We start from the raw sequence: 144,179 nt of genomic DNA on the forward strand, positions 1-144,179 counted from the left end.
TCATATAGCTTAGATAGATGTCGGTGTCATATAGCTTAGATAGATGTCGGTGTCATATAGCTTAGATAGATGTAGGTGTCATATAGCTTAGATAGATGTCGGTGTCATATAGCTTAGATAGATGTCGGTGTCATATAGCTTAGATAGATGTAGGTGTCATATAGCTTAGATAGATGTCGGTGTCATATAGCTTAGATAGATGTAGGTGTCATATAGCTTAGATAGATGTAGGTGTCATATAGCGTAGATAGATGTAGGTGTCATATAGCTTAGATAGATGTAGGTGTCATATAGCTTAGATAGATGTAGGTGTCATATAGCTTAGATAGATGTCGGTGTCATATAGCTTAGATAGATGTCGGTGTCATATAGCTTAGATAGATGTAGGTGTCATATAGCTTAGATAGATGTCGGTGTCATATAGCTTAGATAGATGTCGGTGTCATATAGCTTAGATAGATGTAGGTGTCATATAGCTTAGATAGATGTCGGTGTCATATAGCTTAGATAGATGTCGGTGTCATATAGCTTAGATAGATGTAGGTGTCATATAGCTTAGATAGATGTAGGTGTCATATAGCTTAGATAGATGTAGGTGTCATATAGCGTAGATAGATGTAGGTGTCATATAGCTTAGATAGATGTAGGTGTCATATAGCGTAGATAGATGTAGGTGTCATATAGCTTAGATAGATGTCGGTGTCATATAGCTTAGATAGATGTCGGTGTCATATAGCTTAGATAGATGTCGGTGTCATAAAGCTTAGATAGATGTAGGTGTCATATAGCTTAGATAGATGTAGGTGTCATATAGCGTAGATAGATGTAGGTGTCATATAGCGTAGATAGATGTAGGTGTCATATAGCTTAGATAGATGTCGGTGTCATATAGCTTAGATAGATGTCGGTGTCATATAGCTTAGATAGATGTCGGTGTCATATAGCTTAGATAGATGTCGGTGTCATATAGCTTAGATAGATGTCGGTGTCATATAGCTTAGATAGATGTAGGTGTTGTAGGAAGGCGCAAGGGTCCGTCATTGATGGAAGGTACGTGTCACCGAGATTCCTGGTCTCGGTGAGATAAGAACCGGTAATTTTGTGTCAGCGGCAGCTAGTGCTGGCTGACACTGTTGTCTTACTTGGTGTGGCCGTAAAGCCGATCCGGGCCGGTTCTTATTGGGAGCAGCCAAAGAGCAGGGTGGGTGGCTGTTCCCTATGTCCAGGCCAGGTTTTGGGCTGGGGTTTAAAAACCCAACCAGCAGCTCAGCTTGGGGTGGTTTTTTCCTCTGACAGTGGAGCTCTGTCAGTCTCTGTGTGATTGGGAACTGAGAACTTTCCTGGGAGTGAAAAGAAGCCACACCTCACTGAGAGCCGCCTGCTGGGAGTCAGGCACCCGAAAGCCTGCTGTGGACTGCCAGGTGATTTATGTTATATTGGGAACTCTTGCTGTGTGAATTAACACCAGGACCCTGCAACGTATTGTTTTTCCTTTCTGCCTTTTTGTGTGAATAAACACTGAACTTTTGCTTTACTACCGTGTTCTTGCCTCTGTATTGCGTCCGCTTACCCAGTGCAGCTGTACTGGGGGGGGGGGCGACAGCCTTTAAGGGAGGCTGCCATGATAGGTTTTGGGGAGCGAGGGGACGCAGGTTAGGTAGGTGAGGGCTGGTGAGGTGAGGAAGGGGTTAAGTTGTGGGAGGTAGCGGTTGGAGGGTAGGGGCGGAGCTGAGGGTTTATAAGGGTGGCGCCAAGGGCTATCCAGCGCCATCTTTAGTTGGAACGAGCTTCAGTGAGCGCACACCAGGGATGGAGGCGATTCTTGAAAGATTGCGGGCGGTGGCAGAGGAGCGGGGCCCGGAGTGGCTTGAGGCGCAGGTATCCAGCCTGCTGAGTGGGGAGGCGGCGGGCACAGCTAGTGCGTCGCCGGAGGGCAGACGGCCGCGGTGGGTACGGCCGCCGGCGCGCCTTAGCCCTAGTGACACCCCACGGACTCGGCGCCGGATTGGGAGCCCCTCTAGGGACCCTCCGTGCCGGGGAGGACACAGCAGACCCCCAGCATCGTCCTCCCGGCGTGGGAGGAATCCCGCGGTACGGCGGAGTCCTGTGCAGGGCAGGGGTTCCGCCCCCCCGCCTTCCGACGTGGGATCCGGACCAGGGCCTGCGGGGTCCCCCCCTCCCGGGGTTGGGGAGGCCAGCGCGACGGGGGAGCGGTGCACGTGCTGGAAGCGAGGCTGGGCACATGGTGTCAGGCCACAGGAGGCCCAGGCCTTTGGATGCAGAGTGGGATGACGCGGGCCCAGCGGAGCGCAGGCATGCAGAGGAGCCGCATGCCTCATCTTCGCCATCTTCCGGCGCACCCAGCAGCTTGGAGGCTGGGGTGCGGGGTTCCTGTTCTGTGGTGGTGCCGCGTGATGACGTCTCGTCGCAGAGAATGGAGCATCAGGATTCCGGATCCACGGCTGAGGGGTTCACAGCTCCCGGGCAGCCAGGTAGGACCATGGGGAATTCATTGCAGGCATTAGTTGGTGTTCATGGGGGTGTAGGGGTTGGTGGAGGCCAAGAAGAATTAATTGGGGGCCTTAGCCAGCTTTTAGGGAGTCTGGCGGGATGGGTGGCTGGTTTGGGAGGGTCAGGGGTGTCTCCGTTGCCGGCGTGGGGGGGGCCTGAGGCTTCTCTGGGGCCGGGCGGGGTTGGTGCGAGGATTCCGGTGGTGGCGGGTCGGGTAAGTGAGACGGTGTCGGTGCAGACGCAGGCTGGTGGGGAGGAGGAGAGGCGCAAGGTTGATGATGCGGCGCAGGGGGAGGTATATGTTTGTTTCGAGGGCCCCTTGGGGGCGCATTTGAAGCAGGAGGTGTGGGAGAGGATTTGGAGGGGGGAATATATTGAAATTTTTTTATTGTTGCCGCTGGAACGGTTTAACCTGGATAGGGCGTGTCGCGAGGAGGGTTAGAAGGAAGAGGATGAGAAGCGGCGGTATCGTTTGATTCCGCGCACGTTCTCTAATTGGTTGCAGGCGTTCGCGATACTGGCTAGCGTGATTAGGGAAAGGGCGCCGGAGTGTTGCTCCGCACTATTTTGCTACATGGATGCGATTGGGGAAGCGTACCGGGTTTATGGGGGTGTGGGGTGGCTTCGGTACGATGAACAATTTAGGCAGAGGAGAGCGGTCCGCCCGACTATGCGGTGGGACCATAAGGATATAGGGTTATGGATGCGGGTGACTGCGCCGGGGCGGCAGGGGCAGTCCTTTCGGGGGGGTGGGGGTTCTGGGGCTGGAACGTCAGGTGTGTCAACAGCGGTGGCAAAGGGACTGTGCTTCCTCTTTAATGAGGGAACCTGTAAGTTCGGTGCTAAGTGCAAGTTCAAGCACGAGTGCACCAACTGCGGTGGAGGACATGGAGAGTCACAGTGTTTTAGGGGTGGACGGCAGCAGGGGGGGGGGGGATGGTGGAAAAGAGTAGGACGCCGGTGCGGGTGGAAAAGATGTTGCCGTTTCTAGATAGGTACCCGAATCGGTTTGCGGCGCAGTTGTTGTGGGAAGGTTTTAGATCTGGTTTTAGGATCCCGTCGGATCCGGGGCCAGCCCCTTTTGTGGGGAGGAATTTGCGCTCGGCGGGGGATCATCCGGGGGTGGTGGCGGAAAAATTGGGGAAGGAAGTGGGGTTGGGGAGGATGGATGGCCTGTTCTCGTGGCCGCCTTTGCCTAATTTTAGGGTTTCACCTTTGGTGGTGGTTCCGAAGAAGGAACCGAACAAGTTTCGGTTGATTCATCACCTGTCATACCCAAAGGGGGCATCGGTCAATGAGGGCATTGACCCCGAATTATGTTCGGTGGTCTATACCTCGTTTGATGCGGCTGTGGAGTGGGTTCGGCGGTTGGGTCCGGGGACCTTGTTGGCAAAAACGGATATCGAGGCAGCGTTTCGGCTGCTTCCGGTGCATCCAGATAGCCTGCATTTGTTGGGGTGTTTTTGGGAGGGGTTTTTTTATGTGGACAGGTGTTTGCCGATGGGTTGTTCCCTGTCCTGCGCGTATTTTGAGGCGTTTAGTTGTTTTTTAGAGTGGGTGGTAAAGGAGGTGGCGGGGAGCACGTCGGTCATTCATTATTTGGATGATTTTTTGTGTTTAGGTCCGGCGGATTCCCGGGTTTGTGCGGTATTGCTTGCTACGTTGCAATCGGTGTTTGCGTCTTTTAGGGTTCCGTTGGCGGGGGGTAAAACGGTGGGGCCCACTACGGAGCTTAGTTTTCTGGGGATTGTGTTGGATACGGTGGCCATGGAGTGTAGGCTTCCTGAGGATAAGTTGTTGGATTTGCGTGCGGTGGTGGCCGGGGCGAGCCGGTTAGTTAAGATTCGTTTGCGGGATTTGCAGTCATTGTTAGGAAAATTGAATTTTGCATGTCGGATTATGCCCATGGGGCGTATATTTTGCAGGCGGTTGGCGGCTGCAACCGCTGGGGTGACGGCTCCTCACCATTTCATCCGTTTGGGGAAGGAGCTGAGGGGGGATTTGGGGGTGTGGGCTCGGTTTTCGGAAGATTTCAATGGGAGGGCGCTGGTTTTGGGGGACGCGGTGGATAGTGTGGATTTTGACCTTTTCTCAGATGCGGCAGAGGGGGTTGGTTTTGGGGTCTATTGTAACGGGCAGTGGTGTGCGGATCGCTGGCCTTCGTTGTGGGTGGAGAAGGGTTGGGTCAAGAACGTTGCGTTGTTGGAGTTGTTTTCCATTGTGTTGGCTTTGGAGTTGTGGGGGGACAAGTTTAGGAATAAAAAGGTGTGTTTTCATTGTGACAATTTGGGGGTAGTGCAGGCAATTAATCAGTTGTCGGCTTCTTCCCCTCAGGTTGTAAGGTTGTTGCAGCATATGGTTCTGAGTTGTTTGTCGTTGAATGTTTGGGCGGTGGCGGTACATGTGCCAGGTGTTTCTAATGGTGTTGCGGATGCTCTTTCTCGTTCGCAGTGGGATCGTTTTCGGCAGTTGGCGCCGGACGCGGACGTCATCGGGATGGAGTGCCCGTGGTTGTTGTGGGAGATCTTGGAGGTACGGTGAACAGGCTGTTCAGGGCGTCCCTGTCGGCTGGTACGTAGGCGGCGTACGAGGTTGCTTGGGGGGATTGGTGTGGGATGTTGGGGCTGGGGGTGGATGCTGGTGAGATTCCTTTAGTGCTGTTCTTGGGGTAAAGAAGGAGGAGGGTTGGTCGGTGGCTAGGGTTAACAAGTGCATGGCGGGCCTGGCGTTTGGGTTTCGGGTGCGAGGGTTGGAGGACTGTACCAAGGCTTTTGTGGTTCGGCAGGTTTTAAAGGGCTGGCGGAGGGGGTGGAGGTCAGAGGATCGGCGTCGGCCGGTATCTTTTGATTTGTTGCTGAAACTGGGGGTGCAGGTTGAGTTGGTTTGCAGCTCAGGGAGCGAGATTCGTTTGTTTAAGGCAGCGTATTCGCTGGCCTTTTTCGGGGCGTTTCGGTTGGGGGAACTGGTGAGTGGGAGTGTTCGCTGTGCTGGAGGGTTGCGTGATGATGATGTGGATGTGTTTCCGGATCGGGTGGTGATTCGGCTGAGGGCGTCAAAGACGGATTAGAAGGGGCGGGGTCGTTGTGTTTGTTTGTTTTCGGTTCCGGGCTGTGCTATGTGCCCGGTGGTCTGCTTGCGGGAGTATGGCGCGGGATTGCGGGCGCCCCGTTGTTTCGGCATGAGAATGGGGCATTTTTGTCCCGGTATCAGTTTCTGGCTGTGTTGAAGAAGTGTTTGCGGAGCCTGGGGGTGGATCCAGGGTGTTACACGGGTCACTCTTTCAGGATAGGGGCAGCCAAGGAGGCTGCGCGAAGGGGTGTGAGTGATGAGGTTATTCGGAGGATTGGGCGTTGGGAGTCTAGTAGGTTCCGCTCATACGTGCGGCTTGGGGAAGTCTAATGGTTTGTGGTTTAGGGCTTGTTTTCTGATGTTGCTTGTTTCTTTTGTATTTTAGGTCGTTCACCGGCGTTGGTGTGGATTATCGGCCATTCCTTTGTTTTCTGGGGGGCGATACGGGCTGACGTTAGGCCTAACGGGCGGCAGTTGGGTATTAGCAGGGATGTTGCGGCCATCCGGTGGATGGGCTATCAAGGTATGTTGTGGGGAGGGGTTTTGAGGGAGGTGCATTGATTTGTTCAGCTGGATCGCCCCCCGGATGTCCTGGTTGTTCATGCGGGTGGTAATGATTTGGGGGTGAAGCCGGTGAGGGAGCTGATAAGAGACATTAAATTTGACTTGCTGAGGTTGTGGGCCTTGTTTCCGGGGCTGGTGGTGGTGTGGTCGGATATTGTCCCGAGGAAGAGTTGGCGGGAGGCGCGTTCGGTGGAGCGGGTCAATAGGGCTCGTATAAAGGTGAATAGGGCAGTAGGGAAATTTGTGGCCAGGAACAGTTCGGTGGTAGTGCGGCATTTTGATTTGGAGTCTGGGAGGGGGCTTATTGGAGAGCGGACGGGATTCACCTTAATGCGGTGGGTGTGGATCTATGGGCCCTGGGTCTGCAGGGCAGGATCGAACGGGCATTGGTGGTGTGGAGGGGCGCGCAAGCTTGAGGTAGTTGGTTGAAGTTGCGCGTCTGTGGCGGTAGGAGGTCCTGGAAGCTGGGCTAGGACTTGGTGTTTTGTGGATGGGAGAGCCTCAATTGGTGGGGCTGGACTCCCAGGTTTTGGTAATTGGGCGGTTTAAAGGGGATACAGCACTCGGGGGGTCTCCGAGCTGGTGTGGCGCGGCTGGAGGCAAGTTGTATTTACCCGGGTGTTTTGGTGCACTTGTTTTAGAGTGTAACTAGGGCTTTCAGGACCTCCTTCGTCGGGTTCATGATGTACATGTTTTCATGTTATGTTATATTAATAAAAGGCTGCTGTGGCCATTTAATTCCAATTATCTGACTCAGTGTCTTTATTGGTGGGTTGATGGGGTGGGGGAGGTTGGGTGTTATGGGGGAGATGGTGTGTGGGGGACCCGAGAGAACTTCCCCAATAACCCTATCATGCCAACCAGAGCAAATCCCTACAGTGTCATATAGCTTAGATATATATAGCAGTGATATAGCTTAGCTACATATAGCTTAGATGGATGCCTGTGTGAGCTAGGAGATGATCATGTGACAGTTTTTTTAATGCAAAGTTAGGATGTGCAGAGCAGGGGGCGGGGAAGGTCCGATTATTCACACCCACAAATATTCATGAGGGAGAGCTCAGTTATTGTTGTTACACGCCCCCACAGCTTTGCTGCAGCATGTAAACAAAGCAAGAATAACAGAACCATGCAAAGGTGTAAGTATGGGTTTTTCTCTTAAGAAATCATGTTTAACTAATGTATATGTAAGTCCTGATGAGTTTTAGAAGTTCTCTCCCCCCCCCCCCCCATAACTCGGGTAACCCCTTTAAATCTTCACAGTTGGTGCATGTCCATGGAGAACATTTCCCAGTCCACACCATAGGTTAGGGGTAGGAAAACTTCAGCTGTTGTGAAACTACAACTCCCAGCATCTGCTCTTCTCGGAGCTCCTCCAGAAGTGAATGGAGCATGCTGGGAATTTCACAACAGCTGGAGTGCTGTAAGTGGCTGACCATTGCCATAGATAATATGATAAGATAATATTAAAACTTTTTTTAGGATTTTTGTTCCCAGTGTGGAATGAAAAAAATCATACCCACTCTATTTGTCAATCTTCCAGTCCCTGTCTTGTTTACTTCCAGCCAGTGTATCAACAGGCGCACATGCGCCCTGCAGCCAATGGATACAGCAATGTATCCCCCTAGGCGGCACATGACCTATCTGTGATATGCAGCTTGAGGGACACGACTGCTGAGGATAGTCTTTGGCTGCAGCTGCACACATGACACCATCCATGCCCTAGTTAGAAGTAAACAAGCCAGGTACTGGAAGATCGCTGAACATAGCCAGGACCCAGAAAAGAACTGGGGGGAGAAGGAAATATGATTCTTTTATTCATTAGCATGCCCTAAGTGGGCCAATTAAAAAAAAAAGAACAAAACCCTGGAAAAACCCTTTAAAGGCGTTGTCCGGTTTGAGGATCAAACCAGACAACCCTCTAGATGAGGCATCCTCAAACTGCGGCCCTCCAGCTGTTGTAAAACTACAACTCCCACAATGCCCTGGTGTAGGCTGATACCTGTAGGCTGTTCAGGCATGCTGGGAGTTGTAGTTTTGCAACAGCTGGAGGGCCGCAGTTTGAGGATGCCTGCTCTAGATCAAGCTCAAATTAAGAATGAGCAAGTACTTACCTGCCATATCCCACACCATTGCTCTGGTTCTCCCAGCTGGGCTGTATTTACCCAGCTGCTGCAGGCACTGGCCTCTTCTGGTGCACTGCTGAGTCCAGAGATTGGCTGCAGTGGCCACATGTTGACATATCCCAAAATCAGGCAACCCTTTTAAGACTAGCTAACCATGCAGCCATTTAAAAACACTGTACTTTGGGAAACCTTTGATGTATGTATTCGCAACACGTGAAAGGTTTTAGTCAGTGTGGGTCTGAGCATTGAGATCCCTGTTGAGCGCTAGAATGAGGAGAGACATGCACTTACATAGGGAGCTCTCTCTCCAAACTACAGAAGCAAGGCAGACACCAAAGAAAGTGACCCCATCTAAATTCTGCAGCGAGGAAAGAGAGCGTGCCGAGTGAGCTCTTCTCTCTCCTTGTTCTAGTCATTAGTAGGGGTCTCAGCCCTCGCATCCCCACCAATAAGACCTTTTGATATGTCACCGACATCAAACTTTTCCCCAAAGTACAATGCCACTTAAGGCCATGTCCACATCAAGTTCAATGTATGTGCCAGAAAATGTGAATAATGTACATTCAGAGCAGATCCATGATGTATAATGGACTAGATTGAAAGGATTTTTTAAACTTTGAGTTAAATATTTCAATACCAATACAGCATGCCATAGTGCATGATACACAGCAATACCAAGTCCCCTTATGGCATGTAAATAAACATTTCCCACACTATTATACCACTAGCTTGTCACTGAATCAGTAGATTCAGGAGAACCACCTATCCAGACCTATGGAGTGAAGCATACTTACCTAATGCTAAGTCCCGGCTCTGTTGGTCCCCCGCTGCCCCTGACCTGCTTCAGTTCCCGCTTGTAACCTTTCAGTCGGATGGTGATCAGATATGCTGTTGCAGCCAATGACTGGTGGTGCTGGACCGAAGAAGCCAAAAGCCCGGGGCAGGGAGTAGGTAAGTATTTTTCCCTCCACAAGTATGGGCTGTTTCACACGAGCAAGTACATTGCGGGAATCAAGCTCGTTGTCTGAGTGTGATCCTCTGCTCTGGACTTGCAGGTGCGCATGGCATTATACTGATTTATAATGCTGTGTGTCTCTGCATGGCCTTATTTCTACAGAATCATACTGACCAGGGGCGTAGCTAAAGGCTCATGGGCACTGGTGGGGTGCAGTGTAATATACAGGACTATACATGGGGTGCAGTATAATATACAGGACTGTACATGGGGTGCAGTATAATATACAGAACTGTACATGGGGTGAAGTAATATACAAGACTGTACATGGGGTGCAGTATAATATACAGGACTGTACATGGGGTGAAGTAATGTACAGGACTATACATGGGGTGCAGTATAATATACAGGACTGTACATGGGGTGCAGTATAATATACAGGACTATACATGGGGTACAGTGTAATATACAAGACTGTACATGGGGTGCAGTATAATATACAGGACTGTACATGGGGTGAAGTAATGTACAGGACTATACATGGGGTGCAGTATAATATACAGGACTGTACATGGGGTGCAGTATAATATACAGGACTGTACATGGGGTGCAGTATAATATACAGGACTGTACATGGGGTGAAGTAATGTACAGGACTAAACATGGGGTGCAGTATAATATACAGGACTATACATGGGGTGAAGTATAATATACAGGACTGTACATGGGGTGCAGTGTAATATACAGGACTATACATGGGGTGAAGTATAATATACAGGACTGTACATGGGGTGCAGTGTAATATACAGGACTATACATGGGGTTCAGTATAATATACAGGACTGTACATGGGGTGCAGTATAATATACAGGACTATACATGGGGTACAGTGTAATATACAAGACTGTACATGGGGTACAGTGTAATATACAAGACTGTACATGGGGTGCAGTATAATATACAGGACTGTACATGGGGTGAAGTAATGTACAGGACTATACATGGGGTGCAGTATAATATACAGGACTGTACATGGGGTGCAGTATAATATACAGGACTGTACATGGGGTGAAGTAATATACAAGACTGTACATGGGGTGCAGTATAATATACAGGACTGTACATGGGGTGAAGTAATGTACAGGACTATACATGGGGTGCAGTATAATATACAGGACTATACATGGGGTGAAGTATAATATACAGGACTGTACATGGGGTGCAGTGTAATATACAGGACTATACATGGGGTTCAGTATAATATACAGGACTGTACATGGGGTGCAGTGTAATATACAGGACTGTACATGGGGTTCAGTATAATATACAGGACTGTACATGGGGTGCAGTATAATATACAGGACTATACATGGGGTGAAGTATAATATACAGGACTGTACATGAGGTGCAGTATAATATACAGGACTGTACATGGGGTGCAGTATAATATACAGGACTGTACATGGGGTGAAGTAATGTACAGGACTATACATGGGGTGCAGTATAATATACAGGACTATACATGGGGTGAAGTATAATATACAGGACTGTACATGGGGTGCAGTGTAATATACAGGACTATACATGGGGTTCAGTATAATATACAGGACTGTACATGGGGTGCAGTGTAATATACAGGACTGTACATGGGGTTCAGTATAATATACAGGACTGTACATGGGGTGCAGTATAATATACAGGACTATACATGGGGTGAAGTATAATATACAGGACTGTACATGGGGTGCAGTATAATATACAGGACTGTACATAGGGTGAAGTAATGTACAGGACTATACATGGGGTGCAGTTTAATATACAGTCCTATACATGGGGTGCAGTGTAATATACAGGACTATACATGGGGTGCAGTATAATATACAGGACTGTACATGGGGTGAAGTAATGTACAGGACTATACATGGGGTGAAGTAATGTACAGGACTATACATGGGGTGCAGTATAATATACAGGACTGTACATGAGGTGCAGTGTAATATACAGGACTATACATGGGGTGCAGTATAATATACAGGACTGTACATGGGGTGAAGTAATGTACAGGACTATACATGGGGTGCAGTATAATATACAGGACTGTACATGAGGTGCAGTGTAATATACAGGACTATACATGGGGTGCAGTGTAATATACAGGACTGTACATGAGGTGCAGTATAATATACAGGACTATACATGGGGTGCAGTGTAATATACAGGACTATACATGGGGTGCAGTGTAATATACAGGACTATACATGGGGTGCAGTATAATATACAGGACTGTACATGGGGGCAGTGTAATATACAGGACTATACATGGGGTCCAGTATAATATACAGGACTATACATGGGGTGCAGTATAATATACAGGACTATACATGGGGTGCAGTGTAATATACAGGACTATACATGGGGTGCAGTATAATATACAGGACTGTACATGGGGTGCAGTGTAATATACAGGACTATACATGGGGTGAAGTGTGATATACAGGACTATACATGGGGTGCAATGTAATATACAGGACTATACATGGGGTGCAGTGTAATATACAGGACTATACATGGGGTGCAGTATAATATACAGGACTGTACATGGGGGCAGTGTAATATACAGGACTATACATGAGGTCCAGTATAATATACAGGACTATACATGGGGTGCAGTATAATATACAGGACTATACATGGGGTGCAGTGTAATATACAGGACTATACATGGGGTGCAGTATAATATACAGGACTGTACATGGGGTGCAGTATAATATACAGGACTATACATGGGGTGCAGTGTAATATACAGGACTGGACATGAGGTGCAGTGTAATATACAGGACTGGACATGAGGTGCAGTGTAATATACAGGACTATACATGGGGTGCAGTGTAATATACAGGACTATACATGGGGTGCAGTATAATATACAGGACTATCCATGGGGTGCAGTGTAATATACAGGACTATACATGGGGTGCAGTGTAATATACAGGACTATACATGGGGTGCAGTATAATATACAGGACTATCCATGGGGTGCAGTATAATATACAGGACTATCCATGGGGTGCAGTATAATAAACAGGGGCGTAGCTAAAGGCATATGGGCCCTGGTGCAAGAGTTTAGCTTGGGTCCCCCATCGCTTATTGCTTTGTGGCCAGGGGCAGGGAAGCACATGGTCTTCCTGCTGCCTGAGGCAAAAATTTAAACTGCTCTCTCTCTCTCTCTCTCTCTCTCCCCCCCCCCCCCCCCCCATGCCAAATTCTTGATCTAACACCTTCCCTCCAGCCAGAGGTGTAACTTGACCAGCATGCACCTTCTATAAAACAGTTGTCTTCTCATGTGGTACAAGGGTCTTTGGGGCCCCTCAGGCTCCTGGGCCCGGTAGCGACTGCTACCTCTGCACCCCCTATAGCTACACCCCTGATACTGACAGCTTTATGTCACTATGATTCTGTGGAAAAAAGGCCATGCAGAGACACACAGCATTATAAATCATGATAATGCCGTGCGCTCCTGCAAGTCCAGAGCGGAGGATCACACTCGCACACGGAGCATGATTCCCGCAATGGACTCGCTTGTGTGAAACAGCCCTATGGCTGACATGCTTTTAACCCCTTAAGGACACGGCGATATTTCACCTTAACCGCCTCCGGACCATGTAACGCACGGATGCGTCCGGGAGGCGGTCGATTGATTCCTCCTGGACGCATCCGTGCGTCATCTCGCGAGACGCGAGATTTCGGACTGAGCCGGCCCGCGCATGCGCATCGCGGGCCGGCAAAAGAACAAGCACAATTTCGTCACCAGCCTGCCAGCTAATGATCGTTGCTGGCAGGCTGGCGATTTTTAAAATGACAAATCAGAAGCCATGTTAACACATTATATTAGTAAATATGATGTGTTAAATGGCTTCCCTGCTCCTCTGCTGGTCCTTTTGGTCGGTTGGTTCCAGCAGAGGAGCAGGCTTCACAGTGAGTAGCACCAAACACCACACATAGCCCCAGATCACCCCCCTGCACCCCAATTAACCCCTTGATCACCCCTTCTTGCCCCTGTCAATCACTAGTGAAAGGGAAAAAAGTGATCAGTGTAAACTGTCACTTTTTTTTTCACTGGTATTGACTGTTAGGTTTTAGGGATAGTTTAGGCCCCTTGGTTAGGTAGTTTAGCGATCGTTTAGCGCCCAGCCCACCGCACCGCACCGCAGTCACTGATTCGCTGATTAGCGTATCGCTAATCAGCATTTGTACTTTTATAGTATCTGTAAGTGATCAAAACTGATCAGTCAGATCTATAATTGTATTAGTGTCACCTTAGCTCGCCCTCCACCCAAAACGCAGTGTTTGCCCGATCCGGCCTGATCGGTCGCCCACACGTGCGTTCACCCACGCCCGCCCCGCCGCAGTGACAAAAAAATATATATTTTTTGATCACTGCACAATCACTTCACAAGCGCTGCGGCGATAAAAAAATAAATCAGTTTTGATAATTTTTATCAACCGCAGCGGCCTCCGGTACTTCGCTAGCCTCCCATTTGTAAGACAGGCTTGCTTTTTTTTCTTGGGTAGTCTCAGGGAATACCCCTAAATTTAGTAGCCCAAATGTCAAACAGGGGGTATTCTTCTGAAGAGGCCTACAGGCTTCTGACCCAGTCGGATGAGGAATGGGAACCCTCATCTGATGAATCTAGCGGGTCAGAATATGAACCTGTAGAAAGCAGTGGCAGTCTGACTCAAAGATCGGACGAGGAGGTTGAGGTCCCTGATAGCACCAGGCGTACCCGGCCCCGTGTCGCTAGACCACAGGTTGCGCAGGATCCGCTTCAAGGGCAGCAGAGTGGGGCTGGCGCTGTCGGATTACATGGTGAGGCATACACCAGCAGCGCAGCCCATCCTGGACCTAGTACCAGCACTGCCGTACAACATCGTAAAGTGGCGAGCACCAAAAGGGCAGTTGAAGCTGGTACGGTGGCACGTGCAGTAGTTACCCCGTCGCAGCCACCGCACAGACAGGCCCGTAGAGCCCCTAGAATCCCTGAGGTGCTGGCAAACCCTGATTGGCAGTCCCCAACTTCAGTCGCACCTGTAGTTCCCCCTTTCACCGCCCAGTCTGGAGTTCGGGTTGAGACAGCTCAGATCGGTTCGGCCCTGGGATTTTTTTTTGAGCTGTTCTTGACTGCGGAGCTCTTGGAATTAGTTGTGGCAGAAACAAATCGGTATGCCACTCAATTTATATCCGCCAACCCGGGAAGCTTTTATGCCCAGTCTTTCCGGTGGAAACCAGTCCAAGTTTCCGAAATTAAAATTTTTCTGGGCCTTCTCCTCAACATGGGTCTAACCAAAAAGCATGAATTGCGGTCATATTGGCCCACGAACCCAATTCATCACATGCCCATGTTCTCTGCTGCTATGTCCATGACACGATTTGAGACCATCCAGCGTTTCCTGCACTTTAGCGACAACACCACCTCCCGTCCCAGAGGCCACCCAGCTTTTGACCGGCTCCACAAAATTCGGCCCCTCATAGACCACTTCAACCAGAAATTTGCAGATTTGTATACTCCTGAGCAAAACATCTGCGTAGACGAGTCCCTAATACATTTTACCAGGCGCCTTGGCTTCAAACAATACATCTGAAGCAAGCGCGCCCGGTATGGGGTCAAATTGTATAAGCTCTGTGAAAGGGCCACAGGCTATACCCACAAATTTCGGCTCTATGAGGGAAAAGATCAGACCCTGGAGCCGGTCGGTTGCCCTGACTACCTGGGGAGCAGTGGGAAGACAGTCTTGGTGTCACCCTTATTTGGCAAGGGGTACCATCTTTATGTGGACAATTTCTACACAAGTGTGGCCCTCTTCAGGCATTTGTTTCTAGAACAGATTGGCTGCTGTGGCACCGCGTGAACTAGTCGCGCGGGCTTCCCCCAATGGCTCGTTACCAACCGTCTTGGAAGGGGGGAGGACTGCCTTGTGTAACCAAGAACTGCTCGCGGTGAAATGGAGAGACAAGCGCGACGTTTACATGCTCTCCTCCATTCACGCAGACACGACAATCCAAATTGAGCGAGCAACCCGTGTCATTGAAAAGCCCCTCTCAGTCCACGACTATAACCTTCACATGGGAGGCGTGGACTTCAATGACCAGATGTTGGCTCTGTATTTAGTTTCCCGACGCACCAGACGCTGGTATAAGGTGTCTGTATATTTAATTCAATTGGCTCTGTATAATAGTTTTGTTCTCTACCGTAAGGCTGGGAGAACACTATCCTTCCTCAAATTTCAGGAAGAGATCATCAAGAACCTCCTGTATCCAGGAGGTTCCGTGGCCCCATCCACCAGTGTAGTTAGCCGTCTACACAAGCGACATTTCCCTAATGTCGTTGCTGGTACCTCAACCCAACCGTCACCCCGAAAAAGATGTCGTGTCTGTAGCAGGAGTGGAATAAGGCGTGACACCTGCTATTTCTGTCCTGACCACCCTGCCCTATGCTTAAGGGAATGTTTCCAGATGTGCCACACACAGGTACACCTAGCATAGGGATCACATCTCACAGGACAGGCACACAGGGCTATTAGGGCCCAACACACACACACACACACACACACACACACACACACACACACACACACACACACACACACACACACACACCTGCAAACCTCTCCTTTCAACTGGGACAAAGTGCATAATGCACTTCGCAACATCTTTGGGCGCTTTGCACATTGTCCCATGGGGAAGGAGAGGTTTGTCCTATAAAGGTAAAAAACAAAAAACACCAGTAAGCAAAAAAAGTTAAGTTCAGTTTCAAAAGTTAAATAAAGTTTATATGTTCTGTTCTAAAGTTATTATAAAGTTAATAAAATTTATTGCATTGTGGCCTGCTTTTTTTTTTTTTTACCTTCCAGGTGAACCAACCGATCAACTAGCTGCAGCACTGATGTGCATTCTGACAGAACCATTGCGCTGCTGTCAGATTACACACAAGTCAGTGTATGCGGCGCTGCAAGACGAGATTTCTCCTCTGCAGTAAAAGATACGTTTGCCGAGGCATATGAGCTGAGGAGGTGGCGGTGTTCATATGCTTTGGCAAAGAGTGTGTGCGTGTGTGTAAAAAAAAAATTCCCGGCAATGATTTATTCATCCACATCGATTGATGTGAATGGAGAAATCTGGTTTGCCAAGGCATACGAGCTAAGTGGGTATGGATGTTGGGCGGAGCTCCTATGTCCTGGCAGATGCCTTTCCCCTCCTTTTTTTTGATCGATGTGAATAAAGAAATCTGTGCCGTTCATTTTTTCTTTCAGCCCAGAGGCTGAACGGAAAAAAAAAAAAATCTCATTACCCGTATGCTCAATATAAGGAGAATAGCAGAAACTCCTAATGCTGGCCATACATGTAATGATTGCAGAGACCCTCAAATGCCAGGGCAGTACAAACACCCCACAAATGACCCCATTTTGGAAAGAAGACACCCCAAGGTATTCGCTGAGGGGCATATTGAGTCCATAAAAGATTGAAATTTTGGTCCCAAGTTAGCGGAAAGTGAGACTTTGTGAGAAAAACAAAAAAAATAATCAATTTCCGCCAACTTATGCCAAAAAATAAAATAAAAATTCTATTAACTCGCCAGGCCCCTCATTGAATACCTTGGGGTGTCTTCTTTCCAAAATGGGGTCACATGTGGGGTATTCATACTGCCCTGGCTTTTTAGGGGCCCTAAAGCGTGAGAAGAAGTCTGGGATCCAAATGTCTAAAAATGCCCTCCTAATAGGAATTTGGGCACCTTTGCCCACCTAGGTGGCAAAAGTGTCACACCTGTGGTATCGCCGTACTCAGAAGAAGTTGGGGAATATGTTTTGGGGTGTCATTTTACATATACCCATGCTGGGTGAGAGAAATATCTTGGTCAAGTGCCAATTTTGTATATAAAAAAAAATATAAATAAAATGGGAAAAGTTGTCTTTTGCCGAGATATTTATCTTACCCAGCATGGGTATATGTAAAATGACACCCCAAAATACATTCCCCAACTTCTCCTGAGTACGGCGATACCACATGTGTGACACTTTTTTGCCGCCTAGGTGGGCAAATGGGCTCACATTCCAAAGAGCACCTTTCAGATTTCACAGGGCATTTTTTTTTTTTTTTTACAGATTTTGATTTCAAACTACTTCTCACGCATATGGGCCCCTAAAATGCCAGGGCAGTATAACTACCCCACAAGTGACCCCATTTTGGAAAGAAGACACCCCAAGGTATTCCGAGAGGGGCATGGCGAGTTCCTAGAATTTTTTATTTTTTGTCACAAGTTAGTGGAATATGAGACTTTGTAAGGAAAAAATAAAAAATTAAAAATATCAAATCATTTTCCTCATTGTGACAAAATAAAAAGTTATATGAACTCACTATGCCCATCAGCGAATACCTTAGGATGTCTACTTTCCGAAATGGGGTCATTTGTGGGGTTTTTCTACTGTCTGGGCATTGTAGAACCTCAGGAAACATGACAGGTGCTCAGAAAGTCAGAGCTGCTTCAAAAAGCGGAAATTCACATTTTTGTACCAGTTTGTAAATGCTCTAACTTTTACCCAAACCATTTTATTTTTATCAAAGACATGTAGAATAATAAATTTAGCAAAAAATTTATATATGGATGTCTTTTTTTTTTTTTTTTTTTAAAAACCATGTACAACCGAAAGTGAAAAGTCATTTTTTTGCAAAAATTTCGTTACATTTCAATTAATAAAAAAAAAAAGTAAAAATGTCAGCAGCAATGAAATATTAGGTGGTTTGCATGACCGAGCAATAAACGGTGAAAGTAGTGTAGTGCAGAAGTTTAAAAAGTGGCCTGGTCATTAATGGTGTTTCAGCTAGGGGGGTTGAAGTGGTTAAAGGGCTTCTGTCACCCCACTAAACCGTTTTTTTTTTTTTTTGTGTGTGTACTTATAATCCCTATACTGCGATTTTTGCCTACATAATCTAATTAATCATTTTGGTCCAGTAGATTGTGTTAAAAACGTGCTTTTAAAATATGCTAATTCCCTTGCCACCAGCAAGTAGGGCAGCTACTTGCTGGTAGCAGCCGCATCCTCCGATCCTAAAGATCGTTGATGTTGATTGACAGGGCCAGGGAACGGCATCGTTCTCTGCTGGCCCTGTTTGCATTCAAAATCTCGCACCTGCGCCGTACCTGTCTTCAATCGGCGCAGGTGCACCGAGAGGCGGCCGCTCGCTTGGCTGCTCCATCCTCAATGCGCCTGCGCCGGGTGTAGATGTGACGTCATCGGCGCAGGTGCATTGAGGATGGAGCGGCCGCCTCTCAGTGCGCCTGCGCCGACTGAATACAGTTACGGCACAGGCGCGAGATCTTGATAGCAGACAGGGTCAGCAGAGGACGATCCCGTTCCCTGGCCCTGTCAATCAACATGCGGAGGGGGCATCTTTAGAATTGGAGGATGGTAGCAAGGTAATTTGCATATTATACACAATCTACTGGACCAAAATGATTAATTAGATTATGTAGGCATAAATCGCAGTGTAGGGATTATAAGTAAGCAAAACAAAAAAATAAAACGGTTTAGTGGGGTGACAGAAGCCCTTTAAGGACCAGGCCATTTTTTGCAAATCTGACCAGTGTCACTTTATGTGTGAATAACTTTAAAACGCTTTTATGTATCCAGGCCATTCTGAGATTGTTTTTTTTGTCACATATTGTACTTCATGACACTGGTAAAATGGAGTAAAAAATATTTATTTTATAGAAAAAAATCCAAATTTACCAAAGTTTTTGAAAAATTTGCTAAATTTCCTAATTTCTCTACTTCTATAATACATAGTAATAACTCCAAAAATAGTTATTACCGGTAATCAGTAAGTCCACTTTTATAGAAATATGGCCTTATGTGCTACTGGGTTAATGGGCTGCTACAGTATACGACTGGTAGTGAGTAATTAAGGGCGTCATTTATGATCATAAATAAGCCTATATTCTGTATATTTCTGGCACAGATTGCAGGGCAAAGGTTAGGCACACTGCGACTTAGGGCAGGTTTAAAAAGTGGGCCGAGAAGGGGATTGGCTGGCTGGCCCCTCTTATTCATCATTTTCTACGCCTGTTTTAGGAATACAAAATGGTCTAAACGTAGGCCAGTGAGGAAGCCGCCTCACATTCAGACCAGCATGGATTAGCCCAATTTATGTAGAAGCTGGCACCTCTACACAACTCCAGCGGATCCACCACTAGCACAGGGGGCTTATAAAGACCAGCGTCTAAAACACCCGTCTTAATAAACGACCACCTAAATGAATATCTTTCCCATATATAATCACTTATGGGTGGTAAAATGTGATGCTTTTATAGCTGGTTGTCTTGCCAATTCTACTCTTGCTGTGCCAAGGAGCAGCACATAGGAAGCACCATGTTTAGGATGTATTAGTGGTGGACTGTACTGCTGTGCTGAAGGACCCTGCCGCCTTCATCTGAACAGTGGACTATGCAAAGCCTACATCCAGAACAGAGCTTTCTGGAAATATAGCGTACTAGTCATCACACAAAGAATGCAGTTATCAGTGTTTGCCGTAGAAACAGCCCAGTTCTCATGTACGGATGATTGCATTGCAGAATTTTCTAAATCAAATCTGTGGAATATAGCCTAAGGCAAGGAAGTAAACACTAGCCTAAAAAAGCCAATATAAAAAGTGTCCATTACCACAGTAAGATATTCACAAAAGATACCCTGTAGCAGATCTGAAAATCTTCTGGGTTCAGATGGGGATGGGATATTGGAAACAATACCATGTGTGTTCTCACAGCCTTGACCAGTTGTCCAGCTTTTTAAACACTTTGTGGGAGACTTATTAACATTAGTGTAAAGGACAATTGGCTTAGTTGCCCATAGCAACCAGACTCCACCTTTCATTTTCCAAAGGAGCTCTGGAAAATGAAATCTGATGGTTTGCTATGAGCAACTAAGCATGTTTTCCTTCAAACCAGTTTTGATACACACCCCACATCCACCCCCCTTTATTTTTGGCCTTCCAGTCCTTCCATCCCTGTGGAGGGACTCCTACGTACCTGCTCCCCGCTGCTTGGTTTCAGCTGCCTTGCTGCTCTCCAGTCTCTGCTTGTAAGCTTTCAGTGTGGGCACAACAGTGGTGTGCCCCCCAAGCAGCAAGCACATCATTGGGACACATGCAGAGGGGGGTGGGCTTATCACCGGTGTGGTGACAGGACCTCTGTCTGCGATAGATGTTTACGTGCAGGGACTGGGACTCAGCTGTGACCCAGATCAGCCAAGACAGAGTGGAAGGTAAGTATACTTCCCTCCACTGGTATGGCAGTGTAATTATATATTTTAAAAAAAGCTTGCCAACCCCTTTAAAACATGATATTGACTTAGGCCTCATACACACGACTGTTGTGTATTTTGCAGTGGCGCAGCATGGACAGCCTTTAACTGCCTATTCTTGTCCGTAAAGTGCAGACAAGTATAGAGATAGATCTATTTTTTGCTTTTGCGGACCACAGAATAGCGCAACGGATGCTGAAAGCACACCGACTGCTGTCCGCATCTTTTGCTGCCCCATTGAAGTGACTGGGTCACAGCAGAGCCGTTAAAACTGCAGCTCGGATGCGGACCAACACAATGGCCGTGTGCATGAGGCCTTAATATGCCATGGCAGTTTTTTTTCTCCTTAGTAATAGCCAGAAGTGCCTTGGAAGGGAAATAGAAAGGAAGGATTTATACTTCTTCCTGCTGAATCCACTTTTGGCTTTGGGTCAAAAAGCTGTGTGCTGCCCTAGTTTAACACAAGGAAAACCTTTACTCTGGGAAAGCCTCATCTTACGGCACATGGAATCTGATCGGATTTATTCAAATAAAATGACCAAAAAAACCCACAAAGTAAACGGTGATATCCATACAGAGCCAAGCAAGTGCAGCCTTAGCATACTCAGATGGCACATCTGGATACTCCGAAACACTTAGAAATACAAGGGAAACCGAGTCGTTATAGATTTTACTGGGTAACATCTAAACCAATGCAATTCTGTATAATACATGATTAAACTGTATACAATCCCAGACAGCCACAACAATTACTACACTAAATAAGGCCTTTATATGTATCCACAGTGTATTATCCATTCACAAACTGTACTACATATCATTACATTGTACTGTAGTTGCATTTATCTTTGACACTTGAAGCAAACTCAAAACTGAAGGACAGGCAACTTAAGGAAAAAGGAGAAAAAATTAAAAATTTGTTAATCAGTCAATATAAAAAGAATAAAACATTGCATCTTAAGTTGATATTAAAAGAATCCCCAGTTGTCAAATGATTCAATTGCCATTACAAAATCTAGTTAGAGTTGTCAGCAAAGCCTACAAAATGTTGCCTTGGGCTTTAAGGATGATCTACCTGAATGTATTCCAGCAAGTGCACTGTCTGGCTAATGGTCAGTGGGAGTAGAAGAGGCTGTGACATTTGTCACATCACATCACTGTTACACACAAAAAATAAATTTATATATGGCAGATATAATGTAACTGATGAAAAAGAAAGAGGCCCACTTTGGAGTTTGTGGATTCCAGCCCAGTGTGTCCAAAGAGAAGGTCTAAAAACCAGCACTGACTTTGTTGAGAGATGGTGGCCAAGTGAGCTTCGCCTACATTTCAAGAGCCTGTTGCTCAGCAACAGAGGAGACGACGAAGATTCGATACCCCTTTATTAGGACTCCACCACTGGATCCAGCAGTATTCCATCCTTGAAGGGACCATCTCAAATATGACCACATCTCATTAAAACATGTAGAAAAACTAGCAGTATACATTTATCAGCAGTATTGTCAATGTAATGAAGAGTACATGCTCTGGTTTACTCCATAATCTGTACAGGACGTGAAAAAGCAGCCATAGAACAGTCTCGTCTCCTCGGGTAAATCCAGACTTTGTAGTAGTGGTAAAGAATTCCATGCATGAAGTGTTTAATGACCTGTGTAGTCAAGACACGAGACCGTTCTTCCTAGCTTTCGGAGACCTCTTAAAAAGTACATCAGAGCTGAACAGGCCAGCAGAAACAAGAGGCAAGAGAAGGTTACCTGCCGTGATATGCTCAGGATTTCATCAGCATACAGGATAGGAATAAAAAGGCCAATAAATGTCAATCTGACCATGATAGAGGGTAATTCAAGCATGAATGATCAGTCCAGATACAGTACATACAGAGGCGCCATTTTATTAAAATGAACCGATTCTTCTAGGAACTCTTGGGTGAGGTGGATAAGACAGCAATATGAATTTGTACATGTCAAATGGCCTGGTAAAGAAGCTTGGCTGCACATTACATATTCTAATACTGGTATAAAAACCTTCATTACAGCCGTTAAGGGGGAATGCCCAGTCAGGGGTATTCACCACAATGATTATGTCAACAGGACTTTTCTTCTACTGGCCCATTCTTCACGGCTGTTAAGGGGGAATGCCCAGTCAGGGCTAGTCACCACAATGATTATGTCAACAGGACTTTATTTTTCTACAGGCCCATCCTTGTATCCACTATGGCCAATAGGACCACTGCTGTAAGAAAACCACCAACCTGTGGATAGGGGTAAAGAAAGGCTTCTATGAAATGGGAGCACCTGATCTGAAGCAGGGGGAGTTATAACATTGCAAATGCCAAGGGACACCCCCTTGATCACATTACCTGTACATCTGTTAAGGCAACCAATATAATTTGCAAACAGACCATCAGGTAAAAAAAACTAAACAAAAACCTTCTATGGCTCACAGTCCAGCAAAAGAAAAAAAAAAGAAAAACATGGTCGGTTAAACCCTTTGGTGGCCTGGGAGAGTTGCACAGCATCTTCGTGAAACTTTATGCAAACCTTCCATTACCGCAGGGAGAAAATGCTCTTACAAAGGAGTAGTTTACAAATTTACAATCTCCTGCGTGACAAACTGTTTTAACCGCTCAAGGTATTGTCCATAAAGTTCCACATCATTGTGTCCAGCTCCTTCCACCCATAGTGGTTCCACCGGCCTTTGGCAACGCTCAAACAGGGCTAGGCCATGTGAAAAGTCAATGACTTCATCTTCTGTGCCATGGATTATCAGTACTGGGGACGTGATTTTGGAAATTTTGTCAATACTGCAAGAAAGAAAACATTTTTAGATGTTTAGGAACACAAAATGGATATGACAAGATGCAGAATGACTAAAACCTTAAAGGGTCACTCCAGGGAAAAACTCAGTGAATCTTCTGGCCCAAGTCATAAAGCCATACAATCTCCCGAAATTTAATTTACCTGGATAGTGCCATTACAGAGATATACTCTGCTACCTCCTAGTAGGCCACAATTGAAGCCTGAGCTCCCATAACAGCAGTGCTGTCCTGAGCGACTTCATAGTCAGTATAAGGCAGGGATGTCAAACTCGTGGCCCTCCAGCTGTTGCAAAACTACAACTCCCATCATGCCTGGGTATACTACAGCTATCAGGGAATGATGGGAGTTGTAGTTTTGCAACATCTGGAGGGCCATGAGTTTGACATCCATGGTATAAGATATACGTAGAAGGCGTCACAATGATGACTACTCTCCTGCAGGACACCAGTGGATAATGGGGTTTGATAAAAAGATCTAGAGTTACCTCAGGTTTATGTCTCATTTCTAACTGGCAGTTCTACATTTTTACCCCTGGAGGAGGGGCATAATTGCACTGACACGTACTAAGGGGTAATTACTATACGACCAAATCCTTTACTGGCCTTGGAGCAAGATGCTCCTACTCATTCAATGGCAGGAGAGCTGCAGTTAACTGCTCCTTCGACTACATAATTGACAGAGCTTTGTAGTTCCACCGCCGACTTCTATCACCGGCACTACAACTAGACAGTTGATCAGCGGGGTGAGAGGTGTTGCATCCCTGAGGCTGGAACATCAATGTCAAACTCCTGGACAAGCCATTTAAATACAAAAACTTGGCAATATAAAAACAAGATATGGTTATGCTTTGAGGAAAAAAATATAAAATTGGGATAATCCGCTTATTCATAAAGTTGCTTGCTGGAGATAATCCCCGTCACATGCCATCCAAGACATCTACACTGTGGAGACTCCTTGAATAGTGACCAACATCAAGTGATCTCACACCCTAAAAAAGTATGATACTGGACAAGGATAGTAGGAAATATGCAGTACAGGGGCTTTCGCTTGCTTTCTAGAAATGGGATGACTGCTATGTAAAACATTAACAAGAACACTAAAAGCTAGAAATGAATGCTAAAAGTAAAGAACCAATATAGTTTCCCAAAACATTTGTTTTAGGAACATGCAGAAGATGCTGAAGTCTGCCAACGTCCTGTAGAAATCCTGCAGAGAACATATCCCTAATCTCCTGCTGATCATTTCCATCTAGGCTGGGTGGGTGACTGGAGGACTGAGGTTTAGCAATTATATGGTCTTACTGCAGGCAGAACACAGCATGGAGGATCATGTTTTAGCCAGTTGTCTTACAGCCAGTCAAGTGACGTTTGGAGGAGAAGGAGGGGACATGGGTGACCTCCTGGGACACTTAAAGGGCTTCTGTCACCCCCCATTGTGCAATTTTCATTAGCCGACATTAGCCATTTGATAATGTCAGTGAGTGCAATCATACATGTCCTACCTTTGTCTGTGACTTATTTCTTGTAAAAAAAAAAGAATTTTTTTTTAATCATATGCAAATTTCTTCACTACCAGCAAGTTGACCGTGTGCTTGCTGGTAGCTGCCGCATCTGCTGCTTCTAGACACACCCCATCTACTCTTGATACAGGGCCAGTGAGCATTGTTCTCCTCCCGCTGGCCCCATCTGCTGCTGCTGAATTCCCACGCCTGCGCACTGAGTGAAGGACGCGCTCTTGCCAGCTCCTTCGTCAGTGCGCCTGCGCCGATTACATCACACTACACCCGGAAGAGAAGACTGACGATTATTGCTCATGCCGGAAGTCTTCTCTCCCGGGTGTAGTGTGACGTAATCGGCGCACTGAGAAAGGAGCTGGCAAGCGCACGTCCTTTACTCAATACGCCTGTGCCGATCGAGGAACATTACGGCGCAGGAGCGGGAATTCAGCAGCAGACCGGGCCAGCGGGAGGAGGAGAGCGCTTGCTGGGCCTGTCTATCAAGAGTAGATGGGGCGTGTCTAGAAGCGGCAGATGCGGCGGCTACCAGCAAGTACACGCCCAACTTGCTGGTAATGAAGAAATTTGCATAAGATAAAAGTATGATTTTTACAAGAAATAAGCCACAGACAAAAGGTAGGACATTTATGATTGCACTCAGCTGACCTTAGCAAAAAGCGAATGTCTTCTAATGAAAACTGCACAATCAAAACCTAAAGTGCCCCTTTAAGGCCACAGGTCAGTGTTTATCAGTATCCAAAACTCGGAGTGGGTCCAAAAACACAGAACAGATATGAATCTTCCTATAGGAGTCCTCTGTAGTATTCAATTGCGGTTTTGGCTTCTAAATACTGTTGGAAAATATGGACCATGTGAAAGTGGCCTGGAGTAGAGCAGGACAGGGTTTATTTTCCTATTCTATGACAAAATCCACATGTGGATTCGTAACAGGATTGTCAGCCCACAATTCCACTGTGGAAAATCTGGAACAGGCCTGCAACATGTGAACAGTCCCTTAAAGGCTATGTAGATATTTTGGGGAATTTTTATTTATTTTTTTGATTGCATTTGACTCATATTGGGCTAAAAATTTGTTTTTAGAATTGGTCTATTAAACATGCTCAGACGTTTCTGAGATAAAAGGGTTAAAACCAATCTGCAAGCTGGTAGTCTGCTTTCTTTGAATCCCATCACCTGACCGCTCATGTTTAGCCCTCATCTCAGGAACAGCTTACCATTTTTAATAAAGACCAACTGAAATGTATTTTAGCCCAAAATGGGTAAAATGCATAAAAAACTGCCCTGAAGGTGTTTCTCCCATATTCAGTAAAATACTAATAAACAGGAGCTTGGCAGCCTGGGGTGCTGTTCAGTGTAAAACGTTATTGGGTGTTTCCCACTTCCTGCGGCACCTATAAACCAACCATTCTTTCTGGTAATGACCGCTCACACAGAATCCATCAGTAAGGTAAATGTAAATGGAATTTATATTCATTACCAGAAAAAATAAAAAATAAATAAAAAACACTTACTTAGGGAATGCATCGAAACAATAGGTTTTCTTTGTATCTGGAAAGGCTACCCTCATCCCGGAGGTCAATGGAGAGTGAAGAATGACAGCAGCACTTTCATATCGAGCAGCAAGATCCACGGATGGGACAGTTCCTATACTCTGGCCATAGATGATGACATGTTCAGGACGTATGCCGTACCTTAGATTTAGAAAATAAAAAAAAGAAGTCAATAGTCAGTAATATTCATACTTCAGTGGTGGCTTTCAGTACCATGAATACTCCTAAACGATGAAGAAAGCCACACTAGAAAAAAAATAATATATATATATATATATATATATATATATATATATATATATATATATATATATATATATATATATATATATATATATATATATATATATATATAAAATCCAAAAACAGTAAATGCCAGCATTTGTGCCATTACCGACCCTCCCTGAGCAGTCCCTAGGACACCAAGGTGTTGTACATCTCTGCAACACCATTATTTTTCTAGGACAGGAACTGCCCGTTATAGGTTCATTATCTTTTCCTCTATAGAGCTCTAGTTAAAATACCACATATGATTTTTCTAGATTAACATGGTGATTTACAAGTACAAGGTAAATTCCCACCCGTTTAGTGCCACTGCTCCAGCACTGCAGATCTGATGGCCCCCAGCAAGCAGCATATGTTGTCTAACCAGATGACTGCTGCAGCCTCTGTGGTCTCATGAGGTCTGTAGGCACAGCAGGCAACTATACAGAGACCGAAGGGAACCATGTGATTGGCAGTGGATTTTTTTTATTTTATTTTTTTTATTCACCAACTGGTGAAAATAAAATAAAAATCCACTAAACCTCTTAGCCAGTCAAAATTTCACTACAGCAAAAATAAAAGATAAAGGGTCTGCAGACATGTCCCGTGTTCATATGGGTCCACATAATTTTCCTCAATAATGTTTTAATATAAGCAAATTAGCACCTAGGGCCACAGGGGTGTTACCATTACACCTAGAGGCTCTGTTCTCTCTGCAACTGCTGCACCCCCTCCACCAGGACCAGGTATGATCAAGTTTACACTGCCTGGTCCTGTCAAAGCGGAGAGGACACCACAGCTGCCGAGAGCAGAGCCTCTAGCTGCAACAGTAACTCCTCCATTGCCCCTAAAGAGTAATTTGCATATATTAAAATACTTTGTCTAAATAATGCGGGCACATATGAACATGGGACTAACACAGATGTCTACAGCTGCCAAGTGCCCAATCATCTGTTTGGGAAGGCAGTGGCGCTGCAGGAACGCCGCAGCCTTCTCACTGTTTACCGCTGGCCCAGTGACATCACGACTAGTATCAATGGCCTGGGCGGGGCTAAGCTCTGTTCAAGAGAACAGAGCTTTAAAGGGGTTGTACAAGCTACAGACTCCTCAGGATAGGCGATCAATATCAGATCGGCAGAGGAACAACCCCTGGCCCCCCTGCCAATCAGCTATCTGAAGGGGTTGCTGCACTCATGCGAGCAGTATCCTCTTCAATGTTTACTTGCATGTGGTCTCCACTGTAGTGGCGGTGCAGTGTGATTACAACTGTTCATAGGAAACTAATCGGTTAGGGTGCGAACAGTCTGACCACCACCAATATGGTAGTGCTGAAGGACGAACAACCCCTTTAAAAGAGAGAGAGTTACCCAAAGGAAAATAAATCCCAATGAGTGTCATTACTACTGCATCTTCGTTAACCCATTTTATTCCTGCTAGAAGAACATGGGTCGTGGGGGTGTAAAGATTTATCCTTTCTCCATCTCTGGGATGCATTCCTTTAAGGCCTCCTGAGTCCCGTGGCCGTGCTGCGGGCCACAATGCACAAACACCGACCGTGGGGCAGCCGCAGCAGATCGCGGACCCATTCACTTTAACGGGTCCGCGATTTGCCCGTTCCGCATCTCAGGATTTGTGGACCCATTCAAGTCAGTGGGTTCGCATCCGTGATGCAGAATGCACACAAAACAGTGCCCATGTATTGCGGATCCACATATGCAGTCCGCAATACGGCAATGGAACACCTACGGTCGTGTGTTATAGGCCTAAGAGGAGCAGGTCTTCTCCCGTTATAAGTCTGCAGTAAGATGACCAGTAATAAATGCTCATCTGAATGTCCTGCACAAGTGTTCTCGGGAGCAGATATCCGTTTAGTACTGGCACACACTTTCCCAGTACAGGGACTTCCAGACCCTTCTCATGAACTCACTAACTAGCCCTGCCAAAGTCTGCAATCTGCACGCATCAGGACACAGTTTCCATCTTCTGCTGCTGCTCGGGTTGGATTTGCATACTTTGCATGTGCTGCCTGTGGTTTACTGGCTGTGTAAATGATGGCCTTCATAGAATTACCAGACCACAAATATACATCATTGTAAAAGATTCTGGTAGACTCTCATCCCAGCCTCTGATATGTAGTAGCATATTAAGGGAGTAGAATGTAAATCATCTGTGACAACAACCATGGTCTGCCTGCTCTGGTTCCACCTCAGATGCCTCATGACCAGGAGCCAGAGAACCCCAGAATATTTTGGCTTGGCTAAATCATGTAGAAGCATGCTAACCGTTACATGTTCACAACTTTATAAATAAGGCGCTGTGTCAAATCTACAGCAAAAACAGCAAAGAACTTGCAATTGTGAGATATGCTGCCCCATCTGTGGGGGGCTGGCAGCTCACGAGTATGAGGACTCTAGAGCACATGCACTGGATTGGGTGGACTCCTGCATTGAGCCCATGGTGGAGCTTCTCTGTACCGATTTTGGCAAGACAAGTCAGTCAGTCATTTCAACCCATCACTTTCATCAGGGTCTCTCACCAGTTATAGGGTAACAAAAAACTGGTGACAGATTCCATTTAACTCTATGCAATGTAATAGATACGGTACTTTCATGAAGTTTTACTCCATTCTCTTTATTACAGATGCCATTCTCCCTCGTGCGACAATCATCCTGTCCAGTGTGGACAAAGCTCCCATCCATACTGTGGCCGCATTTTAAGGGGCAGATGACCAGACAGGTCCTACAGGCTTCTCCACTGAAGTGCACCGCACCCACAGGTCCTGGATGTCCAGAATCTAGCACAAGTGTAGTAGAGGGGGCTGCCGACCTGTGGCACATCTACTTGGGGGCAAGTATAGTAAGAGTTTCTACAAATGCTCATCCCCAAGAAGTGCCTCGATCTTCTGCCCATGTAAAAGGACCTTTAGTCAGGGAGCAGAGAAAGCAGTTAAGCACACAAGGACATCCCCATCTCCCACTGATGTAACAATCAGTGAATAGCCTTAATTGCCTATGAGCAAGACATTTTCTAAATGTACGCAATGTTTATTATAGATAAAAATCTACACCAAGAAATCACTAACAGTCTTCGAGTTGACGCTAAGGTAACACATATACTCTTGTATGTGACCTGACCTAGATTATGAGATCATGATCTCATAAGGAAGACCGCAAGAAATTATTTACTGCAGAAAACAATGGGGAGCGCAGCATGATGAAGCCACCTCATTATCCGTGATTGTTTTATGATTGCCATCCATTTTATTTCTATATGACTCGTCTGGTTGGATTGCCATCTCAACGGAAATGCCTCACCTACCTATTGTTCTATTCAATTCAAATGGCCAAGCCAAGACATGCGTTACCTGACATATCAAGCCCAGCCGGGAAATGGAGACGAAGCCAGAAGTCATGTTAATAGCCACTTTATAGGCATGATGGCTATGAGTCATAAGGGATAATGAATTTAGAGGCACAAGACCATACACCGTGTTTTTCATTTTCCAAAGGCAGGGCTTACAGTAATAGGCATTCATACACTGCAGTCCACTGGCCATTGTTAGGCCCCTGGCTGCCATGGCAACCGCTCAGTTATGTGGGAGCCCCTTTCCTTTTCACCACTTACGCTGGGTTCAGACCTGAGCGTTCGGGATGCCGCGCTCTGTATGCGCGATTCTACGGGAGTCTGAATAAACGCGGCTCCGGAACAAGCGAACGCCTATTGTCGCGCGTTCCCGCTAAGTCTATGTACGGGAACGCACGAGAAGACGCCCCAAAGAAGCTCATGTACTTCTTGGGGCATCAGGCGTTTTACAGCGCGATCGTACTCGCTGTAAAACGCTCAGGTCTGAACCCAGTGTTAGGCTACTTTCACACTAGCGTTTTGGCTTTCCATTTGGGAGATCTGTTCAGGGCTCTCAAGCGGTTTAAAAACCGATCAGTTTTGTCCCAATGCATTCTGAATGGAAAAGGATCCGCACAGAATGCATCAGTTTGCCTCTATTATGCTTTGAGGCGGACACCAAAACGCTGCAGTGTTTTGGTGTCAGTCTGACGAAACTAAGCCAAACGGATCCGTCCTGGCACACGATGCAAGTCATTTTGGACTGATCTGTTTTCTATGACACAATAGAAGACGGATCCGCCCTCCATTGACTTCAAATAGTTTTCAAGACAGATCCATCTTGGCTATGTTAAAGATAATACAAACGGTCACAGGGACTGGAGTTGCAAAACACTGGACTACATTACCATTTTCTGAAAAAGTGGATGTAATCACGCCATGCGGTCTGCTCACAGCCAGTCAGAGACGGGCTAGAGTTTTGCATGTTGTCTTTGGTCATCAGTGATATGTTCAAGCTACAAATACACTCAGATTCTTATATTGTGCACCACAAAAATAAAAATAAATCAGATTTGGTCCTTTAAAGCACTTCTCTACATCTGAAGGGAAGTTTCACCACAAATGTAGACGGGGATTCTTTACTATGGAACCATCTGCCAGAGGAGGTTAAACATGTTTAAAGGGGTTTTACCAGAAGTTAAAGGGGGTTGTCTCACTGCTCTCAGGGCCTCTCTTTCCTGCTTGCTGGGGGCGGAGCTGAACTCTGAGATACAAAGCACGGCAAGCCTGGCAGGGAGGAAGTAACCCCGCCCCTTGTCTGTGCGCGCTCACTCCCGAGGCTGTGTCAGCCTCCGGGAGGGCAGAGCAGATCGTGACATCCAATGGTAAGTGGCTTGTCACCATCTGTTCTGTGTAAGGCTCCCCCTCCTGTCATCAGCACAGTTTACTCTGCCCAGTAATGGCTGGAAATCTTTTCCCCTGTCACTGCCTCCCAGCAATGTAGTTTTAGGCATGTCATTTCTTCTCTGATGTATTGGCCCCCTCCTCCATCATCAGTAGGGGGAGAGCATAATACTGATAGGAATAATGGTGGAGGATGGGGGAGCATTATACAGACATGATCGGTGGGGGAGGCGCAGAGCAGAATAGGAATAATGGGGGAGGGTGGGAGAACATCATCAGTAGATGGAGTGCATAATACCAATAGGAATCATAATGTTTTCCCACCCTCCTACATTATTCCTATCAGTATTATGCACTCCATCTACTGATAATGTTCTCCCACCCTCCTACATTATTCCTATTATTGTGCTCCCCCCCCCCCCTACTGATAATGCTCCCCTATTATGCTCTGCCCCTCCCACACTGATCGTGTCTGTATAATGCTCCCCCATTATTCCTTCCCCCCCCCCCCGATCATGTCTGTATAATTCTCTGCCATCCACCTCCATTTTTCAAGTCATAATGCGCTGCCCCCTCCCCCACTGATCGGGTCTGTATCTTTATACATCAGTTACAGGGCTGTAGAGCATGCCCTGTAACTGTGATAACGATCCCTGCAAGGTGGCAGGGAGTAAATGTGCGCGCTCGCTCGCTCCTGTAAAAACTGGCCACCTCTGCAGGCGCAGAGTAGATAAGTGTGCTTGTGCGGCCACCGCTCCTAACGTTCTAGTGGTGGCCCTAACCCTTAGAAACGAGCATCCAATTTGGTGGTATAAATGTGAGATTTACAGGAGTTACATCCTGTTTTGAAAGTGAAAGTATATTGAAGAAATGTTTAATGGCGGCCAAGGAATGGATATAAAGTAGATTATGGAGGCGAGACAACTCCTTTAATACTGATGAGCCATCCTCTGGATAGGTCATCAGTCTCTGATCAGTTGGGGTCCAACACCCAGGAACCCTCGCAGCGGTGCCGCAGCCTTCTCGCTGCTTTCCATAGGCAGACTCAGTCACATGACCTAGGCGCTACACAGCCCCACTGAAGTGAAAAGCCTGTGCGCGATACCAAACACAGCCACTATGCCATGTACAGTGCTGTGCTTCGTGAGCACAAGGAAGGCCGCGGCGCTCACAGGAGCACCAGTGTGTTCTCAAAAAGCTGATCGCCGGGGTCCCAGGTGTCAGACACCCACAGATCAGATACTGATAGGGCATCAGTATCAAAATCTCAGAAAACCCTTTGAAGACTGGTCTGGATGTCTAATGAATGTAAAAATATATCAGGTTATGGGTACTAGATTTCTGAAGATGCAACGCCAAATCCAGATATTTACTCTGAAATACAAGAGTCAGGAAGGAATGTCTTAATATGGGTGTTTTTTTCAACCTTAGGCCTCTTTCACACTTGCGTTGTCCGGATCCGGCGTGTACTCCACTTGCCGGAATTACACGCCGGATCCGGAAAAACGCAAGTGTACTGAAAGCATTTGAAGACGGATCCATCTTCAAAATGCTTTCAGTGTTACTATGGCAGCCAGGACGCTATTAAAGTCCTGGTTGCCATAGTAGTAGTGGGGAGCGGGGGAGCGGTATACTTACAGTCCGTGCGGCTCCCGGGCGCTCCAGAATGACGTCAGAGCGCCCCATGCGCATGGATGACGTGTCCATGCGATCACGTGATCCATGCGCTTGGGGCGCCCTGACGTCACTCTGGAGCGCCCCTGGAGCCGCACGGATGGTAAGTATGCTGCTCCCCGCTCCCCACTACACTTTACCATGGCTGCCAGGACTTTAGCGTCCCGGCAGCCATGGTAACCATTGAGAAAAAGCTAAACGTCGCATCCGGCAATGCGCCGAAACGACGTTTAGCTTAAGGCCGGATCCGGATTAATGCCTTTCAATGGGCATTCATTCCGGATCCGGCCTTGCGGCAAGTGTTCCGGATTTTTGGCCGGAGCAAAAAGCGCAGCATGCTGCGCTATTTGCTGCGGCCAAAAAACGTTCCGTTCCGGAACGGAAGACATCCTGATGCATCCTGAAGGACGGACTGTCCATTCAGAATGCATTAGGAAAATCCTGATCAGTATTCTTCCGGCATAGAGCCCCTACGACGGAACTCTATGCCGGAAGACTATAACGCAGGTGTGAAAGTGCCCTTACTAACTAACCACATGTAATAATGTATCAGCTCTACTGCAGGACAAGCTATAAAATACAGCAGTATCCTTATGGAACAGTCTACAGGAGTATCTGCTGCACAGCTTTCCTTGTTCATAGTGCACTGACTTCCATGAGCAACAAATATTTTTCTTTACTTTAGACAGTTTACAAAAACCTGCTACCCCAAGGAAAGGCAATGAATACCTTTGGGGGCAATTTTTTATTATTGTATTCTACTCATTTTGGGCAAAAGTCTTTTTTTGCAACAGCTTTTGTGATACAGATGTTAAATTGTTTACTCCAAGTCCCATCAGTTGGCGGCTCATGTAGAGCTCTTTATTTGGATGGCCTGAACTCAAACTCATAGCTAAATTCTTATCAAGCTCCTACGACTCAGGCTTAAATGAGTGTTTGAGGTCATATCAGAAATAAGAGCTCTACATGAGCAGTCAGCTGACGGGACTCAAACTCTATTTCAAAAGCTGCTGAACATTTTTAAAGACCAATAGCAAAAATGATTTTTGCCCAAAAAGTCAACTAGATCAAGCAACTGCGACTAGTTTAACGATAAACTTAACTTACCATTACTAGATTAGAGCCAAGCATTGAGCTAGAAAAGTCAAGCATCTTTAACACAACCTACCCATGAGCACTTACCTCGTTCTAAGAGCAATCCAAGCAGCATCAATGTCAGCATATAAATTCTTCTCTGTTGGTTTCCCAGAGCTTGACCCATACCCAGAATAATCATAAGAAAATATGTTACAATTGATCCGAGAGCCCAGTCCTATGTAAAAGCTGCTCATCTGGCCAAGATCCACAGCATTTCCATGAGAAAACAGTAGTGTGTACTTGGCGCTGGGCGAGCAACGGACAAACATGCAGGCAATGCGGTTCCCCCGGCTGGTTCTAGTCATGAAGCACTCTATAGCATCCTTCTCCCTTGCAGAATATTGCCAGTCCGCTCGTTCTGATAGATGAAGAGTCCAGCGACTCCCACTCTCGTCACATATAAGGGTGTACGTTGGATCAGGGGGTAAAAAGGCAAGCTTGGAGGCAATCTTCCCCGGACATGGAGGGCAGCAGAAGAGGCAGCACAGCTCACTGAACGAGAGATTATTCATCTTGATCTCTGAAGAAAATAAAGAGAATGCATTTTTTTTTCAACATTACTGATTTAGACCAGTGTCTTGCAAGCACGACCACCTTGTATCTGTGCTGCAATGGTGGTCATAAGACCCATAAAGAAGCAGTGTATAATTTGATGGAAGAATTAATCCAGCCAGCAATGGAAACAATATAGACAATCACAATACATTACTAAGTGCCTTGTATTAGCTTTCTCTACATGAGAAATGCCATTTACTGAAGTGACAATCCCTTTAAAGAGGACCTTTCATCGGTCCAAACATTGTGAACTAAGTATCATGACATACAGCGGCGCCCAGGGATCTCGCTGCACTTACTATTATCCCTGGGCGCCGCTCCGTTCCCCAGTTATGTCCTCTGGTATGTTCGGAGACTTTGTTATAGTAGGCGGAAACTTATGGGACTTAGTTATAGTAGGCGGGGTCTGCCCTTGTTCTGCTGGGTGTCTCCTAGGCTGTAGCGCTGGCCAATCGCCTAGGAGAAGGAGACGCCCAGCAGAACAAGGGCAGTCTCCGCCTACTATAACCAAGTCCCTGAACATACCAGAGGACATAACGGGAGAACGGAGCAGCGCCCAGGGATAATAGTAAGTGCAGCAAGATCCCTGGGCGCCGCTGTACATGTCATGATACTTAGTTCACAATGTTTGGACTGATGAAAGGTCCTCTTTAACTTCACCTATGGTGACGCTGCAGATTAGCCCAACACCCACATTTGCCACCACATTTCAGCTGATTGCTGGAGTACTGACACAGCAGCAGAATAAAAATGCTGCAGAACCATTTCACATTTCTAGACATGCTGTGCATTTAAAATCTGCACCGTATGTCAATTATCAGACGGTAGAAGGTGAAATCTGGTAATACATCCATGATTTTTATATTTTTAAAACAAGAAGAATTGGCAGCAGACACCACATATACATTTAAAGGCGGTCTCCAGTTTGACTCTATATCCTTTAAAAGTAATCATTTAAGAAGGTAGCTGTAAATTTTGTAATTTATTACTTTTAGTGCTCCTATTTTCCATTCTGGGCTGCGATCACATGACCGTTTCTTATTTCCTGTGATCTTAGCTTTGTGGGAGGAGTTATAAACTAGATGGGTGTTAGGGGCGGTGCTGGAGCTGTGGCTGAGAATGGAGAAGTGCATCATGGGTTCGGTTAGATACAGCCACAGGAAGCGCTGCATACAGGATGTAATAACCAGAGTGATCCATGATGAAGACAGGTCAGGAGTCCAAATCGGAGAAAAAAAAAACAAAGAAAAAAAAAAACACAGTAATCCTGGGATACTCTAGAGAAGGCAAGTGGGACCATTGCTGAACCCATGGGGACTGGGACCTCTCTCTCAGGATCCCACCAATCACACTTCATGCTGTAGGCCAGATATACCATTTAACTAGAAATAAACACATACTGGCTGATCCATGTGCCAGGATCTTGTCCCCGAGCGCCACATTCATCTTCAGAAACAACGCCATGTAGATGAATGTAGCATGGGTGAAATCAGAAAGAAAAAAGAAGCTCTGCCACACGGCTTGGTAAGTCCGCTTCATAAACATGGAAATAAATCTCAATACCAAAGACAGACAATTTATAGTAATTAAGCCAGTGTAGAAAACCTGAAAGCCAAGAGGCGCCAGGCTGTATAATGAATGGATGGCCTACATTTTATCCCCATTAGAGCATATCACACACAATTGGCAGGGGGTGGGGGACTGGAACGGAGGGGCTCCTGCTCACAAAGTAAGCATTAAGTTCTCAAGGTGAACCCATGTAGAAAGTAGACAGCAGTTAAGTCATTGTTCACATGAAAGAAGCAGACTGCTTTTCATACCGTTCTAGTGTCAGAGCCAAAACATGAGGAGGCCGTTTCCTGAGGGAAGTTAAACCCTCAAGAGATTGTGACCACAAAGTTTCCTCCACATATCACAGGAGAGGGCAGTGAAACCACACAGCCATCAGTGCCTACAGTTGGGCATGGCCTGGCCACATGTGGCTAGCCGCAGGATCCAGCTGTATACATAGGGTACAGTCACATGTAGCGTACATACAGCAGACCTTCCTAAGCAGAACTGTGTAGGGGAGCTCCCGTGGGGCGACCGTATACAGTCATACATGCTAGTATGGAGCACACATGACATCTTGACCAGTATCATTAAAACGGGTGACCCCTTTAATGTGGATTTCGGTGCAGACACTTTCTGCAGTGTGTCTTTTTTTTAATTATAAAATCTGATCCACTGCACTGCTGCTGTAAACTTTGCAGATTTTCTCTATGAACTGATTCACTCGTCTATCAGCAACATATAAACTACAGGCTGGACTTTCCATTGAAGACGTGGATAATCGTGCACTACTCGCAATCGCCCATGCAGGCCGGTCATTCCACCACTGTTGGCAGCACACCCCTGTTTACTTGGGGATATGCCACCAGATGATGCGAGCAGGCAATCAGGAATGAAGCTGCGGTGGCTTCACTAGCTCATACCAGCAGAAATCAGATTTTCCTCCTTTTACCAGGGACTGGCACGTACCACACACGGCTAATCTGATGGACTAGAATAAAACTAGGCTGTTCTAAAAACCTTCCACCCTTAAAGGGCTTCTGTCACCCCACTAAAGTGATTTTTTTTTTTTGGGCTGGTGAAATTAGTTATATTGCGATATATCACAATATAATTCTGTCACTTACTTTGATCCAGCAGTTTCTTCCAAAAACGTAGTTTTATCATATGTAAATTAGGTCTCTACCAGCAAATAGGGCGGCTACTTGCTGGTAGCTGCTGCAGAAATCCGCCCCCTTGCCGTGTTGATTGACAGGGCCAGCCGGGATCTCCTCCTCCGGCCAGCCCTGTCGGCATTTCAAAAATCGCGCGCCTCTGGGTTCGGCGCAGGCGCTCTGAGATGAGGAGGCTCGTCTCCTCAGCACTCCCTCAGTGCGCCTGCGCCGATGACATCACCGAACTAGAAGACGTCATCGGCGCAGGCGCACTGAGGGAGTGCTGAGGAAACGAGCCTCCTCATCTCAGAGCGCCTGCGCCGAACTCAGAGGCGCGCGATTTTTGAAATGCCGACAGGGCTGGCCGGAGGAGGAGATCCCGGCTGGCCCTGTCAATCAACACGGCAAGGGGGCGGATTTCTGCAGCAGCTAGCAGCAAGTAGCCGCCCTACTTGCTGGTAGAGACCTAATTTACATATGATAAAACTTCGTTTTTGGAAGAAACTGCTGGATCAAAGTAAGTGACAGAATTATATTGTGATATATCGCAATATAACTAATTTCACCAGCCCAAAAAAAAAATATCACTTTAGTGGGGTGACAGAAGCCCTTTAAGTGCTGCCAGCTCACCTGACTCGTCAGTACCCACTAGCATTCCCCATGTAATAATTCCATGGCATCTATTCTTCTGACTTTATGCTTTGTCATTGCTCTATTATTCCCGCTAGAAACCTTGTGCTTGTAAAATGGTAAAGCCACGGCAATAAGGATCAAGAATAACAGGGTAGATAACAAAATCAGTCCTTATTCTTCATGAAAAACCTGCTGGAGGCCGTATCATCCATTAGTAGGCAGCAATGATGCCCGCCTTCAGCTTCACTGTATTTTTCCCACATCGCAATGACCACAATACTCGCCCACCCATCTTTGTTTACCAGGCTTAAAATATGACCAATGCAGGCAATCACAACGCTGATCTGCAGGAGTCAAGTAAGCAAAGTCAAGTGGTGACCAGTGAACCCTCACATCTCCGACCTGTCCCCATTAAAGTGAATGGGGCCAGAGTAGACTTCCGGCGGCACTCGTGGGCTAATGTTAGTACAGTTCCGGCAGACTGTTCCCTGCCAACACTAGTGTGAAAAGTAGCCTTACAGATTCCTTTTGAATGCACTTCTGACTTTTTCTGGTTGGCAGATCTGCCTCAAAACGTCATCCAAAACTGTTAAAGGGGTTCTCCACTTTCATTCAACTGATGATCTATCCTCTGGATAATCAGCTTCTGATCGGATAGGGTCTAACACCCGGGACCCCCACTGATCAGCTGTTTTCGAAGGCAGCAGCGCTCCTGCCTTCTCAATGTTTACCGCCGGGCGGCCGGCCCACTGGTGTCACGACTAGTAACTAGCGTGGGTGCGGCTAATCTCTGTTCACTGAATGGAGCTTAGCCACGCCCACGCTAGTTGATACTAGTCGTGACGCCAGGGGGCCGGCTGCCCGGCGGTAAGCATTGAGATAGGCAGCAGCGCTGCTGCCTTCTCAAACAGCTGATCGGTGAGGGTCCCGGGTGTTGGACCCTATCCGATCAGAAGCTGATTATCTATCCAGAGGATAGATCAGTTAAATGAAAGTGCAGAACCCCTTTAAGTGACAAAATCCACTGTGGATTTTGATGGCTTTGTGAACAAAACCATATTACATGCGGTTTTTTACCATGGAAAAGCCATAATTTCACCCTCTCCATGGGAAAGGTTGAAATCTGCTGTATAAATAGACACTTCAGTTTAACTCCGCAATGCTGCACCATTTCTGCTTTTTATTTTTGTATGCAGTGTGTGGGTGAGAATTCAGAAATTCTCACCCACAGCTAATCAGTCACGTGTGACCCCAGCCGTACCCTCTCAACTTACTGGTTAGCCCATTGCTCCTTTGTCAGACGTAAAGGGGGTTGTCCAAGCTTTTGATATTGGAGGACCCATCCTTAGGATAGGTCATCAATATCAGATCGGCAGGGGTCTGACACCCAGCACCCCCACTGATTAGCTGTATGAGGAGACGGCGCACGCAGTGCCATCTCCCTTCCCGTCTGCTGCTGTATGTCTATGGGACAGCAGTAGCAGACAGACTGCACGTGCGCACTCTCCTCTTACAGCTGACCGGCTGGAGTGCCGGGTGTCAGACCCCCGGCGACCTGATATTGATGACCTATCCTAAGGAGAGATCATTATAAAAAACCCAGAAGACCCCTTTAACTATCTGAAATAACAGGACACCATACAATGCAAAACATTTTTATTCTTTAATGTAGTGTCTGTGAAAATAAATAAAAATAATGGATCATGCCATTAAATGGGTTATAAAAACCTTGACCTTCTGGAGATGGGCTGTGCATGGTATTGGTTAGGGCTCATGCACAGAAACTTTTTTTGTGTGTTCCGTATACGGGCCGTATTTTGATTCCGTATACGGAACAGTTCATTTCAATGGGTCCGCAAAAGATGCAGACAGCACTCTGTGTGCTGTCCGCATCCATTGCTCCGTTCCGTGGCCCTGCAAAAATGATGAGGCATGTCCTATTCTTGTCCGTTTTGCGAACAAAAAATAACCGCATGGTCCTGTGCATGAGCCCTTAGGGGGGCCCAGCAGAGATGTGCGAGGCAGATAGATGAGGCACCCTTTAGGAAGCCCCTTTTTTCGGATCCTGTAAACCCTTTTAGGCTTATCCGCTGTAGGCCATGCTTTGTTAAGTTTACAACCTAATGCAAATAACCAGTCGCTTGGTTTTACATTTAGTGAATTTTCTATTTGGCATTACCGTGTGGCCTCTGAGCAATGGGGAATTAATAAGGTAGAACCCTATGAATCCAGCTTTGTTCTCAGCCATGGTTAATATGAGGGGTGGGCCTGACTCAGCAGACGACCGGTTACCATGGCCACGGAGGATTCGGCTGGTATTATTTGTATTTTATACATTGCACAGACCAAATACCACAGGACACAAGTAAAAGTACTAAATATCTTGGCTGGCTAACAAAGACGCCTTAAAGGCAGCATTCTTCCCGGTGCTCTGGGGAAGCCTTGGTAAAAGCTACAGATCTGAAGTCTAATGGAGTCGGCAGCAGAATGCAAGCTCGCCCGGGACACATCCCATGTGCTATTATTATACACACTTATATAGCGCTACTAATTCCGCAGCGCTTTACAAACATTATCATCCAACTGTCCCCAATGGGGCTCACAATCTAAGGTCCCTATCAGTATGTCTTTGGAGTGTGGGAGGAAACCGGAGTACCCGGAGGAAACCCACGCAAACACGGGGAGAACATACAAACTCCAGGCAGATGTTATACGTGAGAACGACTGCTGCAGCCCTAGTCTAGATACTATTTCTCGATTAAATCGAGTAATGCGACAAAAATTTTTTTTTTAAATTGTTTGTCTCGCGTGACCATGAGTGAAGCGCTTGCCATTATGCTCTGTGGTCACCCACATGCCCGCACTGGATCCTGACACTTCGTCAGGACATAGTACATGTAAGCACGCACTATGACCCAACGCTGTGTCAGGACGAGGAGGAGAAGAGGATGGACGAGCTGAGGGGGTGATGGCATAGTACGGGGGGGGGTCTGATGAGTTTTTATAAAAGGAAACGTTCGTTTTTTTCCCTTCAGATCAATCAATAGAATACTTAATTACAAAAATAATAGATAGTTGCAGCACTACATGTACTAAAGCAGTTTGATAAATCCCAAAAAAATAATATACGGTTACTGGCCACGTGCATTCCACATTTTTCACAGGCCCCATTGTCAAAATGCCCACTTAACAGACAGTAGGTCATATTCTATAATTTACCGCACAGATGCCGACAGCAAACATATGAATTAGGTGTGGGGCCACAGAAAATACAGACAGCATAGAAATGAATGGGTCTGCGTGCAATCTGCTAAAAACTGCAGACCAAAAATACGGTTGTGTGAAGGAGCCCTCAATCCCAGAAAATGCCTGCCAGCCCCTCATCCTCTGCTCTATAGGAATAGCTAGCACATTCGGCTGAGGAGGAATAATGCTTGGTCCCCTGATCACAGAGAACAAACGCGTATTTGTTGAGCGATCAGACCGGTTATGCAGCACATCGCCCTGTGTAATGTGGATGAGCGGCCGATGAAACCCCCTAATGAAACCCCCATTCAAGTGAACGAGAGCACAGCCGCATTAACTCAAAATGGCCACTAAACGGTGGGCGATGGGAAAATAGATGATCAATATCCCAGGCTGGAAATCCATTTTAGGGCTGACGCACATGGCCATTGCCCGACTGCGGATGTTGCGGCCTGCAACTCGGAAGGTCTGGTGTGGACAGATTCCGGACCCATTCAGGATCCATCTGTGGAATCCGCACAAATGTTGCCCGTGCACGGAACGAACGGCAGTGTGCATGAGCCCTTGATTTTCATGGACACAACCATGTTAGTCCGATCAGATGTGGACCCAATCATTTCAAAGTGGCCACAAAACATACGGACAGCACACTGTGTGCAGTCCACATGTGTCCGTTAAGCGGCCTAAGGCTACTTTCACACTAGCGTTCAGGGCTCTACTTGCGAGTCCCGTTTGAAGGCTCTCACAAGCGGCCCCGAACAGATCCGTCCAGCCCTAATGCATTCTGAGTGGATGCGGATCCGCTCAGAATGCATCAGTCTGGCACAGTTTGTCCTCCGCTCAGCAGGCGGACACCTGAACGCTGCTTGGGTGTCTGCCTGGCCATGCGGAGGCAAACGGATCCGTCCAGACTTACAATGTAAGTCAATGGGGACGGAGCCGTTTGAAGTTGACACAGTATGGCTCAATTTTCAAACTGATCCGTCCCCCATTGACTTTCAATGTAAAGTCAAAACGGATCCGTTTGCACTATCATGAACATAAAAAATTTTTTTTTGTTCATGGTAATGCAAACGGATCCGTTCTGAAGAAAAATAATGACGACCTGCACATGGCCAGGATCTATGTTTTGCGGATACAAGATTTGTGGCTCACAGAATTGATACGGTTAAGTGCATGATGCCTTACGGGGGCGGGGGACGGGGTTGGGGTGTATAGCAATCCATACTATTTTTAACTCTTACAGAGCCGGTTCTATAGTGAAATGTTAACTGGCGTGACATGCTAACGCTATGAAGAGTGGTGTAAAACAACTGCCTGCAGCTTCGAACACCACAAAGACCCGTGTATGAAAACATTTCAGGCGTGTCATGTTTTCAGTCAATAGTGTCTGGTTTTACATGACAACAAGCAGGAATTACTGGCACCATCACCAGCTTATCGACTGCCAGGACTTTGGCGATTGCAGAACCTTCTGACGTCTTGGATGAAGCAAACATAAGACTACTGTCATCCAAGGCCCTGTTCACACCATGCTAGAGCCTACCCTTGACGGTATATGTCGGGAATACTTCCTGGCTTATCGTGGTTGGAAGGTCCTGACTCATGCCGCTGCATAATATAGTGGAACACGGTCACAGTTCCAAGTTATTCTTTTTGACCTTTCCACTTTACTTACAAAAATATGCAACTTTGTGATTTTTACGGGACTCTCCAGTTTCGAACAGCTATGCTAATGAGGTGTAGGTCAGATTTAAAGGGTTTGTCACCAGAAATACCTAAATTAAACTGGCTTTGCTCCTAGAGGCTCTGTTCTCCCTTGATTGACAGGGCCAGGCAGTGTTCGCATCCTCCTGCCGGCCCCGAGTGCATGGTAAATCTTGTGCCTGCGCCGTGCAGTATTCAGCGCAGGTGCAGTAAGGAAGTCGGCAGCCAGTGAGCGTCCTTCCTTCACTATGCCTGCACCAAATACTAAGGGGACACTGATGGCATATTGCTGGGATATGCTATCCATGTCAGGAGCAAGCCCCAGGGGTGGGACTTGCACCTGTGCAGAGAATAGGGCTCCTGAATCTAAACAAGTACTCAGTGCATGCGCAGCATGCTCCCCAAGCATTGTTATAGGAATACTGGAAATAGCTGAGCATGCCATTTGTGGAAGTCACAGAGGGGAACAGACGGCACCCCGAGCTTATGCAGTCACCTCTAAATTCACTACTATGGGGCTGCCAGAAGTAGAGCCAGCCTTTAGCCATTTCTTAAAACTGCAATAGCAATGGAGGCTGCCCAGGTGATGGCAGCCCCGGAGCTGCTTTGTTCACTTTGGGGGTCCCGTTCTGGAGACAGAAGCAGGTCACACACCTATGTGACACTGAAGGCATACCCTAGTGATATGCGATCAGCATCCCAGATGGGAATATATCTTAAACAAATGAAAATGTTGCACAAGTATTGCAAGTAAATGCGCTTTACAGGTTTGGTGCAAATAACGGTAAGATTGACCACCCCCACCCCTCCCTGTGAACTATGTCTAATGTGTATAGGCTTCAAGGGCATGTCCACACAACCTCCGACTTCCTCTTAGCAGAAAGTTGGCGTTCCACCATACAGGCTCCGTACACACTCCTCTGCCATATGCAGCATCCTCATGCAAGAATCAGATCTTATATACCTGGTGGGACATTGGAAGTAATATGCTGCAATATAACAGGTTTACAAGGAAATGCCCAAGTGATTAAAGGGAACCTGTCATCAACGTTATGTGCCCATACTAATGGCAGTATAAAGTAGAGACAGGTGAATTGATTTCAGGGATCTGTCATTTATAAGTTACAAGTAAGTGGTTGCCGAGAACCAACATCACAATCATTGCAGACTGGGCCTGGAAAAGAGTCACGGCCACCTGAGAAGAGTCCTGGTTATTCATGAAGTCCTTCTCTCCCCACCTGCTGATGACTCACAGTCTTCTACCTGGTTTCTCCCTTTCTATCTAGGAGACAACTGCCAAGCATCAGCAGGAGGGCAGGAGCTTATGAATAACCAGGACTCTTCTCAGGTAGATTTGACTCTTTTCAAGGCCTTTGCTGCAATGATTATGATGCTGGTTCTCGGCAACCACTTACTTTTAGCTGATGTGTGACACACCGCAGAAATCAGCATTTCTGTCACTACTTTATGCTGCCCTCAGTGAGCTCAGCAAAAAGTTGATGACAGGTTCCCTTTAAAGGGACACCGACAGGTTGAATAAGCATAATTAGCTTTAGAGATCTCTATCCACACACACATATACATACACACAGGTCTTCTAAAGTGTATTAAAAACACAAGTATAACCCCTGTCCACCTTATAAATACAGCAAAATCCTGTTTGATAACCTGATGTAATGGCTCCTCTTTCTGCCCAAGGGGCGGCGTTTCAGCTCCACATGGGCGCACACGTGCCCCAACCGCCGTTTTGGAGCGCTGCCCAGCTCATCAATATTCACTTTGCTGGGCGGCTTCTGCTGTCCCCAACGTTCCAAGATCCCGCCCAATAGAAAGCTATGGGATCTCGGAAAGTCGGGGACAGCAGAAGCCGCCCAGCAAAGTGAATATTGATGAGCTGGGCAGCGTAACTATTGCCATGACCTATAAAATATCACTTCAGTCCTCTTGGCCCTTATTCACACATATCCCTGAAGTTGAACAGAAAAAAACCACACACACACACACACACACACACACAAAAATTGCAGAAGCCCGCAATGATGTACACAGAGCTGGATAACCCTTACCATGGTTATGGCTCTACCTCTTTTTTTTGCTTGTGAGGGTAAGACATTAGCTAAGAAGCTTCAAAAGGCGTCCAAAGCCAGGATCAAAGACTTCCAGGCTGTAAACTACTAATAAATCTGCCGACTGCAGGGTAGGTGCGCACCCAAGTCACAAAATGGCAAACACTGAACAATACCCTGTGCAAATAAAAAGTACAGTGTTCTTGTATAGGCGATACCTCCATCCGGAGCGCAGCATACATTACCAGGCAGATCAATGAATGCCAAGTCTGCATTGTGCTAGGCTTTTCAAATGCCGAGACGGGGGCTCAGTGACGCTCCTGCACCCATTTACTGCCTCACTGGGATCGGACGAGGACAAGTCACAATGCCCGGTATACAGGCCTGCATTTTAGGACGCAGCATGACCATAGTGTTACTTCTTAGTAGGGGTGGGCGATAACCCAAAATCTATATTGCGATATAATTTTAAGCATGTGCGATATATGCTATATTTCGGGGAAGGGGGGGGGTTAAACTTTTTTTTTTACTTTTTATTTAATAACTATTAGCCTCCTTCGGGGCTAGAACCCTTGTCCTATTCACCCTAATAGAGCTCTATCAGGGTGAATAGGACTTCACACTCTCCCTGATGCCCTGTGCATAGTGCACACAGCAGCAGGGAGCTGGACTATGGCAGCCAGGGCAACCGATCTGAGCCCCACGATTACACTTCTGGGGCTCCGATCAGAAGTTGCCACTGCCACCAATGATTTGTGTGGTGAGGGAAGGGGAGTAGAAGGGAGGGGCTGTGGCCACTGCACCAATGAATATAGTTCATATGCCTGAATACAAACTGAGGGGTTAATTGCGGTGGATCACGGCACGCAGTAATAGAGGCCAGGTATGGGATATGGCCGGCACATGCAGGCAAAGTTTATATTCAGGCATATTAACTATATTCATTGGTGGAGCAGTGGCCACAGCCACTCCCCTCCTCCAATTGGTGGCCACAGTCCCTCCCCTCCTCCTAGTCTGTTCTCATTGGTGGTCAGCGGCCGCCGCACACAGTGGCGAGGGAAGGACTCACTTCTCCACTGTGCCGGCTCAGGAGAACATTGTGCGTGCCGAGAGCGGCGCATGCCATGTTCTACCGCGATAAACGAAATCTCCATCGTTGGCCAAATTTATATAGTTGATATTGCATATCGTCTACATCGCCCACCCCTTAGATACTACTCCCAACAACAGCCTCAAAAATGACTTCTGCATCATACTGGAGTCTGCTGGACCAAGTGCAAATGAAATCCAAGCCCTGACCCAGTTACGCATCAGCCATGCTCAGGACGCTCCACTGCAGATTAGCCAATCTGAAATAATCCCTCATCCAGAATACCATGGTCAGGTGTTTACGTGCTGGATACACACTAATCCCCATTTACTATGGTGCAAGCCATTCAGAAACTTGGAACGCCAACCACAGGTATGTGAGAACTGAGTGACCTCATCGGTCAAGTATGATGCCCAGCTTCCCCATTTAAAGGGGCCTGTCACTGTAAATTCACAAATTAAATGGTTCATGTGCCCTGCCGTTGACATGCACAGTATCCCGAACGTACCTTTGTCAGTTTTATGATATTCCAAGTGTCTGAAAAACATCTTCATGTATATGCAAATTAGCTAAAAAGAGCCCAAGGCACTTCCACCTGCATCGACCCGACTTCTCCTAGCGTAGGAGTAGGCAACCTCCGGCACGCCATATGTTGTAAAACTACAACTCCCAGCATGCATACTTCCTCTACTCTTCTCAGAACTCACAGAAATGAATGGAGCATACTGGGAATTGTAGTTTTGCCACAGCTGGAGTGACGGAGGTTGCTGACCCCTGTCCTAGCACGATCCCTCTGCCTCCTGATGCCATCAAGCCACTAAATGAAATCTCGTATTCAGCTGACTGCACTTCAACCACGGGCTTGATGGAGGCAGAATAAGTACCAGCAGCCCTATGTAAAAGCGCAAATCACATATGCTGATCGATGAAAAGGGGGACAGACTGTGCAAGGCTCACATCTAGTAGCCGCTGGTCAAATCTTACACAGTCAGTGCAATGAGCCGAGTCCAAATGAATATTTTTCCCTATCACACTATATGTTGCTTATATCCAGGGGTTACTGACCAGCCTGCAATCCAGCAGCGGTGGCGGTGCTTGCAATTAGGGGCACTTGTGATTTGGCATGTATAAAGTTATTGGTTTGGAGAGAGGTTAATTGGGGCATCTGTGATTTGGCATGGAGGGGCTGATCTATGGGAGTGGGGGACACGGTGGATGGCATGGTGACAGGGGACATCATGGCAATTTGGATGGCATAAAGGGGCTGATGGCAGTGCCATCATAGGGGCATGGAGGGGCTGCTGATCTGATGGCACGGGGGAGTGGGGGACATGGCAATGGATGGCATGGGGGTCCGATTGCACTGCAGCAAGGGAGGGTGTGATCATTGTGACATGGGGGGGTCTGATTGTGGGCAAGGCTGACTGACTTGGGAGGGGGGGGGCTTATCTGTGGCTGAGATCTGTGATGGTTTGATTTTGGGGGGAGTGGGGTAGTTTGATCTGATGATTTGTGTTCTGATGAAAATCAGATGATCGGTGGGGGGGGGGGGGGGGGGAACTAAAACCAGAATGCCCCACGGTAGGAATTCAAGAATGTGGAAGTAAGGCAATGAATGAGTGCATACCAAAGATGGACAGAATACTAGACTAAAGGAGCCAGTTACACCACAAATTGTATTTTGTAAGAGACAGTGAAAGAAGAACATTCAAGACATCAATAAGTTAGGGGCCAACTACAGATTTCTGCCTCAGACTTCTCCGGCCCTGTAGTCTACCATCCTCACTATGAACCACCAGCTCCTCAGAAGGTCCGAGGCCAGAAGATATTGCAGCTGGAGACCACTACAATAGTCAAGTCTTTACAAAGAAAGGTATTCTGGTACGCCGATTCATAACTCCATCTTCATGGGGTTTGTAAGATCGCTGGTACCTTCTTCATCCCAATTAGATTTCCTGTGAAACTGGGCCCACCGTGTGGTTATCTCTCTCTCTCTCTCTCTCTCTCCACCCCCCATGGGGAAACTAGATGCTTTGATCCCCGTGTGGTTGGCAAATCTACAGCAGGTGAATTTAAACATGTCTACTCCAAGATACGTAATATAAAAAAGGCAGACCAGGTGGTCTTTATCCGCCATCAATCTTCTAGGTTACCTTGAAATAAGGGATTTAGATTGTGAACCCTTGCGGAGACGGGAATACATTTGAATGTCTGACTAGTATCAGGACGGTAAAGAAGCCCAACCAGTATGTACCATAAGGTAACCCTTATGGCACCTGATATTAGCCAGCAGCATGTTCTGGAGTCACATGGTCTCATCTGGCACCTTTACACTGCATTTATCTGAGGCACACCCCTCTATTAGCATACAATGGCACCCACCACCCTTAGGCTCCCCATTGCACACCCCTATATGGAATAGAAAAAAAAATAAAAAAGTTAGATGTACACCAGCCTGACAGACCAATCACCTTCCTTCTGGCCTCCAGCAGGCCACTGAAGGCCTACAGATACATGAACCCACCTTTACCGCACAGAGGCTGCATGTTTATACCGATAGTGAGGAGCCATTTCTCTCACACGACAGGTAAGTAGAGGTGCTGTAGATATGGACGGCTGCACCTGTTGTCCTGAGGGGAAATACCGGCATCAGGAGCATTTACGTCAGAGATCTGATGGATGAGAAGTTAGAGACCTAGGCTGGCATCACCGCACTGAAAGGAGTGGCACCAGCTGCATTTGTCACGTCTGGCCATCTTGTACTGTATGGAATGTCATGCCAAACCAGTATTAGAATGAGGCTGGGGTGATCCCAACCCACAGTGCCCCTTTATGAGGAGGGAACCCTGCCATACGGATCATTGGAATTCTTCTACATATGGGCGGTCACATGCTATAAGTGTTTAATAAGTCATTAGTGATCCTCATGCCCTATGATTAGAACGGAAGGCCTGTCCTATGTAGATGGCTTCACATGTTCAGCAGCCACGTGACCCGAGGAATGCCAGACACCATCCTACAAGACGTGCTCCAGACATAAGGGTGGATCGGCCTGTGCCTACCATCTACACCACAACCTGCCCCCTCATCCCAATGCATGGGGGGGCAGGGCGCTGGGAAGAAAGCAAGGGAGTTTAATCTGTGCTAATCCATATATTGTTTCAAGTAATCTCACACTACTCCAGCGCTGGCACGGGGGAGGGGGGCTTATTGTGTAATGACAGGATGCCAGCAATTTGTAGGCAGAAGTTGGCCCGACCTGAAGAAACCTCAGTTGGACGGATGCCACCGCCGGTCACATGGACGTAACCCAATTTTCGGGCACGTCCTATGACATTCCTCAGAGTAAGTGCTGGGTCTATACCGCAATGCCAAGGAAGTGAATGAGACTTTACATGACAAAGCCCACTCTGGTGAGACCGGTCTCTACCGAGCCTTCCCAGGATTAGGCATTGAGGGGGAGGGGAGAATACAAAGGAGCAAAGCGGGACTACTGGTATCAAGGCACAGGCTGGAAACAAGTCCACGCTGTATAGCCTGCACCGCATTACAATACTTCCCATTGTGTCTGGCAGCACCATAGCCCTCTATGCCATCACTACAGGCTGCCATAAAACAGCGCACCCTCCACCGGTCTACAGTGCCAATAGGCAGGCACCTGATTAGTACTGACAGAACGTGATCCATAGTTTATTGGTAGGCCAATGGAGATGGCTGATAACAGGGAGCAATAGAGTGCCCTGCAGGGGGAGCCAATGGGAGGTAATAACATGCTGGGGACAAAGTTTACAGCTCAGTCACATGACCGTGCTCTGCTCCCCCAGTGATGTCACAGATCGGGGCTCACACACCACCATACTGACCTGCTGACCGCGGCTGAGAAGAGCAGGACTGCTGGGCCTGTAGGACGCTCCGTGACGTCACTCCGCTCACACTCAATGACGTCACTGCTGTCTCCCTTCTCGCCCGTCGCTATGCGTCATACCCCGAAAAGCTGGCGCGTTGTGGGTGACATGCAATCGTCAAAGCGTCCCGCCGGCACCACAGGTCAACAAGGCACGAACCGTGCGGCACCGTCCGCAATGTGACGTCTCCACGTTCCAGAGCGACCCCCAGCCGTTATCCCGCACAGCCGCTGCCGCAGTGTAGCACACAGGACTCCGCACTGCTAGCACCAAGCCTCACCACCGAGTGACCCGGGGGGAGGTGCGGGGAGGAGTCCCCAGACGCTGCTTCTGCTATTATTAGTGGGAGGGGCACTAGCGCCTGCCACAGCCAATCAGAACGTGAGACAATGCGCTACGTCAGAGTAGGAATTCAAAGGCGGGGTGATGAGAGTTCGACCAATGGAATGCTAAGCGTTCTGCCGTGCCATCCAATCACGTAACGCCGTTCCTGTGACGCTGCGCTAAACTAAGTTTGTATCTCTAGGGGCGGGCTCTGTAGTGAGCTTGACGGGCAGATACTTAGTCCAATAGCGTGGTGCTCACGAATAAGCGTCTGACCTGAAGCTGGGTCTAGCGTGGGAACTGGGAGGACGGAAGCTTCAGTGGATCAAACTTCTCCAGCATGAGTTCTCAGAGGGGAAACGTGCAACGCACCCGGCCTCAGAAACACCGGAATGCCGCGGTTTTTAAGAATGACAAGTATGACAGCAGCACAAAGACCAAGGTGAGACCGGCTAGGCTGAAGCTGTGGTGGCCAGCCATGGGGCTACTGACAGGAAGTCCAGACCATGCCCCAGGAGCACTATCAGGCACGTTTCACATGGGTAGTCCCAGGTTTTACACGTAGCCCCTATCCACAGAACGGTGGGGGTCCAAGTGCTGGGACCCCACTGATCACCAGAACCGGGGCCCTCCCACCCGTGGCTCCATTCATCTCTATGGGAATGCTGGAGGCTGCTGAGCACTGGGCCTAGCTCCTCTGTGTGTGGCTAGGGGTAGGGTTAACCCTTTCAGGACACAGCCTGTTTATACTTTCTCTCAGAAGATCACATGTACAAATCCCCTAACAGGACAAAAAATTACAGAAAAAAAAAAGAAAGTCTATGGTATTCTGACAGGCCTCCTGTTAGGCTGCTCAGTATGACAGACTTAGGTCCCTTTCACACGAGCGCGATTTCCATGCGTGACGTGAACGCATAGCACCCGCACTGAATCCTGACCCATTCATTTCAATGGGGCTGTGTACATGAGCATTGTTTTTCACACATCACTTCTGCGTTGCGTGAGAATCGCAGCATGTTCTATATTCTGCGTTTTTCACGCAGCCCTGGCTCCATAGAAGTGAATGGGGCTGCGTGAAAAACGCATTGCATCCGCAAGCAAGTGCGGGTGCGATGCGTTTTTCAGTGATGGTTGCTAAGAGATGTTGTTTGTAAACCTTCCTTTTTTTATCACGCGCGTGAAAAACGCATCAAAACGCATTGCACCCGCGCGGAAAAAACTGAACAACTAAACGCAATCGCAGACAAAACTGACTTGTTTTAGTGCCAAAATCGCAGCATTTTCACTGAACGCATCCGGCCCCAATCTGCAACGCCCGTGTGAAACCAGCCTTAGGCCTCGTTCACACTTCAGTGTTTAGTCAGTGATTTCCATCAGTGATTTGTGAGCCAAAACCAGGTACAACTCTAAACACAGAACAGGAGCAGATCTTTCCCTTCTACCTCATGTCTGTGGAGGCTCCACTTCTGGTTTTGGCTCACAAATCACTGATGGAAATCACTGACCAAACACTGAAGTGTGAACGAGGCCTTAGGCTACTTTCACACTAGCGTTCGTCGGTCCGCTCGTGAGCTCCGTTTGAAGGGGCTCACGAGCGGACCCGAACGCAGCCGTCCAGCCCTGATGCAGTCTGAATGGAGCGGATCCGCTCAGACTGCATCAGTCTGGCGGCGTTCAGCCTCCGCTCCGCTCGCCTCCGCACGGACAGGCGGACAGCTGAACGCTGCTTGCAGCGTTCAGGGTGTCCGCCTGGCCGTGCGGAGGCATGCGGATCCGTGCGGATCCGTCCAGACTTACAATGTAAGTCAATGGGGACGGATCCGTTTGAAGATGCCACCATATGGCTCAATCTTCAGGCGGATCCGTCCCCCATTGACTTTACATTGAAAGTCTGGACGGATCCGTACGAGGCTATTTTCACACTTAGCTGTTATATGCTAAAATAATGCAGACGGATCCGTTCTGAACGGAGCCTCCGTCTGCATTATTATGATCGGATCCGTTCAGAACGGATCCGATCGAACGCTAGTGTGAAAGTAGCCTTAGCAAAAGCAGGAGCTCTGCTATTTCACTCCAATCAAAGGACATCTAACTGCTCAGATGCGGCGGTCGCTAATGACTGCAGCATCTGAGAGGTTCAGTGACTGAGGTTGGCGTTATTGCCGATCCTGGTGATGGTTGTGTTACTCAGCTAGCACTTGGCTCGGATGGAGCGAGCTGAGCATGTGAGCCCTCTCCATATACTTAACCACATACCGTTACATCATGGTGAGTGTTTAATTTAGCAGGCTATTGTCAGGCGAGAAGTGTTTCTTCCCGGCAATCGTCTGCTCGTTAGTGGAGGAGACCACTGGTATGACATGCAGCAACCTCCTCCACAGTATCGCTAATGGCATCGCTGTCCCTATACAGACTTGTTTGCCGGTCATCTAGTAGGATTGTTTAAGTATAATTAAATCTTGGACATACCTGGGTTGAGGTATGTTAAAGGTAGATGGCTACAGAGGGGACATCATGTATCCTAACTGTGTCCAGATGCATGCTGTGAGGCTATGGACATCACTCATTGTTCAACCACATCACATCCTATTGGCTCATTTGTAGATTGTAAGGGTGACACCCAGGGCCTTGCTAATAGAGGGATTTCTGCTGTTTGCATTTTGAAGAGATAGAGCAGGGATGCCCAACCTGCTGTTGTAAAACTACAACTCCCATCATGCCCTGCTGTTAGCTGTAGGTTGTCCAGGCCTGCTGGTAGTCGTAGTTTGGTACCAGCTGGAGGGCCACAGGTTGGGCATCAGTGAGGTTGAGGAAGACTCAAATACCGCAATGAGTCATGTTTAGTATTGAGTGAACTTGTGTTTTTAAAGGGAACCTGTCATCAACTGTATGCTGACACTGAGGGCAGTATAAATGAGTGACAGAAATGCTGATTTCAGCGGTGTGTCACTCATGAGCTAAAAGTACAGTTGCAATAAAAAGTATGTGAACCCTTTGGAATGAAATGGATTTCTGCACAAATTAGTCATAAAATGTGATCTGATCTTCATCTAAGTCACAACAATAGACAATCGCAGTCTGCTTAAACTAATAACACACAAAGAATTAAATGTTACCATGTTTTTATTGAACACACCATATAAACATTCACAGTGCAGGTGGAAAAAGTATGTGAACCCCTAGACTAATGACATCTCCAAGAGCTAATAGGAGTGAGGTGTCAGCCAACTGGAGTCCAATCAATGAGATGAGATTGGGGGTGTTCATTACAGCTGCCCTGCCCTATAAAAAACACACACCAGTTCTGGGTTTGCTTTTTACAAGAAGCATTGCCTGATGTGAATGATGCCTCGCACAAGAGAGCTCTCAGAATACCTACGATTAAGAATTGTTGACTTGCATAAAGCTGAAAAGGGTTATAAAAGTATCTCCAAAAGCCTTGCTGTTCATCAGTCCACGGTAAGACACATTGTGTATAAATGGAGAAAGTTCAGCACTGCTGCTACTCTCCCTAGGAGTGGCCGTCCTGTAAAGATGACTGCAAGAACACAGCGCAGACTGCTCAATGAGGTGAAGAAGAATCCTAAAGTGTCAGCTTAAGACTTACAAAAGTCTCTGGCATATGCTAACATCCCTGTTAGCGAATCTACGATGCGTAAAACACTAAACAAGAATGGATTTCATGGGAGGATACCACAGAAGAAGCCACAGCTGTCCAAAAAAAACATTGCTGCACATTTACAGTTTGCACAAGAGCACCTGGATGTTCCACAGCAGTACTGGCTAAATATTCTGTGGACAGATGAAACCAAAGTTGAGTTGTTTGGAAGAAACACACAACACTATGTGTGAAGAAAAAGAGGCACAGCACACCAACATCAAAACCTCATCCCAACTGTGAAGTATGGTGGTGGGGGCATCATGGTTTAGGGCTGCTTTGCTGCGTCAGGGCCTGGACGGATTGCTATCATCGAAGGAAAAATTAATTCCAAGTTTATCAAGACATTTTGCAGGAGAACTTAAGGCCATCTGTCCACCAGCTGAAGCTCAACAGAAGATGGGTGTTGCAACAGGACAACAACCCAAATCATAGAAGTAAATCAACAACAGAATGGCTTAAACAGAAGAAAATACGCCTTCTGGATTGGCCCAGTCAGAGTCCTGACCTCAACCGGATTGAGATGCTGTGGCATGACCTCAAGAAAGCGATTCACACCAGACATCCCAAGAATATTGCTGAACTGAAACAGTTCTGTAAAGAGGAATGGTCAAGAATTACTCCTGACCGTTGTGCACGTCTGATCTGCAACTACAGGAAACATTTGGTTGAAGTTATTGCAGCCAAAGGAGGTTCAACCAGTTATTAAATCCAAGGGTTCACATACTTTTTCCACCTGCACTTTAAATGTTTACATGGTGTGTTCAATAAAAACATGATAACATTTAATTATTTATGTGTTATTAGTTTAGGGCCCTTTCACACTTGCGTTGGCCGGTTCCGGCATAGAGTTCCGTCGTCGGGGCTCTATGCTGGAACAATCCTGATCAGGATTATCCTAATGCATTCTGAATGGAGAGAAATCCATTCAGGATGCATCAGGATGTCTTCCGTTCCGGAACGGAACGTTTTTTGGCCGGAGAAAATACCACAGCATGCTGCGCTTTTTGCTCCGGCCAAAAATCCTGAACACTTGCCGCAAGGCCGGATCCGGAATGAATGCCCATTGAAAGGCATTGATCCGGATCCGGCCTTAAGCTAAACATCGTTTCGGCGCATTGCCGGATACGACGTTTAGCTTTTTCTGAATGGTTACCATGGCTGCCAAGACGCTAAAGTCCTGGCAGCCATGGTAAAGTGTAGCGGGGAGCGGGGGAGCAGCATACTTACAGTCCGTGCGGCTCCCGGGGCGCTCCAGAGTGACGTCAGGGCGCCCCAGGTGCATGGATGACGTGATCGCATGTACACGTCATCCATGCGCCTGGGGCGCTCTGACGTCACTCTGGAGCGCCCCGGGAGCCGCACGGACTGTAAATATACCGCTCCCCCGCTCCCCGCTCCTACTATGGCAACCAGGACTTTAATAGCGTCCTGGCTGCCATAGTAACACTGAAAGCATTTTGAAGACTGATCCGTCTTCAAATGCTTTCCGTACACTTGCGTTTTTCCGGATCCGGCGTGTACCTCCGGCAAGTGGAGGACACGCCGGATTCGGACAACGCAAGTGTGAAAGGGCCCTAAAGCAGACTGTGATTGTCTATTGTTGTGACTTAGATGAAGATCAGATCACATTTTATGACCAATTTGTGCAGAAATCCATATCATTCCAAAGGGTTCACATACTTTTTCTTGCAACTGTAAGTGGTTGCCGAGAACCAGCATCATAATCATTGCAGCCTAGGCCTGGAAAAGAGTCAAATCTTCCTGAGAAGAGTCCTGGTTATCCATAATCTCCTGCTCTCCCGCCCATCTGCTGATGATTGGCAGTTCTCCTCTAGAGAGAAAGGGAGAAAACTAGGTAGAATCCTCAGCAGATGGGGAGAGCAGGACTTCATGACTAACCAGGACTCTTCTAGTGTGGGCAGCTTAAAGTTGATGACAGGTTCCCTTTAAGTTCGGCGTCCAAAGCTTGGGTTATCTAAGAATTCCGTTATGTATTCCGCTACCGTGGACCATAAGTTATGGTCCGTGGTAGCGGAATCCATAACGGAATTTTTAGATAACCCAAACTTTGAACGCCGAACTTAAAACATAAGTTTGCTCAACACCAGTCCTATCTTCTCATTCTTACCCTAGACTACATTGCAAGATTTGGAGCATTGCAGACAACATGGTTAGATCCCTTGTTTAGGAATCGTACAACATTTCTCCCAGCTGGTTTACACAGCACCATCTGCTGCCGGCAAGCAACAATTTTTGTGTCCTCTCAATCGGCGGCACTTTTACCCTGCTAGATAATCACCAAGGAGCGTTAGCGATGATCTGGTGGATTCTCGACCTGTGTTAAGGGCCCATTAGAGCTGAAGAGGCTTTCCAGGGCCTACCTATTGATGACCCATCCTTATCCTGATCCTCACTTGAATGGAAGCAGTGCTATAATATCCAGTCCTGGCCACCGTTGTGTATGGAGCTATGTAGTTCCAGTGCTGCAGCTAGTGAAAACAGCAGATCAGTGGGGGTGCATGACGCCGGACCCCCACTGATCTGATATTGATATCCCTTTCTAAGACGAGGCCTGGAAAACTCCCTAGATCAGGGATGGGCAAACTGCAGCTCTCCAGCTGTTGTAAAACTACAACTTCCAGAATGCCCAGTATGCCCACAGCAGGGCATGATGGGATTTGTAGTTTTAGAACAGCTGAAGAGCTGCAGTTTGCCCATCCCTGCCCTAGATATTTGCCCATTTTAACCCATTTAATGCCAGATTACAGTTGAAATATCGCCTGCAGCACTTTCACTGTAGGTCCGGAACATAGTGGAAAGTATTCTAATGTATCCCATAAGAATTATATCAAATATTGACATTATTGATGGGGGTGCCAGGAGTCAGACCCCTGCCGATCTGCTGTTGATGACCTATCCTGAAGGCAGGTCATCAGTATGAAAATCTCAGAAAACCCTTTTAACATCCTAAACATCCCAGCAAGTACCAAAAGTAGTCTGTTTCCAAAATAACAGAAGAATCTGCATCTGAAAATCGGTTGTAGTCACCTGAATGGGACTTGCAGAAATCCATGTCTATACAACCCCATTCAGATGAATGGAACTCCTTTTCAGTTGCAGAAGATCCTGCAGCAAAATCTATTGCGTTTAAAGGCAGCCAAACGGTTGGTTCTCAAGGTTGATGTCGTGTTGCAAGGAGAAAAAACGGGCAAGTGTGAGGATCTGCGTGACAAGGAAAGAATTGTAATGGCTCCATGAGAGGGTGGGAGCATCTCCAGTATGCAGCAGTAAGTGCCCTCCCGTTGCAGACCTGCTAAATCCCAGGCTTCTCTGCTGCCATCCATTCGGTTGGACTTCTTCTCACACTGTACATCTGTAACCCAAGACACTTCGTAGTTGTCCATTTCTGCCTTTGGATTGGCCAGCACTCTTCACATGAGCAGTCCTGGCCAATCCAAGGGTATCAAGAAGTGCCTTGGACTAACAAATTCCCAGTATGTATCAGGCGGTCTGAGCAGTGATACGACAGAAGAGGATTTCAGAAATCTTCAGATCTGCAGATGAAAAGGAGAGCACCATGTAAATTTTGTTAAGCAGATGGAGAATTTGCCAGCAGAATTTGGCATGGACACCAAAATTCTGCAGATGGCCCCATGGTGTCTGTCTCCCATAGTTTTCAATGAGAGACAGTGCTGTAGATCATGGTCTGGACATTTAAAGGCTATGTACACCTTCAGGGGGAAAACATTTTTATGATTGCATTTGACCCTTTTGGATGAAAAAATATTTAATTCAATTAGTCTTTATTCAAAATATTTAGCTGTTCTGTCACAAAGGGTTAACTGTTTGTCTAGTTGTGTACATCCTACTTTCACTTTGTGCAGGTCATCTAATAAACCTTATTTCTAAACTACTGAGAGCTCATAAACACTCATTTAAGCCACGTTCTCATCAGTAACATAAGAATTTAGCTATAATGATTGTTTAGGACGTCAGCGATCGGAGAAAAGGAGCCGTCGGCTCAGCTGCCTGATGGAACAGAGTGAAAACAGACATCAGGCTACTGGAAGATCTCAAGGCTGTATAGAGAAAAGGCCTCAACATTAAAAAAAAAAAGCCCAGTTTAAAAAATTATTTTTAGCTCAAAATGAGTACAATGCAATAATACAAAAATTGCCCCCAAAGGTGTAAATAGCCTTTAAAGCCACAACCATGCCAAGAAGGGACATGCTCTTCTTGGCACGGTATTTGGACAGCTATCGCACATCATGATTATGCCCTGCGCTTCTGTAAGTCCAGAATGCAGGATCCCTCCCTTACAAGGAGCGGGATTCTCCCAAGGGGCACACTAATGTAAAAGAGCCCTAATACGTATAGGGGTCTCCCAACAAGGATCAGGCGCTTTAAACTTCAACCCCTGATCCTTCTGTTCTTCCAGGAGATAAGCCAGTGTCAGAGGTGTCCTATCAGATCGCGTATCTGACTGTATCCTAGAGTACTAGGATGCAGTCAGTTTGGGTCAGGTGAGCCGCAGTCAGTGCAGGAGATGCGACCGACACACGGACCATGTTTTTCCAAGCGCTGTTGTGTGAATGAAACCTAACGCACCCTGCCATACAGTAACATTTGTTCAGGAATGGTTTGAGCTATATAATAGTTCATGTTCTTGATTTGGCCTCGAGATTTCCCAGATCTTAGTCTGAATGAGCATCTGTGGAATACGATGGGCCCCACCCTACAGATTACAGGATTTAAAGGATCTGTTGCTATCATATTGGTGCCAGATACCACAGGACCCCTGTAGAGTCCATGCCTCCACGGGCAAGAGCTGTTTGATGGCTGACTGATGTATGTCCATTGGTTATTGGAACATCCTTTCATCAGGATTTTACTATACTAGTAATACATTCCCATTCTGATGGTTTCCTGTTGGTTCTTAAAGTGCTGAGCTAGACCTGACTATGCTTGTTATTGATCTGTGGTATATTCAAATGCTGTGCTTTTAATTTTTTATGGGCACACCGTTTTTTCTTTTTTTGTTTTTTTAAGGAGCAATGTGTAATCTATCAATTTAAAAAAAAAAAAAAATAATATGGCATGTTACATTGCATGGAATATTACCCAGAAAGTCAGGGCTGGAAAATCCAAGGTAGCCTTGGAAATTTGTTATTGTTGTCTATGGTCTTCATTGGTTTATTAATTATAGTACGTATTTTCAGGCCCCTTAAAAAAAAAAAAATATATATAAATATATACCGGTGTGTATATATAATTTTTTATTTTTTTTTATGTGGTGGAACTGGCTGCTAATAGCACAAGCATAGATATCATCTGTAGACAAGTTACCTTATGTAATGTTAAAGGAGTTGTCCAGGATTTTACTATTGATGGCCTCTCCTTATGGTAGGATAGGCCATCAATAGTATCTGATTGGCTGGGGTTTACGGGTAGCCCGGTCCATTTTGCATCTTTTAGGCCTCATGCACACGACCGTATTTTGTTTCCGTGTCCAATTTTTGCGGATAGGATGTGGACCCATTCATTTCAATGGGTTCGCAAAAAACACGGACAGCACACCGCGTGCTGTCCGCATCAGTATATCCGTTCCATTGCTCCGCAAAAAAAAAAAAAAATTGTGCATGTCCTATTTTTTCTAGTTTGCGGACAAGGATAGGCATTATTACAACGGATCCGCAAAAAAACAAACGGATGCCATACAGAACGTCGTCCTTTTTTCCCCCCGCAATTTGCAGACCGCAAAACACATACGGTTGTGTGCATGTAGCCTTAAGAAGACTTTTTTTAAGATCTAATTTCCAGATCTCCAAAGTAATCCTCTGCAGGAGGTAAAGTACTGTAACTTCATAGAAAGCTTTTCAAGTGCACTGACAGACGGTTTTATTGTGACTTAAAATTAAAAAAAATATGCGGACAAGAATAGGCATGTCTACAATGGGCCATCTGTTCCGTTCTGCAAATAGCGGAAGGCACACGGGCGGCTTCCATTTTTTTGCGGATCCGCGGTTTGAGGCCTTACTGAACTTAGCTTCCTCCCCTACAAGATTGCTGATCCATAATGACGTGTACATCAGGTTCCCCTGGCAAGATACACAATGTATGTCTTATTGCTGCCATCAAATATATTTATGAGAATGGCACAGTAATCCTGTAATATTCCAATGTACATTTGTTTCACATTTCATTCATATAAATGGAAGATAAAGCATCTTTGCGTTTGGGCTACAGGGTCCCATCAGGCTTTCCAATATTTTTGATGGCCCGAATAGGGAAGTCTGCAGGAAAAGTGGATGGAGCTTTAGGGTGGCTGCACACAAGGCAGAATTTTGTGCATGAAATCTGCACCAAAATCACAAGAAAGTACACACATAAAACTGCACTGTTTATCGGAGATTGGATGCCGCGTTGCAGCAGATCTCGCCCTTCCATTCAAAAGGGGTGAAATCCACACAAGAAAAAAGCAACAACAATCAACATGCTGCAGTTTCAAATTCCACATGGCATACACTTTGCTGGTACTGTATTACGCTGCAATTTTTCTGCATGAAATCCACACTGAAAAACATTTTTTCTAAAGTGTCGTTTAAACCCCAGGATTTGTGACTATTTTATGCCAGTTTTCTGGCTTATGGGGAAGATAACTGTCCTCCATGATTTCTTATGTAAACATAATCTGACTTTTGTGCCTGCTCAAAGCCCAATGCTGTTGAGTGGCGGGCAGAATTCTGGGCGTGCACCGAACACACTACTGTCCCTGTCAAAATGGTGGGGGAGCAGCCAGCAGGGAAAAAAGCGGAGCCTCTAAGTGCAATGGCAACACCCTTGTTGCACCAAAGGGCTCATTAGCATGAAAAGAGTTTAGACTCTACCAATCAGACAGATTGTGTACAAATGGAGCGAATTCAAGACCATGATTACGCCGCCCAAGAGTGGTCAACTAATGAAGATGACACCAAGAACAAGGAGTGTAATGGTCAGCGAGAACACAAATGAACCCAAGGTAACCTCTAAGGAACTAAAGACCTTTCTCACATTAGCTAATGTTAGTGTTCGCAAGTCCATCAGAAGAACACTGAACAACAAGGGTGTGCATGGCAGGATTGCAAGGAGGAAGCCGCTGCTGTCCAAAAAGACATTGCTGCCCATCTGCAGTTTGCTAAAGATCTGGACAAGCCAGAAAGCTATTGTAGCAACGCTTTATGGATAGATGAGACCAAATAAAAAATTTTTGTTTTGAAGCCAGTTTCACGTGAGAGTACTCAGTCCGGGTAATGCGCTCCATGTAGGAGCAGTATTTGTTACCTCCCATGACAGAGGTGAGAAGATCTGAGAGACTGGTGGCACATGAGGGTATCTATTTTCTCCTTGCAGTGTTGTTGTTTTGTAATGACCACACCTCTTGTCAGGTGCAGCTTGTGGTCATTACTGAGGCTCTATTAGTTCTGACTCGCACTGCTTACCATGCGGTTGATATTTTCTGCTGGAGTTGGTTGAGCTGGTGTGTTGTTCCTTTGGATCTCCTGCTCCTCCATTCTTCTTTAAGCTAATTTCATTTTGTTGTTTGCTTGTGTTTGTTGTTTTCTAGGCCTCAGGGAGACGCTAGTTCCTTCATCTGGGGAGGAACCAGTAGTCTCATTCCCTGCCACCACTCCTAGGGCCTTCCAGGGTCTCCAGGGCTTAGGTTCTGGTGTACGAGTATTTCCACCTTCAGGGTCTACACATAATGGCAGGAGTCAGGGAGAGGTCTAGGGAATCCTAGGAGGTCATAATCCCTCTCCCTTAGCTTTGAGTCCTAGACTCCGGTCTATTCCTTCTGTGTGTTATCTGGTATTATCCCCTCCCCATTACCTGTGACATTATCAACCGCCCTAAAATCGTCATTTTGTTTGTGTCAGTGCAGCGATGGATACTGTTTCTTCACTGGTCAATCGTATGCAGGGACTGTCTTTGGAGGTGGCTGACCTCCGCACGGCCGTCTTGCAGTTTCAGAGACCACAGGCGGCGGGAACCAGGTATATCCTGAACCTAAGGTCGCTCTCCCGGATAGGTTTTCCGGGGGAAGTGACAACTTTATTCGGTTCAGGGAGTCGTGCAAACTATATTTTGGACTACGTCCTAACTCTTCTCGGGACGAGAATCAAAGAGTGGGGACTATTATTTAGTTACTGAAAGGTGACGCAAAGTCTTGGGCTTTTTCCTTGCCGACCGGATCACAATCCCTTTTGTCGGTAGATAAAATTTCAGAGCTCTGGGGCTTATCTACAATTACCCAGATCGGGTCTCCCTGGCTGAGACTAAGTTGTGTGGCTTACGGCACGGAGAGGGTTTCCTCTGAATCCTATTGCTCTGAATTTAGGAGATGGGCAACTGATACTGAGTGTAATGACCCAGCCCTCTGTAGTAAAGTCTGTCAAAGGTTATCCGAGAACCTTAAAGATGCCTTGGCATTTCACGAATATCCAGTCATTGGAGGCAGCCATGTCTCTGGCTGTACGTATTGATAGACTCCTGAGGGAGAGATCTAAAGTTCCTCTCGCTCGGGATGCACTATCATATGGGGAAGTGGCCTTTTCCAACACTTTGGGTAGGGAAGCACTTGAGCTCATGTCTGATGATAAGCCAATGCAGTTGGGGGAAGTCACTCCTGGACCTGGTGATTAAAAACTTTAGGGTTAAGAAAAGACTCTGCTTTTTCTGTGGTGAAGCGGGACATTTTGTTAACGTATGTCCTTATGGTAAACGTCAAGGTGAAAAAGAGAGGAAACTAATAGTCATCCTCTCGCTCTTGGTAGTGTGGGTGGGGAATCTGAGAATTGTACTTTTGTCATTTACCGGTAGTACCCGATTTCCACTACCTGCCAAGGTGGCGCTAGACTCCAAAACTTTGGGAATTGAAGTATTTATTGACAGTGGGGCAGGGGTTAACCTAGTAGGTGGCCAATTCATCCGTATGCATGGTTTGATAACAAGCGCATTAGACAAAAATATTTCGGTGTTTGCGATTTGATTCCGCTCCACTCTCTCAAAAAATATTTGTCACAAGTGGTGCAGAACATTTGCCTAAAGGTGAGAGATTCTCATCAAGAATCCATTTCATGTTTTGTGCTGGAGGGTCTGCCTGCTCCTCTGGTGCTAGGTTTACCTTTTGTTATCCAAACATAACCCTACCATCGATTGGCAAGCGAGACAGATTCTTGATTGGAGTGATTTTTGCATAGACAACTGTCTTAGCACGTCGCTTTCTGTTGTAACCACTAAAATAGTACTTTTCTTTTATTTCGGATCTTTCTGATGTATTCTCTGAAAGTGGAGACCAGGAGTTTCCTCCACATCGGTAGTATGATTGCCCCGTCAACCTTATTACTGGAGCTAGATTGCCCAAGTCTCGGTTGTATAATCTTTCTGAACCCGAAAGAGTAGCCATGCGAGAATATATCACTGAAACCTTGGCTGAAGGTCATATTAGACCATCCAAATCACTAGTGGCTGCAGGGTTCTTTGTAAAAAACAAACAAACAAACAAAACCCTTAGACCATGTTTGGACTTTGGTGAGCTTAATTGTATCACTGTCCGTGATCCTTATGCTCCTTTCTTTGATCCCAGATTTGTTCAATCAGATTGTTGGTGCCAAGGTGTTCTCTAAGTTGGATTTGAGGGGGGCATATAATCTGGTAAGGATCAAGGAGGGGGACGAATGGAATTTGGTCATGCCTTTTGGGTTTACCAATACTCCTGCTGTTTTTCAACATTTCATCAATGACATCTTTCATCAGCTGGTGAGCAGGTTTGTATTTGGATGATATTTTAATTTATTCCCCCAACGTGGAGAAGCATCAGGGTCACGTGAGACAGGTCTTACAGATCCTAAGGGAGAATAAATTGTATGCTAAGATGGAGAAGTGTGTATTTACAGTCCTGGAAGTGCAATTTCTGGGTTACCTACTCTCATCTTCGGGTTTTCGTATGGATACGAAAAAAGTCTGTTCTGTGTTGGACTGGGATCGACCCGAAAATCTGAAAGCGCTCATGCGATTTTTGGGGTTCACCAACTACTACCGTAAATGTATCTTTAATTACTCGACTGTTGTTAAACCGTTTACAGATATTACTAAGAAAGGTGCAGATTTCTCAGTCTGATGAGACATTAAATGCCTTTTCAGCGGTGAAGGAGTGTTTTGCTTCTGCTCCTATACTGGTGCAACCGGATGTGTCACAGCCATTGATTGTAGAAGTCGATGTATCCGAGGTAGGGGTTGGAGCAGTCTTGTTGCAGGTTTCTTCTCCTAGCAAATAGCGCCTATGTGCTTTTGTCTCTAAAAAAACCTCTCTACTGCTGAAGGAAATTATGATGTAGGTAATAGAGAGTTGCTGGCCATTAAGTTTGGCTTTTGAGGAATGGCGTTATTGGTTGGAAGGAGCGATTCATCCCATTGCGGTAATTACTGATCACAAAAATCTGGCTTATCTGGAGTCGGCCTAAACGTCTGAACCCAAGGCAGGCCAGATGGTCATTGTTTTTTACCAGATTAAATTTCGTTGTCACCTATCGCCCTGAGGTTAAGAACGTCACAGTGGATTCTTTGTCGCGTAGCTTTCCTGGGGGGCGTGGGGGTGATTCGGAGGATCCTGGTCCGATATTGGCTGATGGGGTGTTTGTATCCGCTCTTTATCCTGAACTTGAGGCAGAGGTGTTGGAGGCCCAGGGAGATGCACCTGATTCTTGTCCTCCAGGGAAGTTTGTTCCTTCTGGACTACGGCACAAGGTGTTTCAAGAACATGACTGTACTGTTCTTACGGGACACCCTGGCAGCAGATTGACGGTTTGCACACATACTCAGCCTTCAGGATCTCTACTTCCCTTTACTATCCCGTCCCGACCATGGACTTATTTGTCCATGGACTTTATCACAGATTTGCCTAATTTCTCAGGGAAAACGGTGACTCTGGTGGTTGTTTCAAGAACATGACTGTACTGTTCTTACGGGACACCCTGGCAGCAGATTCACGGTTGATCTCATTTCCCGGAGATTCTAGTGGCCAGGATTGCGTAAATGTTTTGAGGGCTATGTGTCAACTTGTGAGCGTGCCAAGGTGACACATACTCAGCCTTCAGGATCTCTACTTCCCTTTTCTATCCCGTCCCGACCGTGGACTCATTTGTCCATGGACTTTATCACAGATTTGCATAATTCCTCAGGGAAAACTGTGACTCTGGTGGTTGTTGATCGATTCAGCAAGATGTCGCACTTCATAGCATTATCAGCTCTACCTAATGCTAAAACTGTCGCACAAGTGTTTGTCGATAACATCGTAAAGCTACACGGTATCCCCTCTGATGTGGTGTCTGATGGGGGACTCAGTTTGTTTCCAGATTCTGTAAGGTGTTCTGTACTCGCCTGGGGGTGCAGTTATCCTTCTCTTCAGCTTTTCATCCGCAGTCGAACGGACAAACTAAGTGCACTAACCAGAATCTGGAGACTTATTTGAGATTTTTTGTCTCAGGGAATATGGAGGAGTGGTCTTCATTTTTGTCATTGGCTGAGTTTGCCATAAATAACCATAGGCAGGAGTCCATTGATGAGTCCCAATTTTTCAGGGCATATGGGTTCCATCCGCAGTTTGGCACATTTTCTGGTACTGAGACTTCTGGTATACCGGAAGAGGAAAGATTTTCCTCTTCGTTGTCATCTATTTGGCGGGGAAAAAAAAATGGGCAAAAAGTAGAAACGTATAGCTGACAAGAGACGTATGAGTGGTCCAGACCTGAGAGTGGGTGATTCTGTGTGGCTGTCCACAAGAAACATTAAGTTGAAGGTACCTTCTTGGAAGTTGGGGCCAAGGTTTATTGGGCCATATAAAATCTCTGCCATTATTCATTCGGTTGCTTTTCGTCTTGAACTTCCTTTTTTTTTTTTTTTTTTTCCCCACAAATCCTTACTAAACATAAATTTCAAACCTGCTGAACTATCCTCCTTACCTCCAGCTCCTGTCTTGGTGGACTGTAATTTTTTAATTTCAGATTGCCAGGATAGTTAACTCATGAATTCTCTGTCGATCTCTTCAGTATCTCGTGCACTAGAAAGTTTGCGGTCCAGAGGAAAGAATGTCGGTTCCTGCGACCGACGTGTCCCTCCCATGACAGAGGTGAGAAGATCTGAGAGACTGGCGGCACATGAGGGTATCTGAAAGTCTCTCTCCACACCTCTTGTCAGGTGCAGCTTGTGGTCATTACTGAGGCACTATTTAGTTCTGACTCGCACTGCTTACCATGCGGTTGATATTTCCTGCTGGAGTTGGTTGAGCTGGTGTGTTGTTCCTTTGGATCTCCTGCTCCTCCATTCTTCTTTAAGCTAATTGCATTTTGTTTAGCATTTTGTTGTTCGCTTGTGTTTGTTGTTTTTTAGGCCTCAGAGAGACGCTGTAGTCTCATTCCCTGCCACCACTCCTAGGGCATTCCAGGGCTTAGGTTCTGGTGTACGAGTATTTCCACCTTCAGGGTCTACGCATAATGGCAGGAGTCAGGGAGAGGTCTAGGGATTCCTAGGAGGTCACCATCCCTCTCCCTTAGCTTTGAGGCCTAGACTCCAGTCTATTCCTTCTGTGTGTTATCTGGTGTTATTTCCCCCCCCCATTACCTGTGACAGTATTTCCCTGACTGACCACTCAGGGCTCCAGATGGCGACCAAAATGGTTGCCAATGTGACTTAGAATTTGCAAATGGCAACCAGACTTTTTAGTCTTGTCGCCATTTGCAACTAGACCCGCAGCTCTGCAGTTGAATACAGCGGCGGGGCACAGGAGCTAATAGATCTCTGTCCCGCCGCCGATGTTCTTCTCAGCAGCGCAGTGGAGGAGTCTCTCCCTCCCCCTGTGCTGCTGCTGCCGCCGCCGCCAATGAGAAGAGAGACGGGAGGGGCTGTGGCCACTGCGCCACCAATAAAGATAACTGACCTGTTAATACAAATACAGGAGGCGGGTGCCAGAATTAAATAGCCGGCACCCGACCTCTATGACATGGAGCTGCGATCAGCGGCATTTAACCCTTCAGGTGCGGTACCTGAGGGGTTAATTGCAGCTCCCTGTCATAGAGGTCGGGTGTCGGCTATTTGATTCCGGCACCCGCCTCCTGTATTTGTATTAATAGGTCAGTTATTTTCATTGGTGGCGCAGTGCCAATGCGTGTTAAAATAGATAATTTTATTTATTAATTTTATTTAACTCGCCGCCTCCAATTGATCCCGTAGCTGCCGGTCTCCTGTCCTTTCTTCAGGACCTGTCAAAGGACCTGTGGTGACGTCACTGAGCTTATCACATGGTGATGGATCATGTGATGAGCACAGTGATGTCACTACAGGTCCTTTGACAGGTCCTGAAGAAAAAACAGGAGCTCGGCAGCTACGGGATCAATTGGAGGGGGTAAGTTAATTTTATTTTTTTTGTTTTTTGTTTTGTTTTTTTAACCCTCAATTGACCTTCTTACTAAGCATTCTGTATCAAAGAATGCTATTATTTTCCCTTATAAGCATGTTATAAGGGAAAATAACACAGTGAATAGACTTTCATCCTAGCAACCATGCTTGAAAATCGCACCGCATCCGCACTTGCTTGTGGATGCTTGCGATTTTCACGCAGCCCCATTAACTTCTATGGGGGCCTTAGTTGCGTGAAAAACGCAGAACATAGAGCATGCTGCGATTTTCACGCAACACACAAGTGATGCGTGAAAACCACTGCTCATGTGCACAGCCCCATAGAAGTGAATGGGTCCAGATTCAGTGGGGGTGCAATGCGTTCACCTCACGCATTGCACCCGCGCAGAAAACTCGCCCGTGTGAAAGCGGCCTAAGGGTGAATAGGACAAGGGTTCCAGCCCCTAAGAGGGCTAATAGTAAGTAATAAAAACCAAAAAAAAAAACACACAAACACTAAGGCTACTTTCACACTTGCGGCAGTGTGATCCGGCGGGAAGTTCCGTCGTCGGAACTGCCTGCCGGATCCACCGATCTGGATGTGACTGAAAGCATTTGTGAGACGCATCCGGATGCGGATCCATCTCACAAATGCATTGCAATAACGAATCCATCTCTCCGCTTGTCATGCGGACAGACGGATCCGTCTTGTATCTTTTTACACATTTTTACCGATCTGCGCCAGAGATAAAACCATAGCATGCTGCGGTTTTATCTTTTGCCTGATCAGTCAAAATGACTGAACTGAAGACATCCTGATGCATCCTGAACGGATTGCTCTCCATTCAGAATGCATGGGGATAAAACTGATCAGTTCTTTTCCGGTATAGAGCCCCTGTGACGGAACCCAGTGCCGGAAAAGAAAAACGCTAGTGTGAAAATACCCTAAAATATTAAAGGGAACCTGTCACCAGTTTTATGGTGTCCTAACTAAGGCCTCTTTCACACTTGCGTTGTCCGGATCCGGCGTGTACTCCACTTGCCGGAATTACACGCCGGATCCGGAAAAAACACGCCGGATCCGTCTTCAAAATGCTTTCAGTGTTACTATGGCATCCAGGATGCTATTAAAGTCCTGGTTGCCATAGTAGGAGCGGGGAGTGGTATACTTACAGTCCGCGCGGCTCCGGGGCGCTCCAGAGTGACGTCAGAGCGCCCCGTGCGCATGGATGACGTCCCATGCGATCACGTGAGCCATGCCCTTGGGGCGCCCTGACGTCACTCTGTAGCGCCCCGGGAGCTGCATGGACGGTAAGTATGCTGCTCCCCCGCTCCCCGCTACACTTTACCATGGCTGCCAGGACTTTAGCGTCCCGGCAGCCATGGTAACCATTGAGAAAAAGCTAAACGTCGGATCCGGCAATGCGCCGAAACGACGTTTAGCTTAAGGCCGGATCCGGATCAATGCCTTTCAATGGGCATTAATTCCGGATCCGGCCTTGCGGCAAGTCTTCAGGATTTTTAGCTGGAGCAAAAAGCGCAGCATGTTGCGGTATTTTCTCCGGCCAAAAAATGTTCCGTTCCGGAACTGAAGACGTCCTGATGCATCCTGAACGGATTTCACTCCATTCAGAATGCATTAGGATAAAACTGATCAGGATCCTTCCGGCATAGAGCCCCGACGACGGAACTCTATGCCGGAAGAAAAGAATGCAGACGTGAAAGAGCCCTAAGGGCAACATAAATAAGTGACTGATTCTCTTAGCAAAATGCTGGGTCACTTTCTTTAATTGACCCAGTCAATCTTCCAACACCTTGTATTGAAAAGCTCCAGCTGATAATGATGAGTCATGAATATTCATGAGCTCCTGACTCTCCCCGCCCACCTGCTGCTGAATGACAGTTATTTTCCATAGGAATCAGCAGCAGGTGGGCAGGGGAGTGGCTATAGCTCTGAATTAAATATACGCCGGACTCGAATCAGCTCATTAGCATGCAGCATCTTGGTGTGTATATTACCATCTGTCACACCAGTAAGTGACTACATCTAAGGTACTTTTTAGTAGTGACTCCCCCCTGCAGTGCCCAAGAACACCTCCTGATCCTCAGATAACCTCCCACAGCCCGGCAAACGGTTCCGCCCCCTCCCCACGTCATAGTCTACCTTCTAGAAATGCCCCGTCCTTCTTCCTGTCGGCGGCCAGAAAACTCGCGCAGGCGCAGTACCGCCTGCACGATCATCAACCTCCTCAGGGCAACAGCGCTCAGGTTACATCACTGGGCTCAGCGCATGCCCAGTGAGACTTTTGAGGCTGTTGCCCTCAGGAGCTTGATGATCCCGCAGGCGGTACTGCGCCTGCGCAAGTTTTCTGGCCGCCGATAGGAAGAAGGACGGGGCATTTCTAGAAGGTAGACTATGACGTGGGGAGGGGGCGGAACCGTTTGCCGGGCTGTGGGAGGTTATCTGAGGATCAGGAGGCATTCTTGGGCACTGCAGGAGCGTCACTGGGCACCGGAGAAGGAAAAAAACGCCCCTCTGGGCACCTTGGAGCCTCATTAGCATATCGTAAAAAGTGCTTTTATATCAAAAGTACAAAACGAAATAAAGTAAAAAGAAGACTGCTGGAAATAAGGTACTTTAGTGAACATATCGATGGTGCCAGCTTAAAATGGTAAAAGCAGGTGACAGAATCCCTTTAAAGTTTTGGAATGACCAAGTCAAAGTCCTGACCTTAATCCAATAGAAATGTGGAAGGACCTGAAGCAAGCAGTTCTCGGGAAGAAACCAACCAACATAACAGAGTTGAAGCTATTTTCTACGGAGGAATGGGTTAAACTTCCTCCAAACTTCCTTCCTGCAGGACTAATCAACAATTACCTGAGATTATTAGTTGCAGTTATTGCTGCACAAGGCAGTCACACTAGATACTGAAAGCAAAGGTTCACATACTTTTGCCACTTAAACACGAGACTAAGTATACTTTCACACTTGCGGCAGGGGATTCTGGCAGGCAGTTCAGTCGCCGAAACTGCCTGCCGTATCCGGCAATCTGGACGCAAACGGATGCATTTGTGAGACGGATCCGTCTGACAAATGCGTTGCAATGCCGGATCCGTCTTTGCGGTTGTCAGTTGGAAAAACGGATCCAGTATTTTTTCCCCCCACAGATTTAAAGGTCTGCACGAGCTCTGACCAGAAGAACTGATCCGTCAATGCGTCAATTTTAATGCCGGATCCGGCACTACTACATTTCAATGTATAGAAATATAGAAAATTCTGAAGTTTTCGCAAACTTTCAAACACCACTGTATAATGCCCATATTAATTCATCCTTAACTAGGTAATGCCACACAGTATACCTGCTTCAAAAGAGCCACCTTGAAGTATGTCTCCATCTGCATGTGAATGCCATAGATTAAGACCTTTCTGCCGGTCACATGCCAAGAAGGTTCTTATGGTTGCATCTTCATCCATTTCTTATGCGGTAACACAGGGCTGGGCAACACCACGTCGCTGTGATGACTACAAAATCGCAATTCCACTCAGTACCAGATGTATTTACTGGATTTTTTTATTTTTTTTTGTACTTAGTCATTTTAAATTCTGCTTCACTAGCAGTATAATAAATGTTCTGCTACTAAAACCTAATTTTATTTATTTAGGATGATCTGGGAGTGAATAACTGATCAAAAATTATTTTAAAGGGAATGTGACGCCAGAAATTGACTATTTGTTTAAAGGCAACCTGTCACCTGGATTTTGGGTATAGAGCAGAGGATATGGGCTGCTAGATCGCCGCTAGCACATCTGCAATAAACATTCCCCATAGCTCTGTGTGCTTTTATTGTGTCAAAAATACGATTTTATAGATATGTAAATTAATCTTAGATGAGTCCTGTCTCCTCCATGCTTGAGAGATGAGTCCAGCGTTCTGACTCTGAGCCCATCCATGCCCACTGTGAAGGAGCCCAGCACCGCTCCGCATCCTCCGAGTCTCCTCCTTGCTCCCCGACGTCACAAAGCTAGAGCGATGCACGAACTAGCGCATGCGCAGTTCCTTTCCTGTGCTGGCATCAGCCTCAGGGAATGAATACTATCTTTATCAAAAAATGTGTCTATCAAAAACATTTTTGGGCTATAGGGCTGTTTCACACGAGCGGATGCCGCACGTGGCATCCGCTCCGTGAATGACAGCCAAGACCCGATGCAGACTGCAGAGGCACGGAACATGACTGATAATGCTCTGTGCCTCTCTGTGACCTCTTTACTACGAAATCACAGTGAGATAAAGTTGTCACTGTGATTTCGTAGTAAAGAGATCACAGAGAGGCACGGAGCATTATCAGTCATGTCTGCATCGGGTCTTGGCTGTCATTCACGAAGCGGATGTCACGCACGGCATCCGCTCGTGTGAAATCGCCTATAGGGGTTTAAAATCGGTCTGTTTGCAGAGTATCGCTTCTCAGTACAGTCATCTGAAGGCTCATGTGAAGCCTTATTTCTGATCTCCTTGCCTCATAAACACTCATTTAAAGGGACCCTGTCACCAGTTTTATGGTGTCCTAACTAAGGGCAACATAAATAAGTGACTGATTCACTTAGCAAAATGCTGGGTCACTTTCTTTAATTGACCCTGTCAATCTGCCAACATCTTGTATTGAAAAGATCCAGATCATAATGATGAGTCCTGAATATTCATGAGCTCCTGACTCTCCCCGCCTACCTGCTGCTGATTGACAGTTATTTTCCATATGAATCAGCAGCAGGTGGGCAGGGGAGTGGCTATAGCTCTGAATTAAATATACGCTGGACTCGATGACATCACGCTGGACTCAAATCAGCTCATTAGCATGCGGCATCTTTGTGTGTATATTATGAGGTAACCATCTGTCACACCAGTAAGTGAATACATCTAAGACACCTTTTTAGTAGGTAATGATTGTATATAATTAGTTAGATTATAATCAAATATCCACATGACAGGTTCCCTTTAAGGCTACTTTCACACCTGCGTTTAGGTGCGGATCCGTCTGGTATCTGCACGGACAGATCCGCACCTATAATGCAAACGCTTGTATCGTGTTTTTTTTTTTTTTTTTTTGTTCATGATAATGCAAACTGATCCGTTTTGACTTGGGCTACTTTCACACTAGCGTTGTTTGAATCCGGCGTTCAATTTCATTAACGGAACTGCCTGCCGGATCCGGGAAAAACGTGTGAAAACTGATTACATTTGAATCACAATGAAAAAATGCATTGAAAAAAAACGGATCCGCCATTTATGGGCTTTTTTTTTTTTTTTCCCACATTTTTCGGGTTTAACATGCAAAAGCCGGATCCGTTTTGACGGAACACACGTTGCCGGATCCGACGTTAATGCAAGTAAATGGGAAAAAGGCCAGATCCGGCGTTCAGTCAAAGTGTTCAGGATTTTTAGCCGGAGGTAAAAAATACAACATGCTACGGATTTCTGAAAAGCCTGATCAGTCAAAAAGACTGAACTGAAGATATCCTGATGCATCCTGAACGGTTTACTCTCCATTCAGAATGCATTAGGATAAAACTGATCAGTTCTTTTCGGATTTGAGCCCCTAGGACGGAACTCAGTGCCGGAAAAGAAACTCTAGTATGAAAGTAGCCTTACATTGAAAGTTAATGGGAGGCGGATCCGTTTTCAACTGCACCATATTGTGTCAGTAAAAACGGATCCGTCCCCATTGACTTACATTGTAAGTCAGGACGGATCCGTTTGGCTCAGTTTCGTCAAACGGACATCAAAACGCTGCAAGCAGCGTTTTGGTGTCCGCCTCCAGAGCGGAATGGAGGCTGAACGGAGGCAAACTGATGTATTCTGAGCGGATCCTTATCCATTCAGCATGCATTGGGGCTGAACTGATCCGTTTTGGGCCGCTTGTGAGAGCCCTGAAACGGATCTCACAGGTGGACCCAGAAACGGCAGTGTGAAAGAAGCCTAAACCATATTTTTATCAGTTTAAGACTTTAGCAATAATGAGTGTTTGAGGTCAGGAGATCAGAAATAAGGCTTCACATGAGCCTTCAAATGATGGTACTGATAAGTAAAACTCTGTAAACAGACTGATTTTAAACCCCTGTAGCCCAAAAATGGCTGAACATTTTTTGATAAAGACCAATTGAAAAAGAATGATTTTTTTTTTTTGTTTTTATGCAAAATGCCCCAAAGGTGTCCACAGCCTTTAAAGGGCTTCTGTCACCCCACTAAAGTCATTTTTTATTTTTTTGGGGCTAGTTACATTCCTTATAGTGAGATATATGAAAATATAATGGTGTTACTTACTTTCATTCAGCCGTTTCTTATAAAAACGAAGTTTTATAATATGTAAATCAGGTCTCTACCAGCAAGTAGGGCGTCTACTTGCTGGTAGCCGCCGCAAAAAACCGCCGCCTCGTCGTGTTGATTGACAGGGCCAGCCGCGATCTCCTCGGCGCAGGCGCACTGAGGGAGTTCTGAGGAGACGAGCCTCTTCATCTCAGAGCGCCTGCGCCGAATGAACAGAGGCGCGCGATTTTTAAAATGCTGACAGGGCCGGCTGGAGGAGGAGATCCCGGCTGGCCCTGTCAATCAACACGACGAGGGGGCGGTTTTTTGCGGCGGCTACCAGCAAGTAGACACCCTACTTGCTGGTAGAGACCTGATTTACTTATTATAAAAACGAAGTTTTATAATAAGAAACGGCTGAATGAAAGTAAGTAACACCATTATATTCTCATATATCGCACTATAAGGAATGTAACTAGCCCAAAAAAATAAAAAATATGACTTTAGTGGGGTGACAGAAGCCCTTTAATGGTAAATTCTGTTAACAGCTGCTCAGGAAAGATGGCAGCCCCTATAATCATATTCAGGAAATAGATTTAAAAAAAATCTGCAATCAGAAAAGCGTTAAGAGTTTCTATCACTGTCTAGTGACCCATTCCCTTACCTAATGATAGATACGTGAGAATGGTGGCTCTTGCCCTTTCTTTTGTATTATTTGTCACTTGCATGTCGTACTATGTCTAATATTTGCTTGTCTGGGTCAGTACACAGCGCCTGTGCCAGCGTTTCACCTGATTACATATGATTGCTGCTGAAAGGTCCTGTGTTTTTTAGATAAGTGTTTGGTTTTCTTCATATATATTTATTAACTTTATCGTTCTTGCCTTTTAGAAGATAAACTCCAAACAACATGATGGAGTGTGCCAGCGCTGCAAGGATGTGCTGGAATGGCGGGTAAAATTCAGCAAGTACAAGCCGTTGTCTCAGCCTAAGAAGTGGTAAGTGGCAGTGATCCGCTGCTCCACAGCCAGGGAATTTACAGTCTCCACAAGCTTCCTGTTAATTCCTTTGGGGTAGATCTGAGTGAGTTGGGGAAACAATAAAGCTTTTATCTGAAATCTGAGACTTCTTCCATAGAGCGCGTGGCTGGTACATTAGCATTGTATATAAATTGTTCTTGAAAGGGCTCCATCATTAAGAAAGGCTTAACTAAAAACATAACCTAAAAAGGGAAATACACCTGCGCGCCATTTACAGTGCCTTGAAAAAGTATTCATACCCCTTAAACTTTTCCACATTTTTTTTTCACGTTACACCCACAAACTTGCGTGTATTTTATTAGGCGTTTATGTTTGAAGAGGTAGCGGCACTTGTGCAAGCGCTGCTTTCTCTTCGAATTTACCTGAGCCTTGTCTTCTTTGTAGAGGCGAGACAATTACAACTTCTCATCCCATTCGAGTGAATATTGTAATTACACTGCGCTACCTCTTCAAAGGAGACGAGGTGCAGGGAATTTTAAAGAGAAGGCAGTGCATGAAAGATATGGTCACCCAACAAACGGGTGTTTGCACATTCGATGTCTGATCGGCGGCACCTTTTACTTGACATTTGTCAGGAATGAGCATTCATCTTCTATAATTGTCCTGTTCCTTGGCCCTTACTCGCTGTTTGCTTTATAGAGAAAAAGCTGTAAATCTTTGGAAATACAGACCCCATCTACACTTGTCTGACAACTATTCAAGCACTGCTCTCCAGTGGTTGTTGTCAGAGAACATGACCATCGGCGTGTTGGATTTGAGTAAGCACAATTCTGTGTTTTCCCTGGAGATAAGTCATGGCCGGTGGATCGTTTCTTTCTCCCATATTCAATGAACATGCTGGGCTGAGCATGCATGTTTATGGAAGACCGCTGTCTTATGGGCAGCTTCATTATGATGACCTTTCATACGTACTTTGCCTTTTTGGATACAGTTAGTGTTATAACAAGCCCCTGCCAGAGTGTTAGAGAATCTGGACCTGTGGTGATCAGGTGATTGCCACACCAACCTCTGTTTACTGACCAGGTCATTCCTAAGCAGCCAGTTTCAGGTGAGCATATTCAGTCTGGGAAATACACTCCATGTGGGAGCAGTATTTGGCAGACTGAACACTGTTCCTCTAAAGTCAACTTACAGCATCATAACGATTAATGATGCTGTGAATTCCCATCCCACTCTGGATCTACTGAACTGTAGTCATGGCCTTATGTGAGTACAGTTCAGCCTCACAAATCTTTCTGATGCTGTGAGTTCACTTCAGAGGAGCAGTCTTCGGTACGGGAACTTCTGCTCCCATGGAACCGGACTTATTCTTTAAGTATCTAACTTTCCCTGTGAAATTAAAAGTTGGAGCCTGAATGGTTTCTATGAACAACCACTCCACATTTTGCATGCGCTTTGTCACACATCCTATGTATAATGTAAAGGAATCGCAAGGAAAAAGTCATACTCAAAAGGAAATTTGACCGTCGAGAATAACAGCTGAACTGCTCACCTTTGCAGGTTGGGCATGTAAGGTTATATCTGTGAGGCTTCTGTAGTCTTCAGTTGTCTCTATTCCCCGGTGGTATTGGGTATTCTTTATTGTGCCACCCTCAGAGAGAGCCTATATCCATGCAGGGTGTTAGTGCTGATTTATTTTTAATTTTTTAAATGTGTTCTTTGGGACTAAAGTATTGATGACTTATCCCCTACCGATCGTCTGTTAGCAGGAGCTCTGCCGCTGAAAAAAGACACCAGAACCACACAGCGCTGTCCACTGTGTAGTGGCCAAAGCCGGTTACTGCATCCACTATGTATGTTTTCGACACCAGAGCTCCTGCAGACAGCTGATGGCTTGGAGTTGGACCCCTGTATCCTAAGGAGATAAGTCATCAATACAGTCCCAGAGAACCCCTTTATAAGGATTGTCCAGAATATTGATACTGATTGCTTAGGATATGCCATAAAGATCAGATCAGCGGGGGTCCAACAACCCCCCCCCCCCCCCCCCTCTCCCCCATCAGTTGTGTAGTTTTGGCTTCGACTTAAGGATAGGCCATCAGAATCCTGGACAACCCCTTTAATTCTCTTATGATATATATGGATATAGGCTGTCCGTGCAGGATTTGTCTCTAGTACACACAGGCTGCCGTAATTCGTACAGTTCCGTTCAAGGTTACTTTAATAACATTCTGTGTGTCATATGATCAGCTTCTTGGAACGATCAATCCAGGGGGAGTTACGTTACAGGATATGATTTCCAGACACAAAGCTCACGGAGAAGACATGCTTTATCTCTATTAATGTCTAGTACAACAGACCATGAATCTGAGATTGGGATGTGGTTGGGGAATTTTTAGATCTTCATCTGACTTTGGATAATCTTTCTGAAGCTGGTCGTAGATATGGGGATTTTTGATTAAATGATAAATGGTTTGACACTAAGTTTGCTCAGACCACAGGAGATTACGCTTGGTGCTCCACTAAATGTTCATGACCATAGTGTGCTAGTTCACAGCTCATCAGATTGGCAAATAGAATTGGGTCGGGTTTACATGTTGAGACCATATTTTCCAAAACGTTGTGGATCTGCTGTAATTGCAAAAAACAGCACAGCAAAGATGGCACTGCAGCCATATTGTGTAAGCCTGGCCTTGTGATGGACCATAAATGGGGTTACCCTTTTTAACACTTTAAGGGTCCATTCACATGTCCGTATGTGTTTTGCGGATCCGGCAATGTGCGTACCGCACATCGCCGGCACACTCGTAGAAAATGCCTTTTCTTGTCCGCAATTGCGGAAGTGCGGATCCGCAAATGCAGATGCGAACAGCAAATTCTGGCCCCATTGAAAATGAATAGGTCCGCACCTGTTCCGCAAAATTGCAGAACGGATGCGGACCCATTTTGCGGATGTGTGAATGGACCGTTAAGGGCATCTGTCAGCAGATTTGTACCTATGACACTGGCTGACCTGTCACATGTACACTTGGCAGTTAAAGGCATCTGTGTTGGTCCCATGTTCATATGTGCCTGCATTGCTGAGAAAAATCATGTTTCAAATATATGCAAAAAGGTCTCTAGGTGCAATGGGGGCGTTGCTGTTACACCTAGAGGCTCTGCTCTCTCTGCACTTTGATGGACAGGGCCAGACATTGTAAAAATCATCACGTCTGGCCCTGTCAAAGTGCAGAGAGCACAGCTGTTGCAGAGAGAGCAGAGAATGTCTCCTTTGCTTTCAGAGGCTCATTTGTATGTAATATATAATTGCACGCACTTATGAATATGGGACCAACACCGATGCCTTCAGCTGCCAAGAGCACATGTAACAGGTCAGCCAGTTTCATAGGTACAAATCTGCTGACAGATGCACTTTAACCCTTTACACGAGGACCTGTCTCCTGATATGTCTAATGGTGGATTTATAAGTTCGAGGAGAAGCCGATTGTTGGTAAGGAAGCGTTCCTTCGTGACAGTCGACTGCTCGTTCAGTAGGGGTGAAGTGCCATACATGCAGTGATCACCTCCAGGGTATGAGGACGAGGGATCGATCGGTATTGCGATCAGTTGTCCTTATACAGCTGCATTATTTTTGTCTCCATAGAAAACCATTGTTTCTGGTCAGCAGATCCCTATTTGCATAGGCCAGTCTGCTACATAGAAACGATGATTTTAGGTACCGGCCAAAAGACATGAGCGGTCAATGGCACATTTTACACAGGCCAATTATCTGGAATGAGCTTTTCTAGAAAACTCTTCCCCGATCATTGTAAAAGGACCGTTGGGATACAATAACAATACTGCACAACCATTAACAATGCAGTCTTCTTGTAATGATGATACACTGCAATACTTCTGTGTACTTCAGTTCTCTGACAGGATGTAATCTGTGTATAAACATCTACTGACTGTGGAATCTAAGGGGTTAAATGATGGGGATCAGTAAAACTACTTACAGTACTCTGTATGAATGTTTTATTAACTATGTAAATACATTGCATTGCTTACTTAATCAGTATTGGTCTGCGGTTACGGCCTGTATTATAGTCCAGAGATAGGTCCCCTTTTCTACTGGTTGTTTTCTGAACTACTCCTTGGGGGTGATGCACATAACCAGAACAAGTCAACAAGGAATGCTGGGTGATATCAGCTCTGAAGACAGCTGTGAATTGTAAAACATGCTGAAACTCCATACGGTACAAGATAGATTACATCTGTATGTGAAATGGTAGGGTGACAGTAAAAAAAAATGCACAAAAAATATGCCAGTACTTCCTCTTTCCATTTGCTTCTTTTGTCTCTTCTTACAATTGCGACTGAGAAAAATATAAAGAAATCTTGTCTGTGTCCCATGCACCCTCCTCTTCACTGTTCTGTTTCTGGCTGTAAGGCAGCTGGCTGGAGCGGGAGCCCCTGCCCTTTTGTGCAGCAGAACAAAATGATAAACCCAGAGCGGGGCACCAGTTGAAAATGAAACAGATCAGTGGGAGGTTAATTCATGTTTTCCAGCAGGATTTCTAAAAGACGGTCAATCTGCAGAGTTTTCTGCATGGCCCTAAAACAAACTGAGAAGACAACGGTCTTTCTTGTGTACTTTTGTGATGCTTTTCTATTTCTAATATGTATTGTAAACGTAACTGATCTGACGTACTATGCACTGTCCATGTGCCATCAGCTCTGCCCAATACTTAAAGGGGCTTTCCGAGACTTTATAACTGAACTCTCCTCAGAATAGGTCATCAGTATCTGATTGGTGGGGGTTCGGCACCCGGGACCTCTGCCGATCAGCTGTTAGAGAAGGTTGAAGCATTCACCGTAGCGCCACGGCCTTCACTTAGCTTGTCCTAGGCCAGTGACGACACATTCATCAGTCACGTGGCCTAGGAGCAGCACAATCACATTTAAGTGAATGGGGCTGAGCTTGATACCAAGTACAGCCATTATACAATGTACAGCACTCTGCTTGGTAAGCTGCAAGAAGGCGGAAGCACTCATGATAGCTGATCAGCGGGGGTCTGGGGTGTTGGACCCCACCGACAATATACTGATGACCTACTGATGACCTAAAACCTTTTTAAGGCTACTTTCATACTCGCGTTTTGTGCGGATCCATCATGGAAGGATCCGTTCAGATTATTCAACCGTCTGCATCCGTTCAGAACGGATCCGTTTGTATTACCTTTAACATAGCCAAGACGGATCTGTCTTGAACACCATTGAAAGTCATATTGCCAGATTGTGTCAGTGAAAACGGATCCGTCCCCATTGACTTACATTTGAGGGCCAGGACGGATCCGTTTGGCTCAGTTTCATCAGACGGACAAGCAGCTTTTGGTGTCCGCCTCCAAAGTGGATTGGAGGGAAACTGATGCGTTCTGAGCTGATCCTTTTCCATTCAGAATGCATTAGGGCAAAACTGGTCCGTTTTGGACCGCTTGTGAGAGCCCTGAACGGATCTTACCAACAGAAAGCCAAAACGCAAGCTCTTTTCTTGGGTATGTGTCTGTTCCAGCCTTTAGAGGGTCATGTGCTGGATGGATAACTTGTTCTAAGGTTGACAATGTCAATGTCGAGCATTATTTGCTTTGTGGTAAAAGCAGCAGTGCTGGAAACGCACAACAATGTAAAAGTCACACCTTATAAAAACAATATCCCTGAAGGCGAGGAGGCTTCTGCTGGTCCGGTATCTAGAGAATCTGTAAAGTGTAAGTAGACTGTACGTCTCATGGGCGTTGTCTCCGTTCAGATATGTTTGTGATGTCACCGTGAGTCATGGTGCTGACAGGGTCTAATGTCTTCATACCACTTCAGGTGAGTAAGCCTGCCACAGCATACACGTTCAGTAATGAAAGTTAATTTTTTTCTAACCTTTATCTTTTGGTTTAGAAACCTGTTGGGTAGGACATACATTCCATGTTCTCTAGGTTACCTTTCTCTACATCTGTAAACTCTTTTGTATATGAATAAAATAGTGATAAGAGGCTCACCTGTCTATAGGTAGAGAAACGTTGCTCTTGTCAACACCCAGTCAAAAAGTTGAGTAAAAATTAATAAATCTATTGGAACGACAGGCACTCGCCATCTGTAACCACCCAGAGATGTCTTAAAAAGTTACGGTTTATTTTATTGGCAATTTAAATTACATTAAGATACAATGAATAACAGCACATAAAATTAACTAAAATGCTTTCCAAACCAGTCTCATACAATGTCCTGTGTGGCGCATGGGCAGGAGACGCCAGCCTCCAAGACCAGGCGGATGGCTACCGACCATGCAGCCACACCATCCCATATAAATTTCCACCTACGCAGTATAAACAGCAGGTTGGGTTTTGAGTAGCGCACACTTCAACCTCCATAAAGCTGTTCAGTATATCCTCCTATGCAAGAGGTTGCTAATATTAATAAAATAGGGAAATCTTTCTTCCCTTTATAACACTCAAAAAAGTTAAATAAAGCAAAGCGCCAATATCCCTGTTTTGGTCCTCCTGGACCATAACATACATTAAGAGTGTACCAGTATATCTCCAGGGATTAGTGTATTCCACAAGACATCTGCTACAGTCGGTTCAATACTCGATGTCCACTTGTTAGTTAAATAAATAAAATTTGATAATGGCTAAAGTTAGTTGGGGGAGGAGGATTAGATGATCAAAGAGCTTCTCCTGTCTTTTTGATAGAGTGCTGTTTTAGCACATATCCATGGATATTCAAGGTGGGTCTTGAGGTTTACAGGTATATATCACAAATCAGACACGTTTCGGAGTGTTAACTCACTCCATCAGTGGTTACCTGCTTTGCCATGTCCTGCCCACTTTTATAATCAACCAATAGGTCACCTGGGATAGTGATCACTTAAAAAATCTGTACTGGACCCATACCTAATCGCTATCCCAGGTGCCCTATCGGTTTATTATAAAAGTGGGCAGAACATGGAGTTTGTGGTTTGTGATATATACCTGTAAACCTCAAGACCCACTTTGAATATCCATGGATATGTGCTAAAACAGCACTCTATCAAAGGACAGGAGAAGTTCTTTGATTATCTAATCCTCCTGCCCAACTAACTTTAGCCAACAAGTGGACATCGAGTATTGTACTGACTGTAGCAGATGTCTTGTGGAATACACTAATCCCTGGAGATATACTGGTACACTCTTAATGTATGTTAGGGTCCAGGAGGACCAAACAGGACTATCGGTGCTGTTTTGTTTTATTTAACCTTTTTGCGTGTTATAAAGGGAAGAAAGATTGCCCTATTTTATGAATATTAGCAACCTCTCGCATAGGAGGATATACGGAACAGCTTTATGGAGGTTGAGGAAGTGTGCGCCACTCAAAACCCAACCTGCTGTTTATACTGCGTAGGTGGACATGTATATGGGATGGTGTGGCTGCGTGGTCGGTAGCCATCCACCTGGTCTTGGAGGCTGGCGTCTCCTGCCCATGCGCCACACAGGACATTGTATGTGACTGGTTTGGAAAGCATTTTAGTTTCTTTTATGTGCTGTTATTCATTGTATCTTAATGTAATTTAAATTGCCAATAAACCGTAACTTTTTAAGACCTCTCTGGTGAGTGCCTGTCGTTCCAATAGATTTATTTTGTACATGAAGTGGTGAGATAGTTGGGATTACCGTATGTAAGATTACACCCTTTTACTCTGTTTACTGGCAACTAGTGGAGGAATAGGAATGTAGCGAACAGTTTACTAGCAGCCTGGTTGTGGACTTTTTAGAGGATGTGGAGGTGCCCAGGGGCCAGACCTGGTGAAGATCTGCTCATTTAGGTGCCTCATTTCTGTATCTCTAGAAACTTTTTGTTACCGTGATACTCTTGCTTGGCGTAAAGAGTTTGGCCAATGGATGTTTTTTTTGGTGGCCACCCTTTGGGTATGAAAGGTAAAGGGGTGTTTGTTGTCTGTTTGGCCTTCCTCCTTGAATAGATATAATCTGGCCGTTAGCTATTAGGCCCCTTTCACACGGGCGAGTTTTCCGTGCGGGTGCGATGCGTGAGGTGAACGCATTGCACCCGCACTGAATCCTGACCCATTCATTTCTATAGGGCTGTGCACACGAGCGGTGATTTTCACGCATCACTTGTGCGTTGCGTGAAAATCGCAGCATGCTCCTCTTTGTGCGTTTTTCACGTAACGCAGGCCCTATAGAAATGAATGGGGTTGCGTGAAAATCGCATGCATCCGCAAGCAAGTGCATGGGTTCTAGGTGACAGTCTATTCACTGTATTATTTTCCCTTATAACATGGTTATAAGGGAAAATAATAGCATTCTGAATACAGAATGCTTAGTATAATAGTGCTGGAAGGGTTAAAAATAATAAAAAAAGTTAACTCACCTTCTCCTCTTGTTCGCTTAGATCCCGGTCTGTTCTTTAGCTGTCGGCTGAAGGACCTGTGGTGATGTCAGATCACATGCTCCATCACCATGGTGATGGACCATGTGATTGGAGCATGTGATCTGACGTCACCTCAGGTCATTCAGCCCACAGCGAAAGAACAGACCGGGATCTAAGCGAACAAGAGGAGAAGGTGAGTTAACTTTTTTTATTATTTTTAACCCTTCCAGCACTATTATACTAAGCATTCTGTATTCAGAATGCTATTATTTTCCCTTATAACCATGTTATAAGGGAAAATAATACAATCTTCAGAACATCAATCCCAAGCCCGAACTTCTGTGAAGAAGTTCAGGTTTGGGTACCAAACATGCGCGATTTTTTTCACGCGAGTGCAAAACGCATGACAATGTTTTGCACTCGCGCGGAAAAATCGTGCATTTTCCCGCAACGCACCCGCCTCTTATCCGGGCAAAAAACATGACGCCCGTGTGAAAGAGGCCTTAGAAGTACTGCATATGAACACGCCACATAAAACCCTGAAGCAGAGAGCAAAAAATAATTTGTGCTTTATTGGAGTACAGGCCAGAAAGATTTTTTTGAATCTATAACTCCCTAGATCTTTTATATGGTGACTTGTATTTTTGATGGGACCTTTGAAAGTTTATTGGCATATTTTGGGATAGCCGATGTGTTTCTAAGCAGGGTACCTGCCACTCAAAAAAATAACAACATTAAAATAACCAAATGGCCTTGATCCTTTATCTGTATTAAAACCACAGCATGAGAACAGCACCCATACTTCCTCAAGAAAAAATACGTTTAAATACCTGAAAACGATACTCAAATTTATACTGCAACTGGTATAATCCTCTTAAAGGGGCAAAATGAGTTTAAAGGATTCATCTTTAGACTGCTTTCCCTCTATTCTGTCTGGCAAAAACAGAAATTGAGTGGTAGACTAATAAATAGCAGGTGAGACTGAGTGCAAAGATGAATCCTTCGAGCTCTGCTTGCCCTTTTAAAGTGAGTGTACACATCGTGGTATACGTTTTGAATACAGTTTCACCACACACACACACAGGTGAGGACTAAATGCAATACTGAGGACCTACGCTCAAGATAGGTCATCAGTATCTGATCGGTGGAAGTTCGACACCTTAAGGTCCATTCACACGTCTGTATGTGTTTTGCAGATCCGCAAAACGCGGACATCGGCAATGTGCGTTCCGCATTTTGCTGACCGCACATCGCCGGCACTCATAGAAAATGCCTTTTTCTTGTCCCCGATTGCGGACAAGAATAGGACATGTTCTATTTTTTTTTTCTTTTTTGCAGATCCGCAAGTGCGGATCCGTAAATGGATGCGGACAGCACATTCCGGCCCCCCTGAAAATGAATGGGTCCTCTCCTCACCTTTTCCGCAAAATTGCGGAACGGTTGCGGACCCATTTTGCGGACGTGTGAATGGACCCTTAAAGGCAACCGCTAGCACATCTGCAATACCCAGTCCCCATAGCTCTGTGTGCTTTTATTGTGTAAAAAAAAAACGATTTGATGCATATGCAAATTAACCTGAGATGAGTCCTGTCCCTGACTCATCTTGCATACAGGACTAATCTCAGGTTAATTTGCATATGCGTCATAGTTTTGCACAATAAAAGCACACAGAGCTATGGGGACTGGGTATTGCGGATGTGCTAGCGGCCATCTAGCAACCCATGTCCTCAGCTCTATACACAAAATACCGGTGTCAGGTTTGTTTTTGTTTTTTTAGCCTGGTTACATCCCATTGCTCATGCGTGAGAATGAAACTCTCACTAGCACTGTGTTGAGAGATTCCTTTTCACACATGCACTGTGGGTTGTAACCAGGCTACGATCACGTTCACAACATACGACGTGATCCCAAAAGTGCCAGGAGCACAGCGTTGGATCCTGAGTGCATCGCTGGCCTGGTAAGCAACTTTTAGTAAGTACCAATGAAAAAATGTTTACTCTTATCAAGAGGGGGGGGAAGACGTGAAATAAAAAAAAAATTATAATCGGATAACCCATTTATAGAAAAAAAAAAAAAGTATATATCTTCCTCTTTTTTATCCTGTTTAGAGCTTTAGTGTCATCTCTAATTTTCAATGGTCATGTTCATGGTGACTTTTGCCATTGTTCTGTAATTAGACCGTCATCTGGCACTGTGAGATTATGAATCAAAGTATTGCCCTTTAAAGATTAATACTGAGCAATTATTTCTCAATCTCCTATTTTTACTTTAGCCCTATCTTACACAGATTTACCAGTGGGGGACGGTGACGATTGTTCCTATAATTCATCTCCTAAGCCTGATATGGCTGTTACCAGCAATGGCTCATGCTTATTATAATGGAGCTATGTGAATATGCTTTAATGAGCTTATTGGGATGCAGTTGTGTACCGTAATTGAAGATGGCTGACTGAGGATCTGAGCTAGGTACAGATACAGCTGGTAGCACTTCTTTCAGGTCATCTCTATGGGATCCTATAGGAGGCCAGCATTACTTGTATCAGCAACCTGATTGCACTCTGCAACTATTCCTCTTTTCTTTTGGTGACTCTCCCCCAGGTCTCGTCAATAGAGAGTTTAACCCCTTAGCAACGCCTGCCATACATGTATGGCGGATGTCAGGAGGTTAAATATTATGCCAGCTTCAGAGGTGAGCCTGCGTCATAGCCATAGGGTGACTGCAGTGTTACCCAGCTAACACTTGCAGGCAGGGTCCGTGATCAGAGATATCCCACTCAGATGCCATGGACAATACTACTACTGCCCTTCTCCGTGGTCAGTCAAAGGGAAAGGGCGTAATAGGAAGATGTCTCAATATTAAAGTATTGCCGTGTATAGTATAACCAATCCAACAATTGCCTGTTCAAGTCAGTGTTTATAAGTATATGTCGTACAGCACAGTGTATATGGAGTACAGGCTGTACCCGATATACCTGTATACACTGTGCTGTACCCCATATACCTGTATACATTGACCCTGCACCCTGTGTGCACTGTGCTGGGAGGCTATAAGGAGAGATTATACTGTATGGGGGCTACAAGTTGTAGCCCCTATACGGTATAATGTCTCCTTATAGCCTTAATAGGACAGCAAACCTGGCCTGCCTGAGGACCAGACAAAACAGTGGAATACATTTTATTTATTTATTTATTAATTTTATGCACTTATATAGCGCCACTATATTCCGCAGCGCTTTACAGACATTAGCATCCAACTGTCCCCAATGGGGCTCAGTTTCCTATCACTATGTCTTTGGAGTGTGGGAGGAAGCCGGAGTACCCACACAAACACTGGGAGGACATACAAACTCCATGCAGATGTTGTCCTTGGTTATATTTGTATTGTAAGGGATCACTCTTTGAGGCATGGCGGTGATGACAGACCACAGTGAGTTTCTTTTAAAGTCCAAAGAGTGCTTTATTTAAAGGTTGTTTGGACGGCACTTCGTGATAGAGTTCCGGTGCTCAACGGTAAGTCAATCAATATATAATATATTAGACCGCGGCACTCGAATTGAGTAAATGCTTATTTTTATAAGCATTTACTCAATTCGAGTGCCGCGGTCTAATATATTATACAAAGAGTGCTTTATGACGGGGTTTTTCAGCATATACAGATGAACCTTTCCCAGTTATATAGTCACTGGGGAAGGTGAGACTCCAGCACCAGCATAACAAAACAACCCAAAAAAAACACCTGTCCGTCTAGGCACTGGCTAATGCAATAGCGTTTCTAGCTCGCCTTTACAGTGCACAATAGGAGAGAGATCTGACTTCACACGGCCTCATCGTCTGTTATTACCCAGGCTCCAACTTTGCAGGTTAGCTTCTCTAGGCATAGGTTCTCTCAGAATGACAGCCTGGGATGTGCTTTATTTCCCACTAACAATCCCACCTGTACTACACCTGGGGATCCCTCAGGCTAGAGGAAAGAATGCCCTGAAAGGGGGTGGACTGGGAGGTCCTACTACCAAACCTACCTTCCCAGTCCAAATAAAATCCAACCCTTGAACTTTAAGAAAAATAGCTCCAGCAACTACATTTGCTGAAGCCAGCACCATCTTTCTGGATTTTACTTACCTCACCCAGTTGAGGAACCTGGGTGGGACATACACCCCTTCCACGACTTTACAGTACACTTCACCACGATATAATATTTCACAATATATTTCTTAAATTTCAGTTTCCTGTCCTAGGAGAACAGGAGAGTACTAGAATCAATGGAACGGCACCCATATGGAACAAGGAAGGGGTCAAGGGTTACCCCAAGGTGGCTTAAAGGGGATATCCCATGAATAATAGAAAAAATGAAAATCGGACCTCATCTGGTACATTACAATACCTTTCTAACCGAGCTAGAACCAGCCCTGTACCTTACATGGATCCAGAGCGCTCCCTATTCATTGCTCTGCTAGATTTATATCAACCTGACTGCTCAAGGGGAGTGTCTTCTATTGCTGCAGCTCAAGGGGCGTGTCTCAGCGCTCCCTATCACAGCTCAGGAGGCAGTTGAAAGATGAAACTGAGCATGCGCGGCCTTCCTAATGAGCCGGTCTAAGAAATGAAATGGCGCTATACAGATACATTTTATTGACCAACTCAGTACCGATACAAAATTTTTAATTACATGCAATTACAAAAGTATTCACATCCAGGAGCTTGTTTGAAAACTGTACAATATTTTTCGTGGGACATCCCCTTTAATAACTATGAACACCTTTTTGGGGGGCATTTTTTAAGATTTAATTTTGCTTATTTTGGGCTAAAAATAATTTTTTCAATTGGTCTTTATTAAAAATTAGCAGTTTATTGTCATAAAGGTTTACGTTTTAGCCTAGCTGTGAGCATTTCACTTTTACTTCTGGCCATCATCTGATAACTCTCATCTCCAAATTATTAAAGATCCCTTTACACGGGATGATATAGCCTGCTCGCTGGTGTTGGAGACCATTGCATTTACATACAGTGATCTCCTCCACAGTATGGGGAGGAGCTTTCGCTAATGCTATCGCTTCACATACTGACTAGTTGTTTGCTGGCAGCAGATGCTGTTTACATAGCTCCATCTGCTATCGGCAAATTATCATTTTGTGACTGCACAAATGATCTATTTATTACCCATTGAACTAGTTTTTCGCTCATTCATCAGGTAAGGCTACTTTCACACTGGCGTTTTGGTTTCCGTTTGTGAGATCCGATTAGGGATCTCACAAGCCGTCCACCGCGGATCAGTTTTGCCCTTAATGCATTCTGAATGGATAAGGATCCACTCAGAATGCATCCGTTTGGCTCCGTTTTGCCTCCATTCCGCTTTGGAGGTGGACACCAAAACGCTGCTTGCAGTGTTTTGGTGTCCGTCTGACAAAACTGAGCCAAACGCATCTGTTCTGACACACAATGTAAGTCAATGGGGACTGACCCGTTTTTTACTGACACAATATGGCACACTAGAAAACTGATTCGTCCCCCATTGACTTTCAGTGGTGTTCAAGACTGATCCGTTTTTGCTATGTTAAAGATAATGCAAACGGATGCATGCAGTTGTATTATCTGAACGGATGCAATTTTGCAGATCCATGACGGATCCGCACCAAACACGAGTGTGAAAGTAGCCTTCTCCGCGGTACATTTACACCGCCAGATAATTACTAATGGACATTTTTATGAACACTCATTAGCGATTATCTGCTGGATTCTCGACCCGTATAAAGGACCTTTTACTGTTCATAGTACAGTATTATAGTATAATAGTAGCTCATGAACATTTATTATAGCTCAATTCTCATCTTACTGATAAGAATGTGTCTTAAATGAGTGTTTATGAACTCTCAGGAGATCAGAGATAAGTTCCACATGAGCTGTGAGCTGAGCTCCTTGACAGGACAGATTAAATAAAGAGCCTGCTAATAAAGACCCTCAAACCTGTACAGAAAAAGGGGCTGAAAATTGTTTTTAATAAAGACAAATTAAAAAATAAAAATATTTTAGCTCAAAAATAGTTCAATACAATAATTTAAAAAAAAAGACCCCAAAGGTGTTCATGGCCTTTAAAGAGGACCTTTCACTAGAATAAAAAAATGTAAACTAAGCATACAGACATGGAGAGCGGAGCCCAGGGATCTCCCTGCACTTACTATTATCCCTGGGCGCCGCTCCGTTCTCCCGGTATAGGCTCCGGTATTTTCATATGCTCGGCTCAACTGGGTGGGGCCTGCCGGCGTCTCCTTCTCCCAGGCTGTAGTGCTGGCCAATCGCAGCGCTCAGCTCATAGCCTGAGAGAAAAAAACAACCTCTCGGGCTATGAGCTGAAAGCTGCGATTGGCCAGCACTACAGCCTGGGAGAAGGAGACGCCGGCAGGCCCCACCCAGTTGAGCCGAACATATGAAGATACTGGAGCCTATACCGGGAGAACGGAGCGGCGCCCAGGTATAACAGGAAGTGCAGGGAGATCCCTGGGCGCCGCTCTCCATGTCTATATGCTTAGTTTACATTTATTTTATTCTAGTGAAAGGTCCTCTTTAAGTCTCCTTTAGAAGCCGTTGCCAGAGTCTGGTGCTTGCTTTCCCTCTTCCTGTTTCTTCAGACCTCCTCTATGGTCTGGCATGTGGTGGGATATTCTTACCTTGTCCTGCTGGTCACAGGGCGTCTGTAGGCCGCTGCAGGTCATATCTGGTGGACCGCGTGTATGAGTTCTGTGTTAGGTTCGCTCTTTGTTTCACGGCAGTAAGTCTAGAAGCTATCATTGCTGTAGGCCAGAAGTGGGAGTAGACTGTTTTCCTTTATAAAAAGTCATAAGACTCCCTGCCATCAGTCCCCAACACCCTTCGTTCCCCCCTGTGCGATCAGCCCAAGTGCATCAGTTCCCCCCCAGTGCCATCAGCTCCGTTCCTCCCAGTGCCATCAGGTCCACCCCCCCCCCCCCTCCAGTGCCATTAGCTCAGCTCCACTCCCCCAGTCCCTTCAGCTCCACTCCCCCTTGTGTCATAGTCTCTGCCACTGGCACTATTGATGGGGGCACTGTGGCTGGCACTATTGATGAGGTTACTGTGGGGGCACCATTTCTGGTGGCCTTTTGACTGGAACTATTCATGGTGATTCTCTAGTTGGAGCCATTCATGGGAGCACTCTGGTTGGCACTATACAGAAGGGTGCTCTAGCTGCCATCATATATGGTGACACAAACTGGCACTAGTCATAGAGGCACTCTGACACCCTTTTTTATTGTGGGCACCCTGGCTGGCACTATTTATGGGCACCTTTACTTCCTTTCTTGTATTATCCTGGGATCTCGAGGATACGCCCCCTGCAAGCTGGAGCTGCAGCTACCACACAGAGCTTCTGTCCCAGCACCCAGAGCTGTGCCTGTCCATGCAGCCTGCCCTCCTGACACCCGGAGTGCACAGCGTCATTGGTTGCTATGACGCTATGCACTCCGGGCGCCCGGCCTTAGTCGCGCCTCCCACCCCCTCGCTGGCACCAACTTACCTTTCCAGCAGGGGCACCGCGTATCGTTCTGCGCTGCTCTGGGCCTAACGTCACACAGTGCGTCGGGTCACGGCGTGTGTACGTCAGGAGGTCAGTGCGGCCCGGGACCATGGACGTGCGTGCCATGAAGTGTCCGGAGGCCCCCTGCTGGAAAGGAGAGTATTGCAGGCCAGCGGGAGACCACTGAGCGAGAGTAATAGTGAGAGTAATAGCAAGCTCTTCATTCCCACTCTGTGGTCATGTGACACAAACAAATCCTCGATGCAAAAAATGTTTGCATTTGCAGCCCTATGCGTATCATTTTGCAGTACTCTTTGCAGCCCTAGTTGTATCATTCAAGGGGGTGACCTATCTTGGCCTCGATGGGAATACCCGAAGTTAGTGGTGGCCAGGGGTGATCGGACTTATGGAAACATCTGATCATTTGGGTTCCATAACTCCCGTGGCAATGAATGGGAGCTACGCAATCAATGTAACCAAGGAAGCTACACTTAGATGTTTCCATAAGTTCATCCTCCCTGGGTCGGAGCTTATTGTGGGTAATTCCCATCTCAGCCATGAAAAAGAATGAGATGGGACATCATCTTTAACCGACTGCTTTCAGCGATGTAATCGTATGGGACAGGGTGGGAAGGAGATGATGTTATATATTACTGTGTCACTGTTTTTTGTTTGTTCAGTGTGAAGTGCCTGCAGAAGACGGTGAAGGATGCTTACCATATCATATGCAAGCCGTGTGCCCTACAGCTCGAACTTTGCTCCAAGTGTGGACAAAAACAAGACATTGTTTCTCCGTAAGTAGTGGATCGAACGTAATTGAAATTATTGGTGCACATGGTGTTCTTCTGCCTCACATAAGTAGCCCTCCTGTCTGATACTTTATTTATGGAGAAAGAACTAGAGAACTTGTCATGCCAAGTGCTCCCTCTTGCAGATGCAGCAGTTGGCATTAACTTGAGGGTTTTAAACTGCTAGGATCAGTTATCTCCGATTCCAGTATTGAGAGCCAGGTGCCTGGTGTATAATGCAGCCAGCACCCGCAAACCATGGCATGGGTACAGCTCCTGATGTACTATTGCGGCACAGAGCATTGAGAACCAGCACTGTGTGACATAATAGTACATCTCAGAGCGGGAACTGGTTATTTATCCTGGGTGAGGCTCTTTAAGACGTTGGTGCACATGTTTATTATTTAGACAGCATAAACCTACAACAGTCCAAAGATGCAGTAAAGGATTACCTTGATGACCTATAGGGGATGTGATTGTGTTTGCAATTTTAACACTAGGGGTCCATTCACACGTCCGCAGTGTTTTGCGGATCCGCAAAACACCGGGCCGGCACCCCAAAAGAAATGCCTATTCTTGTCCACAGCTGCGGGACATGTTCTATTTTTTTTTTTTGGCTGAGCCGCGGACCGGAAATGCAGATGCGGACAGCGCACTGTGTGCTAGCCGCATTTTTTTTCTGTCCCCATTGAAAATGAATGGGTCTGCACCCATTTCGCATAATTACAGAACGGATCCGGACCCAAAGTGCGGACGTCTGAATGGAGCCTTAGGGTACGTTTACATGTGGTGTAAATGTTGCAGCTTTGTGTGCAGACCATCTGCAGTGTTTTGCAGTAACAGCAGTGTGGATAAGATTTTATTAAATATCATCCATATGATGCAGAAAACAATCTGTTATGGATTTTCAGACCATTTTACTGTCCGTGCAAGAGTCGTGTGCTTGTGTGTGCTTGAATTTGTGCTGCTGTGTTCATTGGAGGTTTATGTTGCCTCTGCTCCAGGTTTCCTGGTCCTGGTGTAATTTTGGATGTACTTGTACTCCTTCTCAGTCTTCTACTGCAAGGGTTAATCATTCCCATGCTGTGTGTGTATCTGTTGCACTAATCTTTTAGTCTGCAATATAGTCCTGAGTTGTGTGTCAGTTGGGGGATGTCTCTTGGGTGCTATGACCTGCCCTAGTTGTGCAGTCATGTCTTTCTTTCTATGTACTCTCTTTGCTTGACCTTGTCATGGATCGCATGTGCTCTGCTACAGTCAGTATGGGGCTTATCTTGCTGTCTGTTTGCGCCAGCCACATTTGCGATCACCACATTGTGAGCGCGGTGACGTCAGCGCAGGTCCTGTTGAATGAAGATAGAAGGATCTTCTATCTTTATTCAGAAGGACCTGCGCTGATGTCACCGCTCTCACCACGTGGTGAGTGCGATTGCGTCATCAAAGGTCCTTTTGCAAGTCCTGAAAGAAGAAGCAAGACGATGCCAGCTGTGCGATCAGTTGGATAAGGTGATTACATTTTTTTTTTTGTATTTTTTTTTTTAACCCCTCAATCCACATTTTACTAAGCCTTCTGTATTAAGAATGCTATTATTTTCCATAATAACAATGTTATAAGAGAAAATAATAAAATGAATAGAACACCTAACCCAAAGCTGAACTTCAGTGAAGAAATCCAGATTCGGGTCTGGGTACCACATTCAGTTTATTTTTTTTTCACGCGCGTGCAAAAAGCATTGCACCCGCACGGAAAAAAAATGAACATCGGAACGCAATCCCAGTCAAAACTGATGGCAATTGCGTGCCTACTCACGCGGGTTCCCCCGCAATGCACACGTGACGCATTCGGAGCAAATCCGGGACGCCTGTGTGAAAGAGGCCTTAGTATCTATGTCTGACTCTCTTGTGCATTCTTTGTCTGATAGCTAGTATGCTGCTCTTACTGAGTGTGACCGGTTTCCTGCATCACCTACTGAGTGTGAACGGGTTCCTGGGTCTGTCTGCATGGGTTCCTGATCTGTACTTCTGCCAGTGCTCAGTGTTTTGTGCCATGTCTGTGTTTTTAGTGTTTTCACCAGTGTGTTCTCAAAGACCATCCCAGGAGGTAGTGGTCTGGTCGCTAACCCGCAGCAAAGTCCACATCCCTGTACAAAGGTTTAAAGGGCTTCTGTCAGCCCACTAAACCATTTTTTTTTTTTTGGGTTAATATTAATCTCTACACTGCGAGCTCCCTATACATAAGCTAATATTCATTTTGGTTCTGTAGATTTTGTTAAAAAGCAAGTTTTATAATATGTAAATTACCTTGCTACCAGCAAGTAGGGCGGCTACTTGCTGGTAGCAGCCGCATCCTCCGCTGCTAATGACGCCCCCTCCGCTGTGTGATTGACAGGGCCAGGGAACGGGATCGTTCTCTGCTGGCCCTTTTTGAATTCAAAATATCGCGCCTGCGCCGTACCTGTCTTTAATCGGCGCAGGCGCACTGAGAGGCGGCCGCTCCATCCTCAATGCGCCTGCGCCGGGTGTACATGTGACGTCATCGGCGCAGGCGCATTGAGGATGGAGCGGCCGACAGAGCGGCCGCCTCTACAGAACCAAAATGAATATTTAGCTTATGTATAGGGAGCTCGCAGTGTAGGGATTAATATTAACCCAAAAAAAAACAACGGTTTAGTGGGCTGACAGAAGCCCTTTAAGGGTGAATACCAGGGAGACACCAGAATAACACCCTTAGGGTTTGGCCCAACGTCAAACCGTTCACTTGGCACAGTTGGGTTCTACAACCATTGTCAGTACGCGTGCCCTTAACAATCTGCAGCATGTCAATTTATGCTGCAGATTGCCTCCTTTACAATACATAGGTTAAAGGGTGTGGCAAAATGCACCCCTGTGTCTGTACCTTTTTAATTTTACCTCTGCTTTTATTTTATTAGTTGGTATATTAGTTTATTTTGGATTAAAGCCCTTTCACATGGGTCAGTTATCATGAACGAACTCTCGCTCCTGATAATTGGCCCATGTAAATGTGTGAGTGATCAACGGATACTAAAAAGACCCCCATACATCTCCAATCATTCCTGCATGCTAATGCTGCTAACAGGAGGCCAGTGATTGGGAATGAACATTCATATGAGCATTTATGAGTTGATATATGTCCATTATAAAAGGGCACTAAAGATGAAATATTGATGGTTTAGGTTTTAGGGAGTTAGGTATTTTTTGCCCAAGGTGACTGGAAATTGTGTGAAATTTATTACAGTGGCTCACACCATGTGATAAATTTAGTGCTAGAAGTTACACACCTTACATTAAAGGGGTTCTGCACTTTGTTTTAACTGATGATCTATCCTCTGGATAGATCATCAGCATCTGATCCGCGGGGGTCCGACACCTGGGACCCCCGCCGATCAGCTGTTTGAGAAGGCAATGGCGCTCCAGTAGAGCCGCAGTCTTCTAACTGTTTACTGCTGGCCTAGTGACATCACGATTAGTATCAACTAGTGTGGGCGGGGCTAAGCTCTGTTCACTTGATAGATCATCAGTTAAAACAAAGGGCAGAACCCCTTTAACTTTACACCACCTATTGGTTAGTTTACTTAGCACCCAAATTTTGGCTCACATTGACGCATTTTAAGCCACACCTCTTGTCCAGTGAGGCGCTAAAAGTAACAATGTTCATATTTTTGTTGCGCAAAGAAAACAATCATGCACACAAAAATAAGACTGTACATGTTAAAGCATAACCACACATCCATAGAAAAGCGAAACAAAGTCAGATTCAACTCAGATTGCATCATTTTCATTTGTTCAGCGCAGCTTTGCTCTCACATGTAAGTAAAACCTTTCCAGCATTGTGTGCAGTGTTGTAAGACTTTACTTGGCCCGTCTCCTGTATCCATGGCTGTACGGCACAATGTGATTTCTCTGGCAGTCACACATATAGGATTGTGCAAACATTACAGTGAAGAGGACAATGGCAGACTGAAATGAAACTTTTTTTTCAAGTGTTTTATTCCATTATTGAACCAAGAACAAAGGCACCTCCTAGTTTGTTCCGGCTCTGTCTTTGGAATAAGGACCCCCCACTTAATACTTTGGAATTCTCAATAGCGCCCCCTAATGGAAGGGCGATGCTGCTGCTTCTAAATCTTCATTTAATGTGGACCTTATTCCATGCCTGTTTTATTTTAAAAAAAAGTGCTGTTTTTGCTCCATAAGATGCATCTGACCATATGATGCACCAAGGATTTAGAGCAGGAAAATATGACCTCAGATCGGACTGCCAAGATCCTTCGGACTCTCAAAGTTTCATCAGGTCTCAGATCAGACCTAAAACAAGACATGAACTTTCCTTTCCTTCTTCGGTTGGATCTGACACTCTGCAGATATGGTGGTCTCTCTTGCACTCAACATTAGCCGGTCTTCTTCTGACTCGCGCTGCACGTGACCTGACGTCATGCAGCATCAATTCAAAGTGCGCTCCTATGTGCACCTGATACTGTATATAGTCAGGTGATGCACGGCGCCCAGAAGAAGACCAGGGATTGTTGAGTACAAGTCAGCGCTAGCAGTCCTACGGTCACCACTCCTCTTGGATACTAATGAGCGCTTCCGTAATGAAAGCGCAAATTTTTATTCACTCTAGAAATGCACTGCTATTTGGGTGGAAAAAGTGCATCTCATGAGCAAAAAAATATGGTAAATGGGTATTAAACTATAATTTTTGTTCATCAATGCGACTTAGAATTGCAAAATGGCGACAAGACTTTGTAGTCTTGTCGCCATTTGCGCCTAGACCGTCCACTGCTCTGCCGCTTTAAGAAGAAAGGTCTTGCATCCGGCAGACACACAGCAATCCAATAACAGAGCTCTGTTATTAGTGAGGAGGCTGCTGATTGGTCAGTATCAGCGTGCTGCCGTACCATTGGCTACTCCTCTCACACCCTCCTTCTCCCGCGCTAAACACAGCAGCTTGCTTTTCAGTTATGAAAACAGAGTGCGCTCACTGCCGACTGCTCCTTAGACAGCTAAAGTAGATGAGTCTTTCAGTCATGTGATTTACGGAGGGGACGTTCTGCGTACACTGCGCCATGTGCTGAGGGTGCCCTGTGCCCCCCATGTAAGTGGTGGGGAAGAGAGGGCAATGATGGTGGACAGCTGCGCTCAGCCACACACAGAATGCCGAGTAACGCTGGGCTTTGTCTCCTCACACTAGCAGATGAAACTGATTCCATAGCTGGTTAATGCAATTCTGTCCCAGGGCCTGGTGCACTTTGTCTGTGCTAAATAATAAGAAAGGGACACACTGTTGCCAGCTCGACCAATCATCGTAATGTAATGTAGTGCAGGGTTTCAAATCGTGACAGTGAATGGGGTCGCATTGCAACCCTACAGTTGTGAGAATTATTGGGGGTTTGTCATGACAATGTGCAGGTCCCAAAATGACCCCTCACTAGTGGCAATGCTGAATTGCTACACTGTGATCTCTCGCCATGTGATGTTTGTCACAGCCAAAGGCCCCTTGCAGACAAGCGTTCCTCCCGCAGCGAGTCCGCAACGCAGCTCCCGGCCTGACCCCCCCAGCGCTGCCGGGGGTCACATAGCATTATATTGATTTATGATGCTATGTAACCCTTACAGTTCTGGAATGTATTGGATAACACTGACATAATGCTGTCCGTGTTATCCAGTACATTCCAGAACTGTAAGGGTTACATAGCATCATAAATCAATATAATGCTATGTGATTCCAGTCAGTGCTGGGAGGTCAGGCCGGGTGCTGTGTTGCGGACTCGCTGCGGGAGTAACGCTCGTCTGCAAGGGGCCAAAGTCCCCATGTAGTCCCAGGTGTCACTTCGAGAGTGATGTCCTGCGCCACCCTGCAAGCTGGGTCATGATTCTAGGTATCGTGGATAAGTGTGTTTCTTGTGCTCTGGCAGCAGGCCCAGTTTCACCACGCCCAGGGCCACGACCACTGCGTGCACGGCCACTTCCCGTCCCTTACTGCTCGTCTTGAGCATATTGAATGGTATATATGATTGCAAGTATGTCACATGTACAGTAGCGCAGGTTTTGTAAGTGTATGCGCAAATAAAAAAAACTGAATGTTACTGATATTTATGATGCACAAACGTTATACAGGAGATGTAGCGCAGGTAATGTCGCTGCTGTCACCAGCAGCCAAACAATTGCATGCAATTTAGCGCACGTTGCGCTAATATATTTTGCAGCCAGATAAAACAATAGTCCTTTAAAAGGGACTGTTGGGTCTCTAACACCTTTCAACACTCAAAACTCTGTAAAAAAAAAAAAAAAAGCACACTACACTATCTGTCCCTTCTGCTGCAGCTCGCCCCAAGTCTGAGCCAAACCACATGTCTTTGTGTGCTATATAGCACCTGATGACGCGTTCGGCCAGCCAATCACTGAAATGCCAGTAGCCAACATGGCTACGGCATTACAGTGAGTGGCACTACTGCACCGCACGTTTATTGGCTGTGTAGCAGCCAACAAACGTGTGAGGAGGAGACTTGAGCATCGCGCTCGAGCACACACGGTGTGCGGCTGAACAGTGGTGTGCGGCGATGCTCGAGTGAAAAAGGTGTTCAGCCGAGCATGCTTGCCCAACACTATTGAAGACCAACTTGATTGGTCTCCCATTAGTTCCCCTAAACAGCTGTTGTAAAAGCATAGTATATGCAGTTAAGGTTTATTGAATATAACAATTTTCCATTGCAATGTACTGACTGAAGTATTTTTTTATTTCCATTCTAGAGCAGCAAAGGACCAACAGACGGACACATCTGCACCTAATGAAAATCATGATGGCGCCTGTGATGCAGAAGATGACTTAGATTTCCATATAGATTTAGAGTCTGGAGAAGATGATGATGGTGAACTTGCTGAGGGCAGGACACCGTGTAAAAACACTACAGTGACCGGCAGCTAACATTACAGAAAATCCTTATAATGAATGAACCATGTATCTTCTATGCCAGCAGGAGAGGGGCCTTTACCAATTCAGACTCCTAACATTACAGCCCACGTGGAGAAAACTCTACGTCCTATAGGCTGTGGGGCCTGTATTTCTTCCTGTAATAACTCAATTCATATATTTTAGAGAATTCCTTTACAATTTGCTTTACTACCGTCACTGTAGTACCAGTAATATATGTTCCTGTACCTGCAGAAAATTAGTATGCAGTGCTCATCCTGAGTAAATTATTTGACGCCTTGAAGTCATTTAATCCCAAGATGTGAAGGTCACAAGATTACACCGAACAATTTATTACTGCAGGCAATGGTCTAATAAGGCTGAGACCACACAGTGCGAATAGATGTTACCTGCGAGTATAGTGGAGCGCACAGCGCTAGTGAATTCTAAGATTGGGTTCCGGCCAGCTCATTATCCATGACAAAGTCGCATTTAAAGCTACAATGTTTTGCTGTATGTGTTTCTTTGTGATTTCCACAAAATAAAACTTGACACCTGCCTTTTTCAGGATGAGGATTATGGACACCGGCCGTTTGTGCAGCACCTCACAGATGCGCACCCGTTCACTTGTATGGGTCCTCAATTCGGAAGGTGTTGTGCGGAACAGAAGCATGGAAGCACTACGGAGTGCTTCTGTGGTTTTCTGTCCGTCCCACTGCACCGCAAAAAAAGTCGTGCGTGCAAGTGGATGGGTCCTGCTTCAGCATACGGCGGCCCTACAGTCAATGCCTGCGTATTGCGAAATGCAATTTGCATGAGCCCTTAGGCTGTGTTTAAAACGCCTCTGCTGCCACACGCAGCTGAAATGCTGGCCAACCCACATTGGTTGTTCACAGTAGCGTTATGAAATCTGGCGGCCTGTTCTGGCATAAATGCTGGCTGTTGGTCGGACCAGTCTGCTGCATGCAGCAGTATTTGTCCGGGTGAAAACCGTCATTTGTGACCGTATCAATGGGATCCCATAGTAGTCAGTGGGGATCCAACATTATCTATCTATGCTGGATAGGGTGTTCTTCTGCTATTACATCCTGCAAGATTTTATAACGTTACTGGAAACATAGCCTAAATGTTATGGCTGTTTTGTTTCTGCTTTAATTAACACTTGAAGAGGGGCACTTGGGTTGTTCTTCTGGTAGGATATTGCCAGGGACAACCATTCTAGCTTACAATACAATTAAAAAAAAAACGAAACTGCTGATAAAAGTATCACAGTCTTATCATTTCCATGACTACTGAGGGTGCGCCTTATGAGTGTAGCAAGTCTGTTTGAATATGGTTTCACGTTGGTGTACAGTGACCTCTTGTGGTGGAGCTTAGTAGGTCTTCAAATGAGATCAACAACAATGTCACGAAGGTGACTTTCTTTCGCCTTGTAATGATACATCATACTCCATATAGCTGCAGCTCAGGATCGTAAGAAGATCAGATAACTTTACCGCTAATAACGGTGGAAGTCAAGTCTTTGGTGATAAAGGAATAGCTGTCATACTTTTGCAAAAGGCAAACAAACCCTTACCTGAAATCTCCCCACTCCACTGAATGGCATGTTATTACATTCACTCATGTCCCCCCAGTTTCAGAGATATGGCTCCCCATATACGATATTGCAAATAGGGCTGTAGTTGCTCAGTGAGGTGGTTACAGAGGCTTCTCTCCGCAAAAGTAAAATTTCTCACTTTGAGTTGGATGGATTTTTTATTTTTTTGTGACTGTCGCATTGCAATTGCAGCATGTCACATTGCGACACCGTTGACTTTCATTGCAAAAAATGGCACACGAGTACTGGGGGGGGGGGGGTTTACATTTATATCAAAATGGTACCAATGAAAACACCAGCTCATCTCACAAAAGGTTTAAAAAGTTATCACTTTTTTATTTTTTAAGTATCTTTATTTTTTAAAAAACTATTTGAGCATAAACAACCTATACATATTTGGTTTTGCCATAATTGTACAAACTGATAGAATAGAAGTTATTTATGCTGAGTAGTGTTGATCACGAATATTCGAATTGCGAATTTTAATCGCGAATATCGGCACTTCGAGAATTCGCGAATATTTCGAATTTCGCAAAATATATTCGTAATTGCGAATATTCGATTTTTGTGAAAATAACAGTTCATGCAAATTTTTATGCGAAAAAAATGCGACTTTTATGCGAATTTTCGCAATCAAGAAAATAATGCCTGGAGATCATGAATTCGCGAATTCTCGAATATATGGCGAATATTCGCCCAAATATTCGCGAAATATCGCGAATTCGAATATTGCCCCTGCCGCTCATCACTAATGCTGAGAAGAATAACATGCCATGAGGTTTTTTGCCTTTTAATAAAATTTATCCTAAATCCTGACCGAATCGTGAACGTGTGGACATGACATTAGGTAGACAGAAGAAAGGTCTACTAAATGGATTGTGTGGTCATACAGTATATACATAGTGGGGCACATCTATTTATTAAGACCGACTTTTTAGGTCTTAATAAGGCCCTGTGCTGGTGGTGGATCCGCCAAAGTTATAAAGAGGCGCCAGCTTCTACATAACTTCAGCGGATTCACCGCCGCTTCTAAATGTAACACGGCTTCCTAACTGTCTTACATTAAGACCATTTTCTACGCCTAAAACAGAACATGGTCCACACCACGGCCACCTTTTTTTTTTTAGATCTGGCGTGAGTCTCCGATTGCAGGACCTTTGTGTCTCAATGTGTGCCACAAATACGCCAAATATAGGCATAATTTTGGTTATTAAATGTATCATTTGCATGTTCCCTTCAGTCTTACTTGGGACTGCTAAAGGCAAGCACTGTGTGAGACAGATGTGTATTTTCTTGTGTTTTCAACTTAATATGCAGCACAAAGTAAGGGATTCTCAATTGTAAATGGAATCTCACAGAGAAATAAGCAGAATTGTAGTCTCTCTACAAATGTTTGTGTGAATTGACTTGTAACTGCACGCGCATGCCGTCCAATAGCGGGGAAGTGAAATGTCAGGAGCCAGCCACTGTTTCATTGTGCATAGGGCGGAGAGCGATAACACTTGGCTTCTGCCATGAGAGCAGTATCTGTGAAACTACGTCTAACAGAAGGCCGTGATATACAATAGTTGCTGATTAGGTCTTGTACCACAAGGAGAAAAGGAAATTGTACAGCAAATGAAAATATTAAAAGGAAGGAGATGACCTCACGGAGCTGTCTGCGACCGCGAGGTTCCCTGATAGCCTATGCCCAGGCTGTTTGCTGAAAGATTCAGAGATGGTGACTTAGTGACATGGAGTACCATTATCATCCTGTGATGTCTACCAGGACTGTACATTGTGCACACATGACGTTAACCAACGCAGCAAACAGGAAAACAGCTCTGTTTTTGAATGGTCCCTCTTTTATTATTGTGACATGTCTTTCATCATTCAGGATATTAGCAGTTACAATGTCTTTTTCCGTGGTCTCTACAACGATGTTTTAGTGCTTTTGGTTTTATTGTACCGAGCTTAATACTCTGTAGATGGAAATTCTGGATGGATGTTTGTTATTCAAGGGTTTGTAAACTTTGTATCCATCTTTCTTAGATAAAGTAGCTTCTTTGCGATATAAGCCTTATTTCTCTTTACATCACGTTTAATTCCTTTGCATGCACCGGAAACACCTACATTGCTCCATTAGTACCAGAACATCCAAACATCTGAGTTCCTGTACATGATTTCTAAGGTGGTAATGGGATGACGTGGAAAATTTTAGCTTCCCCGGTGTTGGGCCCCATTCACGCGACCATATATTTGGTCCACATCCGATCTATTTCTTGTGGATTGCACACTGACCCATTCATTTTTATGGGTGCACAAAAAAAAAAAAACAGACAAGACACTGTTTTCTCTGCACCCGTATGTCTGTTCCACAGTCCACAAAAAGAACATGTCTTATTAATGTCTGTTTTGTGTACAAGAATGGGCATTGTTACAATGGATGCAATACAGACATCATCCATGTGGGTCCCCTTTTTGCAGACTGCCAAATACATACAGTCGTGTGAATGCATTCTTTAACTAGAGGAATAAAAGGATGGTCTCGGGAAGGCAGAGCTCAATACTTTGTTTATTACCTTTTTCCGCCTAAAATAACGGATCTCGGCCAGAAATGGCTAAAATTAATGCTTAAAGGCAATGTACACCTTTAGGGGCAATTTAAAAAAAAATATATTGTATTGTACTCATTTTGAGGTAAAATATCATTTTTTCAATTTGTCTTCGTTAAAAATATGGAGTTCTTTTTCTGTACAGAGCTGAGATGTTCTAGTAGTAGCCTCTGGATTTTCTCTTTTCCGTCAGTGAGGAGCTGATGGGCTCCTTATCTCTGCACTCATTATAACTCCGTTCTTATCTTACTGATAGGAATGTGGCTTACATAAGTGTTTATGACCTCTTAGTAGTTTAGAGATAAGGTTTATGACCAGCACAAAGTGAAAGTGTCAGTCACACAGCTAGAAACACAGTTAACGCTTTCAGACAGAATGGCTCGATATTTGTGGATTCTTTAAAGATACAGAGCACCACTAAGGACTCGAACTTGTTTTTTTTTTACCGTGTCCCGTTTTTTTTTTTTTTGCAGACCGTATGCGGAACAGTTCACTTCAATGGGTCTGCAAAAAACAGAAGTTACTTCGCGTGCATTACGTTTCCATATGTCCGCCAAAAACAAATAACCTATCCTATTATTTTTCCCACGGACAAGGATAGTACTGTTCCGTTCCGCAAAATACAGAATGCACACAGATGTCATCCGTATTTTTTGCAGATCCATTTTTTACGGACCGCAAAATACATATGGTCGCGTGCATGAGCCCTGAGGAGTATGTGGGATTAGAGATCCAAGCATTGACAGCAGCATATGCAAAGCAGTCCCAGTAGTGCCAGCCTGGAAGCTTCTGTTGCGTTTGCTTCTTGGTTGTTATAAACCTATGACCTCATCGCATGGAAAGTCCAGTATTGTTTAAAGGCATAGTAATCTGAGTGTATGTTAACTTTTGACATTGCAGAAAGTAATAAAAATGCCTTAAAACATTCTCTGACTCATTATTCTGGCATTTGGGGGGAAAATAGCAGTGTGTCTTATTAGGCGAATGCTGCGGCCGTCGGGTTTATCTGTTGAGAGGGAGGAGGGGCCGGGGGGCCAGCATCTGGTTCTGTAATGGCAGCGGTGCCCGGTGCAGTCACTGTATTTTACTACACCGGGCCCCTAACCTGTAGGTATTGTTAAACTATTCAAATCATCTGAAATCCAGCACTTGTAGTACTTACTACTAACTTTGTAGCAGTGAGGAGGTCGGGCGCGCGGCAGCATAACTCACTACGTCACGCGCCTGCTCTGTCCACTTTATGAATGAAGCAGGTGGTGATGTAGTGAGCTGCTCTTCCGTCCGCCCAGCCTCCCTCGTGCTACGAAGTTAGTAGTAATTAGTACATGCGCTGGATTTCAGATGACTTGAATAGTTTAACAATACCTACAGGTTAGATATGATTATACTACAGTGAGCGGGGCCCGATGTAGTAGAATACAGTGACTGCCCCCATTCACTACACAGGGACACTATTATGGGGGATCTGTGGATGGCACATTAGATAAGATGCTATATGTGTCATATCCCCCCATAGCATTTTCGTTCCATCCACAGATGCCCCCATAATAGTGTCATCCACAGACCACCATTAGTTCAAAACCCACCAAAAGCACACAGTTTGGTTAAAAATAAAAAATCATCTTTTCCTACTCAAAAACCTAGGTGCGTCTTATAGGGTGAAAAATACGGTAATAATAACTATGGTAATCCTAATTGACCAAAAACAGGAAAGGTTTTTCTGATTTCATGTTGGATATTGAGAAAAACGTGCATATGTTAAATTTTATATATTGTATGTAAACTCCTAGTTTCAACCGTATATTATCACATTGTTCATATCATTATCTGTTTTCTTATATACCACCACATTATTACTCAATCTGACTATAAACTGCTGATGTGAGCGTCACTTTTGGGTCATGCCAAGAAAATCTGTCACACAAAGGTGATGTAAAATGGGTGAATTATAACACTTCCTTCCAGTGTATATGCTTGGGTAATCAGATGAATTGCATTTGGATCCTTTCCATTTGTACAGGAAGATCTTCAGTCATCGAAGACCTGGAAATGCACACAATGATCTTTCAGGATGTATATAGAAGCTGGTAACGTCAGTGCCTGAATGTTGTCCTCGTGTGAACCCAGGATCTACCTGTGTACAGTAGCCCTCGCAACAGGAAGCCAGCTGGGCCATTTCCCTTTCACTGCTGCATTAGTCTTCCACCTCTCCATGCAGCATATGTGTACTCCTTTCGAATACACTGCAGTTAATGAAAGACCAATTAATCCCCTAAATCCTTGCAATGGTCTCATTGTGGCATGTTCCCTTCAGGGCTGAAGGCTGGGGATATAATTAGCAGTCTTGCATGTAGTCTGATGTACAAAAGATTCTCAGTGCAAAAACAAATTACCAGCGTTTTTCTGTCCAGATGAGCCAAAGAATAGGATTTCTATTAATCATATCCTGAATTGCTGTTTGTGCATGAAAGGAAAAATTGTGTGCGGCGTGATGAAGATGCTGAATAACTGAAAATGGAACAAAAAAAAATAACACTAATCGGATCCATTTATAACGCGCTGTCATAGCCAATTAGATTTTAGAGAGGGGATTGTGAGATGGGGAAAGAATATGTACATAAAGGGGTTAACCCATGAATAATGTAAAAGATGATGAAAATCAGACATCATATAGTACATGACAATCTTTCTAAAAAAGCTAGAACCAGCCCTGTACCTCACATGGATCCAGAGATCTACCCATTCATTGCTCTTCTAGATTTATATCAGGCTGACAGCTCAAGGGGAGTGTCTTTTCTGCTGCAGCTCAGGGGGCGTGTCCATGGTCTCCCTATCACAACTCAGGAGGCAGTTGAAGGATGAAACTGAGCATGTGCGGCCTTCTCAGTGAGCAGGCCAAAGAAATAAGAAAAAGAACAAACGGCAGGTGGCGCTTTACACATACATTATATTGGATGGATAACTCAGTGGCTATACAAAATGTTTAATTAATTGCAATTACAAAAGTATTCAGATCCAGGAGCTGGTTTTAAAATTGTAGAATATTTTTTATGGGATAACCCCTTTAAGAGAAACTTTGTGAGATTCCCTTTAATTTTCTATAGATTTTGCTGGTTGATACAATGACAACCAACAAGTAAAGGGATATTGCCATCTTATAAGGGGACGGCATATTGCTAGGGTATTTGTGATCGGCGAGGGTCCAATCTCTGTGACCCTCACCAATCTTGAATGAAGGGGTTACAGCAATGATTTAGTACTGCTGCCCTTTTGTTGTTTTTCCTGTACAGTGACTCCCTGGCCACCAGCTGTGCAGGGTTCTCCACTCACGGGAATGGGTGCAGCTACTGGCAGCGCAGATGTGCAGAGTAAAGCAGTGAAGGGGTGGCAACACAGAGTATCCTTACCGGCAAATAGATTGACCTGAGAACAAGCCATGGTGATCGGGGTAAACATGATATACTGTGGTGAACTGACTGGGGGAGCAGATATGGGCCCACGTATATTTGTGTATGGCTGTAGGGGCACATTCAGTGGAGTATCACTGCCCTACTATGAGGCCACATGAAAAGTAGGTTAAGAAAACTGTTCAGTAAACATGCACTAAAGAAAAGAAACAAAAGAAGGTTTTTCTATAGTTTTCAAAAGTGAGTGTTATTTCCCCTAAAAAGCTTGCCGAAGAATGCTGACGAAGGGACAAGCAAAGGAATAAACCGTCCTCTCCCAAACCCCATATTTAACAACTAAACCTAACATCTACATGTCATAAGTATTCTAAAGGTGACATTGAACCCATGAGTGAATGTGCATTACAAGAGGGAAGTAGCTCCTGGTCACAGCAGTAAAGGGTTACCTTGCTAAACTGCTGACAGCACTAGGTAGGGTTTACAAAGGATGCTGTGCAGGTGGCTCACTGTGATTTGACACGACAGGTGCACAGGTTCAAAGAAGAACCCCCTGATTCTGATAAATGCAGTATAGACTGGATAGAACCGGCACTCAAAACAATCGGATTACACGTGGGAATTGAATAAAAATTTATTAAACCATCAACGCTATATACTGAGTGCACCAAGGTAAAATTCATATAAAATATAAAAACAAATAAAAAGCATATAATCTCAGTGTCGGCCAAACGAATAGAATTTTCTTAGGGCACAGAAGTCTGAATGCTACGCACAGAGGGCTGCATCCGTGTCCCCCCAATTGGGTAGGCTATTGGATCACAGTCGTCTGCGACGGAGCAATACAGAGCTGATTGAATGTTGTGCTTCAAATATATTCGCAGGTAGTTTTCACATATAGATTTCACATAATCTTAAATGCATATAAATCTAATCTTATGCCACCGTGTAGGGTATGGGAAAAGATATTTGAAGATGAACTGTGTTCAATTATCCATCACCTATAGTGGTCTCGAATTCTGAGTAAACTGTAGGTGAGAAAGTCACTAGTCCAGCACGTCTAATGTCACCGTGCTTATGCCGCCTTGCGTGCAGCGGTTCAGTCTAGTTCCACTTTAGTTAGTGTTACTCACTGTGTCCCGTGTGAATTCACTCGGTTAGGTCTGCGGGAGGTTTTTTGTCGTGGCGTCCCACGCTTCAGTCTTTCTCCGCTGTATTTGTATCGGGTCCGGTTATCTGTTTGGATCCCGTCTGTACTCTCGTGGGAGACCTATGTCAGCTGTTTCACTTACGTGAATTTTACAGCGCTTCTTGGTCTTACGTGAGTAAGTGGATAAACTTTAGTACATGGCCATGCACCGCTGCGATGGTTCTTTCACAGGTAATACGCCCAGACGCGTTTCGAGATATCTTATCTCTTCCTCAGTGGGTATGGCCTGTGAGCACTGGTCTCGCATTTTATATGTTCTCATCTCAATTGGCTAATTGATTTCACCTGTTTCAAAGCTTGTATGGGAAAATGGAGCCTTGCTTTTCGTTGACCTTTGTTTTTTCCATATGTTGTTTCTACCTAGATCCCCTCTTTCGGTGGCAATTTAACGATACCTTTCTGATAGTGTCAAGTCTCTCTGTATACATATACGCATACATGTATCAGCTATATAATTGAATATGAGAGATATATATGACTGCATAAAATACATAAAACTAGATAGAATACATAAAATAAGGATGTGTCAAAAAAGGGACACTTCTTAGTTATATTGATATAAAAAGCAGTATCTTATAATACAAGGAGATGTTATTATGTCAACATTGTATGGCAAATGATTATACCTTTACATGTCTTAATATAAGGGTCAGATCTCTAGTTTTGAGATCTGACTGTCCACAATAATCTCAAAGAGGATTTTAATCCTGAATGGTGGGTATCGATCTATATCCTCTTGAGGGCTGATTAATTCGATATTAAGATACTATTGTAATTTTAATATTACTTTTTTATTTATTTATAATTTTCAAGGAATGGTAAATCTGTTTCTCTTTCTTATATGTATCCTTCTCTATAATCTTTATTCCTCAGTTTTAATATAATTTCTTTTACTATTGCGTTTTTTTTTCCTTTTTTTTTTTTTTTTTTTTAATTTTTTTCCATGCGGTTATTTTAAGGATGCGGTTTTTTATCATTTTTTATTATTTGTTTTTATATACAGAATGGTCCTATCTCCCTTCTACTAGAGAAGTTTTTCAGCTCAATCGGAGATATTCTATTTTCATTTATCTATATATGAAAAATCATTACTCCCTTTTTCAATTTCATAGTCAATCTCCATTTTCCATCCATACTGCTGTGGGTGAATTTATACTTATGCTCAATTTTATTTTCCTCCGGTATTTTATTTAAGACTTATAATTTAAATGAAACCAAAGATTTCCAAATCTGAATTTAACCCTGCAGGGAGAAGGCTGCCAAAATCATAGATCCTTCTGGACTCAGCCCGTGACATTCTCATGATGTGATTACCTCCTCTCCAGTGTGTGTCCACCTTTTCCAGGGCCACAAAAGAGAAACCCTTGGGGTCACTGTTATGCACCATTTTAAAGTGCTTGGATAAGGAGTGGTTTTCATATCCTTTTCTGATATTGTTTAGATGTTCCGTGATCCTCACTCTCAAGGGTCTCTTAGTTCTGCCAATGTATTGTTTTTGGCAGGGGCACTGGAAAAGGTAGACAACACTGGAGGAGTCACATGTCAAGCAGCCCTTAATGTCCAACGTAAATTGATTCTGAGTGGATTGTACCCTACTTGTCTTTTTTGGAAATGTTGAGTGTTTACACCCCAAACACCTCCCACATCTGTAAAACCCATTCATCTTCAGCCATTTTTGAAGTGTAGGTGTCTCTTTTTTCTTGTGATTGATTATTGAAGGTGCTATTTTTAAACCTAAATTTGGTGCTTTGGTGAAAGTGATTAATGGGGAAGTGTGTAACATAGGTCCAATGACCTTGTCTCTTAATAGGAAGTGCCAGTGTTGGTTTATAATGTGTCGTATTTGTTTAGATTGTGAGCTATAAGGTAGGATTAGTCTCAATTCACCTTCCTTATTTGTATTTTTGTGAGTATTTGGCTGAAAGAAGGTCTCTCTCTCTGTTTCTCTTATTTTTTCCAGAGCATCTGTCAGAACTTTTTCGGGGTAGCCCTTACATTCGAATTGTTGTTTCATTTTTAGGGCCTCCATTTCGAAATCCGCTTCCTCGGTACAGTTTCGCTTTATACGGCGGAACTGACCTGAGGGGATATTTAGCAGCCACTGGGGTAGGTGGCAGCTCATGAATGGTATAAAGCTATTTTTGGCTGTAGGTTTATAGTAAGTGTTGCACCTATATTTGTTATCACATTGTGTAATCTGAATGTCCAAAAACTCTATAGATGTTTCCTTAATTTTGGACAGAAAGATCAAGTTTTTATCATTGTGATTCAGGGTCTCTAGGAATTCTTGTAATAGATGTTCATCTTTTCTCCATACAAACAGGACGTCATCAATGTAGCGACGCCATAGGGCCAGGTCCGTCCCCAGTTTGGGGGTGATGTTTTCATGTTCCCACTGTGCCAAAAACAGATTTGCATAACTGGGGGCGAACCTGGTCCCCATGGCCGTCCCACACAGCTGCAAGAAATGATCGCCCTCAAAATAAAAATAATTATGATGGAGTATAAACTGGATCCCCTCCATCAGAAATTCGATCTGTTTGGTGCATAGGGTACAATCCATTTCTAGTTGTAGTTTTACTGCTGCCATCCCTTGGTCATGTCTTATGCTGGTATAGAGGGATTGAACATCTAGTGTCCCAATGATCCAGCCTGGTTCTACGACAAGACCCTCTAACGTCCCAATAATATCTGTGGTGTCTCTAATATATGATTTAGTCCTCCTCACTACAGGCTGTAATAATACATCAATGTACTGGGAGAGATTCAAGGTCATTGACCCTATCCCAGATATTATCGGACGTCCAGGTGGTTGTTCCAAGCATTTATGAATTTTGGGCAGGCAGTAGAAGACTGGAAGTCTTCCCTGCGTGCCCAAAATAAAATTCCGTTCTTGGTCGGACAGTATATTGTCTCTTACACCTCTATCACAATAATTTGTGAGACTTTTATTAAATTCCTGTCCTGGGTCTGTCTTTAATTTTTTGTATGTAGTAGTGTCTGAGACACTCATCAATATATTGTGTGGTATTCATGACCACTATGGCCCCCCCCTTATCTGCGGGGCGTATTGTAATATTTTCTTGTTTCTGCAGTTCTTTAATAGCCCGGATTTCCCCCCCTGTTAGATTGTTCCTTTGGCTCTGTCTATCCTTAATCTTTCTCAGATCACTCTCAACTGATCTTTGGAATGTTGCCATGTCATGGCCGATCTCATTTTTTGGGAATTTTCTTGATTTGTTCTTCAGATTGGTATGTTGAACTCCTCCCTTATTCTCATTATCATCACATATTTGGGGTTCTACTGTTATGGGGTTCTTTTGAAAGTACTTTTTTAGACATAATTTCCTCATAAATTTTTGCAGTCCTATGTATGTGTCAAATTTGTTAAGTTTGGATGTGGGTGCGAATTTCAGTCCTTTATCTAGGAGTTTTATCTGTGTGTTCGTAAGTATTGTGGAACTTATATTGACTATTGAATCTAGTACAGTTATTAATTTCTCCTTCTGTCTCTCCCCCTTCTTTCTCTGTCCTCTTCTTGTTTTTCTATCTCTGGTTTTGTATATTGATGTTGGTGGTGTTGTCCCCTGTAAGGTCGTTTGTATGATTGTTGGTGGTATACTGGAGATAGGTGCCGCTGTCTCAAATTGTACGGGTGACCTGGTGGGGTTTGTCGTGTCTGCTTCCTTAATGGTGTCTGTAGGTGTTGATTTGGTCTTAGTGAAGGTGATCTGTGTCTTATCCGTGGTTTGTGATGTGGTGGGGTCCTGTCTAAAAAATACTTGTCTTGTAAAGTTTCATATCTATTGTGTGTTGATATGTTATATCCTCCCTGACTGTGGTTGTTATTTTGTCCCCCCTCCAATCCTCTCACTTGTGGATATGGTTCTCTCTCTGTGTTTAGTACCACCTCTTGCGTCTGTGGTGGGTTAACTCGAGGTTTAGAATAGTTCTTATATTTCTTTGTTTTTTTATTCATTATTTCCAATTCTGTCCTGTCTAGGCCTTTGCATAGTTTTTCTTCCCATTCCTCAAATTCACTGTCTTTGGGGATTTTTTCGAGCAGCTGTTTGTATTTGGCTATTTCAAGGTTTAGATTTTCTAGAATTTCCATTCTCCTTTTTATTATTACATGTATCAATGCAATAGATTGTGAGAATAACAGATTCTCCCATTCCTTGTTAAAAGATTCACAGCATAAATCTTGTGCTGGCGTTTTGTTGAGCATCAGCCCTCTAGGGATTTTCCCTTGTTCTATAAGTTGTCTCAGTGATCGTACCTCCCAATGCTGTCTTAGCTGTTTTTGTAGTAGGTGTTCTAATTCCTTAAATGTTTCCGATATTGTGGGTTTATTCTGATGTTCATTATTAACATTCCCTTCAAAATTATAGGCTTCAGCTGTCTGCCGTTTCAATTCCACGTGATTCCAAAAGTCCATGTCTAAATCAGAGCACTAGGTAGGGGCTGGGGCGAGCAGTACAAACATATCTTTTGTGGAGCTTTTATCATCCGGTTGGATGCTACAGCTGTCGGAGGAGAGAGGGGCTGTGAAGCAGCTCAATGCGGAGCGCAGAGTGCACTTCACAGTGAAGCTGCACTTAAGGAGCAGAATAATTCTCCCTTTTATCCCTGATGGTAAAGGCTGAACAAAATGTATTTTTGTAGTGCTCTCCTCTGCCCCTAACTAGTGTTCTTGCATTGTTAAAACTGCTGACAAATTCCCTTTAAACGGACCCTATCACCTGTACTAGGCTGCCCTCGTTGAACGCAGCATAGTGCGGTGACAGACCTGCTGACTTTTAGAGTACTGACATGCCAAACCCTACAGTGTGCGCCAGCACTGTGCGGGCTTGCTGCCCCTGCCCTCCCCCTATGACTGATAAGGTTTTTTTCCAGGTGTGCATAGTCTGGAGCCAGGGAAAGATGAGGGCACGAGCCCCATCTGATTAATCTCCCTCGCTGCGCTGGTGCGCAATACAGATTTCTGCATGGTAATACTGAAAGTATTTACTGCCAGCCCAGAAGTGGCAGACTGCTGAATTTAGAAGGTCTGTAACTAAACTATGCTGCAGCATAGTACAGGGGATAGGTTCCCTTTAAGGCTCAGTTCAATCCCTGTATGTCTAATGTTTAAGTGGACATTTTTAATATCGATGTAGGCCCCCTTTAACACAAGCGAGTTTTCTATACGGGTGCAATGCGTGAATTGAAGGCATTGCACCCGCACTGAATCCTGACCCAATAATTTCCATGGATCTGTGTACATGAGCGTTGTTTTTTCACGTATCATCTCTGCCAGGGGCGGACATACCACCTGGGGCCCAGAAAGGGAGGGGCCCCTTCCCAGTGCTAGAAAAGGTGTTTTGTTTTTATTTTATTATTTTCTTAACTCCCTTACTCTGGCAAGAGGGTAATCTGGTTACCTTGGCGGGCTCGGGTGGCCATTGGAGAGGGTGGAGCCTATTGTGCCTAAACTGCATAGCGGAAGAACCTGCGATGACATCATAGACATGTGATCTTTTCAGCAGTGGAAGTGGTGGTAGGACATATCATGAGGTCACCATCATGTGACCAGTGCAGGATGAGGCAGCGCTCTGCAGTGGAGACCTGTGATGCCATGGGATGAATGTAAGTGCCAGAGAAATGCTGGGAGATGTGGTTCTCCCCTGTTATGCCTCCTCCCTGCTTAGTGGGAGGGAAATATGTTATGTATGTTAGAACGGCTGAGAGGAGGGGGGTGTCATTTACATGAGACTGTGTTATAGAAGACTGTAAGAAAGATATGTTATTTACATGGGACTGTATGTTATAAAAGACTAAGAAAGAAATATATTATTTACATGGGACTGTATGTTATAGAATTCTCCAAACAAAAACGTATGGCAGCACACAATTACACATGCAAACAGAACTAAGGATTAGGGATTATTCTGGATTAAAGTGGTACTATACCTACTATACATGAAAAATGGAAGCTCTTTGCGCACATTTTTGATCAAACGTGTGTCTGGCCCATCTACCAGGCGTCAAGGTGGTGTCTGCAGATAGGTACCTAACACTAACAGTACTGCTTCTCCTGGGCTTGACCTAAGCCTACAATGTCCAGCTATATTTATACTTTGCTTAGAAACCCTGGGCAGATGGGCAGGGAGTTCTCAATCTAAAGGGGGGAGCTATCCTCCAAACATACTGCGAGAAAATTTAGACATGCTAGCATGTAGACAGCAAACAAAAACAAAGAGTTTCCATTTTTTATGTATAGCAGGTATAGGACCACTTTAATCCAGAATAATCCCTAATCCTTAGTTCTATTGTTTGCATGTGTAATGGCGTGCTGCCATATGTTATTGTTTGTTTGCTATCTGCATGCTAGCTTTATGAATGTGCACCTGTGACTATGGATGTGCTAGTCTAAATTTTCTTGCAGTATGTTATAAAAGACTGTAAGGCCTCTTTCACACGGGCGTTGCAGGAACATGCGCGATTTTTGAGAGAAAAATCGGCATGTTTGGTACCCAGACCCAAACCCGGACTTCTTCACAGAAGTTCGGGTTTGCGATCGGTGTTGTGTAGATTTTTATTATTTTCCCTTATAACATGGTTATAAGGGAAAATAATAGCATTCTTAATACAGAATGCTTAGTACAATAGGGCTGGAGGGGTTAAAAAATTTTTTTTCAATAATTTAACTCGCCTTAATCCACTTGATCGCGCAGCCCAGCTTCTCTTCTGTCTTCATCTGTGAGGAAAAGGACCTGTGGTGATGTCACTGCGCTCATCACATGGTCAATTACATGATCCATTACCATGGTGATGGATCATGTGACAGACCATGTGATGAGTGCAGTGATGTCACCACAGGTCCTTTTCCTACTGCACAGCAAAGATGAAGAAAGAAGAGAAGCCGGGCTGCGCGAACAAGTGGATTAAGGTAAGTTAAATTATTATTATTATCATTTTTTTTTAACCTCTCCAGCCCTATTGTACTATGCATTCTGTATTAAGAATGCTATTATTTTCCCTTATAACCATGTTATAAGGGAAAATAATAATGATCGGGTCCCCATCCCGATCGTCTCTCGATCGCAACCGTGCGTGAAAATCGCACCGCATCCGCACTTGCTTGCGGATGCTTGCGGTTTTCACGCAGCCCCATTCACTTCTATGGGGCCTGCGTTGCGTGAAAAACGCACAAAATAGAGCATGCTGTGATTTTCACGCAACGCACAAGTGATGCGTGAAAATCACTGCTCGTGTGCACAGCCCCATAGAAATGAATGGGTCCGGATTCAGTGCGGGTGCGATGCGTTCACCTCACGCATTGCACCCGCGCAGAAAACTCGCCCGTGTGAATGGGGCCTAAGAAATATGTTTTTTACATGGGACTGTATGTTATTGAAGATTGGAGGGAGATGACTGGTGGTATTTACATGGGACTGGATATTATAGAAGACTGGAAAGTGTGTAGTGATGTTATTTACATGGGACTATGTGTTGGAGAGGGCTGGAGGAGGGGATTTAAGTTATTTACATGGGACTGTATGTTATAGAAGACTGGAGGGAGAGGAGTGATGTTATTTACATGGGACTGCATGGTATAGAAGATTGGGGGAAGAGTAGTGATGTTATTTACATGGGGCTGCATAGTATAGAAGACTGGATGAAGACGACAGGCATTATAATTTATGGGGGCACTACAGAGAAGACAATAACTCCAGGGGGTACGGCAGGAGGCATTATAATTAGAGGGCACTGCAGGGAACATTATAAATACTGTGGGGAGTGGTGGCGGGCATTACTACTACTGAGAGCTCTGAGAGTGCCTTATAGATTGGCCTTATATGTATAAGGGGGGCCTTATTAGTACTGATGGCACTATAGGGAGCCTTATGACCACTGGGGGTGCTATGGGGAGGGGGGGTTATTTCTACTTAGGGCTCTAGGGGCATTATTATTGGGCACAATATGGAGAACACTACTACTAATAGAGGCACTCTTGGAGAGCATTATCACTATTGGGGGCACTGTAGGGGGCTCTATTACTAATAAGACTACTCTTGGGACGGAATTACTATTGGTGGGACTTTGAGGACCACTAGTACTATTGATAGCAATCTGGTAGGACTAATACTATGGAGGAGGTTATCTGTATGGCACTACTATTTCTGCAGTATAGTGTATGTGAACATTGAGCAGCACAGTGGGCACAGTTTTTGGAGTAGTAGCTGGATAAACATTTCAGAACACCGAGGAGGAGGTGATGGAAAGTGAGGAATCTAAGATGTCTGTGTTGCAAACTCGGCAGAGACAAGATGTGGCTGAAAGATGTGGTTATGGCGGTCTTGGCTGAATGGAGAAGATGAGGAAATGAACGTCTGCATTAGAGGAAACATCGCTGGATGTAAGAGGTATGTGGCTGGATGTAAGAAGTGTTAAGCTGAATGGTGGAACAGAAGCGAGCGGAGGATTCGGGGACGCGGTGTGTGAGGTGACACACTGTCACTGACAGAGGTCGTACTACATTTTTTTTCTGATCCCCTGAAGACGCATGGTTTCCGTCAAAACATGTTGGGGGCAGAGTTTGAGCACACAATTTTTTAGCACAGTTAGAGGTACAGTGAGAAGTTATATATTTAAGACTATGTATTGGGGAGCAATAGACTAAAGACAGTATCAACCGATGCGGCAGCAAGTGGAAATGTTACCACGCTATATTGCAGAGGATAGACAAAAACAGCAGCATCTTTAGATAATTATAAACCATCTGTACCACTACTGAGAGTTTTAATATTTACGTTCATCACCTCTATATAATTTCATTTGAGTAAATAAAAGTGAAGTTTTAATTCTGCAGTGACACAGGTGCTAAAAGAGTGTATGTAGTCCTATGACTAATTGTGAAATGCCCCAATGCTCATGTCAGAGGGGCTGAGTGGGGGAAAAGGGGATATGTCCAGGTTCAGCTCTGAACCCAGACAACCCCTTTAAAGCCCATCTGTCAGCAGATTTGTACCTATGAAACTGGCTGACCTGTTACATGTGCTCTTGGCAGCTGAAGACATCTGTGTTGGTCTCATGTTCATACAGTACAAACCAAAAGTTTGGACACACCTTCTCATTCAAAGAGTTTTCTTTATTTTCATGAATATGAAAATTGTAGATTCACACTGAAGGCATCAAAACTATGAATTAACACATGTGGAATTATATACATAACAAAAAAGTGTAAAACAACTGAAAATATGTCATATTCTAGGTTCTTCAAAGTAGCCACCTTTTGCTTTGATTACTGCTTTGAACACTCTTGGCATTCTCTTGATGAGCTTCAAGAGGTAGTCACCTAAAAAGGTTTTCGCTTCACAGGTGTGCCCTGTCAGGTTTAATAAGTGGGATTTCTTGCCTTATAAATGGGGTTGGGACCATCAGTTGCATTGTGAAGAAGTCAGGTGGATACACAGCTGATAGTCCTACTGAATAGACTGTTATTTGTATTATGGCAAGAAAAAAGCAACGAAAAACGAGTGGCCATCATTACTTTAAGAAATGAAGGTCAGTCAGTCTGAAAAATTGGGAAAACTTTGAAAGTGTCCCCAAGTGCAGTCACAAAAACCATCAACTGCTACAAAGAAACTGGCTCACATGCGGACCGCCCCAGGAAAGGAAGACCAAGAGTCACCTCTGCTGCGGAGGATAAGTTCATCCGAGTCACCAGCCTCAGAAATCGCAGGTTAACAGCAGCTCAGATTAGAGACCAGGTCAATGCCACACAGAGTTCTAGCAGCAGACACATCTCTAGAACAACTGTTAAGAGGAGACTGTGTGAATCAGGCCTTCATGGTAGAATATCTGCTAGGAAACCACTGCTAAGGACAGGCAAAAAGCAGAAGAGATTCGTTTGGGCTAAAGAACACAAGGAATGGACATTAGACCAGTGGAAATCTGTGCTTTGGTCTGATGAGTCCAAATTTGAGATCTTTGGTGCCAACCACCGTGTCTTTGTGCGACGCAGAAAAGGTGAACGGATGGACTCTACATGCCTGGTTCCCACCATGAAGCATGGAGGAGGAGGTGTGATGGTGTGGGGGTGCTTTGCTGGTGACACTGTTGGGGATTTATTCAAAATTGAAAGCATACTGAACCAGCATGGCTACCACAGCATCTTGCAGCGGCATGCTATTCCATCCGGTTTGCGTTTAGTTGGACCATCATTTATTTTTCAACAGGACAATGACCCCAAACACACCTCCAGGCTGTGTAAGGGCTATTTGACCATGAAGGAGAGTGATTGGGTGCTGCGCCAGATGACCTGGCCTCCACAGTCACCGGACCTGAACCCAATCGAGATGGTTTGGGGTGAGCTGGACCGCAGAGTGAAGGCAAAAGGGCCAACAAGTGCTAATCATCTCTGGTAACTCCTTCAAGACTGTTGGAAGACCATTTCAGGTGGCTACCTCTTGAAGCTCATCAAGAGAATGCCAAGAGTGTGCAAAGCAGTAATCAAAGCAAAAAGTGGCTACTTTGAAGAACCTAGAATATGACATATTTTCAGTTGTTTCACACTATTTTGTTATGTATATAATTCCACATGTGTTAATTCATAGTTTTGATGCCTTTAGTGTGAATCTACAATTTTCATAGTCCTGAAAATAAAGAAAACTCTTTGAATGAGAAGGTGTGTCCAAACTTTTGGTCTGTACTGTATGTGCCCGCATTGCTGAGAAAAATTATGTTTTAATATATACAAATGAGCCTCTAGGAGCAACAGGGGTGTTGCCATTACTCCTAGAGGCTCTGCATTCTCTGTTCCCTGTCTACTTTAACAGGGCCGGGCAGTGAAAATATCATCACACCTGGCCCTGTAAAAGTGCAGAGGGCACGGCAGTTACATAGAGAGCAGAGACTCTAGGCCGGGCAATGATGGTGAACCTTTTAGAGACAGAGTGCCCAAAACTGCAACCCAAAACCCACTAATTTATTGCAAAGTGTCAACACAGGAATTTACCCTGAATACCAGTATAGTATATCTTCCATGTACTTTATCATTTAGCTATAATAGCCTGCCTACAGTCAATACGCTGTGTGTGCTGTTAATAGCGGTCCCTGCTCTGATGAATGGCAGGAAAAGTCTAAGGCATATCGGTACAACATAGCCTTTTTCCAGGGCGTGGGTGCCCACAGAGAGGGTACTGAGTGCCGCCTCTGGCTCACCTGGCATAGGTTCGCCACCACTGCTCTAGGTGTAAGGGTAATGCCGCTGTTTGCATACAATAAAACCTAATTTTTAACAAGATGTTTTTTATTTGCACATATATGTTTATATCTGTAAGTGTGGTTTGGGGGGTAGGGCGGCCCAGTTACATTCTTTACACAGGGGCCCTCTGCTGTCTGTGTCCGCCCCTGATCTCTGCGTTACATGAAAATTGCAGCCTGTTCTATAGTCTGCGTTTTTCACGCAGCCCTGGGTCCCATAAAAATGAATTAGGCTTCTGTGAAAAACACATTGCATCCAGATGTAATCCAGATGCAAAGCGTTTTTCACCGATGGTTGCTAGGAGATTATTTTTTTTTTCACGAGCGTGAAAAACGCTTCAAAACTGATTGCACCCACGTGAAAAAAAAAACTGATACACTGAATGCAAGCGCAGACATAACTGACTGAACTTGTGTGCAAAACCATCAGTTTTTTCCTGAACAGATCCAGACACAATCTATATAGTTCGTGTGAAAGGGGCCTTATTCTCAATTTGTTTTGACTCAGTGCCACTTGTCTTATCCAAATGTAGCTTTGAAGTTAGAAGGAAAAAAAAATTGTGATTTCTGATCTGATGAGCACTGGCATGCCGCTACTTCTAGGGCCTGTTTAATAGCCTCATCATCAGTGTTCTGGAGCAAAGATGAGAACAATTTTGACAAACTTTTTTCCTTATTTCATACATACTAATGTTTCAGTACAGAGATTTTTTCTATGATACAGTTTCTAGGCCTGTAGCATGTGTAACGCCCCAGAGTGGCATTATCACTACTGCACCTCGCTACTGTCTTTATTAGTTAACCTCGTGTCATCATGTATATTTATTTATTGGATTAAGCTAGAGTCAGACTACAAAGAGAGAAGTTTCAGCAGACAACTAAAGCAACGTTATTCAGTTAGCCTGTCGGCACAGCAGATCCAGAGAGCAACTGATGTAGCAACGTTTAGTTTGTTTGCCTGCCAGAGTTAATGCGAAAGCCTGCTGGGAACCAAGACAAAGCCTGAAACTGTTGGAGATACCTTTTATGTAAAGTAAAGCTTTTATTGAACTTCATCACAAGGTCTGGACTCAATCTATTTCATCATCCCCTTCATCAACAACCCCCCTTTCATTGCTTCGGGGCCAACGCCTGGGGTCCAGCATATCCAGGTGGGAGCACTGTGACACATGCACCAACATTAAGGGACATTTAGGCCACCCTACACTACTTTGGCATTCCTACACCTGGGTACCATCCACAGTATTACTAAAAGGGGCCCTGTGCCCTTGTTGCTTAATTGCAACTGGCGTCACAAAACAAGTATTAGTACTCTTAAAGGGCCTGGGGGAGGCGCCCGTTGCACATGTTATGATAGGATACAAGGCAGAAGCAAGTCAGTTCTTTCAAACAATGCATTTTTACATACATGTACCTCACTGGGGCACTTGTATTTAACACACTGCATTATACATGTACTAAATGGGGAAGCTGTAGGCTCAGGAGAAGAGCCCACACCATTCACAATGGGTGCCGGCTACAATGCTTTATATTGGAGTTTGCGCTGATACAAGCAATTTAACCACTTAGAAGCTGTGGTCAATAGCAAATAGAATCACCACATCCACAAAGACCTAATCTACAGGGTGGGCCATTTATATGGTACACCTTAATAAAATGGGAATGGTTGGTGATAATAACTTCCTGTTTGGCACATTAGTATATTTCAGGGGGGAAACTTTTCAAGATGTGTGGTGACTATGGCGGCCATTTTGAAGTCAGCCATTTTGAATCCAACTTTTGTTTTTTTTTAATAGGAAGAGGGTCATGTGACACATCAAACTTATTGGGAATTTCACACGTTACGTTACGTTAAAACCAATGGTGTGCTTGGTTTTAACGTAACTTTATTCTTTCATGAGTTATTTACAAGTTTCTGAGCACTTATAAAATGTGTTCAAATGTGTTTCAGTGTGCTTGAAAAGTTTCCCCCCTGACACATACTAATGTGCCACAAACAGGAAGTTAATATCACCAACCATTCCCATTTTATTAAGGTGTATCCATATAAATGGCCCACCCTGTATAGAAGTCACATTACTTATCCCCACAGTGAACGCCATAGAAAAAAATAAATGTAATTAACAGTAACAGAATTGCTGTAAGCCATAAGTGATCAGTAAGCCATATGTACCCCAAAATGGTACCAATAAAAACGACACCACATCCACCAATCATTTGGCATTGTTGGAATAATATAAATCAGTAGAATAAAGTTATCATGTTATTTACTCCATGAAATAACAATTAGGCCTCTTTCACACAGGCGTCGTGTGTGAGGGCCGGACAAGATGCGCGTGCGCTGCAGGAAAATGCACAATTTTTCAGTGCGAGTGCAAAGCGTTTTAATGCGTTTTGCACGCGTGTGAGAAAAATCGCCATGTTTGGTACCTACACATGGAGTACTGTGTACAGTTCTGGGCTCCTGTAAACAAGGCAGACATAGCAGAGCTGGAGAAGGTCCGGAGGAGGGCATCTAAAGTAATAACTGGAATGGGGCAACTACAGTACCCTGAAAGATTATCAAAATTAGGGTTATTCACTTTAGAAAAAAGACGACTGAGGGGAGATCTAATTAATATGTATAAATATATCAGGGGTCAGTACAGAGATCTCTCCCATCATCTATTTATCCCCAGGACTGTGACTGTGACGAGGGGACATCCTCTGCGTCTGGAGGAAAGAAGGTTTGTACACAAACATAGAAGAGGATTCTTTACGGTAAGAGCAGTGAGACTATGGAACTCTCTGCCTGAGGAGGTGGTGATGGTGAGTACAATAAAGGAATTCAAGAGGGGCCTGGATGTATTTATGGAGCGTAATAATATTACAGGCTATAGCTCCTAGAGAGGGGTTGTTGATCCAGGGAGTTATTCTGATGGCCTGATTGGAGTCGGGAAGGAAGTTTATAGTCCCCTAAAGTGGAGAAAATTGGCTTCTACCTCACAGGGTTTTTTTTTTTTTTTTTTTTTTTTTTTTTTTTTGCCTTCCTCTGGATCAACTTGCGGGATAACAGGCCGAACTGGATGGACAAATGTCTTTTTTTGGCCTTATGTACTATGTTACTATGTTAGAACGCAGCATAGTGCGGTGACAGACCTGCTGACTTTTAGAGTACTGATATGCCAAACCCTACAGTGTGCACCAGCACTGTGCGGGCTTGCTGCCCCTGCCCTCCCCCTATGATTGATAAGGTTCTTTCCAGGTGTGCATAGTCTGGAGCCAGGGAAAGATGAGGGCACGAGCCCCATCTGATTAATCTCCCTCGCTGCGCTGGTGCGCAATACAGATTTCTGCATGGTAATACTGAAAGTATTTACTGCCAGCCCAGAAGTGGCAGACTGCTGAATTTAGAAGGTCTGTAACTAAACTATGCTGCGGCATAGTACAGGGGATAGGTTCCCTTTAAGGCTCAGTTCAATGCCTGTATGTCTAATGTTTAAAGTGGACATTTTTAATATCGATGTAGGCCCCTTTTAACACAAGCGAGTTTTCCATACGGGTGCAATGCGTGAATTGAAGGCATTGCACCCGCACTGAATCCTGACCCATTCATTTCCATGGATTCCATGTACATGAGCGTTGTTTTTCACGTATCATCTCTGCCAGGGGCGGACATACCGCCTGGGGCCCAGAAAGGGAGGGGCCCCTTCCCAGTGCTAGAAAAGGTGTTTTGTTTTTATTTTATTATTTTCTTAACTCCCTTCCTCTGGCAACAGGGTAATCTGGTTACCTTGGCGGGCTCGGGTGGCCATTGGAGAGGGTGGAGCCTATTGTGCCTAAACTCCATAGCGGAAGGACCTGCGATGACATCATAGTCATGTGATCTTTTCAACAGTGGAAGTGGTGGTAGGACCTATCATGAGGTCACCATCATGTGACCAGTGCAGGATGAGGCAGCGCTCTGCAGTGGAGACCTGTGATGCCATGGGATGAATGGAAGTGCCAGAGAAATGCTGGGAGATGTGGTTCTCCCCTGTTATGCCTCCTCCCTGCTTAGTGGGAGGGAAATATGTTATGCATGTTAGAACGGCTGAGAGGAGGGGGGTGTTATTTACATGAGACTGTGTTATAGAAGACTGTAAGAAAGATATGTTATTTACATGGGACTGTATGTTATAGAAGACTGTAAGAAAGGTGTTTTTTTTACATGGGACTGTATGTTATAGACGACTGCAAACAAAAACGTATGGCAGCACACAATTACACATGCAAACAGAACTAAGGATTAGGGATTATTCTGGATTAAAGTGGTACTATACCTACTATACATGAAAAATGGAAGCTCTTTGCGCACATTTTTGATCAAACGTGTGTCTGGCCCATCTACCAGGCATCAAGGTGGTGTCTGCAGATGGATACCTAACACTAACAGAACTGCCTCTCCTGGGCTTGAGACCTAAGCCTACAATGTCCAGCTATATTTATACTTTGCTTAGAAACCCTGGGCAGATGGGCAGGGAGTTCTCAATCTAAAGGGGGGAGCTATCCTCCAAACATACTGCGAGAAAATTTAGACATGCTAGCATGTAGACAGCAAACAGAAACAAAGAGTTTCCATTTTTTATGTATAGCAGGTATAGTACCACTTTAATCCAGAATAATCCCTAATCCTTAGTTCTATTGTTTGCATGTGTAATGGCGTGCTGCCATATGTTATTGTTTGCTATCTGCATGCTAGCTTTATGGATGTGCACCTGTGAATATGGATGTGCTAGTCTAAATTTTCTTGCAGTATGTTATAGAAGACTGTAAGGCCTCTTTCACACGGGCGTTGCGGGAACATGCGCGATTTTTCAGCGCGAGTGCAAAACATTGCAATGCGTTTTGCATGCGCGTGAGAAAAATCTGCATGTTTGGTACCCAGACCCAAACCCGGACTTCTTCACAGAAGTTCGGGTTTGCGATCGGTGTTGTGTAGATTTTTATTATTTTCCCTTATAACATGGTTATAAGGGAAAATAATAGCATTCTTAATACAGGATGCTTAGTACAATAGGGCTGGAGGGGTTAAAAAAATTTTTTCCAATAATTTAACTCTCCGTAATCCACTTGTTCGCGCAGCCCGGCTTCTCTTCTGTTTTCATCTGTGAGGAAAAGGACCTGTGGTGATGTCACTGCGCTCATCACATGGTCAATTACATGATCCATTACCATGGTGATGGATCATGTGACAGACCATGTGATGAGTGCAGTGATGTCACCACGGGTCCCTTTCCTACTGCACAGCAAAGATGAAGAAAGAAGAGAAGCCGGGCTGCGCAAACAAGTGGATTAAGGTAAGTTAAATTATTATTATTATTGTTTTGTTTTTTTAACCTCTCCAGCCCTATTGCACTAAGCATTCTGTATTAAGAATGCTATTATTTTCCCTTATAACCATGTTATAAGGGAAAATAATAATGATCGGGTCCCCATCCCGATCGTCTCCCGATCGCAACCGTGCGTGAAAATCGCACCGCATCCACACTTGCTTGCGGTTTTCACGCAGTTCCATTCACTTCTATGGGGCCTGCGTTGCGTGAAAAACGCACAAAATAGAGCATGCTGCGATTTTCACGCAACGCACAAGTGATGCGTGAAAATCACCGCTCATGTGCACAGCCCCATAGAAATGAATGGGTCCGGATTCAGTGCGGGTGCGATGCGTTCACCTCACGCATTGCACCCGCGCAGAAAACTCGCCCGTGTGAAAGGGGCCTAAGAAAGAGATGTTTTTTTACATGGGACTGTATGTTATTAAAGATTGGAGGGAGATGACTGGTGGTATTTACATGGGACTGGATATTATAGAAGACTAGAAAGTGTGTAGTGATGTTATTTACATGGGAGTATGTGTTGGAGCGGGCTGGAGGAGGGGATTTAAGTTATTTACATGGGACTGTATGTTATAGAAGACTGGAGGGACTTTCTTCAGGACCTGGCTAAAGGACCTTTGATGACGTCACTGCGCTCATCACATGGTCCATCACCATAATTGTATCAACCCACAGAATAAAGTTATATTAATTATTCCGCACAGTGAACCCTATAAAAAATAAAAGTAAAAATACACTGGTAATAGCTGCATTTTGTTCACCTTACCGCTCAAAAAATTCAATAAAAAGCATTTGAAAACTCACATTTATTTCAAAATGGTACCAATTAAAACTACAGCCTATCCTGAAAAAACATTATGGCAGCTCCAATTAGAGATGAGTGAATCAAAGCTGATGAAGTGGAATTTGTTCAGAATTTCAGGAAAAATTTGATTTGCACCGAAGGAGAATTTCCTCACGCTTTGTGGTAAGGAATCTAATTTTTTCCTAAAATGGCTGCTGCATGTGTGAGGACATGGAGAAAGGAACTCTGGGAAGGCAGGATCACCCAAAATGCCATGCATGCAGCCAATCAGCAGCCAGCCCTATAAATAGCGGTAGCCTTCTTAGATTCTGCCATTTACCAGTGTACTTAGTGCAGGGAGAGAGACATCTGCAGGCGCTAGGGACAATGTTAGAAAAAACATCATTGTGCTGAAAAAACTATTTATAGGTGCAGGGCAAGGATAGGGAGGAATCATTCAACAGGATTTATGTGCAACAGGGTTCAGTAGGAGAGGTTACAGCCTGGGTAATAGGAACGAGCCTATTACACCTTGCTGCACTGACTGCGGATCCAAATTGGCATTATAAAGCTCTGTAATTTCAGCAAACCGTTCTTGTTATTGGGGTGCAAGTGCTGTTTGATACAGCCATTAACAGGGTTTATTAACAGGAAATACTTCTACAGTACGTCTTATTTGCCCTTGTGTGGTGCAGTTATATGTTAAGCCCTTTTTGCCGTGTATTAGTGGCAAAACTAAAATATATTTGCCCTTGTGCGGTGCAGTGATATATTCTACAGCCCTGTCTGCCGTGTATTAGTGGCGAAATAAAAATATATTTGCCGTTCTGCGTTGCACTTATCAGTTGAAAAGTCTTTTGTGTAGAAAAAATTTGGGCCTAATTGCTGTTCACCGGTGCAGGGATATACTCCAAAGGCCTATTTGCTGTGTTTTAGTAGCGAAATAAAAATAAAAATCGCCGTCCAGCGTTGCACTTATTTGTTGAAAATCCTTTTGTGTTGTCTGAAAGTAGAAAAAAATTAGGGCCTAATTGCCATTCACCGGTGCCAGGATATACTCCAAAGGCATGTTTGCCGTGTTTTAGTGGCAAAATAAAAATATATTCGATCTAACATTTGGTTATTTGATCTGACAGTATGTCAGACAGAGAAGTGCACAGGCAGAAGTCGAAACAGAGTAAAGGGGCGTGGCAGTAGGGGTCACAGCGAGAAACCTGAGCTCCCTGTGTCATCTAGCGGTCGTGTCTTGACCAGCAACCCAGTGCTTCTTGAATGGTTGACTCTGTCATCCACTTCATCCCAACTGACATCAGACACCCCAAGCCAAGAGTCGGTGGGTTCCTCTGACACAACGGTTAGTTGGCATGGCCCGGGGGCAGGCCCTGTGCCCCCACCTGTCCTGAACATTCGTCTCTCATTTACAGTTCCCTCACCGTGAGAAGTATTATATACCGTAGGTTCGGCTCCACATTTCAGCGAGGAAGAGCTACTAGGGGGCAGTCAGCATCTACTGCCCAGCCAAGGTCTAGAGGAGACATCCGCCGCTTCCTCCGCTAGGCGGGCAAATAGTGATGAGGAGAGTTGTGTGGGAGCTGGTGTTTCCAACGGTCAGGTTCCTGACCCAGAGACTGTTGAGGAGGACATCAGTGACGTGCAGACACTACTCGATGATGATGATGATTATGTAGCTGATTGCACTTGGGAGCTGGGTGATAAAGGGGCTTCATCATCATCGGGAGAAGAGAGTGGTTGCGTCCCTGTGAGCCAGCAAGTCGCTAGCGTGGCCGGGAGTCAGCAGGATGGCAGCAGTGGGATGTCGGGAGCCAAACGTACCCGGGGTAGACCACTTGCTTCGCGGGAACCTACCTGCTTGGGAAGTACCGGTGCAGGGGTTCAAGGAGGCAGTGGCGGTAGCAGTCAGTCAGTGCTGAGAGTTGTGGGTAAAATCACTGACACTTTTTTTTTTTTTTTTTTCAAGCCGCCGGAGGAGATGAACGTGGCCATATGTAGAATCTGTGGGCAGAAGGTGAAGCTTTGCCAGGGTGCCAATGTTGGCACCACGACCCTGCGTCATCATATACAGCGTCGCCATAAAGTGGCCTGGGAGAAACGTGGCTCCGATGTGGTGGTCCAGCCTGCCGCATCACCCAGTGGCACGCACCCGGTTTTAGGCAGTCAAGGCTCCACCACAGCAGCTGAAGGGAGCTGTCTGTCATTCCCATCATCTGCTAGTCCTGATGCTCCTGCATCTCCTACTCCTCGTCAGTCATTCCGTCAACAATCGATCACCAAAGTGATTGCCAAGAGACAACAATATGCGTGCGCTCATCCAACGGCGCAGAAGCTGAACGTGCTCATGTCCAAGTTGCTGGTGCTGCAGCCCGTCCCTTTCCAAGTGGTGGTCTCTGCACCTTTCAGAGAACTGATGGCTTTTGCCGAGCTGAGGTGGAGAGTCCCAAGCCGTCATTTATTCGCCAAAAAGGCATTACCAGCCCTGCACACACATGAAGAACAGAAAGTGGACCAGTCCTATAGCCTGTCGGTGTCTGACAAAGTGCACGACAGCTCCAATGTGTAGAGCTGTAACTACGGTCAGGGACAACACATGTCCTTTACGGCCAACTGGGTGAATGTGGTTCCTGCACAGCCACACCAGCAAATTGGCCAGGTGACGCCGCTTCCGCCTCCACGTTGCCACATCATTGGTCCAGCGACAATGTCCGCCTCTGCCTCCTCATTCTCCACTGTGTCCTTAGCCTCCACCGCAGGGACAATTCACAGTGCCCCTCCAGCATACCACATGTGCAGGGTACGGCAGTGTCACGCTGTTCTGCACCTTGTTTGCCTGAGCGAAAAGAGTACCACAGGGGAGGAACTGCTCCATGTCCTTCAGCAAGAAATCGAATGCTGGCTTTCTCCGCGACAACTGAAAATTGGAACCATGGTGACCGACGACAGGAAGAACATTTTGTCGGCGCTGCATCAAGAAGGGTTGAGTCACGCGCCCTGCATGGCACACGTGTTCAATCTGGTTGTCAAGCGGTTCCTGAAGTCTTCCACCCATCTGCAAGACATCCTAAAATGGCCAGGAAACTGCATGCACTTCAGCCACTCGTACACCGCAAAGCACACTCTCCTTGAGCTGCAGCGGCAGAACAGCATCCCCTAACATAGTGAAATAGAAAAAACGGTTCCGGCACCGGAATCGTTTTTTCTATTTCACTTTGTCTACGCCCAGGAACTTGCTGGCTTGACTCCGTGCACACGGGATATTACACGCCGACCAGGTGAGCTGGATAACATTACCTACATCCCCTAACATAGGCTGATATGCAAAGTTTCCACCCGTTGGAATTCCACCCTCCATATGTTGGACCAACTGTACGAACAGAGAAAGACCATAAACGATTTCCTGATGATCAAAGCGGACAGGAATACTCCCCTGTGTAACTTCGATGTCAGCCAGTGGCAGCTCATGCGTGACACCTGCTGTTTGCTCAGGCCTTTTGAAGAGGCCACGCTATTTGTCAGTCGCCAGGACTACGGGATGAACAATGTCATTCCACTGCTTCATGTCCTTGAACAGATGCTGGTAAATCTGGCTGGTCAGGGGACTGGAGACGTGGCGCCTAGACCTCACGGCCACATGAGCCCTGTGGGGGCTGAACTGGAGGAGGAGGAAGAGGAGAAGGACATTGGAGCACAAGCAATGTGTAGCGAAATGGGTGGAGAGGAGGAGCAGGAGCAGCCAGAAGAGCTACAGGGCGATGAGAAAGATGAGGCAGAGGACCCAGACACACCGTGGCAGTATGCAGTGGAGATGGAGGCAGGGAGTTCCCTCCGAGTCACTTGCGCAAATGACCCGATGCATGCTCACTTGCTTGGGTAGTGACAGACGAATTGTCACCATTCAGCAGAGGGATGACTTCAGGCTCTCCACCTTGTTGGACCCTTGCTACCGGTCCAAAGTGGGGGCCTTTTTTTTCATCAGACCCCCAATCAGACCCTCAGTGTTAATCAGACCTCAGCTCACAGCCCCAATCAGACCCCAAATGTTAATAAAACCCTCAATCAGACCTCAGATCAGACTCCAATGTTAATAACCCCCAATCAGACCTCAGATCAGACCCCCAGTGTGAATGACTCCGAGACCTCAGATCAAACCCCCCGCAATGTGAATGACCCCAGACCTCAAATAACAGCAGATAGCCCCATTCAGACCTCAGATCAGAGCCCCCCAATGTGAATGACCACCAGACCATAGTACAGACCTCATTGCTCAGAGCAATTAAAATAAAAAAAATCCACTTATCTCTCTTGATCTGGACCCCACCTCCTCCTCTCCCATAGGAGGTAAAGTGACAAAAAAAAAAGGCAAATTGACTAATTAGATTTTTTTTCGTTATGCTGTTTGTAATATATATTGTTGTAGTAGTAAATATATGTTATAGTATAGTAATTGTATATACAGTATATTTACATTTTAATAGTATGGACATTTTTGGATACGGAGATGCCCATGATATTTAAAGGGCTTGGCCACTTTCCGGCTACTGTTGATAAATGTTTATGTAAGATGATTATATGGCTCTTACTAATATAGTCTTTTATTTTTATTTTTTATATTCTGCACCATTTTCTATACTTCATAAGGTATTCTCTCTGGTTAGCTAAGTATTGTGTGCTGTCCACACAGCAGCCCTGTCCATAAAATGGCCTCTGATGGAGGCAAATCACTCAGTCTCCCCCATTAAAATACACCACACCTGCACTAAACTCTCCAATTCTCAAGTGCAGATGGCAGATGTGATGTATTTGAGTGGAGAAGACGAGTGATGTGTCTGGAGTTATTTTTGCCTGTTCAGATTACCCTCCATCAGCCGCCATCTTATGGACAGATCTGTGACTTTGTATTACTTTTTTTTAAGTCAGCCTAGGTGAGTATAACATGCAATTATTAGACTGCCTCTTGTATTCTGTAATGAATATTTATGCATTACAGAAAACAGTATTCATCATATTCCGATGCAGTGCTGCCACCTGCAGGCCTACATTAGAATATACTAGTACTCAACCTGGAAATCTTATAGAGGCTCAGGTCTATTACTGGTATGGGATGTCTTTCCTGATCTCAGCTAGGGGAAGGTGGCCCGGGCCAGGAAGTGCGCAGCTCCCGGGGTTAGTGCTCCCGGATACCGTGGTCACATTTGAGCATAGCATCTGAGGGTTTAAATGGCTGCTAATAGCATTGTCGTTGATCCAGGGAGTTATTCTAATTACCTGATAGGAGTCGGGAAGGAATTGAAAATGAAAATTGGCTTCCACCCCATGGTGTTTTTTTACTTTCTCTGGGTCAACTTGCAGGATAACAGGCTGAACTGGATGGAGAGATGTCTTTTCTCAGGCTTACAAACTATGTTACTAGCTGTGGGTCTCTGCTGTGTAAAACAACTTTAAAGGCTATGTACACCTTCGGAAGCAATTTTTTTTTATGATTGCATGTTACTCATTTTTAGATAAAAATCATTTTAAATTGAGCTGGTATGTCACAAAGGGTTAGGCTACTTTCACACTAGCATTTTTGCTGGATCCGGCAGGGTCCAGCAAAAACGCTTCCGTTACTGATAATACAACCATCTACATCCGTTATGAACGGACGCGGTGGTATTATCTTTAACATTTCTTTAACATTGCCAAAACGGATCAGTTTTGAACTCCATTGAAAGTCAATGGAGGACGGATCTGTTTTCTATTGTGGCAGATTGTGTCAGAGAAAACTGATCCATCCCCATTGACTTGCATTGGGGGTCATGATGGATCAGTTTTTTCCAGGACGGAAAGCAAAAATACAACATGTTGCGGTTTGCTCTCTGGTCTAGGAACGCAACTAAACTAAACGGAATGCATTTTGGAGCATTCCGTTCTGTTCAGTTCAGTTTTGTCCACATTGACAATGCATGGCGACAAAACTGAAGCGTTTTTTTTTTGGTATTGAATCCCTATGACGGAACATTTAACGCTAGTGTGAAAGTAGCCTTAACTGTTTTTCTAGCTGTATGACTGGTACTTTCGCTATCACTTTGTGCAGGTCATCAAATACCCCTTATCTCTAAACTACTAAGAGGTTATAAAACCGTATGATGAACCAGTCACTTCAATGGGTCCACCCAAAAAACGGAAGTTGCTATGTGTGCATTCCGTTTCCATATGTCCGTGTTTCCGTTCTGCAAAAAAATTGAACAAGTCCTATTATTGTCCACATTACGGACAAGGATAGTACTGTTCTATGAAGGGCCAGCTGTTCCATTACGCAAAATACGGAATGCACCCAGATGTTGTCACGACTGTGACTGATCCAGACAGGTCTGGGAGGAGAAGGTCGCAGCGACTTGCTACTCGCGATAGCTTGTGAGTTTGCTCTGTGGTTCAGGGTATGTCATCAGGGTTTTGCCTTGTGAACCTTTTTGTCCTGACTGGGAGTTTGTAGGCATCCTTCTCAGGTGAGTCCTGTCTGCCACTCCCAGCTACTATATTAGTTTCAGTTTCACTTGCAGTCATTGCCAGATATAGTCCTTACTTCCAGTGTTATTCTGACCTTTGAAGGAGATCGTTTGCTGGTATTGCTGTGGAGCTCTTGTCTGGCGTGGACTGTCGTTACTGGGATCACCTTCTCTGCTCGTGACTGGATAAGTCTATTCTCTGTTATAGATTGTTTGTTTGTTGCTGTCTTCCCCTGTTGTTCTCCTAGACATGAGTGATGGTGACTAGTGCTCCCATCTGCCTTTCCCCAGTCTAGTCTTGCTAGGGTGACTGAGGGTTTAGGCATCCTGCTCGCCGCACGGGTTCACACCCCGTCTAGGGTATCAGGGCAGACAGGTGCCAGCTTAGGGTTAGTCAGGGGTGGCCGTTCTATCTCCCATCCATAGATAAGGGTCCCCCTTCCCCTCCGTCTGGTACGACACGACTGCTGCTGGGATAGCGGTCGTGACAGATGTCATCCGTATTTTTTGCGGACTGCAAAAAATACATACGGTTGTGTGCATGAGCCCTAAGACATATATATATATATATATATATATATATATATAATTCCTTGTAAATCAGTAATAATCCTCCCTTTTTTCGTATCTAAAGTAGCATAATATTTAGCAATTCTAGAGTAACGGCTGGCAGGTCCTGTAAACTTGCCCAAAATATTATACTCAACAATCGTACTATTCAATCTCATTGCTGATGGAAAATCAGTTCCTCAGTCATTTGCATATCTCTCAATAATTTAGTTATTTTTCAAGGGGGAGCATTATTACCGTATCCATCCTCTAAAGTTTCGATCCTAAAGTTCAACCAGGCCTCTCATCTCCACTCCCTTGTCGTTTCAGTAAAAAAGGAAAGTTGAAAGTCACTTAATTGGACATTCAAAAGTTTAACATTAGGCTTTATGTGCCAAAATTGTTACAGGCTCTAAATGTTTCAGGCACCAAATCCGTCAAACACAGTGTGGTATGGAGATCCAAAAACATAAAGACTGCCCAACAGTGATGGACGGACATCGGCCAGGACGGTTCGCAAATGCATGTTCGCAATCAAATGTTCGCGAACCGTGCGTTCGCAGCGGGCCCCACTGACTTTAATGGCAGGCGAAAACCTTCAGATCATATTTGCAGCCACCAAATACTTACTAGAAGTGCACAAATAGTCCCACAACATGGACAGTGATATACTAGAGGGGGATCATTGGCAAAAATTTCCACAAAAAATATGTATTTTAATCAGGGGCCATTTTTATGCGTCTTAAAGGGAAACGTGCAAAAATGTGGCCTGCTGGAGCCTAGAAAAATGTTATTTCAGGCCACGGGAGTACAGGCGCCAAAAATTAGGCATTCACCTGACATAAAAGAACTTGGGATTATGTGGCTTTGAGGTACATTAGGCGGTCACTGGCTAAATTTTTTTTACTGTAGGCCAGTACAGGCCCCAAAAATTAGGCATTCACCTCACAGAAAAGAACTTGTGATGATGTGGCTGGAGGTACATTAGGCGGGCACATGGATAAAAAATTTACTGTAGGTCACTGGAGTAGAGGCCCCAAAAATGAGGCATTCACCTGACGGAAAAGGCCTTTTATGCCGCTGTATATACATAAGACAAGGACCATTCTTTGTTCTTTGTGGTGGCGGATATGTGTGGGCTGGCATAAGGAAATTCAATTACACGTGGTCATCATAGGTGTTGAATTCCTCCGGGTTCCATGCCTCATTCATTTTTAGAAATGTGAGGTAGTCCACACTGGCGTGAGCTAGGTGAGTGCGCTTATTGGTCACGATCCCCCCTGCTGCGCTGAATGTCCTTTCTGACAGGACACTCGACTAAGGGCAAGCCAAGAGTTCCATGACAAATTGTGCCAGCTCTGGCCACAGGTCAAGCCTGCACACCCAGTAGTCCAGGGGTTCCTTGCTTCTCAGAGCATCCACATCGGCCGTTAACCCGATGTAGTCGGACACCTGTTAGTCTAGGCGTTCCCTGAGGCTGGATCTGGAGGGCGGCTGTCGATGAGTTGGCTGCAAGAATGATCTCATATCCGAAGTGACCAACACATCTACAAACCGCCCTCTTCTTGCATGCGTGGTAGGATTGGTACCCGCACTTGTTTCGCTGTGGGTGGAAATTCCTCTGCCAGCACCCGCAACCGCAGAATGCAGCATCTCTCACAACAAGGCCTGGAAATGCTGCATTCTGACAGCCCTCTGTGATGCTGGTAACATGTCCGCCATTTTGTTTTTGTACCGGGGTCTAAGTACGTTGCCACCCAGTACTGGTCCTTGCCCTTTAGGCTTTTTATACGGGGGTCCCTCTTCAAACACTGGAGCATGAAGGCCCCCATTTGAACTAAATTGGAAGCAGTGGAGCGCTCTGGCTCCTGCTCATCGCCCAGAAGAATGTCATCCTCTGTCTCCTCCTACCAGCCACGGACAACACCAGGGATCCCCGAAAAGTTTAAAGTCCCCCTCAAAGCCTGCTCTTCCTCCTCCTTCTCCTCCCAGCCACCATCCTCCTATGACTCCTCTTCAGACTCCTTCTGACTTGTCTCAGATGGAGTAGTCCCCCTGGGAATTCATTCAGCATTGCGACTGCTCCTCGACGGCTTGATCAATGCACGCTCCAGAAAGAAGGCGTAAGGTACGATGTCTCTAATGGTGCCCTGGCTGTGACTGACCAGTTTGGTGATCTCATCAAATGGCCGCAGAAATCTGCATGCGTAGCGCATGAGCAGCCACTGGCGCGGTAAAAGGAAACCGAGCTCCCCAGAACCTGTCCTGCTGCAGAATTCGTACAGGTAGTCGTTAATGCCACGTTGCTGCTGGAGCAGCCTATCAAACATATACAAGGTGGAGTTCCAGCACGTTGGGCTGTCACAAATCAGACGTCTGACAGGCAAGTGGTGTCGCCGCTGAACGTCAGCAAGGCGAGCCATGGCCATGTAAGATCTTCTAAAATAGCCAGAGATTTTCTTGGCCTGCCGCAAGATGTCCTGGACCCCGAGGTATTTGGCAACGAATCGCTGCACGACTAAGTTCAGGACGTGTGCCATTTTGCCCTGTTTCAGCGCTCTCAGCAGATTGGCACCATTGTCGTACACCAACTGTCAAATTGAGCGAGGTTAGCCACTGTTCGGCCTGTGACCGCAGAGCTAAAAGCAGTGCAGGACCGCAGCATAGCATGGCAATGTCTCACCTGGCACGTCGAATAGGTTCTGGGGAGCTTGGAGGGCGCAGTGGAAGTGGTGGTGGCAGTGGAAAAGGAGGAGTCAGCCGAGAAGGAGACGGAGGATGGAGTAGGAGGAGGAGAAGAAGAGGCCGGCCTGCATGCAATCTGTGGGGGTAACACCAAATCCACACAGGAGCCACGGGTTACATGCTTGACGGCCTTTAGAAGGTTCACCCAGTGGGCAGTAAAAGTTAGCCATTGGGCCAGACGGTTATCCGACATCATCAACTTTTTACGCTCGAACATTTCGGTCACGGAAGCCTGCCTTCTGTCAGATGAACGCGACGACGGCACGATGGAAGGTGGAGTGGAAGACAAGTAGGAGGAGAGAGGAGAAGGAGACGAGGCAGGACGCGGAGCACCGGGAGTGTGGCTTTGTGGGTTCTGACGGCGTTGCTCCCACTGCGCTCTGTGATGGGAGGCCAAGTGCCTTCCTAAGGCGGTCATCCCTAGGTGAGTGTTGGGCTTACCGCGACTTATGCGTTGACAGCACAGGCTGCAAATGGCAACACTATTGTCAGCAGCTGATTCGTTAAGCGGAGCCATGTGACGGCATCCTTGAAGCACCAGAAGTGACCGTGCATGGTGGATGGCTCGCTCCAGATACATTTTCAGTCTGCTTTTTGCCTCCTGTGCCCTGCGAGCTCTGCCTGCTTCTCCTCCTTCTTCTCCCTCTCTGCTGCTCCGTCTCTCCCTCTGAACTTCCCTCCTCTTCCTCTCTTGTGGGCACCTACGTGATATCCAACGACACATCATCACCTTCACCACCACTGACATTTGAGATCTCGGAGTAGGCAGCAACAGCGGGGACCTCCTTGATCTGGGAACTGTCGTCAGACTGTTGCTACCTCCTCTTCCTCATCCGATGTCAAGAATCGCTGTGCATCGGTAAGGTCTGGGAATGGATGGGAAAATAATTCCTCTGACTCGAGTAAGGGGCTATGGGGGTGCACACAGCAGAGAGTGAGGAGGGTGCAGAAGCGGAAGGGTGAGTGAGCCACTCAACCAACTCTGGTGCGCCCTTTGAAGTAATCGCACGCACCTTCTCCAACTTCCCACTTAGGCTACGGCCTGGTGCACCTGCCGACCCCCTACATCCCCTGTGGAACGGCCTGCCTCTTCCTCTGCCTGTCATTTTGAAAATTACCCTGTGCCTAAGTCCCTGGAGAAGAGCAGTATTTGTGGAAGCGGGTATATCGCAGGCCTCAATCAATATTTTATGGAAGCCGGTATGTCAAACCCCTTAACCCCTTAAGGACACAGGGCGTACAGGTATGCCCTGATGTCCTGGTACTTAAGGACACAGGGCGTAGGGGTACGTCCTGTGTATTTACATACACTGCCGCCCGGCGGGCGGTGATCGGAACAAGGTGCCTGCTCAAATCATTGAGCAGGCACCTTGGCTAAATGCACTAAATGCTGCGGTTTGCGGCATTGCCTGTGGTTTGCGGCTGCTGGTGGCGTGTGCCATCGGGTCCCCATGCAGCTGTAGGGGGGACCCGATGGCATGGAAGGCAGCGCGCTGCCTTCCGGTGACGAGCCTGTGAGATCCAGCCCCTGGATCTCACAGGCCGGAAGCTGTATGAGTAATACACACAGTATTAGGCCGAGAACGGTCCGCGGTGTGCCGGGATGGATTCCTGTTCAGAGCAGGAGCGCACGGCGTCATTGGTTGCTATTACTGTACAGTATAGTGTATTACTGTAGTGCAGCGGCGGCATAGCAATCAATGACCCCGTGCGCTCCTGCTCTGAACAGGAATCCAGCCCGGCATACCACGGACCGCTCTTGGCCACGGAACACGGCCGTGTGCATTCGGCCTTACTCATACAGCCAATGCATTCCAATACCGAAGTATTGGAATGCATTGTAAAGGATTAGACCCCCAAAAGTTCAAGTCCAAAAGTGGGACAAAAAATAAAGTGAAAAAAGTTGAAAAAATTAAGTTTCCCCTCAAAAAATTTAAAGTTTCAAGTAAAAATAAACAAAAACGTCATTTTCCCCAAATAAAGTTAAAAAAATTGGTAAAAAAGTATACATATTAGGTATCGGCGCGTCTGTATCGACCGGCTCTATAAACATATCACATGACCTAACCCCTCAGATGAACACCGTAAAAAATAAAAAATAAAAACTGTGCTAAATAAACCATTTTTTTTAACCTTACATCACAAAAAGTACAACAGCAAGCGATCAAAAAGGCGTTTGCCCACCAAAATCTACCAATCTAACCGTCACCTCATCCTGCAAAAAATGAGCCCCTACCTGAGACAATCGCCCAAAAAATAAAAAAACTATGGCTCAGAATATGAAGACCCTAAAATATCATTTTTTTTTTAAAAAAGCTGTTATTGTGTAAATCTTACATAAATAAAGAAAAAGTATACATATTAGGTATCGGCACGTCCGTATCGATCGGCTCTATAAAAATATCACATAACCTAACCCCTCAGATGAACACCGTAAAAAAACGGTGCTAAATAAACCATTTTTTGTCACCTTACATCACAAAAAGTTTAATAGCAAGCGATCAAAAAGTCACACGCATCCCAAAATAGTGCCAATAAAACCGTCATCTCATCCCGCAAAAATCATACCCTATACAAGGTAATCACCCAAAAACTGAAAAAATTATGGCTCTCAGACTATGGAAACACTAAAACATGTTTTTTTTTTGTTAAAACTTACATAAATAAAAAAAAGTATACATATTGGGTATCGCCGCATCCGTGACAACCTGGTCTATAAAAATATCACACGATGTAAGCTGTCAGAAGAATGTTGTAAATAACAAAAAATAAAAACGGTGCCAAAACAGCTATTTCTTGTGTAATATAGAGCAACCAAAAATCATATGTGTACCCTAAACTAGTACCAACAATACTGCCCACCCTATCCCGTAGTTTCTAAAATGGGGTCACTTTTTGGGAGTTTCTACTCTAGGGGTGCATCAGGGGGGCTTCAAATGGTGTCAAAAAAACCAGTCCAGCAAAACCTTCCTTCCAAAAACCGTATGGCATTCCTTTCCTTCTGTGCCCTGCCGTGTTCCCGTACAGCGGTTTACGACCACATATGGGGTGTTTCTGTAAAATACAGAATCAGGGCCATAAATATTGAGTTTGGTTTGGCTGTTGACCCTTGTAACTGGAAAAAAATTGTTAAAATGGAAAATCTGCCCAAAAAGTGAAATTTTGAAATTGTATCTCTATTTTCCATTAATTCTTGTGGAACACCTAAAGGGTTAACAAAGTTTGTAAAATCAGTTTTGAATACCTTGAGGGGTGTAGTTTTTTAGATGGGGTCACTTCTATGGAGTTTCTACTCTAGGGGTGCATCAGGGGGTTTCAAATGGGACATGGTGTCAAAAAAACCAGTCCAGCAAAACCTGCCTTCCAAAATCCGTATGGCATTCCTTTCCTTCTGCGCCCTGCCGTGTGCCAATACACAGCGGTTTATGACCACATATGGCGTGTTTCTGTAAACTACAGAATCAGGGCCATAAATATTGAGTTTGGTTTAGCTGTTAACCCTTGCTTTGTAACTGGAAAAAAATTATTAAAATGAAAAATCTGCCAAAAACTTGAAATTTTGAAAATGTATCTCTATTTTCCATTTATTCTTGTGGAACACCTAAAGGGTTAACAAAGTTTGTAAAATCCGTTTTGAATACCTTGAGGGGTGTAGTTTATAGAATGGGGTCATTTTTGGGTGGTTTCTATTATTTAAATCACAAAAGAAATGCACCAAACTGATTATACTGGCTAGTCATAAATGCAGATATTAAAAGCTGAGACTTTTGCCAATATATTCCTGTCAGGAAGATATCGGAGCCCAACATGCACCACGTCACGGTTCTCAGCATGGCAAGGGGTCCTACCACTAAGCTACCTATGGTTTCTATTATTTAAGCCTCACAAAGTGACTTCAGACCAGAACTGGTCCCTAAAAATTGGGTTTTTGAAATTTTCTGAAAAACTTCAAGATTTGCTTCTAAACTTCTAAGCCTTATAACATCCTCAAAAAATACAATATCATTCCCAAAATGATCCAAACATGAAGTAGACATATGGGAAATGTAAAGTAATAACTATTTTGGAGGTATTGCTATGTATTATAAATTGAAACTTTTTGCAAATATTTGGTAAATTTGGTATTTTTTTATAAATAAAAATTATTATTTTTTTTACTTTATTTTACCAGTGTCATGAAGTACAATATGTGATGAAAAAACAATCTCAGAAGGGCCTGGATAAGTCAAAGCATTTTAAAGTTATCACCACTTAAAGTGACACTGGTCAGATTAGCAAAAAATTGCCAAGTCCTTAAGGTGAAATAGGGCTGAGTCCTTAAGGGGTTAATCAGTATTTTGTGGAAGCAGGTATATATAACCACTTAATCAGTATTTTGTGGAAGCAGGTATATCGCACGCCTCAATCAATATTTTGTGGAAGCAGGTATATTGCAGCCCTCAAACAGTATTTTGTGGAAGCAGGTATATCAAACCCCTCAATCAGTATTTTGTGGAAGCAGGTATATCACAGGCCTCAATCAATATTTGGTGGAAACAGGTATATCGAACCCCTTAATCAGTATTTTGTGGAAGCAGGTATATCACACCCCTCAATTATATTTTTTTGGGACAACAAGTATATCACACCCATTGCAATTAGTTGTTTCCAGGGCTTTTTTTCTGGCGGAATGCACCGAAACATCGTTCTGCCCCCTTTTGACATCGCTGCCTGCCATGCTCCAGCATCGCAGGCTGCGATGTATCAGCGGGGAGGGACTGGAAGGAGGAGGAGCTGGGGGCCGGTGCGTTCACTGTGCTCCGGCCCCGCCGCTCCAGTACAGTTATAAAATGTGTAATTAAATAAATAATGATTCATGCTGCCCCCTCTGTAGTATAACATTCAATATATTGTACTCACAGGGCTACTATTATCGTAAATGCAGGCCGGCCGGGCAGATGAGCGGCAGCGTCACTGACTGACGTCACGTGCCTGCTCCGCCTACTTTATGAATGAAGCAGGCGGCGCAGGCACGTGACGTCAGTCAGTGACGCTGCCGCTCGTCTGCCCGGCCGGCCTGCATTACGATAACAGTAGCCCTATTGAGTACAATACAGTGGGATGCAAAAGTTTGGGCAACCTTGTTAATCGTCATGATTTTCCTGTATAAATCGTTGGTTGTTACGATAAAAAATGTCAGTTAAATATATCATATAGGAGACACACACAGTGATATTTGAGAAGTGAAATGAAGTTTATTGGATTTAAAGAAAATGTGCTATAATTGTTTAAACAAAATTGGGCAGGTGCATAAATTTGGGCACCACAAAAAAGAAATGACATCAATATTTAGTAGATCCTCCTTTTGCAGAAATTACAGCCTCTAAACGCTTCCTGTAGGTTCCAATGAGAGTCTGGATTCTGGTTAAAGGTATTTTGGACATTCCTCTTTGCAAAATATCTTTAGTTAATTCAGGTTTGATGGCTTCCGAGCATGGACAGCTTTCTTTAAGTCACACCACAGATTTTCAATTATATTCAGGTCTGGGGACTGAGATGACCGTCCCAGAACGTTGTACTTGTTCCTCTGCATAAATGCCTTAGTGCATTTTGAGCAGTGTTTAGGGTCGTTGTCTTGTTGAAAGATCCAGCGCCGGCGCACCTTCAGCTTTGTCACTGATTCCTGGACATTGGTCTCCAGAATCTGCTGATACTGAGTGGAATCCATGCGTCCCTCAACTTTGACAAGATTCCCAGTCCCTGCCACACAGCCCCACAGCATGATGGAACCACCACCATATTTTACTGTAGGTAGGAGGTGTTTTTCTTGGAATGCTGTGTTCTTTTTCCTCCATGCATAACGCCCCTTGTTATGGCCAAATAACTAAATTTTAGTTTCATCAGTCCACAGCACCTTATTCCAAAATGAAGCTGGCTAGTGCAAATGTGCTTTAGCCCACCTCAAGCGTCACTTTTTGTGCTGTGGGTGGAGAAAAGGCTTCCTCTGCATCACTCTCGCATACAGCATCTCCTTGTGTACAGTGCGCCGAATGGTTGAACGATGCACAGTGACTCCATCTGCAGCAAGATGATGTTGTAGGTCTTCACCATTCGTCACTTCTGTCTATCCGAGATTTTTCTTGGTCTGCAACTTCGAGCCTTAATTTGAACTGAGCCTGTGGTCTTCCATTTCCTCAATATGTTCCTAACTTTTGAAACAGACAGCTGAAATCTCTTAGACAGCTTTCTGTATCCTTCCCCTAAACCATGATGGTGAACAATCTTTGTCTTCAGGTCAGAGAGTTGTTTTGAGACCCCCATGTTGCTACTCTTCAGAGAAAATTAAAAGAGGAGGGAAACTTACAATTGGCCCCCTTAAATACTCTTTCTCATAATTGGATTCACCTGTGTATGTAGGTCAGGGGTCACTGAGCTTGCCAAGCCAATTTGAGTTCCAATAATTAGTTCTAAAGGTTTTGGAATCAATAAAATGACAACAGTGCCCAAATTTATGCACCTGCCTAATTTTGTTTAAACAATTATAGCACACTTTCTGTAAATCCAATAAACTTCATTTCACTTCTCAAATATCACTGTGTGTGTCTCCTATATGATATATTTAACTGACATTTTTTATCGTAACAACCAACGATTTATACAGGAAAATCATGACGATTAACAAGGTTGCCCAAACTTTCGCATCCCACTGTATATTGAATGTTTTACTACAGAGGGGGCAGCATGAATCATTATTAATTTAATTACACATTTTATAACTGTACTGGAGTGGCAATGGGGGGTCTGTGGATGACACTGTTATGGGGTGGGGGGGGTCTGTGGATGACACTGTTATGGGGTGGGGGGGTCTGTGGATGGCACTGTTATGGGGTGGGGGGGTCTGTGGATGGCACTGTTATAGGATGAGGGGGGTCTGTGGATGGCACTGTTATAGGATGAGGGGGGTCTGTGGATGGCACTGTTATGGGGTGGGGGGGGGTCTGTTGATGGCACTGTTATGGGGTGGGGGGTCTGTGGATGGCACTGTTATGGGGTGGGGGGTCTGTGGATGGCACTGTTATGGGGTGGGGGGGTCTGTGAATGGCACTGTTATAGGATGGGGGTCTGTGGATGGCACTGTTATAGGATGGGGGGGCTCTGTGGATGGCACTGTTATAAGATGGGGGAATCTGTGGATGCCATCCACAGATCCCCCATAACAGTGCCATCCCCAGATCCTCCACCCCATAACAGTGCCATCCCCAGATCCCCCATTAACAGTGCCATCCCCAGATCCCCCATTAACAGTGCCATCCCCAGATCCCCCATTAACAGTGCCATCCCAATCTGGGGGGTTTCTTTGCTGGGCTGGACTTTTATAGCCCCCCCAAATTTTACTTGCATCCCTGTTCTCTAAAGGGGCGGTTTAGGGGGCGGTCCTAGGTGGTGGGTAGGGGGCGGTCCTAGGGGTGGGTAGGGGCGTGGCCAGGGGAGGGGGGGGGGTGAGTTCCACCACCTTTTCTCTGAGAAAAAAAGCCCTGGTTGTTTCAATAGCGTTTGTCCCTCTATATAGCTGCGGTATCGCAGCAGAACCGCGCACAACTTCTGCACAATACAAATGCACTATAATATACTTTCTATGTTAGAAAATACAGTCGCAAGAAAAAGTATGTGAACCCTTTGGAATGATATTGATTTCTGCACAAATTGGTCATAATATGTGATCTGATCTTCATCTGTCACAACAAAAGACAATCACAGTCTGCTTAAACTAATAACACACAAATAATTAAATGTCTCCATGTTTTTATTGAACACATGTGCAGGTGGAAAAAGTATGCGAACCCTTGGATTAAATAACTGTTTGAACCTCCTTTGGCAGCAATAACTTCAACCAAACATTTCCTGTAGTTGCAGATCAGACGTGCACAACTGTCAGAAGTAATTCTTGACCATTCCTCTTTACAGAACTGTTTCAGTTCAGCAATACTCTTGGGATGTCTGATGTAAATCGCTTTCTTGAGGTCATGCCACAGCATCTCAATCGGGTTGAGGTTTGGACTCTGACTGGGCCACTCCAGAAGGCGTATTTTCTTCTTCTTAAGCCATTCTGTTGTTGATTTACTTCTATGCTTTGGGTCGTTGTCCTTTTGCAACACCCATCTTCTGTTGAGCTTCAGCTGGTGGACAGATGGCCTTAAGTTCTCCTGCAAAATGTCTTGATAAATTTGGGAATTCATTTTTCCTTCGATGATAGCAATCCGTCCAGGCCCTTACGCAGCAAAGCAGCCCCCACCACCATACTTCACAGTTGGGATGAGGTTTTGCTATTGGTGTGCTGAGCCTCTTTTTCTCCACATATAGTGTTGTGTGTTTCTTCCAAACAACTCAACTTTGGTTTCATCTGTCCACAGAATATTTTGCCAGTACTGCTGTGGAACATCCAGGTGCTCTTGTGCAAACTGTAAATGTGCAGCAATGTTTTTTTTGGACAGCAGTGGCTTCCTCTGTGGTATCCTCCCATGAAATCCATTCTTGTTTAGTGTTTTACGTATCGTAGATTCGCTAACAGGGATGTTAGCATATGCCAGAGACTTTTGTAAGTCTTTAGCTGACACTCTAGGATTCTTCTTCACCTCATTGAGCAATCTGCGCTGTGCTCTTGCAGTCATCTTTACAGGACGGCCACTCCTAGAAAGAGTAGCAGCAGTGCTGAACTTTCTCCATTTATAGACAATATGTCTTACCATGGACTAATGAACAGAAAGGCTTTTGGAGATACATTTTTCTAACCCTTTCCAGCTTTATGCAAGTCCACAATTCTTAATCGTAGGTCTTCTGAGAGCTCTTTTGTGCGAGGCATCATTCACATCAGGCAATGCTTCTTGTGAAAAGCAAACCCAGAACTGGTGTGTGTTTTTTATAGGCAGGGCAGCTGTAACCAACACCTCCAATCTCATCTCATTGATTGGACTCCAAATGGCTGACACCTCACTCCAATTAGCTCTTGGAGATGTCACTAGTCTAGGGGTTCAAATACTTTTTCCACTTGCACTGTGAATGTTTACATGGTGTGTTCAATAAAAACATGGTAACATTTAATTCTTTAAAGCAGACTGTGATTGTCTATTGTAGTGACTTAGCTGAAGATCAGATTACATTTTATGTCCAATTTGTGCAGAAATCCATATCATTCCAAAGGGTTCACATACTTTTTCTTGCAACTGTATATTATAAGTATATCACAGCTATCGATAGCACACCTATACCAGTCCTTAAAAGGACTTTTGTGGCCCTATTAGCGAGCGTTTGGTGTCCCTAACAGCCTGTCCCTGCTCCACAAAGCAACCTCTCCCTACACTGGCAAAACACAGAATGTAAAATGGCTGCAAGATCGGGTTCTTTGATAGGATGGGGGTATGTCCATGTGCTGAAACGTCTCAATTGGCTGTACTGTCCCACCTGATGGATGTGTCATGGGTCAAAGTTCGGCACAATGCAAAAGAATATGGCGCCGGAGGACATCGCCATATGTTCGCATGTTCGGCGAACCATGAACGTGCAAATTTTGCCGTGAAACGAGCGCCCGGCGACCTGCAAGGCCATCTCTACTGACCAATTCGGCTGCAATGAATCTTCTTCAAGTTGACCCATGGGTTACCCTGATAGGGTACGCACCAATATTTAGGGGGA

General features: G+C 45.2%; 2 protein-coding genes across 2 annotated transcripts; one reads left to right on the top strand and one right to left on the bottom strand.

Moving 5' to 3' along the window:
• Positions 1 to 21,230: 21,230 nt before the first annotated feature.
• On the bottom strand, positions 21,231 to 50,511 carry ABHD17B (abhydrolase domain containing 17B, depalmitoylase). Its single transcript, XM_044272937.1, has 4 exons — positions 50,149 to 50,511; positions 34,329 to 34,803; positions 26,424 to 26,603; positions 21,231 to 23,380 (listed from the first exon to the last, which is right to left on the bottom strand). The coding sequence occupies exons 2-4, from the start codon at positions 34,793 to 34,795 to the stop codon at positions 23,161 to 23,163; spliced, it is 867 nt and encodes a 288-aa protein (XP_044128872.1). The 5' UTR covers positions 34,796 to 34,803; positions 50,149 to 50,511; the 3' UTR covers positions 21,231 to 23,160.
• A 277-nt stretch (positions 50,512 to 50,788) lies between these two features.
• C1H9orf85 (chromosome 1 C9orf85 homolog) lies at positions 50,789 to 99,094 on the top strand. The gene is made up of 4 exons (XM_044287338.1): positions 50,789 to 50,956; positions 74,794 to 74,900; positions 91,482 to 91,595; positions 98,361 to 99,094. Exons 1-4 carry the CDS (start codon positions 50,855 to 50,857, stop codon positions 98,533 to 98,535), a joined length of 498 nt encoding a protein of 165 aa, XP_044143273.1. The 5' UTR covers positions 50,789 to 50,854; the 3' UTR covers positions 98,536 to 99,094.
• Positions 99,095 to 144,179: the final 45,085 nt, after the last annotated feature.

Source organism: Bufo gargarizans, chromosome 1 (genome assembly GCF_014858855.1).
Source record: "Bufo gargarizans isolate SCDJY-AF-19 chromosome 1, ASM1485885v1, whole genome shotgun sequence".
Taxonomy (NCBI): Eukaryota; Metazoa; Chordata; class Amphibia; order Anura; family Bufonidae; genus Bufo; species Bufo gargarizans.

What these genes read in the sequence shown, in the direction of transcription:
- ABHD17B (XM_044272937.1), bottom strand. Translation starts at nt 34,795, where the DNA reads ATGAATAATCTCTCGTTCAGTGAGCTGTGCTGCCTCTTCTGCTGCCCT. An exon ending in TGGATTGCTCTTAGAACGAG is followed by an intron (nt 26,604 to 34,328) that starts GTAAGTGCTCAT and finishes TCTAAATCTAAG; the next exon opens with GTACGGCATACGTCCTGAAC. An exon ending in TGTTTCGATGCATTCCCTAA is followed by an intron (nt 23,381 to 26,423) that starts GTAAGTGTTTTT and finishes TCTTTCTTGCAG; the next exon opens with TATTGACAAAATTTCCAAAA.
- C1H9orf85 (XM_044287338.1), top strand. Translation starts at nt 50,855, where the DNA reads ATGAGTTCTCAGAGGGGAAACGTGCAACGCACCCGGCCTCAGAAACAC. An exon ending in TTGTCTCAGCCTAAGAAGTG is followed by an intron (nt 74,901 to 91,481) that starts GTAAGTGGCAGT and finishes TTGTTTGTTCAG; the next exon opens with TGTGAAGTGCCTGCAGAAGA. An exon ending in AAACAAGACATTGTTTCTCC is followed by an intron (nt 91,596 to 98,360) that starts GTAAGTAGTGGA and finishes TTTCCATTCTAG; the next exon opens with AGCAGCAAAGGACCAACAGA.